Here is a 144,179-nt window from a genome sequence, read left to right on the forward strand (position 1 = left end):
GAACTCTCAATGTGTCAAGTGACACAGTGCCCACAGAGAAGTACAAAAGAGAGTGGCGCGCCAATATTCATATCCAGGTCCTTATATAGGGGTTTGGCGCGAGAAAGCAAGCATTCCATAAAAAACTGACGCCGTGGTCAGCTATTTGCTTACAGAGAACGCACGTGGGAATTTCAAACCAAGCATTCTTACAGTAGGCAGGAAGGCAGGATGTTTGTTTAGTAACCTAGTAATCTCCTGGCTCTAACTAGCTAGGTTCCTATTTCCTCATGGTCTAAGTTTATCCCTACTCCTTACATTAAGCATCAACATTTTTAAGAAAATATACACTTCAAGCCCTGGCTGGCATAGCTCAGTGGATTGAGCGCAGGCTGTGAACCAAAGTGTCGCAGGTTCGATTCCCAGCCAGGGTACATGCCTGGGTTGCAGGCCACGGCCCCCAGCAACCGCACATGGATGTTTCTCTCTCTCTCTCTCTCTCTCTCTCTCTCTCTCTCTCTCTCTCTCTCTCTCTCTCTCTCTCTCTCTCTCTCCCCCTCCCTCCCTTCCCTCTCTAAAAATAAATAAATAAAATCTTAAAAAACAAAAGAAAATATACACTTCATGCCCTTATTGGTATGGCTCAGTTGGTGGGTATCATTCAGCAAAGTCAAAGTGTGCCAGTCTGATTTCTGGTCTAAGCACCCATGCCTGCATTGCAGGTTCAGTCTCAGGTTGGGGCACACACAACAGGCTACCAATCAGTGTTTCTCTTTCACCTCAATGTTTCTCTCCTTCTCTTTCTCCCTCCCTTCCTCTCTCATTAAAAATAAATAAATACAATATGTTTAAAAGAAAGTTTACATTTAATAACAAGAATGCATTATGATTTACTTGATTATTTCTATTTTGAGGTGCATATTTTTTCCAATATTACAATATTGGAAAAATATTTTTTCCAAAAATATTACATGTAATAAAAGTCATGTGCTTACCTCTTAGTTTGGATGTGAAATTATTCATTAGAATAGATTATAAGTCAACCACAGATTCAGGTGATCTGTTCTTAGTACCTTAGTTCCAAGTGTACTTATATTGAAGTAGGTGTACTTTTACTGATCATCAGGACTACAAATATGACAGAAATTCTAACATTTTCTAAGAGAATAATCCAATTTGAGAAGAAAGCTAGTAGAATGATGAAGTGCTTTCAAATGTGATTGGTTCTTGGAAAAGCTGAAACCCAAAATTAAATTAGTCTCCATTGATATATATTTGTGGCAATTGGAAGCAGAAAGTATTATGTACCATTACAACATAAGAAAAGACTTTGTCATACTATGATAAAGGACATTTTGAAAGTGATTGTTCAAACTGAGTTGCTGAATGTGAAAGTAGATTTTAAGGAAATTGGCAGTTATATTTTTCAATACCTTTCTTGTGTACACTGGAAGCAAAATACCTGGTATACTGTAAAAATGATTTCCCTGCTTTACAACATTGAATGATATAGGGAAACTGTCAAGTAATCAGTACCAGCATTAATAATATTTTACAGTTGGAAAAATATTGTAGCAGCATTTGGATTTTTTCCAGGTAAATTTTGGGGCTTTGGTATCATGAATGCGCCCTCTGCCAGGACAGGGTGACTGGTGACACAGTCCTACAGTGGAAATGCTGGATGCCTTGAGTAGGTCATCCTGAACTATCCAAGTTGTATTTTAGCCTTTACATCTGTGTCAGATCTCAGAGTGTTTGTGTTGTTTGTGAATGTATCAAACTGAAATCGAGGATTTATTACCATCTGAATAAGGTATAGAATTTAGCTTCCATTTCTTAAAATCTGTTGATCTGTGATTTCTGACATAATCCTAGCAAGTTTATGGTTGTGAAATATATTTTAGACTCTCTTCCCTTGTGATGGTTGGCTTTTTAACTGTATGAAGTAAACTCAAGATACAGGTCACATCTAGGTAAGGCAGAAGACTGTTGGGGAGAACAAAGTCAAAAGGTCTTTTCAAGAAGAAAGCTGAGTGTAATATATATATTTGTCACAACAGTATAAATCAATTATGAAAGAATGCTCTTTGAACTAGTTTTTCTAGCTGACCATTAAAATCGTTAAAAATCTGCTTAGTTTTTTTATTTCTACTTTCTGAAAATTTGTCATTTTACAAATTAATTTCTCATGATTAAAATAATAAAACAAAAACAAATATTTTGAACAGAAATGGGCCACATTTTTTAAAGTGATAGATTGTTAAATGTTGTGTCCTTGGTGAAATACCATTGCTGTAAAAAGAAAAAAGATTTGAAGAATACATTTAAAAAATGATACTTTCATTTCTGCTAATTGTTAAAAAATTGGCCTAATTTTAGATGAATACTTTTATTAATTTTTAAGCATAATGAAATGCCATAGTTTTTAAACTCAACAGAATAGCATATTTAATTAGAGTTAGCTGAAGTCATTATGTATGAGCTGAACAATTTGAGGGGATGGGATCCCATTTATTCCAAGACACAAATTATGACCCCATAAAATGCATAGTGTAACATTTCCATCACTGTATGTGGTAATCCTAAAGTTATTATTAGCTATAGGCAACACAAAAGATTCTTAAAAGATGAGTAAAAGTATTCTTAATTGCCATTTACAGTAAAGGATCTTTCTACTCCAAAAAGTACAAAGTTTCTACTGATATATTTTTCTGCTCCTTGTTTAGTCAATTCACATTTATTGCTCACCACAGATGATATGTTAACCTTTAGTTATAGAAAGATAGGATATACACTATAGCTTCACTGTGAAGCTTAAGAGTCTAAGAGAATAAATTTGATAAAGTGGTTAGTGAAATGACAGTTTTATGAACATAAAGCAGGTGTCCTTTTCCTTGAACAAGGACTCAGGGATTTTTCAGCAAGACCGAGTTTCTGAGGTAATCTCAAGAATGATTCCAGAAAAGAAAGAAAGAAAGGACATTTCCAGGAAAAGAAGCAGCATGAACATAAGAAAAGTTATGAACATTTCCAGTAGTGTCATGACACTACAATTTAATGGTAGTTGAAAACAGATTCTGTAGTGGAAGCTGCAAGAGATGATGCTCGTTTTTAATCAGGAGACTAGTGGTAGAGGACATTGAAGGACAAGGCACAGAGTTTGTGCTTCATCTTGCATGATAAGTAAACACTGAAAAGATTTAGTAGACGAGTGAGATTCTATTGCTGGCCAGAGAAAGAAATTTGAGAAGAGCAATCACGGTAAGACAGATAGCAGTTGGGAAACTATTTAATAACCCAGGTGGAAGATGATGAAGGCCAAGGCTGCTAATATGAGGGAAGTGAGTAGGAGATGAACTTGAAAAGTATTTAGGAACTAAGATTGACAAGACTTTCAGTTGATTGATAGTGGACATTTTATAGGGCAAACACAGTTCAAGTAAAAGTAAATGAAAGGATTTAAAGGAATTGAAAACAATCTAGTCAGACAATAACATTTCAAGTGTTTCTGAATAAGTGGATCTCAAAACTGGCTGCACATAGAGTTACCTGGGGAGATTAAAAGAAAAATTGAGGCTTCATTTTCTCCCAAGACCAATTATATAAGAATCCCTAGTGATGGGATCAGGCATCTGTATTTTTAAAAAGCTTCTCTAATGATTCTAATGTGTATGCAGCATTGAGCACCATTGTAGTCTAAATCATTTTCCAGATGTGTTTTTAACTTATAAAATTAAAAAAAGAATAAATGGGAAATGAAAATAGAACTAAGAACTAGCTTTTATCCTGTGGTTATTATATGCAGAACATGAAGCTCAGTGCATACTTTACATCACACTAATCTTATTAGGTAAACATTATTATCCAAATTGTATAGTTAAAGAAACCAAAATATTGGAGATTGCAGTGAATTTCTCAAGGTCATCTAGGTAATAGACAGCAAAGACTGGACTTGACCCAGAATCTGTCTGACTCCACATTCCATATACTGAAAGTTGCCTTTCATTTTTTTCTAAACTCAGGTAATTGCTTTACTCTACAACTTATTCTTGTAACTATTTTTAAAAAGTATACCTTTTTGACATGTTATTCTTTTCTTCCTGTAGGATTTTGGGAATTCCATGTAAATATTTAATAACTTGTTTTGGCATTTTTACTGTAGGTAAAGAGAAAGGCAGTCTTGGGAGAAGCTAATGTTAGATTGATTAGGGAGTTAGTAAAAGTGGATGCCAGCTCATGTATTTTTTTTCCTTCAGAAATTTTAGAAATACAGATCAGTTCAAAGAAAAACATTGAAAATACATTGATCAAATCATCTAGAACCAACTCTGTCACCAACTAGGCATGTTTTATGCCATATTTCCAAAAGAATAAAAGCTCTGTGAAATAGAGGGTTTTTTTCCCCCTGTTTTGCTCACTGATTTCTTTATAGTGGAGGAACAATAACTTATACAATACATCATGTACTGAACATTCTGTATTAAATGTCCCTGGAGCAGAGTGCTTCATATCATCAATAGTTCATTTTTTAATTTCCCCAATTTAATGGAAATTCATTTGCAGTATGTTGTTAAATAAATCTTCTTTACTGTCTGTTGACTTCTCTGCTTCAGAAATATGGATTATATGTACTGCTGAATTTCCTTTGTCTTCAATATATATTTCTTTATGTATAATTTCTAAATCAACTTATCATTTTTCACTGATATTCACTGTGGTTTTTAAAGCTCTTTTTAATAATTTAATTTTCTGTACTCTTATAGTAATTCTTACTGATTCTAATTAATTTATCAAGTCTTTAGTGTCCCTTAAGTTTGGAATTTTAATTTTTTTATCTTATCATGTTATGTTTAAGACATTATGCATTTATTTCATTGATATACAACATTTTGGAAGGGTTCTTTAAATTTTCTTGTTACAATGTTTTTGTGTATATATGAATCTTTTTTTTCTGTCTTCTTTTTCATACTGTATAATATTTTCAATATTTTCAACTTCATATCCTTTCATCTAATTTGTCCATAGGAATTTCTGTCCATATATAATTTTTCATAATCTTTGTACTCTCTTTCCAATTATATCTCAGACCAGTTTGATTTTCCCCTCAAATAAATTATGAGAGCTAGGAATTTTGTGTTCTCTGACATCCCTTTAGCTAAGGGATATGGTAAGATGGGAGAGATTTGTTTAGTGAAAATGTGTTCTGGCTTTTTTACCTTATCTGGACTCCAATGGTGGATGACACAAACTCCTGTGTTATGTACCAGATCTTTATGCTTGAGTCATGTTGCAAATATATTATTTTCTTCTTAGAGAATCACACTCTTTATCTGCTTTTCCTGACTTCACTGTTTTCTTCCAATTAGCCAGTTTCAATAGTCAGACACGTATAGACTTCTATCTAATTGGTTTAACTAAAAACTTGCCATGTTTCTGAAACTTCACAGATTTAGTTATCTTTCCAGTGCAGATGCTGAGGAGTCAATGCACATAGGGATGAAATATTTCTGGTTCTCTCTGCCAATCCAAAATTACTTTCTCATTTTTTGGCCTCAGATTTGAGGTTAAATACATTATACTTTAGACACTTCCTCCCTTTTTGTAGCTACTGGTATAGACATTTTCCATTTCTTTTTAGTTTTTTTGTTTGTTTGTTTGTTTAACTAACTGTGTTCCATGTGGGGGAAAGGTAATTCTCAGACTTTTACTTTTTAATTTAGTTTTTCTTCAGAGACATGGATATATATCACTAATTTTAAGAGAAATGCTGATTAGGCTAAGAGTTTGAGTTGTTGGAAGCTACAGGAAGTTACAACAATACTGAATGAGAAGGAGATGATTGGAATAATAAATGTGGATGGATAAGGTTAACTTTATACTAGTTGTGAATCTAAGTAAATTTCTAGGAAGGAGTGAGATATTTGAGAGATTTTATGCTTAATAACTACATTAAAACTAAGATAACAAATTTGGTGAGAAGAAAAATCAGATTTTAGTGGGTGGCTGTGTTATAGTAGGCAGTTAGACATTAACCAAAAGAGTAATGAATCAATGAGAAGCAGATATTTGATTAAGCCTAATTAAGCTTTATAGTCACCCCAGAGAGTCTGCCTACTAACAAGGGGAGGGAAAAGGTGGTACAGGAGTAAGTCCTTTCACTGGGTGCATGCCATTAGAAGTCAAGACGGCTACCATAAAAGGGAGGAGACTACACTGAGAAAATCTGGGGAAAATATCAGATAGAATAAGGTCATAAGTCTTGGAAAAGCCAGAAAATAAACTGTATAGTTTGAAAGAAAGCCTGTTACCTCCTAAGCACAAGGAAATATAGGGAAGCTTAACAAAGGCTCCGGTCTCCTTAGCAGCAGTTGGGCTGGTGCACAGCAACCATCTCTAGTCACAGTCTGGCCAGAAACAGAGAGTAATTATAAGCTAGACTACTGGAACTTTGGATACCACATAATGGCACAGCATCTCTGGGGCCTGGTTCTCCCTGTGGATTTGGTGGGACAAGCATAAGCCTGTGGACCCAGAAACTAGAATTCTTCTGCAGCAGCGAGATGGAGTTAAACTACCATTTTGTGGATGAGACAATGGTGTACCTGAGGGCAGTGAATGCTATCTACCAGTTGAGGTCAGGAAGTGCATCATCAAGTGCAGCAGCCTTTTCAGAAGTGCTCTAAAAATCTTGCCACTATTTCTTAAAAATCCATTTACATGTGTCTCTGAAGTTCTGTGATTTCTCAAGAACCTATTTTCAACCAATCATCCTCTGGTAACAGTTGAATGAGTTGAAAAAAGGGGAACATGTGAAAAAATAGTGCAAACCATTATTTCCAAAACTTTTCTCTCTCTTTTTTTAAATTAAATGTATTGGGGTGACGTTGGTTAATACAATTAAATACATTTCAGGTACATAATTCTACACAGCTTCTGTGTACTGTATTGTGTGTTCACCACCCCAAGCCAAGTCTCCTTCCATCACCATTATTTCCCCCTTTTACCTCCTTCACCTTCCCTTTCCTCTGGAAATCACCGTACTGTTGTCTATGTTCATGAGTCTTTTTATTCTTTGCTTAATACCTTTACACTTCTCACCCAGCCCCCAAACCCCTCCCCTTTGACAGCCGTCAGTCTGTTCTGCATATCCATGAGTCTGTCTCCAATTTGTTAATTCAGTTTGTTCATTAGGTTCCACATATAAGTGAAATCATATGGTAATTATCTCTGTCTTACTGGCTCATTTCACTTAGCTGAATACTCTCCAGGTCCGCTCAAGTTATTGCAAAAGTTGAGATTTCCTTTTTTTTTTTTTTTTTACAGCCAAGTAGTATTCCATTGTGTAAATTTACCACAGCTTTTTGATCCACTCATCTACTGATGGGCACTTGGGATGATTCCAAAACTTCTTGATGTAGCCTTTATTTTTCCTTTCTGCACCTATCTACACAGGCTATATAAACATTCTTCTTTTTGTTTGTTTATTGGTTTGATTGCCTTTCTTTCCCTTTCTTTCTCCCTTGCTCTATTCACTATTAGCAGGTTCAATGCTCTCTGGGGATTCAGAGGTAATTTAAACTGACATTGAGGTATTGTACCATAAACTCCATTACTTAAGTGAATAGAGGGGAAGCAATAGTGCAGTGAAGAAAAAAGTAGTTTGCTCAATGAAACAGTTACTCTCCAAAGTATGATTTCCTTAGATTTATATAAAGCTAATTCTTTTTACCTGGGCTTAGCTTCAATAATGGTAAGGGAAAAGTAAAAATAAATGTAATTGTGCTTAGAATTATTACGTGAGTCAAGTATAAAATATTTTCACCTAAAATATGTATACAGAAAATGTTGAAAGTCAGATAAATTCAGTTTTACAAACTAGAAAAGACCATATTCAAAACTTTAAAAGTGATTTATTAATATATGATATATAACATAAGGTAAACTGATTTTAGGAAGCTTTGAATATTTTTGTATTTTTATCATAGATAAAGCTAATATAATCACATACTTTTAGTGTTAATATGCATGGAAAAGTAAGAATTTTATTTATTTCAACTATATGTTAGAATTCAGAAGATCAAATATGATCCAGTGAATTTATTTATTTTATTTCATTGTTGTCAATTCTGCCTTTATTCTATTCTTAGGATGATCGAAAATTGAGAAGAGTGAGGCATCAGTGCTTGGTCTAGTAACCAATGAATTTTTTAATACCCTGCAATGGATCTCTGCACCTCAATTTGTTTGGGCTGATTTCCACAAGGGTAGATTTGTTTTTTACATTTCATTCTAGCATCTAGATAAGCTGCAGGCACTTAAAGTGATTTCAAGGCTATTCACCCATTGAAGCCCCCTGTTGTGACAAATATGAAAATAGGGAGCTGTTTCTTAAGCTTGAGGCATGTATATAAACTACTTGTCCTAAATTTTTTAGTATAACTTGAACCATTCATTTAAAAATATTTTGTCAGTGTAAATTAATTCCCTGAATCAGAGATGAGTAGAGTTTCCTTTAAAAATGCTGCATTTCACAAGCTGTATGTGCACACACTATGAAATAACAACTAATTTGTGTCTGTATGGACACTGTATATAAGCATACTTATGAAATATGCTTAGGTATTCCATATAACTGATTATTTGTGGGTGACAAGTTTTTGCATGGTATCAGGCACTATCAATATTTCCCTTCTTTGTCCAGATACTATGTGTTGATACATCAAAAAGCATGAAAAGACAAAGAAATAATCAAAATAGCTTTGATAATAATTAGAGTTAAAAAGCTTTATAAGGTAAACATGGAGTGAATAACATTTTTAATGTGTCTGAGTATTCTTTTAGCATATTTCTGACATACCAACATAATAATATGTTTTACAATGAACAAATATTTTGCAAGTAAAAGTGATTAATTAGCTTTGTGTGTGTTGGTTGTATGAAAGAAATGGTAGAAAATTATTTCAGAAAAGAAACTATGAAGATCATACAGCACATGAAATCATTGCTCTAAATTTTATCTTTTAATTTAACAAATAGTGATTCACTGAATATTTTAAAAACAGAAGGAACACTTATATGGTCAGACTTATAATTTTGGCTGCTCTTAAGATGATAGAAACTAAGATAAGGCAGCAACATTTCGGGAGAAATAATGAGGAACATATTCAAGAGCAGCTTAAATCAAGGGAAGGTTAAACAAATACAATCAAGTGCATTTAACTAACAGTTCATTGAATATGAGAGGTATCTAGAAGAACTTCCAGGTTTTGGTCTAGGTAATAGAGAATGCTATTACTATTAACCTAGATGAAAGATAAGAAGGTGCCTATGCAATCACATAGAGATATTTAGTGGTTGATTATATGGAACAAACACATAATGGCAGATTTTTGAGGTGGAAAATATCTTTGAGAACCATTCAGCTATAGGTAGTGGTAATTAAATATTGTATGTTTTTGAAAGACCATACAGGACAAGAAAAACTAAAACTAAATATCGTCTCCATTGATAAATGAATCACAAATAGAAACACAATTTCATTTATAAGTCACAGGATAATTTCTCCCTCCCCTTCTATATATGCATTTCCATTTTATTGTTACATGTAGGACTATGTCAATTTCAGGATACCAGTTTAATTCACTCTTCGTTAAGGAACACATTGCTTGAGTTCCATTTGCAAAGACAGTAAGTAGTTTTCTTTCATTCTGTAAATAGTAGTTCACTGGATACCTTTTATAATTTTGATAAGATAAAGTACTTGTCTAGATGCACTGATGAATATTTTCTCCAATGTTCTTCTCTTAATCAAAAAGTGAGTTGTAGTGCTATATAAAGTCTTTCTCAGTGTGGTTTAGCAAAAAATGATACACAATATTATATGGGCTAAATTATATTGCTGTGACAAATAACATTCAAACCTTAGTGACTTAAAGAAAAATGTTTGTTTCTTGCTCATGTTCCATGCTGATGATCTGCCCCACATCACCTTTGGAGCAGAACCTTGTGATGGCTCTCACACATCATTCACATTCACTTTTATTGTCCCGAGCACATCACATAGCTAAGCTGATGTCAGTAGGCCAGGGACACGTCCATTCATAGGGAAAGGGGCAACAAATATCTCAAACAATACAATCTGTCATGTATATTCTATGCTTACCTCTGTTATTACGAGATTAAAAGTATCTCAACCACATCTCCTTATCTACCTATCTTGTCCCTCTCTAACTTACTTTCTCTCTTCTTGGCAGCACTTAATGACTATGTTGCAGGGGTTGGGAGGGAGCAATATGTTATATATCTCCTAACTACATCTTTTTTTTATGACTTTATATACTGGTGATTTTTTTCCTTCAACATACAAATAAAGTTTAGAGACTGTGCCTCCTGGTAGACATAGCAAACAGAATCACATCACAAGTTGTCTTTGGTCTGAGATTTAGCCATGAGTCACTTTAGTTAAGTCTGCTTCTGAGAAGAGGTACAATTTTTAGAAGCTGTGGTCTGCCTAACTTTTTCTGAACTTTATATATAATGTTATATGTATATATAATGTATATATACAATATATAATGTATATATTGTATATATACATTATATATATACAATGTATATATATAATGTATATATACAATATATATACCTTTATATATAATGGTATACAATTCTATAATACATCATCTGTATATTGTATCATTACTCATCACCCAAAGTCTAGTCTCTTTTTGTTGCCATAAATGTGACCCGCTTTACCCTCTTCCTCACACCTTACTTCTCCTCTGCTGACTTTCACACTGTTGGGTCTATGAACTTGTTTTGTTTGTTGCTTTTCTGTTTTATATCCCACACATGAGTGAAATCAGGTGGTTCTTGTCTTTTCTGTGTGACTTATTTTACTTAGCATGATACTATCAAGATCAACATAGTTAAAGTGGCCATATTACCTAAAGCAATATACAGATTTAATACAATCCCCATCAAAATCCTATTGACATTTTTTAAATAAATAGAACAAAAATTTATCAAATTTATATGGACCCACAAAAGATCCCCAAAAGCCAGAGAAATTCTGAGGAAAAAAAAACAAAAACAAAACTGGAGGTATTATACTTCCTGACTTCAAGTTATGCTTACTAACCTTTTAAAAGATCATTGTCACAATGCTGGTTCAATTCTTCTACTATTATTTTTTATAAGACTGTTTTTACTATACATGTGGTATCAAAAAGCCCTTGCAAGTGATGATTTATTATTACACTTTGATTATTGATCTATTTTGCATGTGACTATAAATAACCTTTCTACTTCATAGTGTCCCTTAAATATTAATATGACATTTCTTACTAGATAACATTAAGAATACCATTGGTCATTGATTCTATTCTGTCATGCTATGAAAATTTTGAGTACATAAACTATGCTTGTTTCTTTTTTCCATTTTATTGGATATATTGGGGTGATATTTAAAAAAATCACTAACCCTGTTTTTTACTATTTTAATAAGATATCTAATTAAATACCTATCTATTTATACACTACTCCAAGAATTATATCGTTGCATCATTAGTTGAGTCTTGTGACCTCTTTGGTCACTTTTGTCAGGAGACTTTCAACTCTGTTGTCCCTGATCCAGCCCACTCTCCTTTACAATTTAGCTTGCCTTTCTGCCTTTGTATTATCAAATTCCCAGCTGGCTTTCCTTCCTTTTTCCTAAACCCATCTCTGAACAAAATTACTTCCTGCTTGACTAAAATGGAAGACCTATTTACTATTTCAGCACTAAAGTAGTTCTGTATTTACATATAACCTCATTCTTTCAGCCTCATGAGTCAAAGTATTCTTATTTCTCTCTAAAGTCTTTATTCTGTACCTTGATCAGCTATTTTCAGATTTCTAGAAAACTGGTAGTAAAGCAAATTTATTTAAATTTTAAATATTCTCCCACAAGTTAACATTTTGAGGAGTACAATAAAGAATAATTTTCAAGTATTATAAGCTATGTTTTGGGGCTCTTGGTCACAAATTTAACTAAATTAACCATAATTTCTCTGAAAGTCCCAGTGATTTCTTGTTGGTTGGGACAAAATTGTGCTCTTGTTTAATAACATAATAAAACATTATTAATATTGTAGATTTTCTGTTTCTTAAGTTTTATATTACACACTTACCTCACTATAAGTCATTTTTGTCATTAAAACTATTGAGATTTTATATAATCAGGCACTCAAATATCAACTGAATAGGAAATAACATTTTATGTTGTTATTGTTATTAATCACAAATTTAAAGAAGTTGAGATAGTTGAATAAATATTGTGAAAAAGGAGAGACATGCAAAGAAGAAATATAAGTATGAGAGATGAGAGAGAGACAGAGAGAGCACGAAGAAGGTGAATTCACAATTTTGTTCATTTAGTGCAAAGAGATTTTGGGGGTGACTATCAATAAGAAAATAAAACATCTGTGGTCTCAAATTATTGCTGGCATTTTCTAAATCTTGCAAAAGTAAATAATGTTTATTAATTCTGATATGCTCAAAAATGATGTGGAAAGAAAACAACCTGGGAGTCAGCAGGGTTCTTAATTTCTTTCTATTATCCCCTCAAATTCTAAGCTAGACAAATAATGAAACTTAGATTGTTTGAATGTTGTAATATGTTGCATGATTTCAAACTCACCTGATAAATTCTGAGCTCCATGAGAATAATGCCTTTATTCTGATCAGCATTCTTCAGACAGTGCCTATCAAACTCTGCACATAAAGGGCTTTGCACAGTTATGAAAGATTCAATGAGTATCTACAGTTCATGTTCTATCTCTTATCTGAAGTTTCCAAACTGTAATTTTTATACTATCTGCCTTTTCTTGAGCTCCATCCTCCCATTTCCATCTGCTTAAGTGTATGTATTTGCATATGTGAGATTCAATGTCTTTCCCTTTGCTATGAGTGTGTAATTATTAGGATTTTTGGTTGCAAGAGGCAGAGAAGCAAATAAAATAGTTCAGGGAATTGTTTTTCTACACTAATACAATTAAAACTTCAGGGGCCACAGATAGCTTGAAGCATAGCCATATTCAGTCATTCAATAATGCTACTGGGACCTAATCTTTCCATCCCTGGTATGCCCATGTCTGTGTCGGCTGTCCTATGCAGCTATCTCAGTATCAAGGATGCCAGGCGTTCCAGCTTAGTATTCTCTTGGTTTTTGCCCCAAAGGAGAAATGAACTTTTCTTTCTTCTTGATTTTACCACCATCCAAAAGTTATGTCTTGTTGGCTGACTCACCTATACATCTGAACTAATCACTGTGACCAGAAAGGTGTAAAGTTCTGATCAGTTAGACCTTGTTCACATATACATTCTTGGTGTTGGAGGATTGGTGTGTTTTCTTTCAAACCAGTAGACTGAGAGTGCTAAAGGGCTGGTTCCCCTAAATAAAATAAGATGTTGTCACCAAAAAGACAGAAATAGGCAGAATGAGTCAACAAAAACAAATGATTTCCGGTATGGTAGAGTAGGTTCGTTTTCTGTTGTGTATGTAGACAATATTCTCTACTCCTGCTACCACATGATACTATAATTTCTTTGCTATATAAGAGCAAAAGAACTCAAGTCAAACTTGCTCATTATTGTTTTCTGAGCTTACATCAAAGTGGTTGAAGTACAGAATCTGTGAAATAAAATTAAGTGCTTGCTGAATGAGTAATTAGGGCAAATAACCTTTTTTTCCAGTTGCTATTTCCTCTTAAAATTTAATAATAGGAGTATGCTAATTTGGGTAATTGTATTAATGATCTAAATTAGGATAATTAGTGTTCAATATAATACTATTGACATAAAAATTTTGTTATATATTTTACATAAGTTGATACCCACATGTTTTTAGGATGTGCTTGATCCATAGTGAACACTCAATAAATGTTAGGGGTTACCAATATCTATTATCAACCAAATTATGTTGTCTTACAAGACTTCTGGAACAGTACAAATACATATTGATCTAACATTGTATAAGTTCATGTTAATAGTGTGTTAATTGGTCAGTACTAAGATAAATGCTTTGAATCATCTGGAGTTATTTTCTGCTTCTTTCATTTCTCCAGAGGAAATAGCATGATGTTTTGCTCTAAATCCATGCAAGATAAATGATCTGGAGCCATTAGAATATAGTATTATGCACAAACAACTAGACAGGAATTCTATTACAGATGATTAGTCAACTGTAGATAGAACACCCAACAGATGGACAGCTCCAATGTGCCACGTGAATTATGTGTGTTACAGCTGCAGCTTTGCTAAAAACTAAAATGCTTTTGATGAACAGCTGCAGTTTTCTTAGGATTCTAGACAAGGGATACCAGTTAAGTTTTTTATTGCCATAGCACATGGCATAGAAAAAACTGATTACCTTGAAGAAAGGCTGCATAAAAAGCTTTCATAGTCTGCTGTGTTGATTTTATATTTCAGGGACTTTCCATATTTACATTTTGGGCACCTGCACCATGTTTTCTGGTGTGTGGTTTATGTGACTATAACTCAAATGAACAATGGTAAGATTTTTCAGGCTATTAGCTAATGGCAGGAGAATGTGTTTTGTGTGGGTCTATCAAAAGACAAAAATAAATTGCTGAGATATTAACATTTTGAATGGCCAGTTGCTTATGTTCAGTAACTGAATAAAACCGGTTTGCACATTTACTCTTGATTACAAATGTTTCTTACTTTAAAGGCAATTTCAAGGACCATTGTTGCACCTGTACCATCTCATTAACAAAGCCTCCAAGTTCTGTTAACATCTGAGTCATGAAGTGCAAACTGAAGAATAAATTCATATTAGAATTAGTTTAAAATTTCATAATAGTAGGTTGAAACATATACTTTATGCTAATATTAAAATTTGTATCTTAGAGAAGATTATAATGCTCTCATTGAGTACAAATGTACTACACATGAAATTCATTGGCTTTATTTTTAAATGTGCTGTAGTATTCTAGGCATTTTTAAAAAGGATTTGTTTTGTGTGTTTGGAATTTTTTTTTTTCATTGATTTATCTGTATGTATAAAACTTTTGTTAAGTATATTGCAGTGTTTAACATTCACATTCATAATGTTTGATGAAGAACATTCTTATTTTGTATAATTTTGAAGTCTTTCATAAAATAAAGAATGAATATCTACATATTTAGTTTTATAAATATAAAAGCCATTTATTTGATGGGGGAGTAAAAGTATTTCCTTCAGAATATAGTCTAGTAAAATCTCATAAATTTTTAAAATAATACATCTAATAAATATAAAAATGTTTAAAAATTTTTAAGTAACAAAAATGTAAAACATAGTAATGTAAATATATTTATTTTAATGAGTAATATTTTAATATCTTGCCTCCCTTTATTCTAAATTAGTAATGTTTTGTGAAACTAAATACACACACACATTTTCCTAAGTATACATGCTGAATATATACATATATATTCAGTTGAATATGCATACAAGGTCTGTCCACAGGTATCCAGCCACATAATATGAAAAATAGAGACATTTGTTGAAGAAGATACAAAATACAAGAAACATTGTACATAAGACAATGATGCTTCAGTCCCCTTAAAGAAGGCACCTTGGGACCTCACACAGTTCTCCCAATTGCCATCAGTTGTTCTGTCATATTTCCTTGAATCTCATCAAAATTCTGAAATCTCTTCCTTTTCAAAGGTGATTTTAGTTTTGGGAAAAGCCAGAAGTTGCAGGTCACCAAATCTGGGCTACAGAGGGGCTGAGTCACCTGAGTGATTTAATGTTTCACCAGAAAACACTGTACAAGACGTGATGCATGAGGAGATGCATTGTTGTGATGAAGCTGCCAACCACCAGTTGCCCATAGCTGCAGCCTTCTGAATTATCTGAACAGTTCCCAGGGCAGAGTGTTCAAGCTTAATGCAAACTATGATTCGGATGCATTGCTCTTCTCACTCAGTTATTTTTTAATGGGACAGGCACACAGTACACATGCTCACTCAACAGCATCTACTGCCCCCACTGACTAGTACAGTGAAATAGTCATTGCTCATGCATGTGCATTCCAGTCAACTCTCCTTGGCTGCCAGGTTACATTGATGTGCAAACCATTCTCACTATATTAACAATGGCTGGGTTTTTTCTGAGTGGAACTCATATATACCAAACACTGGCACTTCCCAACAATTTTATGTGTTAGATGTGCACAAATGAAAAATAAATGTTATACTACTCTAAGAAATCTATTATTTAAATAAGAAAATACAATAGTATATATTATAGAATAAGAATATTATACTAAATATATGATTTGAATAGAGGTGTACAAAAATAGGGATAATTAATTCTGCCTAGGAATGTCTATAGGAGTACTTGATCAGTGACCTGTAATTATAAGCAAGTTTATAATTCCTTCTCTGGAAGCCATTTCCACCTATCTTGCACAAAATATACTAATCCCCCTTCATTTGTACTACCTTGGGACCCTGAGTATAGCTTTATAATTTAACTCGTAATCTTGTGTTTATAAATTCTTTGTTTAAATGTATATTTCCTCAGACAGACTATGATTTTCTCTGAAACCCAAGAAGTAACTCTTAGTTTTGGTATCCAAGAAGTAACTCTTATTCATTGTTTTATTCTCAGGGGGCAATGCTATGCATGAAATTCATATTTTACTCCACCTTTCCAAAATGATTTGATTGACACAAAGTGCATGCATAACTACAAATTTTAGGATAAGGTCCTTGTTTATTGTTTTCCTGACAGTTGTGACATCACTCAACTGAAAAATGAATCACAGTTAACACAAAGAGTAGCCTTCCAAAATAATGAGCTGGTGTTTTGACTATACTTTACATTTAATAAATTCATGTATGTTAGTAGAAAATTAGTCAAAATAATTCCTATTGCAGAATGTTGTTATGCTTTCAAAATACATCTTTTAAGACATCTGTTAAGTTATATTTGCATTTTTGATATCCTATTAACACTTAATATTATACTTTTAAAATTAATATTTACAGTAATGTTTACAATACTGCCATTATGACACTTTTTTTTCTTACAATTTGGTATTGTTTTCTTCTTATTTTAGTTCAGCAAGTAATGTTAACGTTCTGCCTTTTTACAATGCAAGTATAGAATATTTTCATCAATAAGTTCTATTGGTTAATGATGGCATGGACTGAATGTGTCCTCCAAAACTAACAAGCCAAACCCCCAATGTTTGGAGGTGGTGACTTTAGGAGTAATTAGGGTTGATGAATTCATGATAATAAACTGTGATGTTGGAATTTGCACCCTTGTGGGAAGAGATACTGTAGAGCTTGCTTGCCCTCTTTCTCATGTAAGAACACAATGTGAAAGCTGCCATCTTCAAGCCAGAAGGACAGCCCTTAACTGGACCTGACCATATTGACACTCTGGTCTCAGACTTGCAGCCACTGGTAGTACTGTGGGAAAATAAACATCTGTATTCTAAGTTGTCCAGTCTGTAATATTTTGTTATGGCAGCTAGAACTGACTAATAGAGTACTGAAGTGTATACATGCCAGGTGGCAATGTAACTTCTCATGTGAGAAGGCAGGATTTCTGAGAACTTAAATATATCAAATATGGAAGAAATTGTGTGTATGTATTTTATGTGTATGTGTGATTTTACTAATTCTGGATTTAAAGGTTAAAACTATTTTTTAGATGAGCATGAATATTCAGGGAGCATGCTTTCTGTGATGATCATTAGCTTCTGGAGATAATAAAATCCCATAAGTTACAACAAGTAATTCTAATCTATTCTTTCATTAATAACTTAATTCCAAGGACCATAAATAGTGAAATGTTGTCTTGGTAACAATAACAAATATAAGGCACTGTTTGAAAATGTCATGAGAGTTTTGTCCACCTAAAGCAATCACCAATTTGTGGACATGTAGGTCAAATAATACTTTGGCACAACAGATTTACCAACTAGTATTTACTCAAATACTATCTTTTCTCAAGGGGGAATATTATATCTTTATTAAATTTTAATGCATGCCTTCAGGTTCAATGTATGAACACTTTTTGTCTAAACATCCCTAAAAAATACATTATGTTTATTGGGGGGGTATTTTATTAACTGCCCAGAGCCCTTTTTGTTTTCTGATTGGAAGTAAAACCATTAAACATGGTTCACAAGAAAAATATAAGGAAAATACAATTAACTGCAATTACAAGAGTTTGAAACCTCTCTAGCTATTCACACAACATTTTACAAATTTGTGCAACTGCACAGTCTGCTTAAACTAAGTTTATTCTTAATCATAAGACTGATATCAAGACCTAGACACTTGACTAACATTCTTGCCAGTGACTCTAGTTTTGCAACAGAAGAATTAACTGTAACCTTATGAATATACTTCAAAAACAATTTTGCTAGTGATGTGTACTGTTTCCTCATTATTCAGAGGTATGTGCAGGCTCTTAGGAGAGTATATACCTATTCTACATGACTGTCATGTCAAATCACATAAAGTAATCATTGCCCCACTGTGAACATGGAGATTAGGAAGATAGTTCTATAGTCTTATGTAATTAGGTTTTTAGGCAAGGTGGCTGATTTTCCCCAAAGCTTCCTTATGCATGTTCAGATCATGTTTTAATCCTCATTATAGATGACTGTTAGTGAGGATGTCTAAGTGTCTGAGGCAGGACAATGATGTCATTTAGAAACAATTAATGCATTTCTTCCAACTAAACCCAGCTTTGAAATTTAATTTTCTTCCTGGACAGCTCTCTTTAATGAACATCAAAGCCTTTTGGGATACTGCAGATCTGCTTTAAGTCAATTGAGAGATGAGTAATTTGCTGTCTTCAGAGATCATGACTAAAAGTTGATCCTTTGGTCTTCACGCTTGAAGAACTTTTCACAGTTTTTATTTCTACATTTATGTATTTTTATTTTATATGTTAGGGGGAAATACCCAAGTCTTACCTATCCTTCATGAAAAACAAATTTAAATTCAGCCTATATTAACTACAGATAGAAGAAATACAGTACTTACATTTGTATTACAACACTGCACTTCACTTTTGGGGTTTACGATGCACAAACATCATGAATTCTAAGTTAATTTTATCAGTGTCATTGGTGATGTTAATTAATTGATGTTTATCTTTCTCCTTTTCTCCCTCCCTTCCCCTCTCTCTAAAAATTAAATAAAATCTTTAAAAAAATTAAAATATGAAACTTTTCTAAATATTGAAATCACCACATTTTAAAGGTAAACTGGAATGTTACAAATGTTACAAAATACAAAAAAATAGATATTCTTCCATTAAATGCTTTAATCATTTTTCCGAGTATTCTTATCTTTTGGTTCTTTCTCATCTAAGCACTCGGAAGGCTCCTCCCCCTCCTTCGGCAGTTTGCCTAGATGAGGATAGTTGAAAGTGAACTAAGGGACCCTGCCAATCAGGGTCTCCTGCTGGGCATTTCTTGTTTCTGACCTCCCGCTGGGCAGGAAGGAGGTCAGAAAGGTCATTATACTCATTCTTCAGGCAAAATGTGGTGAGGCCCCTGGATGCATCTCTTCTGGCAAAGACCCCGTATGGCCCCTCGACCCCATAGAACTAGCTGTCTTTGATCACATGGAGCACCTTGCTGTTGATGGGCATGAGTACGTGTGGGTCCTGGATGCCATGGAAGTTAGGCATCTCAGTAGGGATGAAGTCGTGCCGCTTAAGGCGGGGCATTGGGGGTGGCTCTTCCTAGTTGTGGCTATTGGCTGCCAGCTGGTCACTGCTCACCATCTTGTATTTAGGAAGATGCAGATGCAAAACAGCAGCAGCTTGAGGGCAACGTGAAATTTTCCTTCAGTAGCTCACTCGGCAGCTCGCTCTGGTAGGCACTCATCACCGCCGTGTCCTTGGCAAGCATAATCAGTGGAGGAAAGGTTGGACTGGACTTTGGAAGGCTCCAGAACTTGCTACTTTCTCCTCCATCTCTGCAAGCTAGTCAGAATACATTATGTTTAATAAAACATGATGAAGACCATGAAGAAAAATTAAGAGAAATTCAATTATTACAACTTGTGGAAACTGTATCTTAAAAACATACTACTCAAAGAGGAAATATATCCTTCCTTTCTCATTAATATATTCATGATATTATCTAAATTTAAAAAATGAAGATAGAATTCTGGTTAAGTAGAATAATTTTGTCAGTCTTGGCTGGTATGGCTCAGTGGATTGAGTGCGTGGCCTGAGAACCAAAGTGTTGCTGGTTGGTTGCCCAGTCAGGGCACATGCTTGGGTTGCCGACCAGGTCCCCAGTTGGGGGCCAGTGAGAGGCAACCACACATTGAAATTTCTCTTGCACTCTTTCTCCCTTCCTTCCTCTCTCTCTAAAAATAAATAAATAAATAAAATATTTTTTAAAAAGAATTTCTCTATGAAGTTTTTTCCCCCTTAATCCCTTCACTTTTTTTCAAACAAACAAACAAACAAACACTAGTAGACAACACTGTAGTGATTACTAGAGAGTAAGGGGGATGGGAAGTGGTAGAAGAGGGCATGGGGGATAAATGGTGATGGAAGGAGACTTGACTTGGGTTGGTGAACAAACAATATAATGTACAGATGATATATCATAGAATTGTATACCTGAAACCTAAATAGTTTTATTAACTAATGTCATCCTAATAAATTCAATAAAAGGATAAGTTTTTAAGAATAAAATAATAGAAATAAAACAAAGAATTGCCCATGAGACTTATATCTTAAACCAGAAATACATAACTGTTGTAGAGCTACAAATTGGTCTCAGTTAAAACCAATGAACTTCTCTTACTTAGAGATATATGCCATTCAAGATGATGTGGGCCTCGCCTGTGAAAGAAGCAGAAGCCCACAGAACACGATAATGATTTCAAGATTAGTGAGTAGAGCCACTACTAAATCTAGTTAATTTAACAAAACCCAATTAGCCAAAGCCAATTCACAGAAACCAATTGCCAAATAGCCACTTTAATTAACTTACTTGTTACTTTTAATTATTTATAAGGTTTCCTTTTACTCATATTAATTATAAAGTGTACTATAATTCATATTAATTAACACAGTAATTAAATCAGATACTAGAGATTTGTATGAAGTTTTAGTTGACCTTACTTTTTTTTTCTCTGAATGGTTGATTCCAAAAAGCAGAGACAAACTGTTGACATTATCCAAATTGCCACATAAATGGTTTTGTTGATAAATTTACAAGTTGATTATATTTAGAAAATTGGTTTTATCAATTTTTATAATCAAAATATGAAATAGGTATTCAGGATACTGACTTTCAGGAGATAAATTTTCAGGAATTGACCTCTTTCAGCTACTGTCATTGATAACTGATTGCCAGATGCCCATAGAGGAGCAATTTCTACCTTTGTCAGGGTACAATACCAGGTTCCTTAGAGCAAACACAGACCTAAATAGGGAGGGAAATGTTCAACAAAGGGTAGGAGGTGCTTAATATTTGCAAAATCATTTAGCTTACCTTGATCTTTGTAGAAGAAACTAAATCACTGGGTCTTTTTCTCAAAATTTAAGCATATTGTATTCTTTGATTTGCTTGAGAGGTTTAGATAGACCTTTTATCTGCATCAAGAAGAATTGATTTTTTTCTCCAATACTGCTAAACACCAGAAACTTAGCTGGATACATCATCCATCAATCTTATCAGAGCTGCTAAAGGAATGTACAAGTATTTATTTGTATGCAATAGAAAGGAGAGAAGGGACATGCAGATACATCCAAGATTGGGCTTGTAAATATTCTCCATTCGAATATGAGTTTTTAACAAGACAATGAGAAAAGCTTTTAACATCTGAAGTACTAAAACAGGTTTTAAATGGCCTAAATTTTATGAGGAAAAGCATGGTTCTGAAATAAATTAATTACACACAAAAATTATCTTTCTAGTAAAATACAAAATACTATTTTCTTTATTAAAGAAAAGAACAAATAATAAAACAAGTTATGGTTTAAAAAGTAGGCCTCGCTGGTGTGGCTCAAACCAAATGGCTGTGGGTTTGATTCCCAGTCAGGACATATGCCGGGGTTCTGGGCCACATCCCTAGTCAGGGGTGAGCCAGAGGCAACCACACATTGATGTTTCCTTTCCTCTCTCTTTCCTTTCCTTCCCTTTTGTCTAAAAATAAATAAGTAATTGTTTTTAAAAAGTAATGAGAGTTAGAATAGAAAAAGTAAAACCTGTATTTATACCGATTTGTGATTGTTACACTGAAAAACATCATTGAGAAAAATTAATCTATTATAGCCATACATTTATTAACATATGTAAATAAGAGGTCATGATAACTCTTATAAAACTTATTTTTAAAATTCCATGAGTAGTTCCTGAAAGAAAATGGAATAAATGAAGCAAATGTTTCAATATAATTATAACATACTAGCTCATAACTACTGATTAAATTATCATAATTGTGTAAATTTTCTTTTTAAAAATCTCATGAAAAATTTTAAAAAAACAGTAACACTTCATTTAAAGAATATAGAAGATCAAGATCTAGAGACTCCAGAAGCAATGTCCTTTAAAGTGCAGCTCTTAGAGACTTGAAAGAGGAACACCACAGGGGCCTCCAGATTTAATGTAAGTCTGCCAACAAAGAATAATGTAGGAAATAGAGAACAGGCAAATACTATGTGTGGTTTCATTTATATGGGGAATTTGAAACAATTTTCTCATACATTTTTATGAGTTTTCCAAGATCTCATTTAGCACTTTTTATACTAAGAATAAGAACAGGATAGATTTTCCTAGATATTTTTAAGCTTTTTTAAACTTTTTTAAGAATATCCTTCAAAAATTAACATTTTGGGAGGGGATCTAGTGTTAATTTTTTAACAATACTTTAATGTCCTTAGTTAATCCAAAACTGATGTTTATTTTAATACTTTCCAAAAATAGTGTCTGTGAATGTGTATTTATCTATTTCATGATTTTTAAGTGACAGATAATTAACATGATTATAGTATTATACTTCATAGTATTAACACTACTATGAATCAGGTGGCTTCTGTGAAATACAAAATCAAACAAAAGATCTCTGTCTGTTTGCTCTCTCATCGTCACTCTCCCTATAATCTATCACATAATGAAATCATATGAAATAGAAAGGTTCTGCTCTAGAACAATTCTCTACTCAATGTACAATCACTCCCTAAATGATGTAATCTCAACACAGCTACAAACTTCTCCAACCACCCAGCATATTTAAAAGATCCAATCTTATTCTATCTACTAGAATAAAAATTGACTAGCCAGTCTTCTGTTGGAGCATTACAAGGAACCTCAAATTTAAAATCTCCGAAGTAAAACTTATTATCTTTATCATCTGAACACATTTCTCATTCTGATAGCAGCATTACTCATCTTTCTGCACTACCAGAAATCTAGGAGTTACCCTGCATGCCAGTACTCCATACCTACTCTATTATATATTGCATCTGTCTTCACATTTTATCTCTTAAATATCTCTCAAATCCAATTAGTTTCATCCCAGTTCTCACTGCCCTAGACCACAGCTACCATCCATTCCCACAACGATGACTTTTTGTGATACCTTTTGATATGACAATGGTGAATATTCCAACCTCTACCTCCATGTCAAGCTTTGCTGACAAAAGTTAAATGGCTGTTATTATTTTTAGAAAACATAAAGCAAAATCTTTGCAACTGGTCTCTCCAGTTGTTTTTTTTTTTTTCCCAGTTACTATGCAAGATCTTACATTCCACAAAAGCTAGAACAATATTTCCCATGCCGCATGATGATCTTACAAAACAATGTTTGTTCCTCTCATCCAGTGATGTCATCTGTGTTTCCTCCCATTGAATATGGTCAGACCTCGCACCACTATCTTAGTTTCTTTTTTATTACTGTGGCATACTCTATACTCTACACTGGCCACAACCTCTGACTCTGTTGGCTCCCACCTAACCAGAATAGTAAATGAACGCTAATATTGCTTCCTGTGGTGAAGGGCAGAAATTACAGCCACCAAGCTAAATATGTAGTGATGGGGGTCTCTTGTATATATCCTTTTAATTTACCAATCAGTTCACTAAAGAAATGGGATGGATTCTGGAGAATGAATATAAACTCTCACAAACTCAGAAAAGTAGTAACCCTGAGAGTGGAGCAAGCACCAGGACAATAGATACTGTCCTGGATTTGATATTGTTGATAAAGAAGATTCAGGACTTCTGGCCAAGATGGAGGCATAGTTAGACACATTTTGCCTCCTCAAACAACCAAGATAGGGACAACAACAATTTAGAAACAGAATAACAACCAGAACTGACAGAAAATTGAACTGCATGGAAGTTGGACAACCAAGGAGTTAAAACAGACATGTCCATCTAGACTGGTAGGAGGGGCGGAGTCAGGCAGCCAGATGTAGAGGGGTCTTGAGGCACAAAGAGCAATGGGACTGGGTGTGTAAGGCATACTGAGCACTCAAGACTGCAGTGGGCAGACCCTGGGTGCACAGGTGGTGGCTGGCAGACCCCGGGGCCTGGGGTGGCAACCGGCAGACCTAGCGAGTGGTGATTGTGAAGTAAGGCACTGCATGCAAGACAGCTGGCTGATCCCGTGGTCCCAGGGTCCCAGCATTGGGAAATAGAGCCTTGGGGCACTGATTGAAAACACCTGTGGGCAGCTGAGGCACAGGGAGAGACTCCCAGCCTCATAGGAGAGTGCGTTGGAGAAACCCACAGGGTCCTAGAATGTGCACAAGCCCACCCACATGGGAATTAGCACCAGAAGGGCCCAGTTTGCTTGGAGAAAGCTGTGGAAGGGACTGAAATCTGACAGAGAGTGGAGCAAGCACCATTGTTCCGTCTCGGACCCCCGCCTCCACATACAGCAACACAATGCAGTGATGTGGGTTGCCCCACCCTGGTGAACACGTAAGGCTCTGCCCCTTACTATGTACAGGTGTGACAAGACAAAAAAAAAGTCCCAGACAGAAGAATAGAACAAAGCTCCACAGTAAATACAACTAAGCGACAAAGAAATAGCTAACCTATCAGATGCACAGTTCAAAGCACTGGTAATCAGGATGCTCACAGAATTGGTTGAATTTGGTCCCAAATTAGATGAAAAAATGAAGGCTATGCTAAGTGAAATGAAGGAAAATGCACAGGGAACCAAGAGCGATGGGAAGAAAACTGGGACTCAAATCAATGGAGTGGACCAGAAAGAAGAAAGAAACAACCAAATAGAAAAGAATGAAGAAATAAGAATTCCAAAAAATCAGGAGAGGCTTAGGAGCCTCGAGGACATCTTTAAATGTTCCAACATCTGAATTATAGAAATACAAGGGGGGGAACAGGAAGAGCAACAGATTGAGCATGTATTTGAACAAATAATAAAGGAGAACTTCCCCAATCTGGCAAAGGACATAGACTTCTAGGAAGTCCAGGAAGCTCAAAGAGTCCCAAAGAAGTTGGCCCAAGGAGGAACACACCAAGGCACATCATAATTACATTACCCAAGGTAAAAATAAAGAAGAGACTCCTAGAAGCAGCAATAGATAAGGAGACAGTAACCTACAAAGGAGTTCCCATCAAACTATCAACTGATTTCTCAAAAGAGACTTTATAGGCAAGAAGGGGCTAGAAAGAAGTATTCCAAATCATGAAAGGCAAGGACCTACATCCAAGATTACTCTATCCAGCAAAGCTTTCATTTAGAATGGAAGGGCAGATAAAGTGCTTTTCAAACAAGGTCAAGTTAAAGGAGTTCATCATCACCAAGCCCTTTTATGAAATGTTAAAGGGACTTAGAAAAAGAAGATAAAAAACATGGATAGTAAAATGACAGCAAACTCACACTTATTAACAACCATACCTAAAACAAAAACAAAAACTAACTAAGCAAACAACTAGAACAGGAGGAGAACCACAGAAATTGAGATCACATGGAGGGTTAGCAACAGGGGAGTGGGAGGAGGAGAGAGGGGGAAAAGGTACAGAGAATAAGTAGTATAGATGGTAGGTAGAAAATAGATGGGGGATGGCAAGAATAGCATGGGAAATGTAGAAGCTAAAGAACTTATGACATATGGACATGAAGTAAAGCAGGGGAATGTGGGTGGGAGAGGGTGTGCAGGGTGAAGGGCAGTGAAGGGGGGAAATGGGACAACTGTAATAGGATAATCAATAAAGTATATTTTAAAAAAGAAGATTCATAAAAACATATGTACATAATATATCATTGATTTGAAAACTTTATTCTTTAACATTTCCATTAGAACAATGATCAGAAGAGTTTGTGCTTATATTGGAATGTTCATTTACACTTCCTTTTCCAAAGGTAAGTTGTCTCCTGTTCTCTGTCAGAAGTGGGTCAGCTGAACATCCACAGAAGAACATCACATTGATTGACATCAAACTGATTGAACAGGACCAACAAGAGGTGTAAGTACACCAGAGGCCTTAATGAGACTCATACAGCATTAAGGTGAGAAAATATCTCTATAAGGGTTGAGGGACCTGCCATTTCTGTGAAGAGTCTAGGGGTCCATTGATGAGGAATGTAAGGGAAAGTGGTATGTCCTTCAAATTAGAAGACAAATCACTACACCTCCTCTATAAAGAGGGCTACCTTGACCAGTTTACTTAAAAATAAATGTCCATGTTAAATTTTTGGCTCTCTAGGTTAATCTTATGCCACACAAATTTTGTTTTTGACTTTGGTACTTTCCACTTTTCTAACATGCTAAGAATTTACTTATTTTCTATCTCTATCAAATATTGTTTTATCCAGATAGACATATGGGATCCTAAAAATGTATTTCATATACCTATATCACTGCCTGGGATATAATATGTGCTCAATCAATATTTACTGAATAAATTAATTAATGATCTTTACATTTTTAAATCATGATTATTTTTTGTCTAGGTAAGTAAATTAAAATAACCTAGCCTGTCATTATCAAGTCAGAGGTGTTTAATTTATCTGTAATAGTAAGGAATAGGGAGCTGCATTTTGTCTTAATAATTAAGTATTACATTTAATATTGTAGAAAAAGTGGGTTAATTAAATGCTATTTTTAACTGGCTAATTATATTCCAGTATCAGAAGTGTTGATACTATATTACTTTTTAACAAAGGTAGCAGGTCATATTTCATTCATATTAAAAATTATAGTTTCTAACTTCTAACTAGTATGCTCAGATATTAGCCTAAGTATTTCACCAATGAAATTTACCAAATTCTCCACTGAGCATACCACATTTCCTCTCTCTGAATACCCTAAGACTTGTCTTTGTTTACCATCTATCTCCCATCATCTCCCCCTTGCTATTGATGCCATGTGCTCTATCAATCTCTTTCTTGGCCACTACTTTTCTCTGTTCTAAAGACTCTTATCTTCTATAGATAAATATATTTTCTGGTGAGCACAGGTCATTTAGAAGCTTTTAAGAAAGCCAAAAGGTTAGTGATCTTTTTCTCATTTTAAGCAGGGTGAGGTTGGGAGGGAATGAGATATTTTGCATATTATCTAGAAAATAACCAAATGCAATCTGCGCATTATAAAGATTTTCTCACTTCTTCCAGTCCCAGAAAGGGCTTTGCTGCCTCTTACAGTTTCCTGAGGTTAATACCAGGATGAAGAAAAGCCTCCAGCCAAGAACCCACAGCAACACATACAATCGTCTTTTCCACATTATGTTTTCTAGGATGGAAAATAGATCACATGTTGTCTTTCTCACTACTGATTGTTAATTTTTCTCTTTTGCCTTGTTTCTGCTTCTATTTCTTTTTTTCCATGACTTTGCTTCCCCTTTCTCCTTATCTTTTTTTTTTCCTAGGCCACTCCTGGATCTGCAACATTTTGGCTTAAAATGAAATCTCACTACTATTTTGCCAGAAAAAAATAAGTTTTTAATAATTTTGTCAAATGTTGATAATCATTTGGAAAATAATTTGACATTTCTGAGGTCATTGTTAATTCTTGTTAAAATTTAACATATTTTAGTTCTGTATTTTATTTTTTAACTCATTAAAGTAAGTTTACTTGTTTCTCATTTTCCAAATAATTTCTTGCATATGTTCATGCATATAAAACACACACACACCTTTGTTTATTAGAACATACAGTAGAAATTGCAAAACATCAAACATACATTTTATTATGTAATATTTTTTACTCAATGTTATTAACAATGTCAATAAACAATATACAGTATCTTCAAGATTTTCATAGATCTTAATATACATTTGTTTCAGAATTTACTTTATATTCATTAATTTTAAATTATCTATGTAATATTTACCTATGTGAAAGGGTGCTATATACAAAAATTTTATTTGTATGTTTTGTTCATGTTTAAAAATATTTCCTAAGAACATTTTATAGTAAATAAATTGATATATATATATATATATATATTAGCATTTTTTCAGAATATTTTTATTTTTTTTATTGTTCAATTATAGTTGTCCCCATTTCCCCCCACATCATTCTCCCCAACCTACCTATACCCACCTCCCACATTCAATCCTCCTCTCACCATTGTCTCTGTCCATGGGCGCTTTATGCATGTTCCTTAGTAATCCTTCCTCTTCCTTGACCTGTTATCCCCCTCCCTTCTCTCCTGTAGTTACTGCCAGTCTGTTCTTTATTTCCATGTCTTTGGTTATATTTTACTCACTTGTTTCTTTTGTTGATTAGGTTCCACTTATAGGTGAGTTCATATGGTATTTATCTTTCACCACCTGGCTTATTTCACTTAGCATAATACTCTCCAGTTTCATCCATGCTGTTGCAAAGGGTAGGAGCACCTTTTTTCTTTCTGCTTCATAGTATTCCATTGTGTAAATGTACCACAGTTTTTTGATCCACGCATTTACTGATGGGCACTTAGGCTGTTTCCAGCACTTGGCTGTTGTAAATTGTGCTGCTATGAACATCGGGGCACATAGGTTCTTTTGAACTGGTGTTTCAGGATTCTTAGGGTATAATCCCAAGAGTGGAATTGCTGGGTCAAAAGGCAGTTCCATTTTTAGGTTTTTGAGGAAACTCCATGCTGTTTTTCACAGTGGCTATACCAGCGTGCATTCCACTGACAGTGCACTAGGGTTCCCTTTTCTCCAAAGCCTCACTAGTACCTGTTTGTTGATTTGTTTGTGACATGGACTCTGATAGGAGTGAAGTGGTATCTCACTGCAGTTTTAATTTGCATCTCTCTGATGACTAGTGATGCTGAGCATCCTTTCATATGTCTATGGGCCCTCTGTATGTCCTTCTTAGAGAGGTGTCTGTTCAGGTCCTTTGCCATTTTTTTAATGATTTTTTTCCCTTGTTTTATTGTTGTGCAATTACAGTTGTCCAATTTTTCTCCCATTACTCTCCCCTGGCCTACCCACACCCACCTCTCACAGTCAATTCTCCCCTCCCAGTTGTCTTTATCCGTGGGTCCTTTATGCATATTCCTTGATGATCCTTCCCTTCTTTGCCCAGTTATCCCCCTCCCCCATCATTGTTTATCTTCCTGATGTGGAGTTGTGTGAGTTCTTTATATATTTTGGAGATCAAACTCTTGTCTGAGTTATCATTGGCAAATATACTTTCCCTTACATTTTGCTCGTGTTTTCTTTAGTTGTGCAGAAAACTTTTAAATTGACTAAGTCCCATTTGTTTATTCTTGCCTTTATGTCCCTTGCTGTAGGGGACATATCTGTGAAAATATTGCTGCATGGAATATCTGAAATTTTCTTTCCTATGTTCTTCTGTAGGAATTTTATGGTGTTGCAACTTATATTTAAGTCTTTCATTCATCTTGAATTTATTTTTGTGTATGCTGTAAGTTGGTGGTCAAGTGTCTTTTTTTTTTACAAGTATTTGTCCAGATTTCCAACACCATGTGTTGAAAAGACTATTTTTACTACATTTTATGTTTCTGCTCCCTTTGTCAAATATTAATTGGTCATAGCGACATGGGTTTATTTATGGGCTCTCTGTTCTGTTCTACTGATCACTGTGTCTGTTCTTATGCCAATACCAGACTGTTTTTATTACAGTGACCTTGTAATATAGTTTGATATCAGATGTTGTGATCCCTTGTTGGGAACCACCCTGCCTGGTATCAGAAGCTGTAACCCCCACCAAGGCTAAGGCTGAGGGAGCAACCTTGGATGACAAGCCACCAAGGAGATAAAAGCTTTTCTCCCTGGCAGGAGTGCTGCTTCTGCTCCTTTTACTTCACCCTGCCTGGCCCCCAATGCTTGGTCAGTTAGCCAATGATGGGTAAGATTCCCCAAGAGAGGAACAATCTAAGACAGACATGATCATGTGGGAGACCCCCAAAGAAGGACTTTGGGGGCTACAGCAAAAGGGGGTGATGGACCCTCACCCCTCGGCTTTGACATAGCCTGAGTCCTCATTGTCTGTGAGAAAATCTCCTAATCTCTTGGCTGCCTTACTTCCCTTGCTCCACCTAAGCCTGAAACAATGACAGGGTGGTGCAGCCCTGTGCTGGAAAGGGTGGGTTCCCCAGGTGATCAGGTCTAAGAAAGAATATGTAAAATCCTGTGAAACCTGCTTTGTTTACAATGCTCTTGGTTAACTGATAAGGGTCCAAGCAAGAAGTAAGTTTGTTCCTCAAAGTTTTATAGCCCTTTAGCTATCTGACCCTGACTCAAAATAGGCCCTCAGGCTTCCTCGTTATCTATTATTTGATCCTTACTTCCTGGTAATGGTTAATGAGCTTTACCTGAATTCCTGTGTAAACAAACCTAATAAAAGCCTGCTCAAGCAGGAGAACAGGGCGTTCTCCCCTAGGAAGGGTGGCTGAGGCACTTTCCACTAGAGAGAGTGGCCATTCCATCCCTATTTCCCCACAGGACCTGGTTGTCTCTGTGTATGTTTTTCTCGTGTTTCAACGAGCCTTCCACAGTGTTCCGAGGTCACTGCAGGCCAGTGGTCATGTCAATCCCTCACACTTTGTCTTCTTTCTCAAAATTGTTGAGGTTATTCAGGGTTTTTTTATGGTTCCATATAAATTTTTGAAGTGTTTGCTCTATATCTGTGAAATATGTCATTGGTATTTTAATAGAGATTGTGTTGAATCTCTAAATTGCTTTGGGTAGTATGGACATTTTGATAATATTAATTCTTCCAATCCATGAACATGATATATGCTTCCATTTTTTTTTTCTGTCTTCCTTAATTTCTTTCTTCAGTGTTGCATAGTTTTCTGACTACAGGCCTTTTTACTTCCTTGGTTAGGTTCATTCCTAGGTGCTTTATTTTTCTTATGTCTATAAAAAATGGGATTTTTCCCCCTTTATTTCTGTTTCTGATATTTTGTTGTTGGTATACAAAAATGCATCCGAGGTCTGGCTGGTATGGCTCAGTGGGTTGAGTGCCAGCCTGCAAACCAAAGGGCCCCTGGTTCAATTCCTTGTCAGAGCACATCCCTGGGTTGCAGGCCATGTCACCAGTAGGTGGCACATGAGAGGCAACCACCATTGATGTTTCCCTCTCTTCTTCCCTTCCTCTCTCTAAAAATAAATAATTAAAATATTTTAAAAAATGCCTTCACTTTCTGAATGTTAACTTTGTATCCTGCTGTTTTGCAAAATTCAATTATTAAGTCGAGTAATTTTTTGGTGGAGTCTACAGGTTTTTCTCTGTACATTATCATACACCACAATACTCTACAGGTTTTATCATAGGTCATGGAATCTCCAGGTTTTACTATGTACACTATGATACACTATTGAAAAGATCATGCACCATGATTAAGTGTGATTCATCCCACTGATGCCAGTATGGTACAATATTTGCAAATCAATGAATTTTTTAATACATCACATAAAATGAAAGACAAAGATCACATGATCATATCAATAGATGTGAAAAAAAATTTGATAAGGTACAGCACTGACTTATGATAAAAATACTCAGCAAAGTAGGAGTAGAGGGAGCACACCTCAACAAAATAAAGGCCATATACAAGAAAACTACAGCCAATATCATACTAAACATGCAAAAACTAAATTGTTTCCCACTAAGATCAGGAACAAGACAAGTGTGTCCACTTTCACTACTTCTGTTGAACATAGTATTGATGAATATTTTAAAGTATAGCATTTCTAAGGAAATAAATAATGATGATATACTCCTTAGATAATTTTGTTTGACCAATGTGCTAGTACAACTGTCTAGCTTAATTGTTTATTATATAAAACAAAAGCTAGGAAAATAATTTTATATTTGCTGTAATGTAGAAGTTGTTGTTAAGGACCCATGAATTGCCATAATATTTGAGTGCATAGTTAATAACACATGAAGAAGACATCAAGCTAGAATTGATGATTTTAAATATGATCAATGAAAACAAAGGAGTCATAGTGTAACAAATAGAGAGGTATAAGATAGAGCAATTGACAACATTTATTTAAGGATAAAATATGTAACCTGTACAATACAACATGTATGGTTGTAATGCTATTGTGTTAGGGTTAAAAAACTTTTGTTGTATTTAGTAACTTTATTTTTTATTAAATTTATTGGTGTGACATTGCTTAATAAGATCATATAAGTCTCAAGTGTACATTTCTATGATACCTGGTTTATATATCACATTGTGTGCTCATCACCAAGTCAAATAATTTTCTGTCACCATATTTTGGTATTTGAGCCCTTTACCCTTTACTATTCTCCAAAGCCCCTTCTCTGTGGTGACCACTATACTGTTGTCTGTGCCTGTGAGTGTCAGTTTGATATCCAACATATGAAGTGAAATCATATAGCTCTTAACTTTTACTAACTTATTTTGCTTAGTATGATATCCACCACATTGTCACAAATGGCAGTATTTCATGTTTTGTAAGAGTTTCTGCTCTGCTTCAGAAATGTACTATTCTAAAACAGATAATCTGGACAAAATATAAACTAATAAATGAAATTTGGCTATAATATGCCAACAACAAATTCAGTCCTTTGCAGTGAGCTTTCAAATGTCAGAGATTTCATACAATAAATGACCACAAATATTTTTCTGTACTTGCAAAGCATCTGTCAACTTGATTAAAAGATTTTATGTGAAAAAAGAAAGATAGCTTCTACTTTTTGTCTTTCTTATACCCTATTCTGTTTCAATTTCTGTTTTATTTTACTCTGAAATACTTCACCAGAAATAAATGAAACTAGCAGCAACACATTCACTAATCTCTGAATCTGTGCTGTATTTGGATGTATAATATAAATGAAGAGAAGAACACACACATATGAATAAAACCTGCTAATGGCATTATACTTTGATAGTCGCCAAGTGTGTATCACAAATATGTACGCTATTCCTGGACATACTTTCACATTTAGAATTCAGAGTTGGATGAAAGATGGGTAAAAATTACATAGAGCCAGATGGCTCTCTTGTGACTACACGTTTACACAAGCTTTTGCAGGTTGTTTATTCCAACAAAATTTGGAATAATTCAGACTCACATAAGGTCTTTCTGATTTTTAATTGAAAAACATAGGAATAAATATATCTTTTAGTTAAAATAAGAATATATCTTTTAGTTAAAATAATATATCTTTTAGTTAAAGCAAGATAGAGTACATTTATTTATAGCTATTATACATGAAATGCTTTCTGGAAAATGTAGGTAAAACTGTAGTTTTTTGTATTAGTTATTTCCACTTTTTACTGTTTAGTCTAAGGCTAAACACTTGTGAGCATGTACTATGCAATTATACTGAAATATTACTTTGAAATGTAAGAAAACTTCCTTCTTCTTCATTGCATGAGTTAATATTAGTTGAAAAATAAAGGGTACAAAATACAAAAAAATAAATAAATAAACTGAAATATTAATAGTTTAGGATCAAACAATACAGTTTCTGAATGTCTGATTAAAAATGAAGAAGGCATTCATGGTGAGACCAAACATATTATGGTTAAATCTCAAATACTTTTGCTATTGGAATACATATTTAAAATCAAAATAAGCTTATTCTTTGTATTTTATTTTGGGATGTTTTCTTTAGTGAATTTGGGGTTAAGTATTATTTTTCTAGTTATTTTTGATTTATGCTAATATTTTAATTATGTTAATATTCATTATATTTGATTACTTATATAGCAAGGGTTTCTTTAGCTATATTGTTACCAAGTGACAAGGGGATGTGACCAGGAAGTATATAATAAAAATATCTTCTTCTAAATCTAATATTGTTCTCTTTCTTTAAGGATTATCATTGTTTTAAAAAACCCTAGGTCCTGTACAATTTTTTGGTAGATGCTGGCCTTTAGGTTTCTACATATGGCAATTTGTATGTAATGTTTCACAAACACTAACAGGAAATGTGACTGAAGGATATGCTGTGATAAATATTGAATTACATATTCTATGGGCATTCTTTTAATTTTATCTCATTTAATTATTTGTATTCTCTAACCACAGGGAAAAGAAATATAAGGATTTATGTTATTCTCACCTGTAATTGTTGATGATCTTTATGCCTCTCCTATGCCATATACTTTCAACTTTCATTGTCAGCCAATACAAACTTAACTTGGAAACTCTGCTAGAGAACAGCCATTGCAGAGATAGCCAGTGGTAATACAAGATTCAGATCAACTCAGTCTTGTAACTTTGAGTAATTTACACTAGGTCAGTGACTCATGAGAATGTAGTATCGTAGCCCCCTTTATTTTTGAGGGATACATTCCAAGACCCCTAAAGGATTTCTGAGACCACAGATAGTACTAAACTCTCTCTATATTATGCTTTTGCTATGCATACATACCCATGATAAAATTTAATTTATGAATTAAGCACACAAAGAGAGTAACAACAATAGCAATGAAATAGACCAATCCTAATAATATACTTGTAATAAAAGTTATGTGAATAATATGAATGCAATTTCTATCTCACAATATTTCATTATTCTGTACTCACCATTCTTCTGATGATGATGATTATGTGAGATGGTCAAATGCTTGTGTTATGAGATGAAATGAGGTGAATGCCACAGGCTAATATTATGACTAGTAATGTGACTAGTGTTATGTTACTATGGACCTTCTGATGATATGATGGGAGGGTGAGCTGCTCTGTGTGATCCTGGATTATGGACACTTGATGATAACAATGACCTCATGTCAGGAACAGCCAATGTCAATGGTTAAGGAAATTTAATATTTTCAGCCTCAGTTGACTGAGGGTAACTGAAAGCATAAATGGGAAGACTCTACTGTAAAGCACACAATCTGAAATATCAATGATTGGCTTTACATACCCCTTAAAGTCACCTCCCCCCTTTTTTGTCCCTTGTTTAGCTCAATTTTAAACTTCCACCCAGTACCTCTCTCAAGTCCTTCTGAACCAAACCTTCTGTGGCTTCTTTCAGTGCTACTGAGTTCTATAACCTTACTGAGTAAGGGCCTCTACTTAGAATAATGATATCACTGTAATTTGTAAAGTAATTGGTTCACTAAATTATCTTTTATGTGTCTGTGCAGTTATTTGTGTGCATAATCATAGAACTAGTCAATTTTCCTCAAAAAGTAGGAAAATTATATTTTACTTTTGTAATCAAAATTAAGAATTAAAAATTGACTTTCTATTAAAATGGCTGATGTTAATCTAACCTATAAATATTTTTTCTACTCCATATGTTTTTGCATATTTTGTTTTTGGAAGCAAGCTTATTTTTTGTTATAACTATTTTTTTAAAAACATACCTAAAATTTTACTAATTTGATACTTTTTATACTTTTAAAATTCATATCTTAAGATAAAAATAAATTATCTTAAAATGCAGAGAAGAAAATGTTATACTGTATATTCTATGATAGACCAGGTCTAACTATGCACTCTCTTCTTTTTCTTACATGTAGTTGCCTTCATGTGATCCTGGATCTCTTACATAGTCATATAAGAAAAAGGAGAAGAAGTTTGAATACTTATTTTTGTTTCTTGCTATCAGATCTGGTTAAGAGATTGGTAGAAAAAATATTAAAATATGTAAAAGTTAAATAACATTTTAAATTATGAATTAAATACCATTCTCTTTGTATCTCTTCAGAGTTTGGATTATTTTATTGGCCATTAACATTTATTCACTATTTATAATCTTTCCTATAAATTACAAAAATGATTTTATAGACAAAAGAGGTAATATAAAAAAGTCTGCTCTGGTATTTGACTGTTCTTATAAATAGCTTCATTTATTGGTTATATTTCAAACTAAAATAATGGATAAAAATACTGTATAATGTAAACTTGTGCACCAAAATTGACATTCATTTATTCAAAATAATTATTGACTTTTAATTAGTACACATAATTCACCAAATGTAATTGTGATTATTTTTCCCCTAGCAGTGGTTGTGGTTTTAATTGAATCATAACTGACATTTAATAGTAAATGTTATTGCCAGATTTCAATATTTGACCCTTTAAGTAATTAACAGTGAGCTGGGTGATAAGGGTACTATTACTATAATGGAAGTACTTATATTAGCTTAATATTTATTGAGTGTCCTGAGTTAACACTCATGTATCTATCTATGAGATCTACTGTATCTATGAGGTTTTTTTTTTAAGATTAGATATATGAGTGAGATCATACAGTGCTTTTCTTTCTATGCCTGACTTATTTTACTACAAAGGCTTATTTTAAGCCACTAAATTCATGGTAATTTGCCAGTTAGCATTAGAAAATTAATGTAACACCATGTTTTAATATCAACCTATATATAATATTTTTACACAAAAAGACCACCTATCCAAAATACATCTGTACATTGACTAACTCAATTATAATGACTTTAAATTTTATTCCATTGGCCCTGGGCAACATACTTCCATTCAGCACTCTAAATGTTATGAAAATTAGAATGGAATACACTAATAATATAATACCATAACAGGTCATTTTTCTACATACTATTTTGTTACTTCCACAAACTCATCTTTGACCATATTTAGACTTCTTCTGAAAACTCGTATATTTGTATTAGCCAATTTTGGACTTAGTGTCTTCCTTATCCAACCTACATACTATCACCATCAGTTGAGCCTTCCATTCCTTTTATTGTAACTTCCAAGAAAAGGAAGTTACAATAAAAGGAAGTTCAGGCCAAAACCTGAAAAATGTAACTTTTATATTTTTATAATCAAATCAAACACAGTGAAAGGACATTTTTCCTAATGAAAAATGCACTTTATCAGAAGATAACACCTAATCCCCAGGAAAGATAAAGAAAATAGCATCCATTGATCTTGAAATCTCTCAATTTCTGCTTCCCTGTCCTTCTCCCCATCACCGTCTCCCAATGCTCATCTCATTACTGTATCTAAAGGAAAAGATGAAATTCTTTTGCTCAGACTGATATTGTTATCTGTTTTCTTTTCTTTTTTTTAAAGATTTTATTTATTTATTTTTAGAGAGGGAAGGGAGGGAGAGAGAGAAAGAGAAACATCAATGTGCGGTTGCTGGGGGTCATGCCTGCAACCCAGGCATGTGCCCTGACTGGGAATTGAACCTGCGACACTTTGGTTCACAGCCCTCACTCAATCCACTGAGCTACACCAGCCAGGGCCTGTCATCTGTTTTCTTAGACCAATTTCCTCTGGTTCATTCCTTCATTGTTCCTTCTCCTTCCTGTATTTTTAACAACTATTTCTCCCCTGGCAATATGCTGACTTTTTCTACATACACAAGTTTATCACATATTAAGAAAAATCATAATATTCTTGATCAATGTCTGAGTCCCCATAGCTTTATTTCTTCCTTTTGCAATCTAACCTCCAAAACTCCTTATTGTGGTATTCAGTATCAAGGTGAAGACTAAGTTCCCTTTCTTACTATCTCTACCTTTATTCCAACAAAAAATAAAAGCAGAAGTACTACTACCTCCATAAGGAAAAAGAAACAATGTAAATTAAATAAAGATTCTGCCACAGTGTGTGTGTGTGTGTGTGTGTGTGTGTGTGTGTGTGTGTATCCCAGTCTATGCTAAGTAAACTTTTGGCAGAAGGAATGGAAAGTTTTTAAATATGATTTTGACATCATTCTCCTCTTCTGGATACTAACTCCTGCAATGGTGGTGATTAGATAGGTCCTGGAGGAATTTCTAATAAGGGACTATTTCCCATCTCTCTTTTAGAATCTTGGTTTGAGACCCACACCCAAATTAGTGGCAAGAGATAAGTAGTGACATAATATGGCTGAATAGAATAGCCTTAGGCAGTTCTCCTGGAAACCTACAACCTAAATGTGATGTGGAAGAGACTCAGGATTTCCTCTATGTCCCCATGGAGGATAAAAATGGTAGCTGAGAATCTGAATGACTACCATACTAGTTTGTTTGACCTAAGAGCTGCATTAGGTCGAAGACTCTTTAAACTTTGAATATGCTAGGTAATGTGACTAGTGATTTTGGAGGAGATAGATTTACCATGAAGCTAATAAAGGTGAAACTTAAGGGCCACTTTTTGCATGTGCTCCTTCAAAGGCTCTATTTTTTTTTTGGTATTCCAAATTATTTGTTCCTTTCTGCTTAAGAAGTATCTAAAATTGCTCAGGTCCTAGAAACACAAAACCTGAAACCATCCTGGGCCCAGGGATTAAATGTAAATAATTGGCAGATATTGGATATAGGGACAGAGGGGGACTCTATAGTTCCTGGGGAGACTGAAGTAAAACAACTAAGACCTGGCTAAGAGACCCTATTATTAACTAGCTCTGTATTATAGCAGCAGACACTGCAATGTTATATATGAACAGAAACAATCAAAACTTAGAAATTTAGTGGATAACTATGAACTTAAGACCAAACCAAGAGCCCCGGTTCAAAGGCAGTAGCCCAGGCTTTTCTCCATGCAAATACCATGATGGCCATCAAATTTCCCTTATATTCACATGTAATCTCTGAGAAGGGAGAAGAAGGCTTAGCAATGGAGCTGAAATTTGAATTAACTAAATACAAGGTGGGCAGAAGTAGATTTACAGTTGTTCATATGGAAAAAGACATGCAGGTTATGATTATTAAAATCTCTTTATTAACTCAAAGAATAGCATAGTGAAACCATGTTTGCTCACCCCTGTGTAGAATCCATGTAATTTTCATAGGTCTAAATGTTTATTGGGAGAAAAGGGGAATTTCAGCAAAAAAAAAAAAAAAAAAACTGACCAGAAAACTCAGGTTAGATCATTCCAGGCCAGGCCCAAAATAAAAAAAAAAAAAAAATGAAATAATACAAACATAGATAAGACTTAAAAAGAAGCCTCTTCTTTGGAAAATGACAAGAAATGCACATAATAGAGCTTTCTCCTTTCAATCAGACCCTCATCCTCACATGATATATTTAATATATTAATATATTATATTAATATAATATATCAATATAATACATATTGATATATTAATGACCCATTAATATATTTAATGGGTCAGGAAAAGTCAAACAAAAAACCACAAAGATTTAATTCTTTGAAGCCACAGCTAAGTATATGCCCTACATAACCCAGCTGGTTACTGTTGACTAGTGTATCATATTAGTTTGCTATGGCTCTGGTAAATTACTACACATTCAGTGGCTTAAAAAACAACACACATTCATTATCCTACAGTTGTGTAGGTTAGGAGACCACACACTTTTAATGTGCTAAAATCAAGGTAATGGCAGGGCTGCATTCCTTCCCAGAGGCTTTAGGGAAGAATCAATTTGATTGACTTTTCCAGCTTCTATAGGTAACCCATATCTTTTGGCTCATGGTTCCCTTTTACCACCCTCAAAGCAGTCATACTTTGTAGAGTCCTCACATCACCTCACTCTGCTTTCTTGTCTATCTATATCTTCCACTTTTAAAGACATATGTGATTACTTTGGCCCTACTCAGATGTTCTAGGAGATTTTCCATGTGTTGAGGTCCTCTATCACTTTATTTTGGCAGCAATCATCAAAGCTACAACTCTCTTGTTCTTAATATACATTTTCACTTGATTCTAAAAAATGCCACACTCTCTTTATTTCCTCCTACCTTCTAAATTTTGCCATCTCCCATGTACCACCACTCACTCCTTCTATCTTCCTTTGCTATTATCTTCTGTTTTCCACGCTGTAAAATGTGTTGTATCCTAGTGCACTTACTTTTACTTCTTTATGTATCTCTCCACATTCCCTATGATAGCAATCTCATCCACTGCCATTTTTCAAAATAATTTTTTATTGTTGTTCAAGTACAGTTGTCTCTACATCCCCCCATTTTCACTGGTCCTAAAACTTTTGGAATTTCCTAAGCAATAAGAACATCAGGAACATTTTTTGTTATAACATTTTTTTTTCTCTTAACCTCAGTTACTTAAAAGACTTTAGGGTCAATATGGTGAAATGGGTACCTAGTTATTCACAGAAAGCCCTTTCCAACACAATTGGGTTTATGTCAATTAAGCTGACTTTTGGAAATCACCTGAGGGTGAAGGCTGGTTGCCAGGAAACAAACCTGAAGAGAAGGGTAGAAATTTTAGTCCTACCCACTTGTAACAAAGTGAAATGTTCAGCTTTTCCAGCTCCATCTTGTTCAAGCCTGCTTTGTCCCCATGGCCTTCAGGTTAAGGGCATCTTGCATATAGACATGCTACTCATTAGAAGAATTCAACTTGCAGCTTGGGTTTTACAAAAACAGCCTCTTACTGGAAGGTGCCTCTCTCCAGCAGATAATTGAAATATGTACAAAAATAATTATTATTTATCAAAGATTTGCAGAAGCCTCATGACCAGACTCAAATTAACTAGAGTCGACAGACTAAGAACAAAGAAGTTTCATGATCTTCCTGGAACTGGTGCTGGTGCCCAGGTGTCTGCTGTCACCAATCACCTCTTGCCCCTCTGATTTCCCCTTACTTGACATAAAAGAAGCTTGAACACTGTGCTTTCTTAAGATGGATTTGAGCACCATTAGGTCTCCCATCTTTTCAGTTGGTACCTTCTTGATCAATAAACCTTTCCTTACTCAAAATACTGATGTTTTGAGTTTTGGCCTTTCGAAGCTTGGGAACACATGGATTTTCATTTGGTAACATCTTGATTTTCAAGAAGGGGAGAGAGGCCAATGATATAATCAATCATGGCTATGTAATGTGACCTAAATAAAACCCCAAAAGGAAGGAATTCAGAGAGCTTCTAGGCTGGGAAACCAGAAGGATTCCACATGCTACCAAGCTGGGCCCCAAGTTCCACAAAAAACTTCCTTTATTTGTCACCTTACTCAATTTCTTTATCTAGCTGTTTGTTTGTGACCTTTAATATTCTTTGTAATAAATTAGTAATCTAGTGATTAATTAGTTTCCTGAGTTCTGTGAGCCATTGTAACAAATTAATCAAACCCAGGTAAGCAGTCATGGGAACCTCTGGTTTATAGCCAATAGGTCAGAAGCATAGGTAAGAACCTGGATTTTGGTTTGACATTCTGTGATAGAGGGGATCTTTGGAACCTCTAATATGTATCCTGTAACTCCAAAGGTCAGGTAACAATGAGTGCTTATGAATGGAAACTGAAGTGTAGGGTGGTCTTGTGATTCTGGTCCTTTTACCTGTGAAATCTGATGTTATCTCCTATACATAATGTCTAAATTGAGTTGAGTTGGATTCTTGGACACCTTGTTGGTGTCTAAGAATTGCTTGCTGGTAATGGGAATTCTGCACACACACACACACACACACACACACAGAGATTAAAATTGGGTCTAGGACCCCAATAGAACTGGTTTCACATAGATTTGATATCAAATTCAAAAGCAATGTACTTTAGTCTAGCAATAAGTATACTTAAGATTTTGAAAGAATATAGGGTAAGGAATACAGCACATACAGCTTCATCATTTTTTGGAAGCTCTGAAACATCCCAGTCTTCCAACCAATTATACTGAGTATACTAACTTACTTAAATGACAACAGACCACAGTCATGTTCCAAGAGGCAATCTTTTTTTTAATGACTGACTAATGGGTTTTATGAAAAGAATAATGGGCAACAATGTCTCTGCTTCTGCAGTTACCTCAAGTAAGACCAAGATGCTGTCATTGGATTTGATTTATATTTACTATAAAAGAAATTGTAAGAACTTTCATAATTTGACAAAGAGCCTGGCGTTCAGCTATTAGCTGATAATGAAGAGAGTTTTTAATCACGAATTATCTGTTCAAATTATTCAATGAATTACAATAAATACTACCACTGGATTTCTAGTACTTTCCTCCTTCTGAATTTTCAGTTTTATGGTTACTCTCCTACTACCTAAAAGAACATTGCTACATCATTTAAGTTATAATATTTATCATGTATCAATATTATCCTATTCTTTCCAATACACAGTTATCTCTAAAAGTTTTAGACTATCACCTCTAGGCCTCTTAAATTGAACCATAGCATAAGGCCTTTGCAGTGGTCAGCTGAGAAAATCTCTATTTTTAAGTAATTTTTTTTGTTTTATCTGCCTAAATAAATGCATTCGAGTAGTGTACTAATTTCATATATATATATATATATATATATATATATATATATGTTTAAACTTCATTTTAATCATTGTTCAAGTATACTTTTCTGCCCTTTACCCCCATTCCAGCCCACCCACCCATCCCTCCCCGCCTTCCCCCATTTCTACCCTCCCCTAGTTTGTGTCCATGTGTCCTTTATATTTGTTCCTGTAAATCCTTCCCATTCTCCCCTGAAATTCCCTCCCCTCTCCCTTCTGGTCACTGTCAGCCTGTCCTCTATTTCAGTGTCTTTGACTATATTTAGCTTGTTTCTTTGTTTTGTTCTTTAGGTTCCTGTTAAAGGTGAGATCATATGGTATTTGTCTTTCACTGCCTGGCTTGTTTCGCTAAGCATAATGCTTTCCAGTTCCATCCATGCTGTTGCAAAGGGTAAGAACTCCTTCTTTCTTTCTGCTGCATAGAATTCCATTGTGTAAACATACCATAGTTTTTTGATCCATTCATTTACTAATGGGCACCTAGGTTGCTTCCAGCACTTAGGTATTGTAAATTGTGCTGCTATGAACATTGGGGTGCATAGGTTCTTTTGGATTGGTGTTTCAGGGTTCTTAGCATATAGTCCCAGCAGTGGAATTGCTGGGTCAAAAGTCAGTTCCATTTTTAGTTTTCTGAGGAAGTTCCATACTGCTTTCCATAGTGGTTGTACCAGTCTGCAGTCTCACCAACAGTGCATTGGGGTTCCCTTTTCTCCACAACCTTGCCAGCACTTGTTGATGGTTGATTTATTTATGATGGCCAACCTCACCAGTGTGAAATGGTATCTCATTGTGGTTTTAATCTGCATCTCTCTGATAGCTCGCGATATTGAACATCTTTTCACGTGGCTGTGGATCCTCTATATGTCCTCCTTAGAGAAGTGTCATATTTTCTTATCTTAATCATTAATGGATTCAAATCACATCTACAGTTTAATTGGAAGTGCTTGTAATAGCACAGGTCCAGGTACCCTCTACTGAGGTGCCTCCCTGCATATAAGCCTCACTACTTATAACCAAGGGCACCTCACCCAGGAGTATAATGAGAAACTGTGCTGGGACACTCAGGGAATATTTTTATTTTATTTATTACTTTTTAAAATAATTTTCATTATATTTTTATTATATTTAGTATCATTATTCCCCCTGCTCCCCACAATCACCACACTGTTTTCCATGTCCATGAGTTGTTTTTCATTTTTACTCAATAAATCCCCCAATAGCTGTCATCCTGCTCTCTATAAGCCTGTGTCTATTTTGCTTGTTAGTTCAGTTTGTTCATTAGGTTCCATGTATGAGTGAAATCATATGGTATTTGTCTGTCTCTGACTGGCTTATTTCACTTAGCATAATGTTTTCCAGGTACATCTATACTGTTGCAAAGGGTACAGTTTTATTCTTTTTTAGGGCCAAGTAGTATTCCATTGTGTAAATGTCCCATAGTTGTTTTATTCACTCACCTATTGATGGACACTTGGGCTGCTTCCATACCTTGACAATTGTAAATGATGCTGCACTGAACATAGGGGTGCTTATGTTCTTTCAAATTAGTGTTTTTTGTTCCTTCAGATGTATATACCCAGGGGTGGGATCACTGCATCAACAGGCAAATACATTTTTAATTTTTTAAAGTATTTCCATACTGTTTTTCATAATGCCTGCACCAATCTACATTCCCACCAAGCATGCAGAAGAGTTCCCCTTTCTCCACATCCTCACCAGCACTTGTTTGTAGATTTATTGATGATAGCCATTCTGACACGTGTGAGATAGTATTTCATTTTTGTTTTAATGTATATTTCTCTGATGATTGGTGACATTGAGCATCTTTTCATATATCTATTAGTCATCTGTATGTTCTCTTTGGAGAAGAGTCTATTCAGATTCTTTACCCATTTTTTATTGTGTTTTTTGGGGTAGAGTGTTGAGTATTGTAAGTTATTTATAAATTTTGGATATTTGCCCCTTATGAGATGTATCTGTGAATACATTTCCACATTCTCTGGGTTGTCTTTTTATTTTGTTGATGTTTTCCTTTGCTGTGTAAATTTCTTTTAGTTTTGTGTACTCTCATTTATTTATTTTTTTCTTTTGTTTCTCTTGCCTGGGGAGTTCTATCTGATAAAATATTGCTATGTGCTATGTCTGAGATTTTGTTGCCTATGTTTTCTTCCATGAATTTTATAGTTTGGGGTCTAATGTTTAACTCTTTGATCCATTTGAATTTATTCCTGTGTGTGGTATAAGAAGGTGGTCTAGTTTCATTTTTCTGCACATATCTGTCCAATTTTCTCAACACCATTTATTGAATAAACTACCTTTAGCCCATTGTACGTGACTTGCTTTTTCTGTTGAATATTTATTGACTATAAAAGTATGGGTTTACGTCTGAGGTCTCTAATCTTTTCCATTGATCTATATGTCTGTTTTTATGTCAGTGCCATGCTGTTTTGATTACTATAGCCTTATAGTATAATTTATATGAGGTAGCATGATTCTTCCAGCTTTGTTCTTTTTTCTCAGGACAATTGTGGCAGGGCCCTTTGTGGTTCCATGTAAATTTTTGAAATATTTGTTTTATTTCTGTGAAATACATATAATCTTGATCTTGATTATAGTGATCTAGATCATTATAATCTTGATCTAGATTATAATCTTGATGTTGATCTTGGTTACAATAATCAAGATCATTGTAATCTTAAAGGGAAATGAATTGAATCTATAGATTTCTTGGAGTAGTATGGACTTCTTAATTATGTAAATTCTTCCTATACATGAACATAGTATGTGCTTCCACTTATTTGTGTCTTCTTCAATTTCTTTCTTCAGTGTCTTATAATTTTCCAAGTACAGGTTTTTATTTTTTTATCCTTTATTAGGTTTTTCTTAGGTATTTTGTTTTGTTTTGTTTTGTTTTGTTTTTTTGAAGCAATTGTGAATGGGACTGTTTTCTTAAGTTCCTTTTCTCTTAGTTTTTTATAGGCATATGAAAATGCAACTGATTTCTGGATATTAATTGTGTATCCTGCTATTTTGCAGAATTCATTTATCAGTTTTAGTACTTTCTTGGTGGAATATTTGGGGTTCTTTGTGTACACTATCATGTCATCTGCAAATAAAGACAGTTTTACTTCTTTCTTCCCAATTTGGGTGGCTTTTATTTCTTCCTCTTGTCTGCTGTGTCTAGGACTTCCAGTACTACATTGAATAAGAGAGGTGAAACTGGACATCCCTGTCTTGTTCCCGATCTGAAAGGGAATGCTTGTAGTTTTGCCCAATGAATAGGATGTTGGCAGTGGGCTTGTCATTTATGTCCTTTATTATGTTTAGGTATGTTTGCTCTATTCACGCTTTGCTAAGAGTTTTGATCATGAATAGGTGTTAGATTTTATCATATACCTTTCCTGCACTTATTGATGTGATCATATGGTTTTATCCTTCATTTTGTTTATGTTGTGAATCACATTTGTTGATTTGTGAATGTTTGCTACTTTGCATTCCAAAATAAATCCTGCTTGATCATTGTGTATAATCTTTCAGATGCATACCTATATCTGGTTTGCTAATATTTTGTAGTGGATTTTAGTGCCTATGTTTATCAGGACATTTGCCTATAGTTTTCTTTCTTTGTAGTGTCTTTATCTACATTTGGAATTAGAGTAATGCTGGCCTTGTAAAATGAGTTTTGGAGCTTTTCTCCTCCTGAATTTTATGAAATAATTTGAGAAGCAGAGGTGTTACTTTTTGGAATGTTTGGTAAAATTCACTTGTGAAGCCACCAGTCCAGGACTTTTGTTTGTTGGGACTTTTTATTACTGCTTCAATTTCATTAGATGTAATCTGTCTATTCAGACTTTCTCATTCTTCCTGATTTGGTTTTGGAAGATTGCATGTTTCTAGGAATTTATCCATTTTGTCCAGGTGGTCCCATTTGTTGGCATATGGTTAATAATAATATTTTCTTACAATCTTTTGTATTTCTTTGGTATCAATTTTTATTTTTCCTCTTTCATTTCTGATTATATTTATTTGGGGACTTTCTCTTTTTTTCATCATGAGTCTAGTTAAAAGTGTGTCAATCTTGTTTATCTTTTCAGAGGACAAGCTCTTGGATTCCCTGATCTTTTGCATCATTTTTATAGACTCTGTGTTGTTTATTTGTGCTCTGATCTTCATCATTTCCTCCTTTACACTCCCTTTGGGCTCTGTTTGTTGTTCTTTTAAGTTCACGTATGAAGTTAGATTGTTTATTTTAGTTTTTTTCTTGTTTTTTGAGATAGGCCTGTAATGCTATGAATTTCCCTCTTAGGATTGCTTCCCCAGTATCCCATATATTTTGGACTGTTGTGTCCTCATTTTCATTTGTTTCAAGGTATCTTTTGATGTCTCCCTTGAACTCGTGTTTGTCCATTCATTGTTTAATAGCATGTTATTAAGCTTCCATATCTTTGCATGTTTTTCAGTGTTCTTCTTGTGATTGATTTCTAGTTTCAGAGCATTTTGGTTTACATGTAACATTGTGCAAGTTAAAGTACACAGCTTGTTACTTTGATACAATTATATGTTACAATAAAATTGGTGTTGTAACAATATTTATCATATTACATAATTACAGTATATATCTGGTGACTGTAGATATTAAATTTCCTGCCATGCATTCTTTAATAAGTAAATCTCATCTTAGGATAAGCTAATCATATCCTGTAAATTGGCTAGCTAATGTGATCCTGTTATTACTATTGATTGTTGCTTATTATAAGAATGCTATTTTTAAATTGTTATTTTTGCGATATATGTGAATAATTTTATTTTTATTTCTGCTTTACTTAATATTGCTTAATTACAAAACATGTATTTTGTATCTTCTTTATTTTAAATTTTTATTATTGCTTCTCAATAATTTCCTGTTAATACAAAGAAATATTTTTTCCTAAATTAATTTTTAAACTTTATTTTTGTTTTTACCTTTTATACCTCCCAACCAACATTTAGGCATTATTCTTTTGATTTCTAGCCACATATCTTTTGTGCATTGAATCTCATGTATTTCCAATTTAATTTAATAAATCTCTTTCAATTTAGGTGTGTTTTATTATTTTATTACCATGAGATATACATAGTTTCTTACAATCACACATTTATTATAAAAATTCAAAAACAAAACAAAACAAAACCCTAATGTTCCAGTCAAGATGGTGACATAGGTAAATGTGTTACTCACATCCTCCCAAAACCACCCAAAAATTACAACTAAACTACAGAACAACCATCATTTGGAACCACCTGCAATCAAGTTGAACAGAAGTCCTACAACTAAGTAGAAGCCACATGGAGACTGTGGGTGGAGACAGAAAGTCAAAACAGACTAGTCCCACAACCACATGTGGTATAAAATATTCAAAGTGTTAAAAAGCAAAAACCTATAATCAAATTAGTCTACCCAGCAGAGTTATCATTTAGATTAGAATCAAAGACAGATAAAGATCTTCCCAGACAATAAAAAGCTAAAGGACTTCATCACCAATGAACCAGTATTCAAGAAATGTTAAAGGATCCTCATGAAGAAAGAAAAAAAGATCAAAGACATGAATAATAAAATGGCAATAAATACATATCTATCAGAAATTACTTTAAATGCAAATAGATTAAATGCTCCAATCAAAAGACACTGGGTGAGTGAATAGGTAAGAAAACAAGACCCTTACTTATGTTGTTTACAAGAGACTCAATTCAGATTGAAAGACACACACAGACTGAGTAAAGAAATGGAAAATGACATTTCATGAAAATGGAAACAAACAAACAACAAACAAACAGAAAACATTGGGGCAACAATTCTTCTACCAGATAAAATATATTGATTATAAAACAAAGCCTATATAACAAGAGATAAATAAGGGAATCCAACCATTTTACTTCTGAGTATTTATCTGAAAAACAAAACAAAACAAACCCTACATTGAAAATACATATACATCCATATGTTCATTTTGGCATTATTTACAATAATCAAGATAATGGACCCCGCCTATGTGTTCATCCATAGATGAATGGATAAAGAAGAAGTGGTGCATACATATAATGATAGAAGAATAAAATCCTGCTATCTGAACCAGCATGAATGAACATAGAGGGTATTGTGCTAACTGAAATAAGCCAGACCGAAGAAGAAAAATGCCTTCACTTCTTCTGTTACAATATTAAGTAAAGTATGATTTCACTTATATGTGGAATATAAATAATAATAATAACAATAAAATAAATAAATAAGCAGAACATAAACAGACTCATAGATACAGAGAACATCTTGATGGATGCCACCTGGAAGGAGGTTGTAGTTGTAGAGTAGTCATGTAAAGTACAGCATAGGGAACATAGTCAATAATACTATAATAACTATGTGTGGTATTAGATGGGTACTGGATTTGTCACTGTTGTTATTTAGGAAGTTACATTGTGTCTAATCACTTGGGTTGTAAACCTGAAACTAATATAATGGTGTATGTCAACTGTAATTGAAAAGTAGTTACTTAAAGTAAGAAAACACTAGAAAATTATATAGGAAGCAAAAATCATACATTTCCTTCTACCTCTCTTTGTCTTTCCCTAAGTATAATTATATTCTTCCTCCAAAACCAAAACAGAAATAATTTTAAAGTATACAGTCTTTAATTTTGTTTTTCTAAAGATAAAATATTTCTTAAACATGATCTTCCATGGGTGAATTTTAAGATATGGCTTCCAATAATTATGTTTGAAATATTTCACTACATTTTAGAAGTTTATCCCATTTTCAGCTTTTGCTGTTACAGAAATATTGTATTTGGTTCCATGCAAAAATTTTAAAATGTTACTTATTTTTTTAAGTTACTTACTATCAGTTCTTCATAAATTAATGTTTATAAGATCCCTTCTCTTTTCAGATTCTGTTAGTGAAAAAAAATCAATATATCATAATCATTACATGAAATTGTAAAATGTTTATGGATAAATGTAAAATTCTTTATAAAAAATTTATGTATTTCCTTTTAGAGAGAGGGGAATGAAGGGAGATAAAGAGGGACAGAAACATCAATCAGTTACCTCATATGCACCAGCTGAGGGCGGGGCCCACAGCCCAGCCATGTGCCCTGACCAGAAATCAAACCAGCAAACTTTTGCTTTGTGGAAAGATGCCAAACCAACTGAACCACACTGGTCAGGGCTAAATGTCAAATTCTAATTACAACAATATGAAATTTGGTTAACTGATTCTTTTCTCAAGGTGTTACCTCTAGAACAAGTAAGCTAGAGTGTTTTTTCCTCAAATACTAGGAGACTCAGGAAGAGATCTATTATAATACCTCCACTTATCTAGGTAGGTTTGTAGTACTTAACATTTTTAGGTTCAATTATATCTTTGAGACTTTGTGGTAAGATAAAATAAAGAATTATTGAACTGAGTTTTATTATTTTTAGCTCTTGCTATTTGTTATGTTTGATCCCACTCATAAATTATGTTATGTAAAGTGAATTAGTTTGAGTATATCTGGAATTACACAGTCTTCCAAAAATTTCCTAGTCAGTTTCATAAGGAGCATTCATGTGAATTCAGCAGAAGCTGTTTACAGGAAAAAGGTTGCATATAATAATTTACATGGATTTGGGGAGTGGATTATTTATCACGTTTTCTGGCACATGATAGTTTTTAGTAAATTTTGAGTCCACATGTCACTTTTTAGATGTATGTGCTAAGTTTTGCATCAATACAAATTCACAATATCTGGTACCATATTATAAAGAAACGTTTGTTAGTGATGTCTCTGAGTCACTCATCTCAACAAGTCTCTTCTAATGATATATGTTATGCTTGAATGGTTTGAGGTTTTTACTTTACTAGGAATATTTAACATTGAAAAAGGTAGTTTTTTAATAGCAAAAGTAAAAGCTGTACTTTGAAGAAACTATTGCTGCTATTTTATAGAGCCTTATTCACAGCTAATAGAGGCTGGGAGTAATCCAGTGATAGAGTGGTATCTGACACATCAAGGGAAAGTGCACTCAGATACACTTCATACTTTCTGTTTGGGAAATGAGACTCTGGAGTCTTAATCAAAAAGGAACAATAGAAATTTTGTGTTCTTTGATTTTGTTTTTGATTTGATTCCTACTTTTAGCACAATACTTTAGATATTGTGTTTATTCTGAAGATTGTTGATATATTTTTTCTGCAATGCAAGAGTTACCAAGAAAATGTATTGGAAGTGTGGGTTCTTTTTTTTTAAGATTTTATTTATTTATTTTTAGAGAGGGAAGGGAGGGAGAGAGAGAGAGAGAGAGAGAGAGAGAGAGAGAGAGAGAGAGAGAGAGAGAAACATCAATGTGCAGTTGCTGGGGGTTATGGCCTGCAACCCAGGAATGTACCCTGGCTGGGAATCGAACCTGGGACACTTTGGTTCGCAGCCCGCGCTCAAGCCACTGAGCTATGCCAGCCAGGGGAAGTGTGGGTTCTTTAACTTGTCACATTATCTCTTAAATTCTTCCTGATTTTACATGCCATTTTTGTAAGGAAAGCATTGTATATTTTGTAGTGTTTCAGCTTAAGTCATTGAAGCAAGATGTAAAGTTATTTAAAGAAGTGAAATTTTATATACACAAAATTTATAAAAATATATTTGAATAAACATTTACATGAAAAGTAAAGTATTTAAGTAGAAAACAGGATTCATTAAGAAAAGACAGTTTTTTCATTTCAAATTTAATATTTAAATTATCAATGATATATATTATTGATGTTATGCAATTAATGTTGATGTCATATTATATTCATATCAAGAAATGTAATATTCCTCCTAAATTGTTCACATAATTCCTCATTTTGATTACTAGATTTGATATTTTAGATTAAATGTACATTTAGTATAAACTGATATAGTAAAATAATTAATACAATGGAGTTGCCTTGAAATTCTATTACACTGGAAATTAAAAGGAAAAAGGAAGGTTGTTCTAGCAATAAATAGATTTTTAAGTACAGATTTCAATTGCCATTATTTGAAGCATATTTGATTAGCTTATATATAAATATTAAATGTTTATGTGGAGGGGGAGCTATCTACTTTTAGTGAATGAAGGACACTAAAATTTTTTTTAAACAGTCATGTTGTTTTAATTCATTCACATTTCTCTGAGATGCTTGGAAAAGTATGACCTCTTTAATTTTTATTTTGTCTGATTTCTTTGAGCAGTGTTTTGTAGTTTTCATTGTACAAGTCTCTCACTTCCTTTGTTGATTCCTAATTTTTTTTTGATGATATCATAAATAGAGTCTTGTTTGTAATTTCCATTTCAGGTTATTTACTTTCCAATATAAGTAAATACATATGTAGATAACACTCTCTGAATGTATTGATAGTATTCCACTGAGGAAGACTCTCTTTATATTATATGTCTTGTGATTTAGTTTTTGAAAACTGGGCATTCAAATCTAATAATATGGTTACTCTGAAAGTCTGATTTTCCCTAATCCTCAGGATTTACTGGTAGCTTTTTTTATTATTTTTAAACAATTGTAAGCTATGTCTGTGCCTTGGCCTAAGGTGTAAATTTAATATCTTCTTAGGTTGTTTGTTTTTTCTTGAGACATTCCATAGGCATGCACAGTCACTCTCTAATTTTCCCCATATGAGCAGTTTTTTTTTAATGTCCTCTACCCTTTACTGTCTGGCTCCCAAAAGGGGACAAAGACAAAAATAAAGTGGAGGAGTAGAGGAAAGGAAGCATCCCCTGAAATGCCCTTGAAGTCATTCAGCTGTCAGGGGAGGAGCTTACAACCTTGAAGAGGTGCAACAAAAATAGCCAACCAACTCTTTGTCTGCACCTCTCTGATCACAAGCAAGAATCAGCCATCAGAATACACATCCCCAGTATTTGGAGGAGAGGGTTATTTTTTCCCCATTTGGCTCCTGAAAGCTGTATGCAAGCTGCTCCAGGAAACTGTGCACAGCTGCCTGCCATGGGAAAGGGGTGGGTATGGTGTACCTGCTACTATGCTGAGCTGAAATTGGCCAAAGTAAACCTCAATTTACTGTCAAAGTCTTCCTCTGAAAATTTCAAGCCTTAAATATATTCCAGAGTTCCAAAATAATCACATCAGACAGATTTTGCCAGTACACTTGTTGTCTACATATAATACAGATTCCTGGTGATTTCTGTTCCACCATCTTCCCAGAGTCTTCTCTTTCTTTCAATCACTTTAGAATTTTAATTAGAAATTTATTGAAAACCTTGCATATCACTAGCACTATAATAGGTGGTAGAAAATAAAAGGTGATGGACACCCAGTATAATAGACAGATGTGGCATGTAATTGTACACTTGAAACCTATATAGTTTTATTAACCAATGTCACCCAATAAATTAAATTTTTTAAAAAGTTGACTAAGCTTAATCCTTGCTCTCAAGTAGTTCAGGATATGAAATCAAGGGTCCTTATGACTTTGATTACCCTTAGTTTTGAAACCTAGCTCTAGAAATTGTATCTCTCTCTATATATATCCAGCCTTTCTCCTGGATAATCATTACACCTGAGGCAGCAGAAGACAATAGCTTAGACCTGATTAATGGGGACATGGTCCATACCTCCAACAGGCTAAAGATAACATTAAGATTTAAGTTATGTTTCAGCTCCTGAGCCCTAAGGTGGAATGACTCCCTGGCTACTTTTCCAAGAGACCAGGTGGATTCTAGAACAGACCTCAGAGCTCTCCTCAAGACCTGAAGAAATGATTTATAACTTTTATCTCCCCTGTGAGCATTCAGCTCTTTACATGACTCAGCTCCTTAACTCACACTGTCTTGTGATTTTGCCCTATAAAATTTGTAACCCACGTGCCACAGGGGAGTTGGGTCTTGAAAGCATTACCTACCCATACTCCAGGTTGGCCAATTCAGTATTACATTATTTTTTCTTTCTATACTGCAAAATCCTGATCTTGCAGTTTGGGGGAAGCCAGTGTGCACAGGCAAATGAAGTCAAATATTGGGGTCCCAGTGACATATATAGTGTTTACATGTGGATGGCAAGAGAATCGATAGGTAATATATCATTTATATACTTTGAAGAGTATAATTTCATGACTACTACAGTAATTTTAGGACAGATAAAATTGTTATGGCTGCTTAGAAAAGGTGTGAGTAATCTGCAAGTTAGAGTAAGGCTGCTTCATAGAAATGAAAAAGGTATCTGGGTTGAAACTTCATTCACTAAACACTCCAAATATTCAAAATATTACAGACACTCTGTTAGGTGCTAGATTTACCTGGTCTCATAAAACATGAACTCAGCCTTCATGGAGACTGCTGCCGTCTAGTAAGCACATTGGAGGTAAATTTCTCTACCTTATATATGAAAGGGGGGAGATTTTTTCCAAATCAAGCAATTCTGCAATGCTACTTGGTTGTCCTACAATTTAACTGAATTCTGACACTGTTCACCTGGACATACATTCAGGCCCCATAACTTAAGGACTCAGTCCTACATGCCTGCCCCCACCCCTCGCTTCAGATTTCAGTTGCAAGTTCAGGCTGTCACCCACATTTCTGACCAGCGGCTGTAGATTGGAGGTTCTAGAAAAGTGCTTCTTGGTTCAGTTTGCTAGAACTATATCATAGAATTCAGAGAAATGTTTTAGTTACTATATTACCAATTTATTATTAAAGAATATAACTCAGGAACAGACACATGGAATAGATCCATGGGAAAGGTATGGAAAGGGGGCACAGAGCTTCTTTGCCCACTCCAGGTGCAGAGACCTCCCAGCACTTCCTTATGTTCACCAACCTGGGAGCATTCTGAACCTTGTCCTTTGGGTTTTTATGGAGGCTTCATCACATAGCCATGATCGATGAAGTTATTGGCTACTAGTGATTGATTCAATCTCCACAATAAGCCTAGGAGAGTTATGGGAATGGAGGAGGGAGCTGGCAGGGATGAGAAAGGAGGGATTGGCAGGGTTGTAGTGGTGAATAGTAGCACTGAAAATTCCAATCCTCTAATTATGTGGCTGGTTTTCCTGGCAACCAGCCTATCCTTTGTTTGGTTGCTCAGTGGCAATTCAAAAGCTACCTCATTAACATAACAAAAGACACCTTTATTTCTCTCACCACTTAAGAAATGCCAAAGGGTTCAGAATGTCTGTACTAGCAAGAGACAAAGCTCATTATATATATATAATTTCTTATTATGAATTATATCACAAAGGGAGAGTCTAATTTTATCAAGATTGATACAAATAAAAGGGAAGAAAAGCATGCCAGGTAAAAGAATGCTAGAGTGGAGGCATGAAGCCACCAATGTATCCGTATTTCTATTGTTTATTAACTGGCTAATGTGGATGATGCTGAGGCCTGAAAGGCATAGAAACTAAAACTTTTCATTTAACATGTTTAGCATTAAGAGAAAATTTTTAAATTTATGGAAGAGTGGTTGTATGTTTATTTATATTTCATTCAGCTGTACAGAAAATTACTTTTAAACCTCTGTGAAGGCCTCCATATTTTTTCTTAAAGGACTGAGATCATTTGAACTAAATTAAACATACCCATTTTGTGTTCAATAAAAAGCTGAATTGTGTGAGAGTTGTATTTTCTTATTTGTTTTTCTCAAACTTCTCCCCATTTTCATTACTCCAATTCATTACAGTCACTAGGTTTTGTTACCATTTCATATTTTTTTCTGAGTAACTGAAGGAGGAATTCAGAGTGATCTTGTGCACTAATAATTCTGAAATTAGATTGAAATAATGAGAAGTTAGTAATTTAGAAAAATACATTTAAAGAATTAAAATTACTCATCCCTGAACCATCAGAGAATTACTCTATAACTCCTGGGAAAATTCTTACACTTTACCTATCTTTGGCATGTGTATTTTAGAATTAATTTGCATCAGCAGAAGCTAGGGATTTTACAGATGACTGATGCCTGTGAAAATAAGATTACTTCTCTGAATTTGCTTTAATTAAAATGTTGTAAGTAAGGGAACACTTAAATGAGCCAATATCCCTGTTTATTTAGTGCTGCCTTTCTAGAAACAACATGGCTTCAGTTTGCGTATCAGAGACCTCTGGTGCATGGTTCTGCACTGTTTCTACACTGGCTGTTTAACACTTCAGATAACCTCTTATTGAATGGTGTTGCATAAATGATGGCCAAAATGAATAAGAGGTTTTTAGTTAATTGTATACCTTTTCCCAGTTTGTTTTTTGTTGCCTCATTTTTAATACATAAAGTATTTCAATTGGTAATAATGAACTTATATACCAAGGAACTTTAAGTTGATAACCTAGACTTGTAGACCCAGAAAAGTTGTATTCGAAATGACTCTTCATCTAGTTTTCATAGGAATCAGAACTTTGATAAGTAACATGTCACTTTACTTATGGTGACAGAAAAACTTTCTCCACTGGTTATTTGCTCTCTTGTTCCAGCTCACAGGGACCTTCATAGGTAGTTTGATCAAGGTTATCTAGTAATGACTAAGAGGGAAGATTTCATTAGCTTGTGATGATTATCTGTGTACAAAATCTATAAATATTGTAGACTGTACTCGCATTTAGTTTTTTTTAAATATATTATTAGCATACATGTATCTGTGGGTACTTTTTTGGCAAAAATCTATACTCATATCCACTTTCCATTAAATTATAATATACTTACAAATTATATGTGTGAATATATAGATGGATTAGAAAATATAAATATAATCATAAAAGATTATTAAATGGAAATTATCCACAGATTTTAATTTCAAAAGTGGCAGTTTACTTAAATTTCCTGAAATGTGAAAGTAAAAAGACAACAAATATGATTATAGCACTATAAGATTTAGTTTCAATTTTTCTATTATTAGAGAGACATTTCCAGAGAATGTCCATGCACATTATTTTTTTAAAAGCAAATAACATAGGATTGTTTTAAATATTTCAATACATTGGTTTTGGATTCCACAGAATGAATATTTGAGGTAGGTATTTTAAGTGTTCTTTTTAAAATATGAAAAGTGAGGCACATGTGAGAAGTTATCTAAGTTCTCTACGGTCATGATTAATCAGAAGTTAAGCCAAGTTATGAATCTAGGCAGACTGGCTCCAGATAGAGCCTCTGATCTTACTGAATTTTTATTTTTAAGTTATATTTTATTGATTATGCTATTACAGCTACCTCAATTAGCAACTCCCACTGCCTCAGGCAATCCTCACACCATTGTTCATGTCCAGGGGTCATGGGTATAAGTTCTTAGGCTTTTCCATTTCAAACACTGTACTTTACATCCCTGTGGCTATTCTGTAACAACCTGTTTGTACTTCTCAATCCCTCACATCTACAACCATTCCCACACACCCCCCTTTCATCTGGCATCATCAAAATTCTCTCCATACCCATGATTCTGTTTCTGTTCTTCTTGTCTAATTAGTTTGTTTTTTAGATTCATTTTTGATAGATATCTATTTATTGTCATTTTATTGTTTATAGTTTTGATCTTCTTTTTTTAAATAAGTCCCTTTAATATTTCATATAAGAAAGGTATGGTGACTATAAACTCCTTAAGATTTTTCTTATCTGGGAAGCTCTTTAACTACCCTTTCATTCTAAATGATAGCTTTGCTGGGTAGAGCAATCTTGGCTGTAGGCCAAAGATAATCATGAATATTCCTTACCAATCCCTTCTAGCCTGCAAAGTTTCTTTTGAGAAATCAGCTGACAGTCTTATGGGAACTTCCTTGCAGGTAGCTAACTGATTTTTTTCTTGCTGATTTTAAGGTTCTCTCTTTACCTTTAACCTTTGATTATGATGTGTCTTGGAGTGGGCCTTTCAAATTCATCTTATTTGGAACTCTCTGTGCTTCCTGGACTTCCATGTCTATTTCCTTCCCAAATTAGGGAAGTTATTTTTCATTATTTTTTTCAAACAGTTTTACAATTACTTGCTCTTTCTCTTCTCCTTCTGGAATTCCTATATGCGAATGTTGGAATGTTTGAAGTTATCCCAGAGGCTGCTTACACTATGCTTACTTTTTCAGATTCTTGTTTTTTCTTGCTGTTCTGATTGGTCGATTTTTGTTTCCTTATGTTCCAATCCTTGATTTGATTCTCAGCTTCATCCACTCTACTGTTGTTTTCCCGTAAGTTGTTCTTTATTTCAATTAGTATATTTTGTTTCTGGCTGGATCTCTTTTTATGTTGTTGAGGTCTACACTCACTTCCTTGAGCATCCTTATAACCTGTATGTTGAATTCTGCATCTGATAGATTGTTTATCAGCATTTTATTTAGCTCTTTTGCTGGAGTTTTGAGCTGTTTTTTCATTTGGGCCATGATTCTTTGTCTTCACATTTTACAGCCTCCCTGTGTTGTTTTTATATATTAGGTGGAGCTGCTATGATTCCCTGATCTGGGAACTGCTTGATCTGATGACCTAATGTAGTAGGTATCCTGTAGGGTCCAGTGGCCCAGGTTCCCCTATCACCCAAGCTGGGTTCTTGAGGTGTACCCTGTGTATTGGCTAAGTATTCCCTTCTCTTGTAGTTGAGCCTTAATTACTGTTGGAAGGTAAAAGGAAAGTACTTACCCAGGCCAGTCAGCTTCAAGGGCTTGTTGTGTCTGCTGACCACCAACCTCCACCCTCCTTGGAGGGTCAGCTGTGCAGGGGAAGGGTAGTGGTGCTCTGACATAGTCTATAGCTGTCCATTGGGTGTATAGGCTATGGGGTTTCCCAGGAGGTGTAGGCCAAAGTTAGCCCCCACCTGTATTCTGCCTGAGGCCACCCTGTATGAAGCAATCTGATATGGCTGCTACTTGTGCTGGGCATGGAGATTCCCAGGTAAAGCAAGCTGTGAAATTAGGTTGGCTGCTGCTAGTGCTGGGTCTGGGGCTACTTAGAAAGAGGTACAGGGGTTGGGGCCTCATAGGAGCTGGCTGTTGCTTATTTGATAGGATTTAGAAAGTTGTAAAGCATGAGCCAGACCAGACATTCATATGGAAAAGTCACTGTGAACAGCTTGGTTCAGCCTGTAAGTTAGGTGGGACGGAGCCTGAGGGCATCTCTAGGGTGGGGCAAACAGTATTAGCCAGATTGAAGGAGTCTCAAATATGGCACCTGCCTGCTGACTCTGTGGCTCTGTGGGAGGAGAGTTCAAAAAGGGACAATGGCCACTGCCTACTTTTCTCTCTGGGAGAAAGCTATCTCCAAGTTCTTGCCCTGATGCTAGGTACTTCAGTTCTTCCCTGTATGCCACTGGTGTCTTTCAAGCTGCTACCCCAGTGCTGGAGCTCAGAAAGAGTAAGAGTAAGTCCATATGCTGGTTCTTTAAGAAGAACAGCTTGGGACTCCAGAACTTTCTTCCACTGACTCAATTCCAGCTGATTTTTGCAGTCAGAAATTATGAGGGCTTATCTTTTTGACACTGGAATCCTGGGCTGTGGAGCTGGGAATCCTCCTTCTTGAGATATCCCTCATGAGTTTTTACCTACCACACATGGATGTGAGACCAGCCCATTCTGCATCTCCATCCCTCCTACCTCCTACCTATGGATGTGGTTTCTTTAATTCTGTAGTTGTCAGACATCCATTCAACTCAATTTTCAACTCAATTTGTGATAGTTGTTCTGTAGTTCAGTTCTAATTTTTATGTGGTTGTGCAAAGAGGTGAACTGTGTTTACCTATGCTGCCATCTTGACCAGATGTCTCTTATTAACTTATTTTTATGTACTATGAATTGATTATTAATTTTTCTGTTTCAATATTCCTCTACTTTCCTTATCCTCCCCTCCTAGAAAGAAAGAGAAAAAGAAAGAAAGAAAGAAAGAAAGAAAGAAAGAAAGAAAGAAAGAGAGAGAGAGAGAGAGAAAGAAAGAAAGAAAGAAAGAAAGAAAGAAAGAGAGAGAGAGAAAGAAAGAGAGAGAGAGAGAGCAAGAAAGAGGCAGTATATTTCTCAAGAGATTATGCCCTTTTTCATCCTGCTCTAGAGCCTACCAAATTTGACAGTGAAATGAGGGTTGTAATGATAAAGGTTGTAATTGGAATGGAAACATATCCTAAATCAGGTCATGTGGAACTCTGAGAGGGGACTTCTTATGGCACTCCACATTTGCTCTTTCTCTCCCTTTCTCTCTCTCTCTCTCCCCCTCTGCATTTGATTGTGAAATTAAAAAAACATAAGAAGCCCTGGCTGGTGTAGCTCAGTGGATTGAATGCAGGCTGCAAACCAAAGTGTCGCAGGTTTGAATCCCAGTCAAGGTACATGACTGGGTTGCAGCCCATGACCCCCAGCAACTGCACATTGATGTCTCTCTCTCTCTCTCTCTCTATCTCCCTCCCTTCCCTCTCTAAAAACAAATAGATAAAATCTTAAAAAAACATAAGAAATATGCATACTCTTTCTATATATAGGCATATCTCTGAATAAATGTGTTTATGAAGAATTATACTATGAACAATAGCACAAGTTAATAAATTAAACAATTAATGGCACTGAAGAGGCCTCCTGTTTCTCTGTGATCAAATTTGCTCATCCTGCCCTGGCCAGTGTGTATCTATAACCTAAAGGAGCTTGGGCTGCCTGCCATGTTGAAAGCCAATATTCCAGAGGCAGATATGATGTAAAGGAAATTGGTTTATTTTCAGATGCCAGCAGACTGTAAGATAAGGGGCTCACATCTCAAAGCTCATCCCCACCTCTCAGTGGAGGGAGAGGGGAACAGAATGAAGAGATCAAGGGTGGGGTTGAAAAAGTTCTCTACATGCAGGCTAGCACAGTCCATTCTGATAAGGCAAGTGATGATCTGGTGTGCACCATCTTAGTTTAGTTATCTTAGATTCATGTCATTCTGACTTTACATGAGCCTGGATCCACAGTTGAAGGTCAGCAGGTCTTCCTGAGCTGGGATTCCTAAAAGTCAGAGATGTAGCTTTTGAAATTAGTTCCTAGGATTCTTATACAAGCATGTTGTTCACCTATAAGCCAATTAGTCAGAGTCAGGACTTAATGAAAAAAATGCCAAAAGAATGATAAGGTGGCTTACAATTTTCTACAGTTACAATTTTTACTGTTACAATTCAGTTGGTTGGAGCATCATCCTGTACAACAAAAGTTTGCAGGTTTAATTCCCACTCAGAGCACATGACTAGGTTGTGAGTTCAATCCTAGGTTGGGGTTCTTATGGGAGGCAACCAGTCAATGTTTCTCTCTCACATCAGTGTTTGTTTCTCTCTCTGTTTTTCTCTCTCTCAAAATAATAAATGCACTTTAAAGGTTTTATTTATTTATTTTTAGAGAGAGGGGAAGGGAGGGAGAAAGAGAGGGAGAGAAACATCAATGTGTGTTTGCCTCTCACATGGCCCCCACTGGGGACCTGGCCCCACAACCCAGGCAAGTGCCCTGATTGGAAATTGAATGGGCGACCCTTTGGTTTGCAGCCCATGCTCAGTCCACTGAGATATACCAGGCAGGATGAATGAATATATTTTTTAAAAATTAGCACATCCTGACTTTTGTGAAAATAATTTTCTTGATTTTCCTTGTAATTTTATTAGCTATATGTGCATTCCTAAGTAATATATTTTTCTTGTTTTATATGTTATATAAATAAAATTAATATTTAATATGTGCATGACTTAAATTTTTAGTTTAGTTATAATTTGTATATTCAAATTTTTTATCCTAAAATAGTTTTTTCATACTATTTTTCTCCAGAGATGTATTAGAATTCTGTAATTTATTTAAAATCAATAGAAAATATTAGCTTATTGTGTTTAGAATGATTTACATAGAATGTAAACATAGGATGAATGTTCTATCTATGTTTGTTTTTAATAGTTCAAAAATAATTTATGCATCGAATATGACAGAGAATATTTCAAAAACATTTTCATTTTTTTGTTGATGTTGATTATTTTACATTTACATTTGATGTGGATCAACTTTTATTTCATGTATTACTTATTTGTTCTCCTAGTCATACAAAGTTCTAAATACTCATTTGTTAAATATTTTCATGCAGTCTGTATCTGTGGTGTTTACATTTTCATTCTTATTCTGACACAATGTGGGTGAAATCTCTTCTTTTTAACCTCTGATTAAATTATTGATTTTTAGCCTGACTTAATATTTTATATTTTATTATTTAGCTTATTTTTTAATTTTTTTACTTTAAAAACTGAAATGTTTCTATTTTGTCGATAGCAATCTATTTTAAAGTTATTGATAATAATATTTAATAAGTAAAGCATGTAAGCTTTGGTTAACTTGTGGAGAAAACTGTGATGACATTCCACAATATCAATAATATTATTTTCAAAGCTGTTCATTTGTCTTTATTCTGTAATTGCACTCTTGATGTTTATTTTAGCAATAACATTATTTGGGAAATATTTTAAAATTTCTATATGGTTGAAATGATTTATTCATTTATTTTGAAATTTTTGACCGCCTTGCAATAACAAAATGTATTTTTTCCTTTTTTAAAATGTATTGCTCTATATTTCTAGATCAGTTAAGTCTTCCTGTATAGTTTTATTTAATGTTTTCTGAATTTGTGTTGTTGGAAGCAAAAAGACAATATTTAAACACTGTTTAAGATTTATACTATTTTAAAGATGGTGTCTGAGTAGGAAGGAGCAGATTCGGCTTTCCTCTGCTCAGGGGAGAAAATCCTGACTGATCTAAGGAGTAGAGAGGCAAGCAACCAAAATACTTCAGCATTTTTGAAAATAGGGGACCAAGGATTGTGGCAGAACCGAAAGAACAAAGAATGGACCCTAAGGGGAGTGCTGCAACAAGGTAGGGTCCTGGGACCAGCGTGTGGTCCCGGGGCTGCAGACCCAGGCCCTGGTGGCTGCTGGGTTTGCCATAGGGTCCTTGGGAGAGAGCCAGGTCAACTGCTCCCTCCCCAGCCAAACAAGGTCTGAGTGGCTCTGGGAGGAATCCAGGTGCTGGCAAACACATGGGGGCTGTGAGCACCTTTGGAGGCGGTGGACACTGGAGGGGCTGAGTCACGCAGTGGACCCGGACCCCCACGGTTACCGGTCTGGCTGGAGCGTTTGGTGGTGGGAGAAGCCAGGCCACTGTGGGGAGCGGCAGGCTTGAACAGCAGGAATTTCTCAAGAGGAAGGAGTGAATAGACACAGACGCTGTTTGGGGAATTCTCCTAAAGTGATCAGTGGCTCCAGCCTCCCTGCTACCCAGCCGTGGGCATACCAACACACAGGTGCATGGGCTCTCTTGCAGGGAGAGCATCCCCGCACCCCAGTCCACAGCAGTAACCCTGGGGAAAGACCTGATTCCCACACCCAGGGCGCAAGGCTGAGGAGCCAGTGCTAGCTCCCCTGGCCAAGGAAGAAAAGCCAAATCAATCATTCCTCAGCCTGCCTCAGCCAGCAAGAACAGAAAAACCGGTTTGGCCACTTTGAAACCAAGAGACTTTTTAATTTGATTCTATTTTTTTAACAATTTTTAATTTTTATTGTTTTTATTCTCTTTTGATTGCTTTTTCCTCTCTTACCTGATTTCTTATTTTACTCCTTCCTCCTTCCTGTCCTCCAATTTTATCTCTTCTTCCTTCCTTCATCTGCCTTTTCTATCTTTACTTTTTAAAATTTTTTCTAAATACTTACAAGTGAGACAAAATCCTGGATCTGTGAAAAGACCAAAGTTGAACACAAAGAAGGGGCATCACAACAGCTGGGACAGTGAGATAAATGTCACTCTGCTATTACAGAGAACCTGCAAGTTATTGCATATTTGTATTATTATTATTTTTCCAATATTCCTACATCTTTTTTAATAGCATTTTTATATCCCTCTTCTTTTTGTATAGTCTGCTTTGCTAGGCTGGATATATTGTATGACCTGTCAGCTTTCCCCTGATATCTCTTTCCATACTGTATTGCTAATCTACTGTCCTTTAACTCACCTGTGTCCCATTAGCACGCTACTCGAGGTTCTGTACTCCCTATTCTTGTTACCTAGATCTCACAGTCTCTGTCATATGATTGTTGCCATAATACTATTGTAAATAACTGCTGTTCCATGCAATTGTAATTACTTCACAACACCCACCCCGCCCCCAGATCTTAGCCCATTTCAAAGTTTTCTGAACTCTATTACTGTAGTGGTTAACTCTATTCTCTCACACACTACACCTATTTACTATCCTTTACTCTCACCTTACCCCGGAATCTGACCTCCCACAACCTCCCTGCTTTATAGATCCAACTCACAATCCTTCCTTCCCCATCAAGAGTCTTATCTTCTTTCCATCCTTTCTAAAAATCAGCTAACTGGGTAGAAGATCATGGTTAACACTATACATAGTCAAAGGATCTCCTATCTCTTCCCTACTTGCTACTACTGTAAATAGCATAGAATTCTCTGTTACTGTCTCAAATCATTTTGCCTTCCCCCTCCAACTGATGAGAAAAAAGAATAGGTGGAGGTGGTGAACACCAGGATATCCACTGGAAGAGGAAACAGAACCAAAAAAGGAACCACTAACAGATAACAACAGAAGAAGGTGAAGGAGGGAGTAGTAACCACACAAACTTCAATCCAGGACCTATCTGGATATACAACTAAGCATTAGAGACAGTACCCAATACAAACAGCTGAACAAGATTTCTTTAAACCTTATACACACAGAAGAACCAGCTTCAACACAACCTGCCCTAACCAGCACAACAAAATACAGGAGGTGGTGAACAGAGTGACCCTCATTTAACCAGCTGGCGGGAAAGAACCACCAAAGAAGGACTCAACAACAATCAAAACCCAAAGGCAAACACAAAACCAACTTAAATGACAGCCCAAGACCAGTGATCTTGGGAGATCAAGGAAACTGCACCACTGGAACTCACTGCTATTCTACTAAAGAAGTTCACAACATAAACCCAGGGAGCCAGAACAGATCAATATAAGAAGCTGAGGTAAACAAGAAGAGTCTCACAAACAATGGGAAGACAAAGAAACAATCCCCAAATGAAAGGAAAGGAGGAAGCCTCAGAAAGAATGCTAAATGAAATAGAGGGAATTCAACTATCAGATATTGAGTTCAAAGCAATGATTATTAGGAAGCTCAATGAGCTCACAATGAGCTACCAGAAACTACAGGGAAGCTACAATGAACTCACTGAAAACTGCATCAGCATAAAAAAGGAAATAGAAACTCTCAACAAGGGCCAAGAGGAGATGAAGAATACAATTTCTGAACTGAAGAACACAGTAGAAGGAATGAAAAGCAGGATCGATGAAGCAGAAGATCGGATCAGTGAGCTAGAGGACAAAGTAGAAGAAAACACCCAGAAAGAGCAAGAAAAGGAAAAGAGGCTCAGAAAGAATGAAGAGGGATTAAGAGAAATGCAAGACAATATGAAACATAATAATATCTGTATAATAGGGATACCAGAAGGAGAAGAAGAAGAACAAGGGATAGAAAAACTATTTGAAAAAGTAACGATGGAAAACAATCCCCAAATTTGATGAGAGAAAAAGTCACACAAATCCAGGAAACACAGAGAGTCCCAATCAAGAGGAGCCCAAAGAGACCCACCTCAAGACACATCATAATTAAAATGGCAAAATTTCAAGACAAAGAGAGAATCTTAAAAGCAGTGAGGGAAAAACAGAAAGTAACATACAAGGGAGCCCCAATAAGGCTAACAGCTGAGTTCTCAATGGAAACACTCCAAGCCAGAAGAGAATGGCAAGAAATAATCCAAGTAATGAGAACCAGAGGCCTGCAACCACAACAAATTTACCCAGCAAGACTCTCAGTCAAGATAGAAGGCCAAATAAGAAGCTTCTCAGACAAAAGAAGTCTAAAAGAATACACCTCCACTAAACCAGCTCTGCAAGAGATGCTAAAGGGACTGCTTTAAGGAAAGAAAAGAAGAGAAAGAGTGAGAGAGGAACACACGTACATAAAACGCAATGAATAAGTACCTATCAATAATAACCTTAAACGTAAATGGATTAAGTGCTCCAATCAAAAGACATAGAATAGCTGATTGGATAAGAAAACATGACCCACACATATGCTACAAGAGACCCACCTCAGGATAAAAGGTCTTCACAGGCTGAAAGTGAAGGGCTGGAAAGAAATTTTCCAGGACAATGGACAGGAAAAAGAAGCCGGGGTAGCAATACTCATATCTGACAAAATAGACTTCCAAAAAAGGACCATAAAGAGAGACCCAGAAGGTCATTTCATAATACTCAAGGGAAGAATCCACCAAGAAGACATAAATATTGTAAGTATATATGCACCCAACATAGGAGCACCCAAATACATAAAGAAAATCTTAGAGGACTTCAAGAAAGATATGGACAGCAGCACAATTATTGTGGGGGATTTTAACACCCCACTATCAGAAATGGACAGATCTTCCAAACAAAATATCAACAAAGGTATTGTGGCATTGAACAATACCCTAGATGAAATGGGCTTTACTGATAATTACAGAACCCTCCATTCCAAAGAAGCTAAATACACATTTTTTTCAAATGTACATGGAATATTTTCAAAGATGGACCACATGATACAACACAAAACAAGCCTCAACAATTTCAAAAAAATTGAAATCATACCAAGCATTTTCTCGGATCACAAGGGACTGAAACTAGAAACCAACCCCAAGGAAAAAAACCCAAAACACTCAAATTCATGGAGATTAAATAGCATGCTATTAAACAATGAATGGGTCAAGAATGATATTAGGGAAGAAATCAAAAGGTTTCTGGAAACAAATGAAAATGAACTCACAACAACCCAAAACTTATGGGACACAGCCAAGGCAGGCCTGAGAGGGAAGTTCATAGCGATACAGGCCCACCTAAAAAGGTTAGAAACATTTCAAACAAACAACCTAACCCTATGTCTACAAGAACTGGAGGAACAACAACAAAGACAGCCTAGAGCAAGCAAAAGGAAGGAAATAACCAAGATCAGAGCAGAATTAAATGACATAGAGACTAAAAGAACCATTCTAAAGATCAATGAATTCAAAAGCTGGTTCTTTGAAAAAATAAACGAAATTTGACAAGCCTTTAAGCAGACTTAAAGAAAAAAGAGAGAAAACCCAAATAAACACAATCAGAAATGAAAGAGGAGAGATTACAACAGATACCACAGAAATACAAAGGATTGTAACAAATAACTACGAAGAACTGTATGCCAAGAAATTTGAAAACCTAGATGAAATGGACAACTTTCTAGAAAAATATAATCTTCCAAATCTCAATAAAAAGGAAGCAGAAGGCCTGAACAAACCAATAACAGCAAAAGAAATTGAAGCAGTAATCAAAAAACTCCCAACACACAAAAGCCCTGGACCAGATGGTTTCACAGGAGAATTCTACAAAGCATTTAAGGAAGAGCTAGAAAGAGCAATAATTCTCAGGAGAATTCTGAGGAGAATTCACAGGAGATGGTTTCACAGGAGAATTCTACAAAGCATTTAAGGAAGAGCTAACCCCTATCCTTCACAGACTATTTCAAAAAATCCAAAAAGATGGAAGACTCTCAAACTCTTTTTATGAGGCCAACATCATCCGAATTCCAAAACCAGATAAAGACACAACAAAGAAAGAAAACTTCAGGCCAATATCGCTGATGAACATTGACGCTAAAATCCTCAACAAAATACTGGCAAACTGCATCCAAGAGTACATTAAGAAGATCATACACCATGACCAAGTGGGATTCATTCCAGGTGCAAGGATGGTACAATATTTGCAAATCAGTAAATGTAATACATCACATAAACAAAAGCAAAGACAAAAACCATGTGATCATATCAATAGATGCAGAAAAAGCATTTGATAAGGTACAGCACCCATTTATGATAAAAACACTCAGTAAAGTGGGAATAGAGGGAACATTCCTCAACATAATAAAGGCCATATATGAGAAACCTACAGCCAACATTATACTCAATGGGCAAAAATTAAAATCTTTTCCACTAAGAACAGGAACAAGACAAGGATGTCCACTTTCACCACTTCTATTCAATATAGTACTGGAAGTTCTAGCCACAGCAATCAGACAAGAAAAAGAAATAAAAGGAATCCAAATCAGAAAGGAGGAAACAAAACTGTCACTGTTTGCAGATGACATGATAGTGTACATAGAAAATCCTATAGACTCCACCAAAAAACTGCTTGGCCTAATAAATGAATTTGGTAAAACAGCAGGATACAAAGTCAATATCCAGAAATCAAAGGCATTTCTGTACACCAACAATGAAACGGCAGAAGCAGAGATCAAGAAAAAAATCCCATTTGAAATAGCAAAAAGAAAAATAAAATACCTAGGAATAAACCTAACCAAAGAGGTAAAAGATGTGTATTCAGAAAACTACATAACACTGAGGAGAGAAATCAAGGAAGACACAAACAAATGGAAACATATACCGTGTTCATGGATTGGAAGAATTAATATCATCAAAATGTCCATACTACCAAAAGCAATTTACACATTCAGTGCACTACCTATTAAAGTACCAATGGCTTATTTCACAGACATAGAACAAACACTTCGAAAATTTATATGGAACCATAAACGACCCCGAATAGCTGCTGCAATTTTGAGAAAGAAGAGTAAAGTAGGAGGGATAACAATACCTGACACTAAACTATACTACAAGGCCACTGTAATCAAAACTGCCTAGTACTGGCATAAAAACAGGGACATGGACCAATGGAACAGAACAGAGAGCTCAGAAATAAGCCCAAGTCTCTATGGTCAATTAATATTTGACAAAGGAAGCAGCAACACAAAATGGAATAAAAATAGCCTCTTCAACAGATGGTGTTGGGAGAACTGGACAGCTACGTGCAAAAAAATGAAACTCGAGCACCAACTTACACCTTATACAAAAATAAATTCAAGGTGGATAAAAGACTTAAATATAAACCGTGACACCATTCAAGTCCTAGAAGAGAACGTAGGTAGGAAAATCTCAGATATTTCACGCACAAACTTTTTTACTAACTTGTCCCCTAGAGCAAGGGACATAAAGGAAAGAATAAACAAATGGGATCTCATCAAAATAAAAAGCTTCTGCACAGCTAAAGAAAACAGTATCAAAATAAAAAGAGAATCAACTGCATGGGAAAACATATTTGCCAATGATACCTCAGACAAGGGTTTAATCTCCAAAATATATAAAGAACTTACACGACTCCACTCTAAGACAAGTAACCCAATTAAAAAATGGGCAAAGGACTTGAACAGACACTTCTCCAAGGAGGACATACAGAAAATCCAAAGACACATGAAACGATGTTCAATATCACTAGCTATCAGAGAGATGCAGATTAAAACCACAATGAGATACCACTTCACACCAGACAGAATGGCCATCATAAACAAAGCAACAAACAACAAATGTTGGAGAGGTTGTGGAGAAAAGGGGACCCTAGTGCACTGTTGGTGGGACTGCAGACTGGTACAATCACTATGGAAAGCAGTATGGAACTTCCTCAGAAAACTAAAAATGGAGCTGCCTTTTGACTCTGCATTCCACTGCTCAGACTATATCCTAAGAACACTAAAACACCAATATAAAAGAACCTTTGCACCCCTATGTTCAAAGCAGCACAATTTACAATAGCTAGATGCTGGAAGCAACCTAGATGCCCATCAGTAAATGAATGGATCAAAAAATTATGGTATATTTACACAATGGAATTCTATGCAGCAGAAAGAAAGAAGGAGCTCCTACCCTTTGCAACAGCATGAATGGAGCTGGAAAGCATTATGCTAAGCAAAATAAGCCAGGCAGTGAAAGACAAATACCACATGATCTCATCTTTAACAGGAATCTAAACAACAAAACAAAGAAACAACAAAATATAACCAAAGACACTGAAATAGGGGACAGGCTGTCAGTGACCAGAGGGGAGAGAAGAGGGAATTTCTGGGGGGAATGGTTAGGGTTTACAGGAACAAATTTGGAGGTCACATGGACAAAAACTAGGGGTGGGGGTAATGGGGGGGAAGAGGGGAGGGTTGGGTGGGTGGGCTTGAATGGGAGTAAGTGGGAGAAAACTGTACTTGAACAATGATTAAAATAAAATTAAAAAAAAATTCTCCTTGAAAACAAGTCACATTGAGAAAATATCCACATAAAAAAAGATTTATATTATTTTATAGCAGGACTTTCTTATTTTAGTGGAGTAATACTGCTGGCTAATATTCTTAATATATTTGCCTAAATCATTAAGCTTTTGTGGCTCTGAAGAATACAATTCAAAAACTCACAATATCATATTAAAATGTATCTGCTTAAAAATATAATTTTGATATAAAAATCATTCTAAACCATTGTTATCAAATAATCTTTTCTCTTTCACAATGTTGAAGTCTTGAAACAAAAAGGAAAATTCACATACACATAGGTTCAGATTTGCTCTGCATATTATCTTATTACCAAAATTACCTCTTTCAGGATATTTTTATTAAAAACATCAAGCTTCAGGGGAGTTAACTTTTAACACAGTTTTAAGATAAGTAAAAATAAGACTCAATCTTATTACATAGAGTTCTACTTAAAACCCCTTTAACACACTTTGAATGGTGTAACTTTCTAAGCTGTACATGGTGACTTTTCTCCCTTCTGTTATTCCAACAGGTTATTTTAATACCTATAACATTCTCACAGCCTTCTTGTATTCAGTGCTTACTGTCCTCTGAAACCACTCCAACTTCAGAGAGTTATAAAAAGTGAATGCCAAAAGGGTTGACTCCATGCTGGGAAGATTTAATAAATCATGGAATTTTTAGTGTGGGGGTAATTTAGAATATACTGTATTTTTAGGACTATAAGCATACTGACCCATAAGATGCACCTAGGTTTTAGAGGAGGAAAATAGGAAAAAAATTTTGAAGCAAAAAATGTGGTAAAATATTTAATAATCTGCAGCCCCACTCCACTGCTGCACCCCAACAGTGAGTCAGGTAAGCTACATTTGAACGATAAGACACACCCCCTTTTCCTTCCAAATTTGGGAGGTACATCTAATAGTTCAAAAAATACAGTATTTTTGTTTTAATTCCACTGCTTTTTACTTTAAATGTTTTTCATGACCAATTCAGGAATAAACAAAATTTCATTTACTCTCTTTAGGTCAGTCAATTAGTATATTTTTTTATTTCTTCTTAATTTTTATGTTTCTTCCTCATATAGGAAAATAGATCATATAATATTTTAGAGGTAATCATTTTATATTGCATATATTTTATTTAAAATGTTATATTATTCAATATACCATATTTTTAAATGCACAGTATGTATCTATAATTATTTCTTTTGAGTACTTGACCACAGTCCTTCTAATGAATAAAATTCCTGTGTACTTATTTTAAAAATGTATCTATCTGTTCTTCCAAGTGTTTTGTATATCTTATCTTAAAATTAAAGTTGAGATTAAGGAATACACCAGATATATGATGTTCCATAAATCACATGATTTATTAACTACATTAGCCTTCAGCAGTTTATTCTGTATTTTGGTGAAAGCCAGTCAGTTTTGGCTTTTATGCTTTTTGGTACATGATATAATTTTTCAATCATAACTTTAAAAAGAAATAATTCCTTTCATAATTCTCTCAGAGTTGCTATAATCCTCCTAAACTATGTTGTTTACTATATGTGCCTGGGGTTCCTAATTTCAGCTTTGCCAATCACCTTGCATTATAAAAGAGGAACAATTATGCCACCTTGGAAAATTTGCTTTGCAGTGCCAAAATAATTGACCTACCATATATTTTCTGGTCTTTTTAACTATTTGTAGAGTTGCAACTGCAACTCAATTCTACCAATTCACATAATTAAAGAATAACTAAGAAGTAAAATCATGACTACATCTGTTGTTTAGTATCGCTGCATATGTAACTAATTGCAACAAATTTTGTGTCCTAAAATAACACACACACTTATCATCTCACAGTTTCTGAATCAGAAGTGTTAACATAGTGCAAGTGGATCTTCTGATCTGTGTTGCACAAGGTTTCAGTCAAGGTATTGGCCAGGTTGCATTTTCACCTATAGGCTAGCCTGGGGAAGAATACCCTTCTAAGCCTCTTGTTCATTGGGAAAAGTAATTCCTTTGCTTGAGTGACTAAGGACTCTCTAGCTTTTCGCTGCTTTTGGCTAAAGGCCACCTGTCAGGTCCTAGAGGCCACTCAGAATTCTATGGCCCCATTCATTTTCTTGTCACAAGGATTTCTTCAAGGATAGCTGCTTTCATCATTAAACTGATAATGATAATCTTTTCACCGTAGTCTGCTAAGAAGAAGCCTTACATGTTACAGCATAATCAAAAGAATGGCATCCTTATATTTCCATAGAAGTGCCAAATTCTGTTGGCTAGAAGCAATTTTCAAGGTATCAAAAACTAAAATTTGTTTACGGTGTTTAACATAATTATTGCTTATTTTAAATATAACTAATATGGTTATTTCCTGTTATAATTTAATATTTCCTAAATTATAACAATATATTGATATACACACACACCTTTGCAACCCCACTCCCCAAAAATATTTATGATAGAAAAGTTCAGTTTGAAGCAAATTTCCCTTTAAATATCTCTTTTATAACTCTCAGTGGTAAAATTTTCACATGCTTCAGCTACCAACACAGTTACTGAAAAAGTTGGGTAAAACATTTATGCTTAATAGGCTGTAGATGAAACGTTGGTCTTAAAGCCTCTGAGGGAAGGAATAATAGGGTTCATGTAATTTAATTGGTTCTAAAGTTGATATCAGAATGCATAATTCACTATTCTTAAAAATGCTATGTGAATTTGAGTTTTGAAAGAAACTTATTTTATGGTTTAAAATTTTATCCTCTGAATGCCATATTCTTAGATTCTGCTTCCTACTGTTGGAAAGAATATACATATATATTCATTCATTTATATACATATATAGTTTATGCTTTTAATACAGAGAAAAATTGATAATGGATTATCAAATTTTGTCAAAAAATAAATGTCATTTAAATACAAAAGAACCAAAATTCAATAAATTTGTTACATGAATATTTGAGATTTAATAACATATTTGATAAAACTCTAAGCAGAAACTACAACATTTAAAAGTTTTCTTTATGAAGCAAAATGCATATAATAAAGTTAGCTGGAAATTTTAAGCGTTAACATAATCAAATATCTCTTAATAATTCTGGAACAGGAATCAGCAATAATAGAACTTTATATCTTTCATTCTACTAAGATTTTTCAAAACAACAATTCTCATGAACTAATATAATTAATGACAATTACAGTAGCTATCGATGAAGTTCATCTTTTTTGTATGGCCATTAAAAATATTATTCCTCCTAAAATAACTATGATTTTTAGTAATTATCACTTGAAATATAACAAGAGTAAATTTAAAAATATAAAATACCTCAAATATTTCTATATCAAAATAATTTAAATTTTATAACATCACATATGTAATTTTAAAGACTTCCATTAAGTTCTTTAGAATTCACCAGATTTCAACAACTCACCATGTAGGAAGAAAACAGAGACCGAAAATTCTGATGCTTGGATAGCAGTGGAATAAATGGAACATTTAAAGGAAGATTTGGGTTGTAGCAATAATTAAGACTGGTTAGAAACCAAAACATTGTTATGATTTTGTAAAATAATAGACATTTTTCAGAGTTTAAGTAGAATTTCTTTTACAGAAAAAGAATGGAACCTAAAGAATATTTATTATCATTTCATTTATAATGACCAAAAAGTCCTTAAAATTCCGCTAAGCTTGACCAAACTTTAGACTGGCTTCTTTCTGACTCAAGGCTCTTGATCTCTCTCTTTTTCTTTCCTATATCCTTTGTATATAAAACTTGCAATTGCAAATTTTTTCTGTTCCCTTATAAGATTAAACTTTTTAAAAAACTTCTTGCCTGTGTTACAACCTGAGACTCTTTTTCAAGGACTCCAGGGCCATCCCTTTGAAATGTAATTACCAAGGGAGATAGAAGTGCCCTCTCAGTTTCCATGGGAGGGTGGAAGTCTAACTTCCTGGGGTCCTTGTTCCTAGCTGTAAAACTACCTTCTTCTTCAGGACATAATTTTATACGTATCATGAAGATTAAGAGAAAGATTATAATTCCCTTGTATAAAGACAATCACCAAACACAGATTGCCTATGATCCCTCCACCCCAGCTCTTAAAGCACTCTTGCCATTCATTTATTGGACCTGATTTTCCACTCTTCATCTATGCTCTCTTCTTTCTACAATAAAATTAACTTCTGCTACTCATTCTGTGTGGTGTGATGTTTTCTTTAAAAGTAAGATTAGCTAATTAAATGCCAAATATGTTCTGTTATACACAGTTTTTAACTGAAAGACATCTCTAGCTTGGTGTTTTGAATGCAAGTTATGTCCTCTCAATGCAGAAATTAAAAATGTGAATATAATGTTAAAATGGTACCAACATTTTTGGCTAAATCCTTTGTCTAAATGAAAGTGGAGAAGAGATATACAAAGTAAGAGTAAGTCGATTTTTAAGCAAAGACAATAACTATGATCACTAATGTTTTTCTAATTTATACTTGTCTATTTAGCAAATAACTATATATACAAAGATACAAATTTAAAATCTTTGCACACATGAATTTTCTTTTCATTTAATTACAGCCATACATAATAGGACAGTTAGTAATAATTTAAAACAGAAAAGTGAATAATGCAGGTCACAACATTTTACAATTTCAACATATGATGTCAGAATTTGGAAAAAAATATTTGTGAAAAATATGGAAGTCACCTTAGTCTTGAGCTATGAGAAGGAATTAGAAAAGTAGGAAAAAAGGGAATGTATATTCAAGAATACAAATTAATTTAAGAAATTTTCAAATAAATCTGACCATAGTGTATTTTCCGAACTACCTAGAAGGAGGAAAGGGAATCAGAACAGTTCTGGCAGGCTTTTAAAAAGTGTTCCTGTTACTTATAACAGAATATGATTCAGTAGACTTGAGGTACCTATGGAAGTAGGGCAAATGTCTTGAGTCCTGGACTCCTGGACTTGGATGTGTAACATGGTGGAGTGCCCAACTGGGAGAGGCTCAAGTGGTAGGCCAGGGCAGATTTAAATGATATATTTGGATCTAATGCAAGGAAATCAACTTCAATAAAATGTAAATCAAATTATTTAATTTCTTGCATGCAAATTTGTATAGTAATCACAAATATTTAATCTCAGTGTCTTCCTGTCTTAAATAAACACCTTACTAAGACAGTGTTTATAAATCAGAGGAATGGCAATTTTTACATCTAGAGAGATTCACACAGTTTTAAATGCAAGTACATAGACACTATTTATTATGTGATAATTTATATAAACCTATATTATTCAATTTAAAATATAGCTAATAGTTCATTTAAGTGGACTTCTTCATATGTCCACTACGGTTAGTAATCTCTGTGCAGGTCAATGAGTAATGAAGATTTGAAATAATTAATGCCAGTAATTCAGAGTAAAACTCACATTAATTCTTAGGCAAACTTCACATTTCCAGTGCTTACCCAAACTGCTGCAATGCCTCTAGAATCTGTAGTTCATGAATAGAACTCTTCTGCAAATTCATCCCCCATCTCAGCCCATTTTGTTTTTCTTCATTGTTTTCATTTATTATTTTTTCTCATAACATTTTGTCATTTCTTGACATTATAGAAGTGAGTATTATAGACATCTATATTTAGTCTTCACTTTTCATCCAACTTTATTGCCTTTTGTCAGATAAAGGGCAATTGCAAAGAGATACAGTACATTAAATGAATAAAATAATTGTGAAAGAAATATCTGTTTTACTTGTTTAGCAAGCTAGTTATTCATTTTATTTTTGACAATTACTTCCAAAGGACTTCTTTAATAAGTAGTTTATGTGTACAACACAACAGAGAACAGAAAACATTACTGTAAATGTTTTAATACAAATATAAATGAATACCACAGATTTTAAAATATGAACTAATTTTGAGAACACAAAAATAGTTTCCTTTGAAAGTTTGCTTAATCTCTTGTGGTAAATCACTTTTGAAGGCAGACCTTTCTCTGACCTCTTTCCTGTTATTTTCATGCTGCAAAGTATTTTTAAAGAGCATATTTAAATGATGAGATTTTTATCCTGGACTTGCCAGTGGAAAGGGAAGAGGATTCCCTCTCCTCATCTTTGGTATACAATATATTTGGGCACTGTCAAAATTTGCATCTTAATCAGGTGTCACCCCTAGGAAAATGTTTTAGGAATTTATCTTGTGGGTCTCTTCTAATGGAGGGAACATTATATTTTTTATGTCTTTTGCCTAAAGGTCTGATGGGGATGGTTTTCTTAGAAGTTCTCTGTTATATTTACTATAATAAAATGGGTACAAAAAAAAACAAGCAAACAACAAAACAAACATTAAAAGAATTTCCTCATTAGATCTCACTTAATCTCCCCTGTGATGATACAAATAGTGTTTTTTTTTTTCCACTTCCTTCTCTTTCAATGTTTCATTTTCTGAAATATATGCCATAGGAGCTACTCATTTTGCAGTTCGTGGTGTGCGGGAGTAGGTGACAATGAAATTATCTTTAAGCCCTGCTATTTGGATGAATGAATCTATTCAACTTTGATTAATGATACTTCCTCCACATTTCAGGAAATACTTGATTGTTACTTCATTTCTCTAATGTAGTCACTTAGTGTTACTTTGTGTGATTTCAAGGGAGAGACAACAAAAGGTGAAAGAAGAGTAAACTGTAGATATTTAATTTATATTTTAACTTTACACAAATACTGTGTTTTTTCTTACTTAATGGCAATGATGAGTCTTTTAAAATAACAAATTGGATAGGAAAAACTGTTTAAGAATATGTGATTCCCCATTAATGCTAATGCAAAATGTTAAAAATATTCTACTCTTAAGATATATTGAATTTAAACAAAACAGTATAGTTCAATGATACAGCACATTACAGTAAAATCAGGCATTATATAGCTTGAACTTTTTAACTACAGGTTCCCAAGGATGATCCATCATCATCCAAAAAAGTTGAAATGGAAACTATGCATACCACTTTCCTGAATGTATCTCCACTTTAAATAAAATTGAGGTTCTTTTACTAAAAAGCACATTGAGACTACTTAAATATGTTTAAAATAAAACTATATTCTTTACCAAAATCTGCCCTTTTAGTAACATAAATATCTATGCTCACCCTCCTTGTTCAGCCAGTCCTTAATCAAGGCAAGCCTGAGCCTCACGCAGTTTCTGCATCCAGTTCTGTACCTGGTTGTGCAAGCCTTTCTATTGCAGCTCTTTTGAGGTTCTGGCACCTATAAATGTGCTGGAAGGAACTACTCTGCTGTTCTCTCAGGGCCTCGGTTCTGCTCTCTGAGCCCCTTTTCTTTGTTAATATCCAAATGCAGTGGGCTATAGAGAATATATTCTCCTGGGAACTATGGGATTTCTCAACTTTCTTCTTTTGGAACACTTTTAGGGGAATATGAAGTACATTCAGTTTTAATCCATATTTCAGTATGAAAACTTCTAGCCCTTTCCATGAGAAGAATGGGAATCAGTTTATTCAATATATTGAATGTAACAAATCCTCTTTCTAAAACAGCCTGTCTCAATTGTTTGCTCCTTGAGACACCCGATGTGGTTTATTAGTGTACGGTAAATTGTGTGCCTAAGGATCTTGCTGGGTTTGCATACGTGCGTACACAAAATATACTCATGTATGCATATTCTGTTGTTTATGTACATTTCTGTATATGTATATAGGGATATATCAATAGATATCTATAGAAATTAAGACTGGGTAATTTAAAATTTTTATCTTAATGTTTAACTCCTTTTATATTCAATTTACATAATTTAAAAATAACAACTAAAATTCTGTGTACTTTAATAAACTTTCCAAAATATATCTATATTATAATTTATTTTGAACTGAAAATACCATGACAACCTGCTTACCCAGTTTTATGAGAGTTAAAGAAAGAACCATTTCTTTATCTATAATTTACAACATTTCATTTTAGAGATCATATCAATCCTTTCTAATATTTTTTCTTCTGATGTTTTCACATTTTTGCTAAATGCAATACTAACATGTAATAGATTATAAGTATGAAAAATAAGTGAAATGAAAATAAGAATATGTTGGCAGTTATGAATCAGAGAAGAAAAGTAAAATATTCATGAAACAACAAAAATACTTATGATTAAGTTACTCACTCTTTATACATATTATAAATCCCTTGAAAGTTTGCGAGTGATTCCATTCAGAATCTTTTTTGCTTTGCTTTGAGTACTGATGAAGTCATTTGACTTAAGGGAAAACATCGAGCTAAGTTTTACCAAAAAAAAATGGTATTTAAATAGTTTAAATGATTCAAGGCTCTAGTAATCCAGTTGTGTGAAAAACAGGCAAGTTAAAGGCATCTGCAGAAATAAAATTCAACATACTTTTTAAGCAGATAATTTTATTGTACAAAACTATTTACAAAATAGTTTATACTTTCAAGCATTTAAAGCTCTTACTATATATACTTCAAAAGAAAAGATAAAATTTTCCTTAAGCACACATTGTTACACTTCAGTGCATTTCAGCTCATTTATAGTTTCAGCATTTTTGGTTCGGCACATCTATAGGTTCAGCATTTTTGTTATCCCCAAACTTCTCTTTTCCCCTTTATACACTCTTGCTTACCTTATTACTTAGGTTCATGAATCAGATAGGAAAAAAAGAAATCATTCTCATAAAAGCATTTCTTATGGAGTTCCTGGAGGGAAAAATGAGTAATTTTCCTTGGTCCATTTTTTACGTCTAAAATTCTAGATACTATATGAACCAAAGAATGTTTGCCACCAGATTTAGCTCCTCTGTAGTTTAGAAGTATTTAGTTGTCATTTATTCAATTGGGGAAGCATGTGCTCATTGTTTGATAAACTTTGATAAAGCATTATGTTTTCTGTAATTTCTTCCCTTTAAAAGCATTGAAGGTAGCATAAAAAGATATGTGAAATACTTTAATTTACAACTAATAGTGTGCAAAATTTCAGAAGGTAGAGATGTCTAAGTCCATAAACAGGAATAGAGTGGAAGAGACATATTGATTGATGTTATATTTTTACGTTCATGCATGTATCACAGTCATGCTTGTGAAATATCACTATATAAAACTGAAATATATTTTTCAACAAATATAGGCTAAGACATTTTAAATAACAACACATTGTATGAGTTTAATTGGCAGAATTATTTTATTCCCTAGTAATATATAACATAATGGATATAATGACAAGTGTTTTGAAATAAATGAACTATAGTGCATCTTGGACTTACTAATTACATTGAGCAGATACTCAATATATGTGCTTATTTTTATCTTTTTGATGTATTGCTTATTTTAGAATCCTTCAGAAGTTGTTTTATTTATCTTTTTTATATAAAATGTATTTTCCATTTATAGAAAGCAACTTTAGTAATATGTCTGTTCATTTATATGATAATTGGATTCATCAAATTCTTTCCCCAATTATTTTTCTCTACTAAATTACTTGGATTTTGAAAATGACATCAATATTGCCACTCTTGCTCCCTATTTTCTTGCATTTGCCTGAATATCTATTATCTTACACGTTTTTGACATATAGTGCTATATTTTAAGAGATTTTCCTGTATATAAGGCATAGAAAAGCTTATTTTATATCAACATTGAAATTGGTTTGGTAAGATTAATTTACATTTAGTATACACACATAAATATGCATATAACACATGTATACATACATGACTTACCTCTTTTATATTAGTTCATTTTAGAAATTAATGTTCACTCTGTTGTATTTTCTTCTACTTTTTGTTTATTTTTATTATTATGTTTTAATCCTCACCTGAGTGATGCAGATCCCAGCTCGTGGGGTCTGCATCATTATGGATGAAATGAGACATTCACACAGACGACTGAATCTGGTGGAGGAAAAGGGACAGCATGGCTTTTCTCTCAAGGGGAGCAAAAGCCTCGACCTCCGCAATGATAGGCCTTTATTGGGTTTCTCCCCCCTTTACAAGATGGTCCTCATTTACTATGCACAGATTCGTTTTAGGTGGTTACCTTTTACAGAAAACAAAGGTGCCAATGGTACTAATCACATCACAGAAGAGGGATATTTGCAAATGAAAAGGCAAAAGTAGTTGGACCAGTTACACTCATCCTTGGAAGGTTTAGTATGGTTTTTAGGAAGTTGCTTTGCAGTAAATGTCCTTAATTTAGGGTGAGGGAGTTTTTTAGCAAGAGCAAGACTCAAAGGGGCCTAGGCACATTGCAGGCCTGATTCCCTCCATAAGATAACCTATCCATGGGTGTGGGTCCTGTGCATCTCTGAGCTGGGCTCACTCCACACAGAACAGTCTACACCTGAGGATATGTTTATTAATTTTAGAGGGAGAAGAAGGGACAGAGAGAGAAACATCAATGTAAGAGAGAAACATCAATCAATTGTCCCTTATGCATGCCCTGACCGGGGATCAACACACATCCTAAATATGTGCCCTAATGAGGAATCCAACCTGAAACCATTCTGTGTATGGGACAGCACTCCAACCAACTGAACCACTTCACCAGGGCCACTTTTTGCTGGTTTAATTTTTATTCATCCTCACTTTTCCCCTAGTTAATTGAAAAGGTCCTTTAAGCCTTTCCACTTGTCAAGTGCTTTTTTTGCCTTACATTCCTTATGGCAATAACCAATTAGAATAATTCCAACATACCTAAATATATCTACTCTATCTGCCCTATAACCAGAGCACTCCATTGTCCTGTGCTTCCCCTACCCAGAACATGACATTGTGTATCTTTATTCACTCCGCTGCCAGGGCTAAAAAAAATCATCTATAATGTTTGTGTTTTTTCCTCAGTTTAACACCCAAATCCCACATTTTGTCAAAATAGTTTGGTAATTTCATTTACAGGCTATTATATTTTCTTTTGCAACTTGACTGTTATTTCAAAGAAACATTTTCAAATAGCAATTCAAGTCTTCCATCCAGGAGAAATATTTACTTTATTACTTACTTTTTTTTTCCCTCAGAGAGAGCACCTGAGCTCTGAAAGTTCTGTATTAGAGATCCCTTTCTTTGTCTTCTTTGTGGATATACTGTCATTTTTCTGGGTTCAGGAATATCTGGTAGGTCATTTCAGGGAAGGTCTCCAATGTCAAGGTGCTACCCTACTCTTGGAAAGGGAGGAATGCTGTCTGAGGGCCCCTTTTCCTGGCAATGGAGTACACATTTTTACTTTAGGCTTCCTCCTTCTGTTTCTGCCTCAAAACACTATTTTTTCATGATTTGAAAGGATAAATATGTGTAAAAGAGTGTAAACAAATTGAAGATGTCAGTAGACAATAATCTGAAAATAAAATTGCCTTCAATGATGTTTTTAATACTATTAGGAAAGACATTTCCCACCTATAACATCTATATTTGGCACTCATGTTGCTCAATGTATAACCAGGCACAGGTATTTGGAAGATTTTTGAATATCCATTTGAAGATTCAACATTTTACCATGAAAATGAATTAATTTCACAGTTAAATATACAGCTAAAACATCAATGCAATGCAAATAGACTTTGATACTTTGTAACAAGTTAAAAAATACCTGTGACTCAGATAGCATAAAATATATGGCCTCTCTGTCATCAGACATGTTATACTTTCTCCACAAGTCAATAATGTATATTTTCTAAACCCTACTTTCCAAATGTTACGTGTAATTCAGATAAAAAATATAACACTTTAATATATCTATGTACTATTATTGAAAATTTTCAGAATTAGCCTTAAAATGTAAATGTATCTGCTTTTATTGATTATAATTGATTGGGTTGTTGCTCTCTCAATGAACTCATTGTGTACTCATATAGTTGTAGAAATGAATTACCAACACTGATACTAATAACTCTGTCATGGAAAATATGCAAGTTTTATCCAAAATTTAATTACTATATGGGTTATTTCTAAGATTCTATATTGTGAAACTCCACTACAATAAACCAAACTGCTAATGTGTATGCATAAAGATTAGTAAACTTAGCATTTCCATTTTACCTGTTATAGTATTTGAAATGTGCATTTTAAATAATGCAGTGTATACCATGATTATCAAATGCATATATTGAACTCAAATTTAATGTAAAATGTCAACTCCGAATATTCCCACAGGAATCTCCTTCTAAATTGATAGCATTAGGAATAAACACACACAATCAATGTTTCTCTTGAATTTTGAAAAACTAAATGGGATAAAAAAGCTTATGAAAAGGTAAAAATACTCCTATTTTCCTCTTTAAGTGGAGAATGATATACCTATTTATGATATGCTGTAAAGGTCTAAATTATATGGCTTCTAGAGATGACAGAAAAATATGAATTTACATTTTAAAATGTAAATAACATAAAATTAGGAGTATTCATTAAATATATGTGATAGAAATTCAAAGCTATATTATGACTTTAAGTGTAAGTGTTGGTAATAAGGTAGATGAGGACTTCCAGTTGATATCAAGGCTTTGGTTCTGTTATGGTTGATTTTATTCTCAGTAAAATTAATATTTGTTTCTTGCTCTCACTGTGCACAGAGATAGCAGACAGTGATGAGTCACGTGAATGTCTTCCTGATTTATTTATCTAACCATAATCAGTATAGCTGGTCACTTGTGCTAGATGACCTATTTGCCATCTAAATATTTATGTTCGCTTTTCCAAATTATTAAGACATATGGGTAGAACATTGTCTTTTATTCTGAAACAAAATAGCAAGAATATGTTCCCAAAATTGGAGTCTGGGTAAGGTACAAAGGTCAAGGGGGTGAGCTGTAAACTCTGTCCTGTTAGTGCACACAGGGCTCTCCCAGGGCACTGCTGGTTTTCAAGCACTTGCTCTCCAGTCTATTCAGCAATGCTGAAGTCAGAGTCTTAACAGGCTTTAACCAGATTTCTTTACCATCTGTATACTCTGAAGATGACATTTTTAACTAAAAAACTTCCTTCCCAATGAATTGGGCTCTGGACATTTGGGAGTTGTTATTCACAGAGAATTGGCCAAAATTTACATCAAATATGTTAGTACAAATTTCTTTTTAAAGTAGAAAATATTTAGAAAAATGTTACTCTTTTAAAGATTTAATTATGTAATAAAAAGTTATAACTGTCTTTTAATTAGATTTCATTAAGTACCCCCAATATGAAATTAATTATAGTAGCCATTGTATAGATTTGGGCAGGTAGTTTAATGCTTTTAACTACTAATTGTGAACTCCAAGGTTGTTGTGAAAATGGACATGTGAAATATCCAACAGAGACCTGGCTATGGATCTCAGCTGAAGCATGGAGAGGACAAGGATCTACCAATGGAAGTATTCCTCCTGAGGTGTTAAACAGCAGTGCTGTTGAGAGCAAATTGGGGGTGGGGGGTGGATATACAGACCCACTGTAGGAGCTTCCATCCATATTGTTAACCCCCAACACCAGTAAGGCATAAGAATTGAATAAAAAAAGAGAAACAATGGATTATTACTGAAGTTAAGGAAATGATATATTATGGGTTGTGATTCAAAGACCCTAATATCTTAAACCAGTGAGCAGGAAATCTGAGGTCAATTTATGAGCATGCAATCATTTTTCCTTTGGGTAAGAGGGAGAGTACTACCAGCCTGAAACTCTGCTGTCATTACTCTTATCCATGGATCAACAGAAGGATTCAGGAAGAACTCATTGTATTTAAACCTAAATAACAATGACATATAAATCAAAGGATCTAAACAACAAAAAATACAAAAATATTTAAAACATTTACCAAAGTATATTAGGTTATTTTTTATTGTTATTCAATTACAATTGTTGCCATTTTTCCCACATTACTTCCCTAAACTACTCACTCCCCACCTTCAATACCCCTCCACTGTCTTTGTCCATGGGTTCTTTATACATGTTCCTTGACTTGACCCTTCCCCTTCCTTATCCCATTCTACCCCTCCTACCTTCCCTCTGGTCACTGTTAGTTTGTTATTTATTTTCATGTCTCTGGTTATATTTTGCTTACTTTTTTGTTTTGTTGATTAGGTTCCACTTATAGGTGAGATGATATGGTATTTGTTTTTCACCACCTGACTAATATCATTTAGCATAGTGCTCTCCAGATCCATTCATTCTGTAACTAAGGGTATGAGCTCCTTCTTTCTTTCTGCAGCATAGTATTCCATTGTGTAAATGTACCACAGTTTTTTGATCCACTCATTTACTGATGGGTGCTTATGCTGTTTCAAGTACCTAGCTATTATAAATAATGCTGCTATGATCATTGCATGACATAGATTCTTTTGAATTGGTGTTTCAGGATTCTTAGAGTATAATCCCAGAAGTGGAATTGCTGGATCAAAAGGCAGTTCCATTTGTAGTTTTTTGAGGAAATTCCATACTGATTTTCACAGTGGCTATATAGTCTGCATTCCCACCACCAGTGTAGCACTTTATCTTAAACAAAAGAAAAGTATACCATGTCCTTGGACAAGAATTTTCAGTGTTATAGAGATTCAAATTCTTCCAAATTATCTGTTTTTAAGTGACAATTAAATGAGCACAACAATTTAGCAACTTTTAAGATGTAGAAAACATCAAAGATTTTGAAAATTAAAAATAGTTCATATATCTCATTTTGCAACAACACTAAGAAAAATAGAATTATTAGAACAGTGGAAACAAGTAAACAAAGTCTATGATTCAAGCCTTTTAGTAAGACCTAGTGGCTAATCTATACATTTTGCTCAATAAAAAATTCTACAACATTTTTGAACTTCAGAAGTGGATTTTAATGTTCTCATGCAAAAAATATATTTGCGATTATATTAAAGAACTAAAATTAGTAAGAGACTAGCTATCAACATATGTAAAACTCACATATACAATTCAATTAAAATAATGCAGTATTGTTAAATAAATAGTTCAACAAAAAAATGAACCTACAGATATACTTAAATTCATATATAATAAAGACTTTATTTTTATTAGTTGGGGAAAGATAGATTGTTTTATAAACATTGTTTATAGAACTAGCCTCTCTCAGAAGAGTGAATTCAGAAGTCATGAGAGAAAAAATGGAAAAAATACCTGCATACAAATAACAAATTACTATATAGTAAGAAATACCATGGAGGATGTATCAAACATCAAGGGAACTAAAAGAATATTGCAACACATATAACCAAGAGATAAATTTTAAACTTGTAACAGATTCAGTGAATCATTAAGGAAAATAAGCCAAGAGAAAATAGCCAAAGATGGAAACAGCAAAGGCACAATAAAGAAAATAGAGATGGTCCTTAAACATTTGAAAATCATCTTAGTCTCATTCAAAACAACATAAATGTTAGTAAAAAGGCAATTAGCAACCATTTCCCCATGTACGGGACTGGAAGAGACAAAAGAGTTCATGATATTTTTGCTGTGAGACTTTGTATAGGTAGAGAAGCTTTCTCAAACATTGTTGCTGGGGGCAATTTGGCAATGTTTAGCCCAAATTTAAATGTTTACTCTTTCTGCCTCTATGTGGTGTACATATATGTATATGAGGGTCAGATGACACCCACCGCAGACTGAAGTATTTGTAGCATGGCTGGGAAGTCTTAACTAATGTCAGCTGTTGCCTTTTTATGGCTCTGGGGGCCCATGAGACAGGGAGAAGGAGGAAAAATATTAAATAAAATGGAAAAAAGTGAATTAGCCACTGCCCCTGAAAAGGAGACCTTTTGAGAATATGTGGATAAAATTTCCAAAGTTCAAACTTAAGAGAAACTAAGGAACTCATAAGTGTATTCAACTGTGCCTGCTTTTTGGACTATCTGGTTTTCAAAAATTCAAATAAGTTAAAAGTAATCTGTCCTTAGTTTTCAGCCTTTTCTAAAGAATAAAAACAATACCTCATCAGAATACAAGGAAAATGTGGTTGCCAGTCATCTTTCCCAATAAATGTGTTCTTTTCCTAGTACATTGATAGACATTTACGAGATGTTGAACAATCAAGCAATACAAAAAATGTAAACTGTAATTATAAAGCAAGTAACTAAAAGGAAGGGCACAAGATATCTTTTGAAATACTTAAGTAAAATAAAGAAACTTTAAACTTAATTTTTATATGCAGAGCAGTTTGAATTGCTCCTTTTTTCTTAATGCTGATGCAGTAAAGCTGTCACCTTCCACAGTACTACATACAAAAGGGTCAGTGTGGGCCTCCCTGTTCTCAGCATCACAGATATGACATCACCATTCTTTAGGTCATCTGAGTTAAGGTCCTAAAGTCATTATTCTCATTACTGTAATCCTCTTGTTTCAGTACTTCATGAATTTATTAGCCTTTAGGTTTAATGATAAAATGACTTTTAGTACTTCATTTATACTAACAGTTCTTGACTTCAGGATATGTCTTTATCACAGTTATGGAAACCGCATCTTTGCACTTTTTAGCTGATATCATGACTTCTTAACAGGAAAATATAAGAATCATTACTTATATAAGGTAAATATTATGTAAATATAGACCTGAGTGTCACAATCCTTCTGACTGTAGCACATACAACCAAAGTACATATACATTCTTCCAATGACCACTGAATGAATAACAAGCCTATAGCACAGAACTTAATTTTCACTAATCTAGTGTGGCAAGGACTTTCCAGATATCATCTTTTATCTACTTTAAGCCAAATGTGAATCCAAAATCCTTTTTTCCCCTCATCTCCACCTGTAATGTCAAAGTCCTGTTTCATGAATCAATAAAATGTCATTCCATCTTCAAAGCTATTGAGAAAAAACAATAAATACATGAAAGAAAAACATTACAAATGCCAATTAATATTGCATTTGCCTCTATTGTTGCCATAATAAATTATCAGAAATTTAGGAGCTTAACATAAGATCAATTTATTATATCATAATTCTGTAGCTCTGAAGCCTTGATTGACTGAGACTGCATCCATCTCCGGGTTTCAAAAAACTGAGATCAAGTTGTGGACAAGGCTGTATTCCTTTGTGGTGTCTCTAATTGTGTATTTGTTTCCAAGCTTATCTTGATTATTGGAAGAATTCCGTGCCCCTGGCTGTAGGACTAAGGTCTATATTTCCTTTCTGGCTGTCAGTTGAGAGAGTTTTTAGTTTCTAGATGCCACCATGTTCCTTTTTTTGTGGGCACTTCATCTTCAAAGCCAGCAACTGTGGGCTATCTTTATCTTGCATTAATTCCACCTACTCTCCTCTAGTGCTTCATCTCTCATCTTTTTCAAGCCCAAGATGATTCTTCATATTTTTAAGAGTGCATATGATTATACTGAGCCAACCTTAATAATACAGGATAATGTCCTTGTGTCAAGGCTCATAAACTTAATATTTTCAAGTTTCATTTTGCCAAAAAATGCAACATATTCATAGATTCCATAGACATCTTTGAGAGACCATTATTTTGACTTCAACAGACATATTCAAGAAAAAAAATGTTAAAAAATATAAAGAAATTAAGTAATGTAATGTACACTAATACACTGGCACCATCAAATATTTCTATGTGTGTTATTCCAACAAGTTGATTTTATGAAACCAGTCCATATTTTAATGGGAAACTTAAAATAGTCTAGTTGAAAATATTTATAACTGTTAAAAATTCATGTTAATATCATTTCACAACTGTTTATTTTGTTTCCTTTAAATTTTATTTATTTGTATTATTTTTAAGACTTTTGATTATCCATCATGCTCTCCCATCCTCTAATAGTTTCCTTCTAAACCTTACCTATTTTTACCTGGCAACTGATTTCTAGTCTTTGTTTATAAATTTATCTTATTCCTTCTAGCCTTCTTAGCACTGCTGAAGCTAGGTACGTCTTCACTAGATTATTAAAAATATTAATTCTATATTTTAATATTGTAGTATTACAAATGTTATCCAAATCACTCAAAAACATTCTTTTAAGCATAGAATTTTTTTTCCAATTTTTGGTTTCTATTTTATTTTGATATTTCTATCAAAATATCCAATATCTATTCACAACTCAACCACTCTTGATTGGTGAGTAAGGACAGAAAAAAAAGGCATGAGTAGCTGAGTCCCTTTTTCTTTCGTCTTTTTAAGTTCATTCTGGAGTCAGTTTGCCTGTAGAGAGGTCCCTTTGCTGTTTGTTGGCTTACCATAAGCTTAGCCCTGTCTCCACAGGCCAGGCCTGAGGATTTCTAGATAGCCTTGTCAGCCTGACTGGCTCTGAAATCCAGCAGTTGGAAAGCTATTCTTCTCATTCCCTCTTATCTCTAATTAAGTTGATAATTGGTCTTCATTAACCATGTTTTTTGTTTATTTTCAATTTAGTGATGAATGTGGGGAGAAAAGAATGGGACTCTACAAACCACTAAATGCACAAATAATCATTGTGGAGAAGAAACAGAACCATAGATTCTTTTAGTACCTTTTCTGTATTCAAACATTGAAATAGGTATTGCATGTGAATTAAAATGTTGAGTCCTAAAAGTGGCATTGGGTGTTAATTACAATATTGTGCATATTTTATTGATGAGGATTTAAATTATTTAGGTAATTTGCCAATAGTCACATACTTAAGAAAAAACAGTGATCAAATGGGAAGCCATCTCTGCTGACATACACACGCACAATGCTATTTTATTGCATCGTCTCCAAGAATTTATGTATATTTTTATTTTGAAGTTTTACAGTAAATAGGCACTATTTTATTCATACAAGCTCACCTTATTATTTTTAACTCAATATATTTTCAAAATTCAGATTATCGTTAATTAGTTTTTTTCTTGTAGACATTAGTCAATTCCTTTTAGATTTGTGCATTGATCAAAGTTATGTTAGTTGTAAACAAGAAAAGAAATGTGGACATTTTAAATGTAAAAATGTAACTTTTGGAGTAGAAATGGGATAATTTGCAGAATCAAAGGCTCTCAATGACAAGATTGATTCAAGCACTTCCGAGACTTTGTATCTCTTTTATTGTGTTTTAAAATTCTGGGATAGAGCACATGATTGACCAAGCCTGAGTCATACATTTTATTACCCTTTGACCTATACCAAAGGTGAGCATGTAAAACAAAATCATGTGCACAAACTTGATCAGTGGAGGCCAATTCATAAGAATGGAAACACAAATCCAGATAAATAATCACTTCAAGAAATGCCTGGTTCCACTGGGATGGGTGGCCACACACAGGCCAACAAGCTGAGGACCAAGACAGTGCTACCTCCTCTCTGCCCAGGCTCAGTTCCCACTTTCTAACTGTGAAAGGACTGGAAGCCAGCCAGCCAGCCAGTGCCACACAGTTGGAATCAGTCAATGAACAGGATTTTGCAGTCAGGAAGTATTTCACAAAGAGCTCCAAAACCTATTTTGAACTCAAAAGTCAATCCTTGAAAAGCAACACTTCCAAGGAGCACCCTGGGGACTCTAATAAGTTCCTCTAGGATGACACCATGTACCTTGCTAGGCCAGCAACTCACCTGTTAGCAGATGTGGGGACGGTAACAAGGGAATCATAAGCTGCAAGCAGCCCAGTACATGCAACAGAGAGTGCCTATGAATCAGACACCATCCACAGGTGTTAGTTTGTGCACCAACCATCCCCCAGCCACTCAGGGACCCATGTTAGTCCTTAAGATGCAGACCCACTGCAAATATCCCACCAAGTACCACATCTAGCAAGCCAAACACAGCAGGTAAAGCAGTACCTTTCTACCACTTTGGCAAATAAACATGCCACCAAGTAAATCCTGAGCCTGCCATGTCCAAACAAATCTGGTGATCATGTCATGCCACAGGTGCCAGGGAGCAGCACACCTAGCAGCCCCGTGACCATGCTCACACTTTACTCCAACTGTGAAAAAGAGGGATTTTCTAAGTTTGAAGAACAAAACAGGGTGAGAGTGAATGTCCAACAATGAATGTACACTCTCAAGCATCATGTGTGGAGATAGATGACGTTATCACTGACATCATTAGACTAGAATCAAATTATATTGAAGAATTCTGAGCTTGAAGCCTTGCAAATGGAAAATATGTTTCCTGTATCCAGAAACATGATTGACGTTTATGGCAAACAAGGACTGCCACCCCCATCAGCAACTCCTGTCCAGCCAACCTTCCCAACATAAACAATGATCTCACAGAGTCTGAAGCCAGAACACTGGCTAAAGAGAAGGAAAAAAAAGTCACAACTAGGTTAAATGAAGAAGATTAAAAATAAATGGACTTGTTAAGAACCAGGTACTTTTATTTCTAAGTCCAATGATCCAGACATACACTGGAGCAAGGGAATCAGGGAATCATTTTAAAAGCATCTGTAGACATATCAGAAAGTTGCAACATGAACAACAAAATGCAAAACTACTTGAAAACTGCCCGAAGAAACTGGAGCATGCAAACAGGCATTTATTTGTTGCTCAGAATATAGGAATTTGAAATGCAGGCTGGAGTGAATGGACTTTGCTTTATTTCATTCACGAGACTCTGCTCTCCAAATTTGGTGAATGAGATTATCAAGCAAGAACCCTCTCTTAAAAATTGCAGCCAACATCTTCAGCATCTAACTTTTACAACAACCCTAGACCTCACAGGCTGCACAGTCACCTTCAACAACAACTTCAGAACCAGGACCAAGACCTACTAAGCCTCGTGTCGTCATGATGGGCTCTAAACTGAAAGACATCCTGATGGATGATAGTGTTTCTGCTGTTGGTGTAACTGATCTACTTCTTTCATCAATGTCCCCTAGAGCTTCAAAAACAAGCAGCCAAAGGAGCAGCATGGGAGAAGCTGATCATGCTTGTTAGCAAAGCTTCCCTGATCTGCTTTCCCACAACTGCTTCTTTCTTGATTTGTAGATTTAATAATTGCCCTGAAGGGGTTTACTGGATAATATTTCTTTAATATAAACATTTTTCATGCTTTATCAATAACCCATATTTTATTTTTAGAATTTTGTGAAAAAGACTTGTATTTTACAACTACAAATGCCTCCAAAGCATTATACAAGAAATGTACAGTATCTGTTAACTCAGTTCACTCAGATGTTGGCTTTCTGAGCAAGAGGATTTTGCATCACAGAAATTTCTGTCTATTCTTATTCAGGGGGAATATGGTTTGAGATTTTTATGCTGTGTCTCTCTTGGAAATTATTGTAAAGTTTAATTGGGAGAATGTAAAGCAATAAAAAATTGTATAAAAACAAAGAGAGACAGAGAGAGAAAAAAGAAATCCATACTAACCATTTTCCATTTTATAAATATGTTCATTGGCACTGCCTTAAAGATAATACTCTTCTAGCATCACTTAGTCTTTATACTGCAAGCTACTTAAAGAAATACTATATTCCATAAAAGAACAATTCAACCATTTTCATGGGGATTGTCTGGTTAGAAATCATATTTAATATCTTACTCAGGTTCAACAGAATTGGAGGGAGACAGTTCAAGGCTCCAAAACCTGAGGTCTTAGCTGCTCACATGGCTATATAATTTTCATTATCAATGAGTGTGATTCCATTTTCATAAAATATACTTCATTTTCAAGTGAAAATTAATGTCCTCACAAAGTAAAATATCAAGAAGTACTGAAAGTTTTACTTCTTTTTCCCTTCAATTTTGTTTTTAATAAGAAACTGAAACTGGGCAATTTCTAACTGACTTTACTATTTTTATTTTTTAGTTACTCTTTACTGTTCACTTGATTTATACAGATTCTTTATTATCATTATTATTTTCAATATGTTTATATTAAAATGTGGAGTACACATCTTAAATGGCAAGTTTTCAATATTTTTACAAATCTAAAAAAGAAATTCCTAGCCAACCTGCATTGCTAAAATACCTACATGAATTATGAGATAGTTTTTACCTCAGACATATAGTTTTTAAAACTTTATTCTTCACTTAAATATTTGAGAAAACAGTGTTATTTAGAAAAGAAATTTAACCTACAATAGAAAGGATGCGGTATTACACATTTGTAAATACAAAGTAATTTCCTGGATTTATGGGACAAGGTCAGATTGACTACTTATGTCTATAGAGAGGTCTATTTTGTACATTTACTTTCTTGTAACTGTTTATTTGGTTTCAGTGTTAGACTAAAATGGCACTACAACTTATGAAAAACTCATTACCTAAAACAGTAGACTTCACAAATCAAATAAATTTGACTACCTACTTCAGCTTTTCTGTATTTTATTGTCCAAAGTCATAGATTATACGATCTGATGAGAAATAGGCATTAAAATATTCCATAAAATGAAAGGTCAGCAATGCCATCAGTCAAGGAAATATATGATAATGGCAATTTTTATTTCTTATCACATTAAAGCCTTTTTTATCTTCTATACCAACATCCAACGTCCCATATTGACCTTGTGAGTACAGTAAATAGCATTACGTAGTGACTGGTGAACACTGCTACACACAGTATATGTGCTTTCCTCGAAGAACACTTCACATTCCTTATATTGGGCCATATGTTTTTCATTTACTGCACTAATAGAAAACAAGCAAAGTATGATTATCTGAAATTACCCACCTACTTTTAAGTCATTATTTGAAAATATAGGCAAAATTTAAAAGACACACAAAAATTTCTGAAAAGCCAAACACATTTTTCTGTGTGTCACAGAATGTTTTAATTATTAATATTGTTTTTCTATACTCAGAAACAATTTCTGGGAATTTAGTTATCTTCATAGGCACATTACTTTCTCTATGTATTTCATTTGACAAGCATCTATACAACATTAACTCTATGTCAGCTGCTATTCTGTTTCTTAAATATGAGGTAAATAGTCATATATCTTTCAATTGGTAAGGAAACTACTGACGAGCTATATTCCACCAAATACAAATTGATATATTATGGTAATACTAAAACACTACAAAATTTTGATTACAAAAATGTTTATTATAACAAGATATTGATTAATTTTTTAGCTAATAAATATAGTTTTTCTACTTTGACTAATAGAAGAAAATACTGCTGTAAACACATGTAATTGAAAAATGTTACATATGGTATGTATAAGTCTCACTGACCTCAAGTCCACTGTTCCTTTCCTTTGCTTATGGATTTTTAGTAGATAGCTACATGACCAGATATACTTTTGCTCTTTTCTTTTTTTTTCTAAAAGAGCTCAACAATATTTATTTTCAAATCCATTTTTGTTTAAGTACAAAGAAATGCAATGCATTTAAAATGTCTTATACTCAGTTGTATTACTACAAAACTGACTTTACATTTCTCAAGAACACTGCAAACATTCTGAATTAACATTTTCCAGTTTATTCTGTCCATTGTCTGATGAAAATATGAATGTGCCTTTAGTATCCAAAATCTTTGCACTATTACTTCAACTTAACAAGTTCTTTTATTTTATTTAAAAAAATTATTATAGTTGACACTCACTATTGTATTGGTTTCAGGTGTGCAGCCTAATGTTAGACATTTATATAATTTACAAAGTGATCACCCCAATAAGTCTAGCATCTACCTGGCACTAATTATAGTTATCACAGTTTTTTTACTATATTCCTTAGGTTGTACTTTACATCTATGTTGTATTTTACATACAGTGACTATTTTGTAATTGACAACTCTTACTTCTTAACCCCTTCACCTTTTTAATTTAGGCCCCCAAGCCTACTCCTATCTAAACAAGTTTTTTTAAGCAAAATAAAATAAATCTTTGGTGATCTTTTGTGATAGATAAGGGTAATATATTATATAAGACCAGCAAATTTCTGTGTGCTACAGTTAGAATGATATACTCTTAGAACTTCTAATGTTTTCTTTAACTAAACATTATCTTATGAATCTGCTTTTCTCCTCTTCTGATCACTAGAATTTGATATCCTTTATAAGAAAAAGAATTCCATTCCAGCCCTGCAATTAATAACATTAGAGCAAAGCTCAATAGATGTCAGCCTCAAAAAAAAAGCACTTTCAAATCTCTAATTAAATAAAGCTAGCATAATTTACCAACCAGAAATACTGAATTTTAACTTTGCCAAGGGGTAGCTTTAGGGCATCATTTAATGCAATAGCTTCCCATCCAAACAACTATCAAATCAAAGCTATTAGCTAATACTCAGTAGGAAACTGAAGGTTTGAAAAGTGTGCTAAAAAGCCCCTGAGGTGAAGACTGATGATTATTTTATCTAAACAAATATAAGTGAGATTTAGTTTCTTTCAATGTCTTTGTGACCAGGACATCAAGGACTATAGACTCACTGCTCTGCAGTTTGTTGTTGTTGTTTCAGTACAAGAAAGCCATAGTGAGAGAACTTCTAGAGAGAGAATTTAACTGCACTGGAGATTCTACTACATTTCCAGATATAGAAATTCTACCCAGGACTCAGTATATAAATGCACTCATTATGTAAACCCTGAATTAAGGTATAGTTATAGCCTTATTTACAAAAAAGGGAAAAAACTCTTCCCATTCAATAAGCAATCTGGAGAGAACACAATGAAAAATCAACAGTTATTTATTGACAAAATGTTATTATACATTAAAATGCACTTTAATGAATCACAAAATTATGATTTGTTACTGCCATGGAACAGCTTTCCTGATGACTTGCAGGGTAAGACAGAAGTGGTTACCTGAGCATACTTTGAGAGTAAATTCTCTAATAACTACTTAGACTTTTAAAAATGGTTTACTACTTTTAAAGCTCTGACTAGTGCTCCATAAAGTGACATTTCTAGGAAGATTCTGTTGGTGCCCCACTCATACTCTCTTGGCCCTTATGATTTCTAGCCATTTTTGGTGAACTTCTAACTGGTAACACATGTGAAGCTTTGCCTTTGGGTTTTTACTGGCTGAAAGAGACTGCTCTGTCCTCAGACAAGGCATGTAGGGTGTGCCAGAAGTACCCACCTCCCCTCAGAAGCATTCTACAAATTACTGACAGGCCCAAATCAGGAAAGCATGCTGTCAAAGGCAGTTGTTAAAAAATGAATTAAAGTCCTGACCAAGAAAGATGGCTTTAAAGATCCCCTCTGTTTAACTAAACTTCACACAGACTTCTTGCTTATTTGGGCCCTTGTTACCTCTTTGTTCTTACTGTGCTCCTGTAGAAAAAAATTAATGGTAAACCCTTTTCTGCTTCTTTGAGTTCTAAATCTTTTAAAAATCCCTTTTCACAATTTTATAACCCCTTACTGTATTTCTCAAGGACCTAGGAATCATCGCTTTGAAATGTAATCATAACAAAGATAGAGCCCATATCTTCTAGTTTCCGTAGAAAGATAGAAGTTTTTTTAAAACTTTAAAAAAATTTTGTTTAAATGCAGTTGTCTCAATTTTTCCCCTACCACACCCCTCCACCCCAGCCATCTCCACTTCTCACTCTAGATCCTGCCCTCTGTTGGTTTTGTCCATGTGTCCTATAGGCATGTTCCTGAAAACCTTTCCCATTTTCCCCCCGCTATCCCCTCTTACCTTTCTTCTAGTTACTGTCAGTTTGTTCTTAATTTCAATGTCTCTGGTTATCTTTTGCTTGCTTGTTTGTTTTGTTGATTAGGTTCCACTTATAGGTGGGATCATATGGTATTTGTCTCTCATGGTCTACCTTATTTCACTTAGCATAATGCTCTCCAGTTCCCCATCAGTAAATGAATGGATCAAAAAACTATGATACATTTACATGATGGAATACTACGCAGCAGAAAGAAGGAAGGAGCTCCTATCCTTTGTGACAGCATGGAAGGAACTAGATAGTTTTTTAGAAACATAAATTGTTTACAAGCTTTTCCTGAAGCAAAAAGTAAAGTTATTATTAGTCTTCAGACATCCTAATCAAGAATTTCCTGGAACAAACAGTTATGATGATGCAGGTAATCACGATGGATACCACATGTTGTGCATTGATGGCTGTGGAAGTTTCAAAAGATGTACATAAATGATTTGAAATCCCTTCAATTTAAAGATGGAGTCTCACTCTTCTCTCCTCACATGTGCTGCATTTAGTGACTTGGTTCTCATGAAGAGAATGAGGCCAAAGCAACTGATTTATAAGGCAAGAGTATGGCCCAAGGCATTTCCATCAGGCTTTCTCTAAAAGCCCATTCTAGGTCTCAAGTCAACATCCTTAACCAGTTTAGCAATGGTCAGTCTTTTGAGTTTTTTACTTGAGGTGCTAGACATTGAGTAACAAGGACATACAATCACTGGTATGCAAAAAAAGAAGAAAATAAATAATATAAATATTTTAGAATTAGAGATATTTTTATGATTGGCAAACTAATTTTCACTATTCAATAGCTTATTTACATTTTAAATATCAATATTTTAAATTATTAAAATATGCTTTTGATTAAGCATGCAATTATTTCTCAATAATTTCTGAAATAATGAGTCAGGGCCTTACCATAGCAGAAAGTCAAACAAATATCACCTCCCGCATAAATTTGTTTCAAATGATACTTTTAAAGTTAGAAAGTATTTTCTAACTTTATTGAAATTTTTTAAAATCATAAACAAGAAAATTAAGGCTAAAAACAATGCCTATGCTGTGCTTTGTTTGCATATTTTAATGTGGTTGGAATAAAAACTACTTCTGTTTAGTTGTTCAAAGCTGTTTTATGTTCTTATTAAGGTGACAGAGCTTTACCTCTGGAAGTTTGGGGAAACAGCAGGATCTAACTTTTTGTTGTGGGTCAAAAACATTTTCCCTTCTAGTGAAAGTTTGCTTTTTATTTGGCAGAAGTAATCCCCTGGTGGGGTGAGTTTTAGCAGAAAAAAATACAATAAAACATACATCTTGAGAATGGAAAGCATCAAAATGAGGAATGCACAATTGAAGATTTATTTATTATCTATATTATCAAAAATAATACTCTCTTTTTGAAGTAGATGATGAGTTTTGCAGAAATTTATTTAAATATTAAGCATTTAACTTTGTCTTCACATTATAGTAGTATTTATAGCTCTCATATTATGTTAACTTTAAACCTCCTAATTGTGTTCTACCTTTATAGTATTATTTTTTGCTTTTCTCATTTTTGCATAATAATATATTTTTTACTTTTTTTTCCTTTTTAAAATTTTATATTCAGTTACAGTTTATGTTCAATATTATTTTGTAGTAGTTTCAGTTGTAAGTTATGGTGGTTAGAAAAATCACATACTTTATGATGTGTACCCCTGATATTTCCAGTACTCATCTGGCACCATACATAGTATTACAATATTATTGACTATATTTCCTATGCTGTAATTTACATCCCCATAATTATTCTGTAACTCCCAAACTATACTTCTCTATCCCTTTACCTTTTTCACCCAGTTCCTCAACCACCCACTCATCTGGCAACTATTAGTCTGTTCTCTGTATCTGTGAGTCTGTTTCTATTGTATTTGTTTGTTTATATTTTTTCTTTAGATTCCACATATATGTGAAATCATATTGTACGTGCCTTTCTCTGATTGACTTATTCCACTTTGGGTACCCTCTAGGTCTATCTATATTGTAACAAATGGTAAGATGTCATCCTTTTTTGTGGCTCCCTTTTAAGCTATTTAATTCATAATTATAGTTTTCCTTATAAATAATCTTTCCTTCTATATTACTTTATATCACAAAGATAATAATAATAATTACAGAATGAGCAGTTTAATTTTGTTTTCTGGCCTTCTGCTTTCAACATTCTTTTGAAGGAATTCTGCTACTGCAACTTCTCATTTTCTGATAGAGATTTCTTGTTAGTTGCAAATATGTGCAAAAATATTTTTATTCTATGATGTACTTACTGAAAGTTATTCAAAATTCTTTTATAACTAAAAACTTACAGCACTTTGGCCATTGTCTCAAATAATCATACCTACAGAGAAAAAGTACTTAATTCTTTTCCTCTTGTAAGTTCCATCCACATGATTCCACCTAAACCTAATTACCATATTTTGCTGTGTATAATGCATACCTATGTTTTCAGCCCAAACTGTCAGAAAAAAAATCTTTCATTTTAACTTTTAAATTAATTAATTAATTTATTTATATTTAGAAACAAAATTAATCATCATATTCCAGGGGTATTATTTTGCATATGGATATCTTTTTTGCTTTCTAGAGTTAAACTTTAATTAATGCATAAGCATAAATAAAATAATTAAAAACATTTATAGAGATAGAGAATTAGTACTGCCCATGTATAAAGTGCACCCTTATTTTTCCATCAAAAATTTGAACCAAAAAATGCACATTATACACAGCAAAATATGATCCCTCCTAGAGAACCCACCTTCAAATACCATCACATTGAGGATTTGGTCTTCAATCTATGAATTTTGGGGAACATAAACTTTCTACAATTTTCCATGCTACATAGAAAACTTTCCTGCAGAAACATCTACAAACTATAAAGATACTCTTCCATTCTTCTCATGAGGATTATCTAAATTAAAAAAAGATAGTTGTTTCTTAATTTTTCCTTTTTATGCAAATTCATAGAGACACACTAATACTAGAAAAAGATTTTAAATATTTATATAAAGATGTGTAATTAAAAACATAATTTGATGCCATTAAATTGTCTTAGGGATTGGTGGACAGCCACAGAAAGGTATGAAAGAACAAACTACAGATTCAAATATACTAGTTAGAATTCTACCTTCTTCACTTAGAGTCTATGTGGCCTTAAAATATTCTGCAACACATACTTTGGCTTCATCATCTGCACCATGGGGATAATAATAATGATTATGTGGTAGATTTGTTAGAGGGATAAAATAAGTCACCACTGATGGTAAATTTTCTGTCTACCTGACTGGGCTAAAGGGTACCCAGATAGCCAGTAAAATCCTTATTGCTGGTTGTGTCTCTGAGTGTGTTTCCAGAAGAGAGTAACTTTTGAATTGGTAGATTCAGTGAAGAAGATTGTCTCCACCACTGCATATGGACATCGTCCAATCTGTGAGAGACAATACCATAAAAAGTCAGAAAGAGGGTGAATTTGCTTCTTTTGCTTGAGCTGAGACATACATTTCCTCTTGACCTCAAACATCAGAGTTCCTGGTCCTCAGGCCTTTGAACTCAAATTGGTGGTACCTGCACTATGGAAAACCCAATTTCGCTTTTGGACTCAGAATGACATCATTTATTCCCCTGATTCTCATGCCTTTTTGAACTCAGAGTGAATTACACAATGCTTTATCTTGTTCTTCAGCTTACAGATGACAGATCATGGGACTTTTCTGCCTCCAATACCAGGTGAGCCAATTTCCTATAATAAATCTGCCTATTTATCTAGCTAGCTATTGATTTTGTTTCTCTGGAGAATCTTGACTAATATGACAATCATATAAAAGTGCTAATAGAAAAACTCTAGTGAAGAATTAGTTCTCATTAAATATTTATAAGAATAAAATATAAATTATTTAAAGTTTAATTTCAATTTTTTGTATTTAGATTATTCAAGAGGCTTGGGGATAGAAGAATAACACAATCAATATACTTTTTCATAAAACAATTCAATATACTCAATGCAAAATTATTATTCAATAGGATGATTTTTAAATGAACTGAAATAAAAGAAATATATCTAATAAACCTCCACATTTGGAGTGTATACTATATTATATGTAATAAAAATTCAAAAGAATTGCTTTGTGGTTTTAAACATATATCTAAGATTATGTTGTTACAGATTCTTAATCATAAATGGATTCTTTAGCTTGGAGAAAACATATTAAGAATGACTAAAGTAATATGTAAAATGAAAAAAATACATTCAATAGGATGGCTGAGTTTATGTTGTGCCAGTCAATTTAAATTCAAATAATTTAATTTCCAAACCATAAAGGCTTAGATAAAAAATTCATTAAACATTTTCTGTAGTAGTTTGATGTGCTTTGTATTAGGCAGTAAAGAAAAAAAGACCTCACAAATTTGTTGTTGCATATTTTATTTGTTTTTATTGTCTTTCATTTATTTTTCTACCTCAGGTAGGTAGGAAAATTATTTTTCATTAGTGAATAAAATGCATTTGCCCCAAAAGTTGGATAAAAGTTGAGCAAATCCTTTAGTCACTGGTTTACAAAAGGAGAAATAACTGAAGGTTTGCTCTCTGAGGGGCAAGTTAGCTCAATAAAGTATTTTATTGCATTGAGTTTTCCCTAACAATTTGCTAGCAATAACTGAAACCCACAGTCAGGTCTCAGTCCATGCAATCTCCTCAGACATAACTCAAAATTCCTCAGTAAATGAGAGAACTTTACTCTTTCTAGATTTAGAAAGATGTGCTATATGAAACTTTTAATTAAAAGGAATCAAACTCAACAGAATAATCAATTACTAAATCATATTGATAGTAATATAACTGAATAGTAAACATCTTCTATTACTATTCAAAAAGTAGTTATTGGCTTAATAAACCTATATTATTTTCCCAGTTTTATAAAATATGCCTAATTTTGGCTTTGTATAATGATCATTAACTTTTTCAATAATATTGCTTTAATCTGATTTTTGAAAAACAACTCCTGTACTTTATATACTTAAAGCCACATTTCTGCTTCAATTAATAGAATAACTTATATGAATTAACTGAGTTTATGAAATCTAATTTGACTGGACTTTTCATCTGGGCCTTACTATGAAACAAATACTATTAACTAGTGCTGGCATTTTGCTATTCTCAGACCTTCTTTTTCTATGTTCAAACTACTCTTTATTTGGTAGTCCCAAGAGGAATAAAAGAACATGAGTTGAATATTTCAAGCTGTGCTGGTATGCATAATTCATGATCGAGTTTTTCAAAAAGAAATAGATAAGAAGTACTGAAAGCTATAAATTAAATGTTTTTATACTTAACAGAGGAACTGTATGAAGATCTTTTGAGTCTTTTCTCCAGTGATACAATACAAAATTATGAAAAATAACAAGCTGCTAAAAAAGAATCAAGAGAGACAGAAAGGGAAACACACACACACACACACACACACAAAGAGAGGGCCAAAGAGGTAAACAGAAAAACAGAAACAAATAACTGTCTATATAAATTGAAGAAATAGTTTTCTCACAAGTAATATATAAAAATGTTATCAAGTTTTGGCACAAGATATTTTAATGTTACTCATTGCTTCCATTTCTGTTGTGGATGCCAAGTGATTAATTAAGTTTTTAGAAGAGAACATTCCAACATAGCTTTTAAAACTACAGAATGAAGATAACTGGAGTCAGTCATTCATTGATTTAATTGTTTATTCATTTTTAATTCCATAAATCTTTATTGAATGACTACCATTTACCTAGCTTTCTGGTAGGCACTGGTGGTATAAGGTTTACAAGTGGAGTGACTATATAATTTATCATTCAAACTAGTTCACTTTGAATATGAAAGATAATATTGGAAAATACTGATACACAAGACATTGAAAAATAAGTTAAAAAGTGAGCCTGGATATATGGGGCCAAGATGGTGGCACAGCTAAATGTGGTTCTCAGAATCTCCCACAACCACATCATTCCAGCCAGGGTGTAGCCACACCTGTAGCTCCAGTGGGGGCTGATTCAACAAAGTCACACTTCCTTCTCCTCTGCCTGCCATAGCTGTGGGGCTTGTGGTGTTCCTGCCCTGCACCCCAGAGCCTGCCAGGTGGAGGGGCAAACTGTTCTCCACCTGGTACACAAGTACCATGAACTTGAGACTGCCTTTTTGTTGGACAATTAGTGGAGGTGGGGTGCAGAGGTGAGGTACCCCATGCACGTGCTTCTCCATGAAGATTCTTGAGCTTTCTTTGAAAAAAAGAGTGCAGATGATGTAGTGTTTCTGTGGAAGGAGCCTGAGGATAAGCAACAACCTAAGTGATGGATACAAGATGGCAGCAGGGTAGGAAGATCTTTCTGGCACTTTCTCCCAGAAGAACCAAACTGGAAATAAAACTAAAGAGGTGAATATCCACCTGAAATTAAAAAAAAGACTACCTGAAAAAGAGACTTTTAAGCAAGGATAGCCAGAAATCAACTAGAGACTAGTAGGAAGGGTGGGGGCACTACCGGACAGTCCTGTTTCCATGGGTGGCAGGCAGAGGTTATAGCATCACTGTGGGAGCTTCCTCCTGAGAGGAGAGAAGCTACATCCCCACAGTAGGCTCCCAAACACAAAGCACCACAAAGTTTGGGGATCAGCCTCCCATCTATCATCCAGTAGTGAAAAGCTGGGATTTTTGTCTGCTGAGAGAGAGACAGAACCCATCAAAGAAAAAGCCACTTTTTTTTAATTAAAGGGGCCAAAACAAAGGTTTTATGTTCAAGGCCACTCATTTTGGGGTTGGGCCAAGGGAGGGTGGTACAGGCTGTAGTTGTTGTGTGAGGAGAGTGTGGAGTGGGAGGCACAGGGAAGACACATGTAGCAGCAGCTGGTGGGATTTCTATGCTGGAATATACTCTGAGAGCACAGCAGTCATCTTTCTTGAGAAGGGAAAGCACCTCCCAGGGGAAAAGCAATTACCTTACCTTGTGCAAAACTGCTTGCCCTACCTTCTGGAATACTGCTCCTCCCACCCTGCGTGTCCTTTTACTTTATTTTGTTCTTTATTGTCCCCCATCCTGCATCTTAACCACTACTGAGGAGACAGCAACATAGGCAGACTCAGGGCATGTCAGAGTCTGGCTTTAGCATGCAGTCATCCATACTCTTTTCCAGGATCCACACTGGTGCTTTCCCCTCATTGGAGAGCCATAGAAACACCCTCCTGATTTCCAGAAGGCCCAAAATATGGGCTCTGGAGGCCTTAACCACAGGTCTGTTAGGGGCTCCATCCCACAAAGTTCAGAAAAAAAAACTCAGAACAGACTCAGATGAGTGTCTGGGGGGTGGGGAAACACACCCACCATCTTTCCTGAAACCTGAAAGGCATCTCCCATGCCATTGAGAGGTTGCATTCCCCTAATTCCTCGAGAAACACTCTCAGAAACAATTGGATCAGTGACTAGTCTAAGATTGACGGAAGGCCACAGGCAGAGACAGGCAGAGTGAATCATGTGGTGCCTTGGGACATTTACAAAAGTCCCCTGGCCCCAGTGCCAATAAAACCCAGCTTTGCAGCACAGCTTGTCCCATATGTAATGCAGCCAAACCTGTAGAAAATAGCCACAAACTGCACTGCTTGTGTCTTTGAAGAGGCTGACAAGAGCTAGTAGTGGACAGCACCTGACATTGGCTTCCACCAGCCTCAGAGCCATTCAAAGGGAAAACCCAGCATGCAAGCATTACTATTCAAAGCAATTTATAGATTCAATGCAATTCCTATTAAAATACCAATGGCAATTCCACCCCATGGACCCACTACCAACAAATCAGCCTAGCTTCTAGTATACCATGTCTGGTTCCTTCAGTGTCAGCGCTATGAAGATGGTGATTCAACAGCTCTGGCTAGGGGCCAGGCTCAACCAGGTGAAGGTTTCCCATGCAGCTACAGATTTTAAACAATTCTGTCTGCAGAATGCTCAACATGACCCCCTGCTGACTGGAGTATCTTCAAATATCAATCTTTTCAGACTTCAGAATGTCTGTTCCTTTTTGTAGTGAAATGAATATTTGAAGGTGTTCTGAACCACTTTTCATGAACCAGTGAATATTCAAAGAGCTAAATTTGAAACCTATACAAAAAGTTTATCCCTGTAACACCTGCCACACTATACAAACTTCTGCTTTTGTCTGTCCTTAACATCTACCTCTCTGGATTTTCATGAGTTTTTATTTCACAAGGATGGTTATTTTATATACATTGGCAGCAGCATACAAATAAATACTTAGTGTAAAAAATACCAGCAGCATATTTTATAGATCTAGAACTAATATTCAATAAAAGCATATGGTAAAATCAACAAAATGTACAAGCAAGCAAAATATAGCCAAAGACATTGAAATTGAGAATAGGCTGACAGTGATCAGAAGGAAGAGGGGAGCAGATAATGGGAAAAAAGGTGAAGTAAAGGACATATGGACAACAACATGGTGGGGGGGAAATGGGGGAGGGAGGCGAGGAGGGTTGGAGTGGTGGGGAGAGGTGGGGGAAAAGGCAGAAAACTGTACTTGAAAAACAATAAAAAACTTTTAAAAAATTGCATATGGAACAAGACCCCAAATAGCTTCAGCAGTCTTGGAAAAGGAAAACAAAGTTGGTGGGATCCAACTATACTATAAGGTCACTGTAATCAAAACAACCTGGTATTGGAATAAGAACTGACCATTAGATTAATGGTACTAAATGAAAAGCACAGAAATAAACCCGTGTATTTATGGTCAATTGATATTTGACAACGAACATACAATAGGCTAAAGACAGTTTCTTTAATAAATGGTACACACAATGGAGCGGTCCATATAAAAAATAAAATTAAATTAATCTACAACTTATATAATACACCAACATAAAATCAAAATGAATAAAAGATTTAAATACAAGTTGCAATACCATAAAAGTCCTAGCAGAAAACATAGGCTGTGAAATTTCAGAAATATCACAGCAATATTTTTGAAGATATATCTCCTAGGGCAAGAAAAATAAAGGAAAAAATAAACAAATGGGATCACATCAAATTAAAAAGTTTCCACACAGCTAAAGAAACCATCTTCAAAATGAAAAGGTAACTGACCATATGGGAAAATGTATTTGCCAATGATACATCAGACAAGAGTTTTACCTCCAAAATATATAAAGAACTCATACAACTCAACACCAAGAAGGTAAACAATCCAATTAAAAGTAGATGAAGGGCCTGAATAGAAACTTCTCCAAGAAGGATATATAGACATCCCATAGGCATATGAAAGAATCCTCAACATCACTAGCCATCAGAGAGATCCAAATTCAAACCACAACTAGATACCTCAAACTGGTCAGAATGACCATTATTAATAAATCAACAAACAACAAGTACTGGTGAGGATGTGGAGAAAAGGGAATCCTAGTGCACTGTTGGTAGGAATGCAGACCGGTGCAGCCACTGTGGAAAACAGTACGGAATTTTATCAGAAAACTAAAAATGGAACTTCCTTTTGACCTGGCAACTCCACTGCTGGGATTAAATCCTAAGAATCCTGAAACACCAATTCAAAAGAACCTATGCACTCCAATGTTCATAGCAGCACAATTTATAATAGCCAAAATTTGAAAATAGCCTAAAGGCCTATCAGTAGATGAATGGATTAAAAAGTAGTGTGGCACATTTACAGTGGGAATACTATACAAAAGTAAAAAAGAAGGAATTCTTACTTTTTACAACAGCATGGATGGACCTGGAGAAAGAAACTAGTCAGTAAAAGACAATTATCATAGATCTCACTTATAAGTGGAATCTGATGAACAAATAAACCAATGAACAAAATAGACCAGAGGCAAAAACTTGGAACCAACAGCTGTCAAAGAGGAGAGGGGTATTTGGAACTGATCAAAAGAAGGTGAAGGGATTAATCAAAAACATAAATGAATGGCCTGTAGATGTGGACAATAGTGTGGGGATCGACTGTGGGAGAGGAGGAGGGGTTGGGGATACATGGAGGGGAAAGAGAGGGGAAAATTGAAGCAATTGTAATAGCATAAACCAAAAACAATATTTAAGTTAGAAAAAAGACTGGTATGAGGGACAGAGACACAGAACAGGCTGAGCCCACCCCTCAGGTGTTGAGAAGAGGAGTCCTCATAAATTCTGGTTGTGAAAAACCAACAAGGATTGAGACAGAGGGTTGCTAAGGGTAAAACAAATACTGGGAAGAAGCTAAAATGAAGGGACAAAGAAACAGGTCCCAGCTGAAAGTACAGGAAAAATCTCCAGAATAAGGTCTAAATGAAATAGAAGCAAGTGAACTGCCAAATACAAAATTTAACACAGTAGTTTAAGGATGCTCTTGGAACTTAGTGGGAACTTCAGCAGCATTAAAAAAGGACATAAGAACCATAAAGAAGAACCAGTAAAAGATGAAGTATATACAAGCTTAAATAAAGAATAAATTATAGGCAATCAACAGTAGAGTAAATGAAGCCAAGAATCAAGTCAGATTTGAAATATAACAAAACAGAAACATCCAATCAGAACAACACAAAGGGAAAAAAAATCCAAAAAATGAGGAAAGGGTAAGGGGCCTTCGGGATAACATCAAATGTACAAATATTTACATCATGGTGGTGCTAGAATGAGAAAAGAAAGAGCAAGTAATTGAAAACTTATTTGAAAAAAATAATGGTGGAATATTTTCCTAACCTGGAGAAGGAAATAGACACACAAATCCAGGAACTGAAGAAAGGTCCAAGCAAGATGAATCCAAAGAGGCCGCCTACACAAAGACACATCATAGTTAAAATGCCAAAGTTTGAAGAGAAAGAAAGATTCTTAAAAGCAGCAAGAAAAAAGCAGTTACTTACTTTCAAGTGTGCTGCCTGCAGACTGTCAACTGATTTCTCAACAGAAACTTTACAAGCTAGAAGTGACTTCAAATAAATATTCAAAATGATGAAAGGCAAGGACCTACAACAAAGATTACTTTACCTAGTGAAGCTATCATTTAGAATCAAAAAACAGATAAAGAGCTTCCAGCGTTCATCACCAAACTACACAAATTACATTATTATAGAACACATAAAGTCCTTCTTTAAAATGAAGAAAAAAGATAAAATTATGAAAAATAAAATAGTAATAAGTCTATATCTATTAACAATTACTTTAAATGTGAATTGATTAAATACTCCAATCAAAAGATATATGGTTACTGAGTGGATAACAAAATAAGACCCTTATATATGCTGCCTACAAGAGACTCAATTCAGATAAAAAAAAAACACACACAGAATGAAAGTAAAGGAATTAAAAAAGATATTTAATGAAAATGGAAACAAACAAACAAAATCTGGCACAGTGATACTTAAACCAAACAAAAGAGACTTTGAAACAAAGACCTAGTAGTTACACTTTGTGGTATTTATCCTAAGAAACACAAAATACTAAATTGAAGGATATATGCTTCCTTATGCTTATTGTACCATTATTTACAATAGCCAAGATATGTGAGCAGCCCTAGTGTCCATCAACAGATGAATGGATAAAGAAACAATGGTTCATATATACAATGGAATATAATTCAGCCATAAAAAAAGAATGAAACCTTACCATCTGTAATAACATGGATGAGCCTAGGGGATATTATGCAAAGTGAAATAAATCAGACAAAGACAAATGCTAGATGATTTCACTTGTGCATGGAATCTAAAAGAACAAAATAAACAATTAAGCAGAACAGAAACAGACTCATAGATACAGAAAACATTTTAATGGTTGCCAGATGGGAGAAGGTTTGTAAGGGATGGGTATAAAAGTTGAAGGGATTAAGAAGTACAAATTGGTAACTACAGAATAGTCATGGGGGTGTAAATTACAACAGAGGAAATATAGTTGATAATATTGTAATAACTATAAATTTATTGGTGTGATCGCGTCATAAGTTATAGAAATGTCTAATCATGGGTTGTATACCTGAAACTAATATACTGCACATCAACTGTAATTTAAAAAATAATAAAGAACAATAATAAAAATTATAGTAAGCATGCGATTTAAGTTATGTGTAATTATGTAAATAGTATGACATTATCAAAAATGTTTAATGAACATTAACTGCACATTTCATCTCTCTTTTCTTCTTAAACTCTTCTATTCACTCAAATAAGAATGTTGCTTAATTTTAAAAAAAATTCTACTCTCTCTGGCAAAGCAAGGTATATAAACACCCTATATATAAGACTTGTTCTTTAACTTTAAAAACTTCAAGGTATATTATTGTACAGTGCAAAATAAGCATAAGACTGCAATGTACTGTAGTGTCATAGCAATGTGAATAGGCTGAAACTAACAAAGTTGTAGGAGGACATGAATAATTTTGGAAGAAAATAACTTTAAGCTTAATAAATGGTAATATTGATTCAATTACAACTGTGTAATATTGATTAAATGTCACACTTAGAAAAACATCAGAACTAAATCTAAGCCCCAAACTAAATGAATCAGCCAGAATAAAAAAGATTTTGCAATATCTTCATAAGAAAAATAAAAGTGTACATACCTGCATCCCCAAAGTCATAGAGTAGTTACAAAGATATATCTAGTCTGAATCCTAGGTTCGAAGTGTTATGAAAAACTGCTAAAGGACATTAAAAAAATTCTGTTAACCTGATAAGATAATGTGACTTTTATTAATACAAGAGGCCAGATGATAGTTTTTTATTATAAATATAACAGACAGTGGTTCTGCACCATGTTTTCTGAAGAAGAAACTCAGGTATCTGAAAACAAGTTGAAGGTATTTGGCATTTGTCATGGATTATCTCTTATTTTCAGGTTCAGTCAGATCATTAAACTAGGATGCAGAATTTCGCTCTCTTGTAAAATACATAAAAGGATGTTTAGAAACTTGAGAGAAGGAAATCCACATAATATGGGAATAGTGCCTTGTCCTGTTTGTATTAAAAACATTAATTAGGTTATTTTGAAGAATTGCAAGAAAACATTTTAATATCCATTACCATGTAAGATAAAAAATTATGTATGTGTGTGTATGAGGGGATACCCCCAAAATCCCAAAATTATCTTCTGAAGGGCAGGCCCCTTGTGGTATAAGCTTCCTTCACTAGCTGAGTGTCCTAGGAAACCATCTGTATCAGTGTACCAGCTGGCACTGTTGTGAGAGGCTACATTGGGTGTCAGTGAATTTTTTTTAAAGATTCTTACAATGGGTTTGCTCATTTCATGATGGGTGATTTATGAGTGCCCCTGCCCACACCACACTGAACATTCAGCATTTTTGACTAAAAACAGCATGAAGCCCATGCCCCACCCTCCCTATTCACCTGATCTTACCCAAACCGACTCTTTTGTTTGTTTGTTTCTCTGGCTGAAAAAGTCCTTAAAGGGAAATGTTTTGCAATGTGGAAGAAGTGAAACAAAAACAAAACAAAAGACAGAAGCACTAAAATGCATCAAAATCAAGCTAAAAAACTATTTAGAGCAGTGGATAAAACGTCTTGATAGGTATATTGGTTGCATGAAATGCAGAGTACTTTGAAGGTGACTGAAGTTAAGCACATATAAGAATAAATACAATTTTTTACAAATAAATTCTAAATATATGTTTAGTATACATAACTATTCTCTTAAAATTTTTATATGATAGCTAGCATTTTTACATCTTAATGGGTGGTTATATGTAAATTTAACATTGAGGTAGGCCTCCATATTTCCTGAGAAATGTATTTTTACCATATAGAAGAAAAGTTTAAGATGCTTTGTACAAAGTAAAACAAAAACTAGATTTTATCCAAGAAACAGTGATTCCACATCTATTTCATGCTGTAGAGACATATTTCTAATGTTTCTTAATATGCTCATTCAATGACTGTTTTACAAATTCAGTAAGAAAATAAATGTCAAGTTTAACTAAAGACCAGTTAAACAGCCACAGCCATCTGTTTATATCATCACACTGTCCTTAATCTAAATGGCTTCTGTCCTCAATAAAGTTCAGCCATCCCTCTACATAATACAATTTAAACTTGACCATTATAGGAAGCTTCCACTTCCAAGCTGATACAGAGTTCTCTGTTCTTCACATCCCTTTATTTTCACAGTTCCTAATTCTACATGATTCATCAAAACCACCTATTTCACTCAGCGCAGCAATTCCCTTCTATTTTTCCAGTCATCTTTGATTATTTGTCACTAATCAACACCCCCTGTACCTTCCCCTGAAATTCCTTCATTTCACTTTCATTGCAATATTTATCAGGCAACTACAGAGAATCTGCTTCACCTACCACTCTACTTGCGATTGGTTACTGCTATGGAGTTGATATTCTATGAAACTGTACTCAAATCACACATAATAATCCATAAAATGTGTGTTAGTTAATTTTTATATTTGTTTAGTCTCATTTGTGGTCTCGTCTTCCCCGAGTTCCTCACACTTTTATACTTAAAGAAAGATGATCTCAGTTTATGATGTACTTAATAGAATATGGTAATACAAATATGAGCAAGCTACTGAGAGAAAACGATTTTGAAAACAATATTCTTTACCAGTTGATTTGCCATAGGCTTTGTTCCCCTGTATGTTGTTATTCAGTAGAACACTGACCTTCAATTAACTTCACTCATTACTCTCTAAAATATCTAACCCCAGCACTCTCTTGCATTCTTACTCTCCCCTGCCTGTGGCAATGGCTAAGGTACTATGGTCAGAGGTATTATTTCTTCACTGGGATTAGGAGACAACAGACCCTCCCATTTTGTAGTACCATACTATTCCTTATGCATTTCTTGTTAAACACTCCCTAAGCATCAGTGATTCCTGGCTTATGAAATAATCACTTCAATGTCCACTAATATGCTCTTAATGTTTATTATCATGGCTCTTAATAATTATTAAGAGCATATCAGTGGATGTTGCATTTAGTTGTTTATCATTTTAAGCTAAAATGATAAGAGTAAGAGTGGGCATTGCATTAGTTGTTTATCATTTTAAGCTAAAGAGATATGATCCACTTACGAAATTCGAGGTATTAACAAAGCAAATATAAATATTTTTGACTTCGGAATACCTTTCTTTTCTCCCTCAAATTAACATATGAGTTTATTTATTCATTCAATAAATACTTATAGAAAAGAGGGATATAAAAGTAAAGAAAAAAACAAACATAAGCTTAAGATTTATAACAATATGGATTTGATTTTCATCTCCTCATCTTAGTAGTTGTTTGGGCTTCAGTTTTTAAATCTAAAAAATAAAAGCAGTGATTGGTATCTTGTAAGACCATGAGGACTAAATTAGAATGCATGCTTAAAATAAATTGCATAATGTTTAAAATATGATAGGTATTGAATAGCTTTTCTTTTCTTTTTTTTTTGAATAGCCATTCTTATTACCTACATCTAGAAAAAAAAATCTAGAAAAAATATACCAACAACAGCACTAAGGCCAGAAGGGGGGAAGTAAAAGTACAGGATCATAAGATTTTTATACTATTTCAAAATGCTATAATATGATTTTCATGTAGCTTTTAATAAGTTGAAAATGTGTAATGTAAAGCCTAAACCAAGTAATAAAAAGAGGTAAAGATAATAACTAAGGAGAAAAAATCATAAATAATATTTACTTTATCCAAAAGCAGAAAAAAAGGTTAAAAGATAAAATGAGAAAAATAGAAAAAATTGGAAATGTGATAGATTGAAACACAACTATATCAATAGACACATTAAAAATAAATTAAAATGCAATGAAATATCTCAAATAAAAGTGAAGATTACCAGGTAGGATGTTAATAAAGCAAGAAGAAACTGTAAGTTATCCACAAGGAACCCCTATGAGATATAAAATACACCAATGGTTTAAAGTAAAATGTTTGAAAATATATGCCATTCTTGTGCTAATAAAAAAATTAAGAGAGGCTGTATTAATATCAGAAAAGGTGAATTTCAGCAGAAGAATATTACTAGTAATAAAGAGATATGTAATAAAATGATTAAAGATGCAGTTCAGCAAGGACATAAAGCAAATCAAACCAAAACTAAACAAAAACCAAAATTTCTATACAGCTAACAGAGCTACCAGAAATAAAAAGTTATAAAAGAACAAAAAAGATACAATAGATAAGTGTGGAATAATCATAGGTCACAACATTTATTCTAAAAAAATGATAGTTCAAATAGAAATCTAAGAATACAGTAGACTTGAATAACACCGTCAACTGACTTTTATTAATATTTATAGAACATTGTATCCAACAACAACAAAATGCTCACTCATTTTACATGCAATTTGATCATGGACCAAGCTATATCACATTCTGGACCATAAAACAACTCTCTATAAAGAGTTCAAATCATACAAAGTATAGTTTCTGATGATAATGAATTAGATGATAAAATATCAACTTTTTAAACTTCTTTTTCAAGTAACTTAAGTGTCAAAAACATTGACAATGGCTATTAGAAAATAGGTGAATTGAATGAAGACAAAGTAAACAGAACAAACTTTGTGGGATGCCATTAAAATGATACCCAAAAGAAATGTACAGGATTAAACACTAATATAAAAAAAGAGAAAGGTTTCAACTCATAAAGTAAGATTTTATCTTAAGAAAATGAAAATACAAGAAATACAAATCAAACACAAAGTAAACAAAAGGAATTAATAAAGATGTAAGCTGTTATCAATAAAATAGGAGAAAACAATATAAAATGCAAGCATTTCTCAACCTCAGCACAATCAGGCTAAAGAGTTTGTTGTGTGAACTGCTCTGTACATAGTACAATGCATGTACCTTTCCAGGCATGACACAAAAAGAATGTCTCCAAGCATTCAAACATTGTCAAAGAGGCAAAATTGCCACCTACTATTCTGACAGTGAGAACCACCACTCAAACTAGACCAATCAATCAGGAAAAATAATAGAAGGCATAAATGACCCTATTATCATTCAGAAATAAGATGAGTAAAGTCACATAGGTGATAAAAGGATAAATTAATATTACACAACAATTAATAAAAATATATTTGGAAAATTAAAGTAGAAAATCCATGAATAACACCAACTGTCAAAGCTCACACAAGAATAAGTGAATAACTTAATAGTTATCTGTGAAAAAAGTTGTAATTGTAGTTGCAAATATTCCTACTTCAGTTCCAGATTGTTTCCCTGGAGGATTCTTCCAAACATGAAAAGAAGAAAGCATACCAATTCCACAAATATTCTTTCAGAAAATAGGAAAGTAATATACTATATTTAATATACTCTACAAAATCACTATTATCCTCATACCAAAACTAGTAGAGAAAAATACAAGAAAGCTGTACAGAACAATATCTCTCATAAACATATGTGCAAAATTTCTTACCCTAATATATAGAGGGAATAACATGCCATCACTAATAGTGATTTATCTTGGGAATGAATATTTTTAACATTCCAGAACTTTCTATATGATTATGTGAATCTTTTTTTTTTAAGATTTTATCTATTTATTTTTTAGAGAGGGAAGGGAAGGAGAAAGAGAGATAGAGAGGAACATCACTGTGCGGTTGCTGGGGGCCATGGCCTGCAACCCACGCATGTACCCTGACTGGGAATCGAACCTGCGATGCTTTGGTTAGCAGCCCACACTCAATCCACTGAGCTATGCCTGCCAGAGCATGATTATGTGAATCTTTATTAAGCTGGCACCATAGCCATAGTACAATTTCTCTGTCTCTCAGGGGAAAGTCCACTCCTGTCAGCTGTTTTATTTCCTAATAAATACAATGCATCCTAAAATATGTCTCAACTACAACTACTGATTCCAAATAATAAAAGCCATCATAATGTTCAATGTCAATTTGTTTCCCACACAATCTTTTATGATTAAGGTTAATACATACCAGGAATATTATGTAACTTCCAATGTTCTTACAGATAATAAGTTCTGATATCCAAATTATGCTACCTGATTCCAATGTCTAACCTCACCATAGCCTTAGCAGTGCTGTTACGAGTTTGTCTCTGTACATTACTGCTACAAGTAAAGTGAATGTGTGGTGAGTAGAATACACACAAAAATCAAAAAGATTTACATGATAAAAATGCCACTGAGTAACGTATTCTTAACTCACAGATTAAATTAACAGAATATTTCAAAATATTTTATTTAAAGAATATCTGCTTAATATCAATGTAAAATATCATTTTTCCATTCTCATATCATTATTATTAGGATGATAATTTATAGTTCCCTGAAAACTAGTTTGTGACAAATGTAGAAAAAAATAATTTTGTTCCCCTAAGTTAAAAAATCATCACTATCTTTATCTTCCTCATAAGCAAGAAATACTAAACAATCTGAAAAAGTTGTACATGTGTTTGTTTCATTAAAAATTATTTCTATATATTCAATAAAGGTTAAAGTCATCTAAAGTTACACTTAAGTTTATTATTAAGATTTTTCTTGACTTCCAGTCAAGATGGAGGCATAGAAAACATGCTCACCTCATTGCACAACTACTGCAAAAATCACAACTAAACTACAAAACAACTATTACCCCAAATCATCAGAAAATTGAGCTTTATGGAAGTCTGACAACCAAGGAATTAAATAAGTCACATTTATCCAATGGGTAGGTGGGAAGTTTGGAGAGGCACAGAGACACAGATGTACAGAAGGGTTGGTCCCACACCCACATGTAGTAGATACATATGGAGAGGGATGCCTCTGGAGTGAGAGATCCCAGCCCCACAGCGGAACACCCAGCCCAGGGTTCCAATGTCAGGAAGAAAACTTTACCCCATAACTTTAGGATGTAAAAACCATATGGGTTGGGGTGGTGGGAGAAACTGCAGGATTCTCAGGTGTCTCATTTTAAAGGGTCAACAACAGACTTAGGACTTATACAGACTTAGGACTTATCTCTCTGTGCTGCAGTACCAAGGCAGAAGTTGGAAGGGCACCAGTGGCATGCAAGGATAAACTGAAGGGGCCAGAATGAGAGCTGGGGGACAAATTCCCCCTGCAAAAAACTTGAGAGGCCAGGCAGAAGTATCATTCCCTTTTTGAGCTCTCTCCCACACAGAGCCATGGAATAAGGGTACCATATGTGAGAATCCATTGACCTAGTTTACACAGGTGGCCCCGCCCCAGCAATTACCAAAAGTTCCTCCGCATCCAACTTATGGGCACAGCTTTCTACAATAGGTCACACTACTAAGACAGGAAGTCAAAGCAGTTCTACCTAACACATAGAAACAAACACAAGGAGGCTGCCAAAATGAGGAACAAAGCAATATGGCCAAAAATGAAAGAACAGAACAAAACTCCAGGAAAAGAACTAAACAAAATGGAAATAAGCAATTTATAAGATGCAGAGTTTAAAACACTGGTTATTGGGATGCTTAAGGAACTCATTAGGTGCTTCAATAGCATAAAAAGATACAGACAGAAATAAAGTTTACACTAAGTGAAATAAAGAAAAATTTACAGGGCATCAACAATGGAGTGGATGAAACTGAGGAACAATTTGATGATTAGGAACATAAGGAAGAAAAAAAACATTCAATCAGAAGAGCAAGAAGAAAAAAGAATTAAAAAAAAACAAGGATAAGCTAAGGAGCCTCTGGGATAACTTCAAATGTACCAATTTTTGCATCATAGGGATGTGAGAAGGAGAAGAGGAAGAGCAAGAAACTGGAAATCCATTTGAAAAAATACTGAAAGAAAAAGGCCCTAATTTGGTGAAGGAAACAGATACACAAGTCCAGGAAGCACAGTGAGACCCAAACAAGATGGACCCAAAGAGGACCACACCAAGACACATCATAATTAAAATTCCAGAGGCTAAAGATAAAGAGAATCTTAAAAGCATCAAAAGAAGAGCAGTTAGTTATCTACATGGAGTTCCCATGAGACTGTCAGATGATTTCTCAAAAGAAACTTGGCAGACTAGAAGAAACTGGTGTGAAGTATTCAAAGTGATAAAAAGCAAGAACCTACAACCTAGACTACTCTATCCAGTAAAGCTATCATTTAGAATTGAAGGGTAGATAAAGTGCTTCCCAGACAAGATAGAGCTAAAAGAGTTCATAATTACCAAGCCATTATTACATGAGATGTTAAAGGGACTCATTTAAGAAAATGATCAAAACTATGAACATTAAAAAGACAATACATTCACAACTATCAACAATTAAATCTAAAGACAAACTAAGCAAACAAACAGAAAAGAAACAGAATCATAGATATGGATATCATTTGGAGGGTTATCAGTTGGGTGGGGGAAAGGGGAGAATGGGGGAAAGGTACAGGGATTAAGAAGTATAAATTGGTAGGAACAAAATAGTCAGGGGGATGTTAAGATCACTATAGGAAATGGAGTAGCCAAAGAACTTATAGACATGACCCATAGACATGAATTAAGGGGGGATTGCCAGGGAGAATGGGGCTGCCGGATGGAGGGAGCAAAGAGGGAAAAATTGGGACAACTGTAATAGCATAAGCAATAAAATACATTTAAAAATGATTTTTCTTTCCAGGATTTAGGAGAGTAAAATTAGGATAGTCATCTTCCTATACTGAAATAAAAGTTTTGTTCAGTTTTGAGCCATACATTTTTAATATTTTATAATTTAATCTTATTTTAACCAAAGCATATCTAAATATGAAATTAGTCACTCGTTATTTTAAGGCATTGTTTCATAAATGGCTTCAACAAATTTTGCAGTTTAGATTTAAATTGCCATCAATAATATTATCTTCTTGATTGTTTTCTGTTACCAATACAATTTTAAAGGTTTTTGCAAAAGCTTCAAAAACAAGGTAATAGCTTTCCAGTAAGTCAGTTCCTGGCACTTGGAACACACATGGAAAAACGTGACAAATTAAGTGTAGTGGAATATAAACAAAATGACTTGTAATGAGTTACAAATAGGACTTAATTGGCAAGGTAAATCAATTTAAAATTAAAAAATATTTTTTGCCTCATTGACTTTTTATACCTCATTGAACAGTTAACATTGTTTGTTTTACATTCCTTTGGATATGGTTGTGCCCCAAGTTATATTCAAAATTATGGTCAGACTGTCTTCACAAGAGTGTAGCAAGATGGATTCCAGATATGTGGTAAAAAATAAGCAGCTTTTAGGTGTTTCTTTTCAGGGTAGCTTTGACAGAAAAAAAAATTCTGAAAGGCCACAGGGTTAATTTCCAAAAGCTAGATGTTTTAGCATCATATATATCTCAAGGACATTTGCAACAACCAAATGAATGGTGTTTTCTTTCATCATTTTCATTAGGACATTATAGCACCTACTTTGAGATGTAGTTTCTAATCATCATTCTTCTTCAGACACAAATTTTCATACACATCCTTAAAGTCTCTCAAAGCAAAATTACTTCCAAGTTTCCTGTAGTGTTTGTTGCATTGCAAAGAAATTTCAAGTCTTTCATGAGAGAATCTATTGATGTTATCTATTGACAACTCTGCAACTAACACCTGTGTACATTTAATTACTGCTTCTGAGTACGTAGTTTGACATATAATTCATATTACTTTTCCTTCTATAGGTCTACTTTCAAAAACATATATTTCTCTGTGTAAGCAAAATCATAGTATTTATAATTTAGTCACTTGTCAGAATCTTCACTATTGGATTAGATGAATTTCAAGACATTAAAGTCCCCTAGGAAATTCCATCATTGAGAAACTTAACTGTTTCCTATTCTATATGCTTTAAGTTTTCATTATGGATTATTACATTATATAAATACTTCCACTTAAACTTTGTTATTATTGATGTTCTGGTTCAACAGTTATTGAGGTTTATAATATGAAATAATTTCTTAAGGTTCTATTTTAAAAACTATCTAATTAAAATAGTATCATCTAAAATATTTATAGTATAAATTTGTCTCAGATTGTAATGGCAGTATAAATTAACATCTCTACAAACAATTTCTTTTTTGAATGCCTCTTATATAACTCAGTGCTTCTCATTTTGCTTTGTCTGACAGTATGGTCCAGGTGGACCATGTGTGGTTGCTAAATTGAAGTATTATGCTCTTGGAGATAGAGCCTTTTTTTGTCCTAATAGATATATGTGGGAGACAAATCATGAATAAATTAAAACAATTCATACATAACATACTATAGACTTAAGTAGATGACTGGTATAATCAATGATAAATATATTCTGTTTATATGATTTATAGTGTTTTAAGGAATATTAGTATTTTGCAAAGGTATTGATCATAAAAGCATTACCCATTTTATTTTTCTCTCCTCGCTCTGAAACAATATTAAAGTATTACTCTTTTATTTACCTAAAATACCTCATTTTAAAGTATGTTTATATCAGTTCACTACCAACTGTCCTAAGGCAAGGGGAAAGAAAAAACTGAGCCTACTTTTTTCTTTCTTCTCATAGTTAAGTGGCAGATCCATGCATCTATATACATCGTGTACACAGATATGCTCATGAAATGTCTATTTAATATGAGTTACTAGTTAATGTATTTTAAATAAAGTAAAAGTTTATAGTCATATTTGAGAAGGTAAAGAATATATAAAAATCACTGTGAATTCCCAAAGATGCTTTTGATAATATTATTTTATTCTGATCTTTCTATCTTTACTTAAACCATCTTTCATACATAGTAAACTTAACAGTAGAAGTCAAAATTAAATTCTCCTTTTTTAGAGTTATTTCAAAATAGAAGGGATATAACGAATAAGAAAGAGGTTCCTCAGCTGGGTTTTTTTTTTTCATTTTTAGATCTATTTGGTATATAAACTATACAATTCATTTCTCTATAGTTTTTCAAGTACAAGTCCACAGATGTTGTAAAAGTAATAGGAGGCCAATATGAAATGAGAACACAAACATGTGGTTCTGATTTATAAAGTCCAGATGTCAATGTTAGTAGATAGACTGAAATAGATACACTATGTCCAGTGGGAATTACGGCTTATGTAATTCATATAGAGATTCAAATCTCAGTTTGGCCATTTACTGGCTTTGCTTTTTTGTCCATGTCACAACACTTTTCTGAGCTCAGTCTCCACATCTCTAGGGAGTAATAGTATTACTGTGTTAATGTAGAGTTGTGATGAGGTCATGAAATGCCCTATGCCACATCCATAGTGCACATGGTTAATAAAGGCTGTGTGTTAACCTCAACTTCCACATTTCCTACTTCTACTGTTAGGACAGATTTAATGGTAGAGCCTCAGTTGACAAGGGGCAAGGCTTGAAATGTATCTTGAAGAAAATTACCATAAATATAGTCAAAATTAAATCATTATACAACGTTCTCTAAACCTAGGTCGGTATTGATAATAGGTGAAATAGAGTTTTAGACCACCTTGGAAAACATCTACACAATCTGACCTCTTTAATAGGATCAGTTTATTTCTGAGAAGATGACAATTGTCTCTTTAAGGAAATTTGGTCTGTACAAGAACATTCTCTGTCTTTGTGGATACCAAGGGAATATCATATGTACATCTGAGTGCCGTTTTATCTCAGGAAGTAAATGTCAGTGAAGTGCAAATTTTTTTCCACAATATCATGAGCGTTTATATCTGTATGTTAGGTTTAAGTACTATTTAATAGGGACCTAGAAAATCAGACGGATCCAAAGGCACAAGGATTAAAACATGAAGACTGCAACATCACACACACACACTAAAAAGAAAATTATAGTGCCTCCAGAATCATTTTATGAGGAAATGAGGGAATGCTCCTACCAGCCTTGCACTTGGGATGTCATGACTATCCTTGGAAACTAGATGTCCCTGCTACTACCATACCTCAAGAATGAATTCCTTACTCTCATTTCCTTTATATCAATATGACTCACTGCCTCAAGTTTTAACTTTCCATAGTAGGTGCAAAAACTATGTGGTATGTAAGGGAGAGGAAGTGAGAATGATGAAAGAGCACAATATACAGAGAAAGTGATAACCTGGCCATTTTAGCTGCAAGGCTGGAAGGTGCACTTTGCCTCCCACCAGATTCTTAACACGGGCACATTTCCAAATAGAGGAACTTGTAGGTGCCAGGCAACCGAATAAAAGGCATAATTTACCTCAGTTTAACACTTTGGCTGTCCAATAGGCTCGTGTGCCCTAATTTTTAAACTTACACTTTCACAATTGTTTGTGCCATTATAATAAAATTGGGCCTTGAATAATAGGAAATGTCAAAAACTTCCTCCTCAAGGGAAATAACCCATAGTCTTACCAGCTGTTTTAACCAGGGTTAGGCCAATGAATGTCAAGTAGACATAAACAGAACCATAACTAGACATATCATAGAGAAACTGCAGAAAGCCAAAAACAAAAAGATAGTCTTAAAACAAGACATTCTTTAAAGCTTTAAAAAGTAACTTATAATAAGAAAATCAGTCTTCTCTTGAAAGTAATACCATATGTTGCCAGAAATCCATTCCTTAATACTATCCGCATTTTTACCTCTTTAAACAAAAATGTTTTTGAGGCAAAGGCTCCCAAATTCTAATCACTGTCCTGTTCATATGTTTTTCTGCAACTATTCTTACTGGCAACATTAAAATTAATTTTGGCTTTTAGTTTCAATCAATAAAAATTAACTTTCCAAATAAAGCCAATAGGGAATTTATTAGAAGAGTAATATCGTTCAGTGAAAAAATCTCAAGCAAAATAAGAAAATAGGTCTCAATAAGTGAAAGAAGAATCAGAGATCAAATTTTAATCAAGGCATATCAGGGAAGATGTGAAAGAAGTGAAATATTACCCTGTTGCCTGCTGCCAAAGCTTGCTTGCACTGTTAACATCACATTGATAGCACTGTATGCAGAATTGGTCACGTTTTCCCTGGAAATGGAGGGCTTCTGTTGCTGCTGTCTTCAAAGTGCACTCCGCACAGTGCCTTTTCCTTTAGTTTAACAGATAAAAATTTGTTGACAATACCCAGAGCTACAAAACATCACACACCTATTCGCACAATCGAAAGTCTTGCTGAATTACAGCTATATAGGCCAACAGGCCCATAGAGAGAAGGTTTACTGTTTCAACATTAAAATTTCAACCATGGATCAAGAATAAACACAGAAACAGCAACAAAAAACTTTGCTGGTCCAGATATCAAAACCAGTTTTTCGTTTAAACACAACTGATTAGAGCTCAAAATGGACAAAGAAATATTCAAACAAGAAAAGGTTTACACATCAGATTCTCTTTCATCCAACAGATACCCATAAACTATTAATCAATTTTTAGAGATCACAAAGAAGCAGACATAAAATCACCTGATCAATAGTTGGTGCCTGCAATGATTCTGGCTGAGAAGAAGCCAAATATAAAATTAAAGACTAAATATAAAATGCAAATCTGATAGAAAAGATAAATAAAATTAGGGCAAAATAAGGCAAATTAGAGTCAGCAAAGTTCTGTTGACCCTTTGGTTTCTCCCTTCGACAAGACTCAATTGACCATGCAGTTTTATGAGGTACACTTCTCTAGGAATGAAATCCACCTAGCTCTGTTGCATGAATCCAGTGGGCATCACAAGGGAAGAACTCAAAAACTGTTACAGATTGTTTTAATGAAAGTGTAACATAATGATTCTTATACAAATATACAAATCAACACACTGTAAAGATTTTATTTAACTATCATGAGGGAGCCAAACTTTCAAAGGAGAATCAGAGACATGCATATAGAACAGGAAATAAACGTGAAAGTGGAAACAGAACTGGATTGTTCCATAGTGGGAGTAACAAGTAAATTGAAAGTCTGTCCAGAGGAACAAAATTTACATGAGATAATGGGGGAAAGTAGGGAAAGGGCCATCAAGGAACATGTAAAAAGGACACATGGACAAAGACAAAGGGTGTAGGTTTGAGGCTGGGGAAGGAGGGTGTAGTGGGGGGGAAATGGAGACAGCTGTACTTGAACAACAATAAAGAAAAAAAGATTAAAAGAAAAAGAATTTGTCTATAATAGTGGTTTCACATCACTACCAGATATTTATCATTTATGGAATTATAAAATAATTTCCATAAACTCAGAATTATGTAACTTGTAATGATATGCTACAGTCAGCATATAGTTTTTAGCAAGGCCCTCATTTTTCCAAGATTAATTCTTTGTAAAGTATGTGGTGATATTTTTGCACTTGATCACCTTATGTTTATATTTAATATAATCAGAGATTGTCTATAGAATTATCTGTCAATAGAATTGTTTATTGAAATATATCTTTTCTTGATTATTTCTTAAAGTGTATTTTTCTAAAATATAAGAGACTATTCTAAAAGGTACCAACAACTTGACAGGTTCACCTATATTGCAGTATGTTTAAATGCATTACAATTAATTAATTTTTTATTATGAGCCTTTCTTTTTACATGTATGTTGAAATTAAATTGTCTAATGTACTTTGATTTTCTAAAAACCTGAATGTAAATATTTTTGTAAAAAACAAATAAAGAGTAATATTTCCTGTAGCATGCAAAACTATCAAAGCTGAACAGCCTAATGAATAACCTAAGCTCATAAAATGATTAAATATACCAGTTTCCTTCATCTTTGTAGGCCTTTAAAATAACAGAAAAAATAAAAATGAAAAATCAGGCAAAGGGGAAAAACAGCATACTAATTATATACTAATTTAAGCATGGTAGAGAGTTGTTTTCAATCTAGAAAATTTTCAACTTTGGAGATACATAAAATTGTTCAATACCTAACCCAGATGCTTGGTTTCCAAAAATATTTTAAAAAGCAATTATTATATACTGTATATTATTATATACTTTGGAATAGAAATATAATTTATATTTTTAAGTCTGAAAGCACTCATTGGTATATATATTTCTCATTTCAGATTAATATAATTTATTACATACTAAATTATATCTAACTGTATGATTAATAAAAATAGGTTTTATCCATCTCAAAACAAGTTATTGAGAAGTATAAATTACCGTATAGACTTTCCACTAACCTCTCCTTCCAGTCAGTAGAAAACAATGATAATTGTTGTTTATTAAACATAACATATTTTCTCTTATTCCTTTTGTAAGTTTTTTCAGTAATATTATTTGTTTCATTTGTTAGAGGAAAATAATCTGATTAGACCATTTACTCTGAGATATGCATATATGAGAATGGTAACTACTTATTCTTTCACATTCTGGTAGGCAAAATAAAATATTAATCACATCATAAAATAGTATTGTTGATGTTTTATTTTCACATATATTGAAGGTTTTGAACTAGGGTTCTGACTAAGGTTGTTAGAGAACTAGTTAGTAAGTCTTCTCTATCACCTACTAGCCACAGACATTCAGTATGTCATTCAATATATGTTTCTGTATAGAAAAGCTAACAATTACACTGACATCATACAGTGTACTTGTGAAAACCAAATAATATATTGCAGTGTTTTGCAAGATATTTCTAAAAACAAAGAGCTTTAGATCATTGTTTTTCTATATAAAGGACCCATGGACAAAGACAACAGGGGCAAAGGGCCAGAGGATTGAATGTGAGAGGTGGGGATGGTTAGTGCAAGGAAGAAAATGGGGGCAACTGTAATTGAACAACAATAAATAAATAAATAAATAAACATTGTTTTTAAAAAATGATTGTATAAATTTCCAGAGCATAAGTAAATATTTTGTGGAGATAATTCACTTGGGGGGTGGGGTGGCAAAGGTTTTTTGGAAAGTGTAGTAAATATCTTAGGATTTGCCAGCGCTGTTGTGTCTGTTGCAGCTACTTGAGTCTGTTGTTGTAGAATAAAAGCAATCATAGACAATACGTAAATAAATGAGCAAGGCTGTGTTCCACTAGAACTTGATTTATGGACACTGAAATTTAAGTATCATAGAAATTTCATTTGGTCTTAAAATACTATGTTTCAACAATTATGAAATTATATTTACATAAATAGCATTCTAAACACACAAGGCCTACAAAAAAGGCAATGGAGTGAACATTGCTCCTATATAACTTTCTCTCCTGTATAGTGAGGCCCCTTTATAACTCCTAGGAAAACTCATAAAAAAATGATTTGACAGAGGATGATATAATACAGCTAAAATAGCCTTGTAAATTGTAAAATCTTAGACCACTAGTCATTGTTTTTATTATTACAAATATATTACTTTGGAAACTTATGATATATTTTCGCCATTAAAATTATCATCCAGATAATTCCATTTAGAAACTTTCTTAAATTCAGACTAATAAGATAGACTTAATTTTTTTGGTTAAATCAGGAAAGATTGCACAATATTTTAATTACAGCACTATTTACAGATTTTTAAATTGTCTTATGAGCTTAATCAGAAAAGAAAACATTTTCAGAGTAGAAGTAGGCCAAAGTTGAAGAAGCTGGAGTTCTACCATCTTTAATTTTCTTTATTATTCACATTGGCAAGTGACCATTGGTGATTCACTTGACCTCTTTTAGTTTGTGGTAGTTCAAAAGAATAAATAAGTCTAATATACTTTTAATATAATGGCTTTTGGTGATGACATGACATATTTATCATAAAAGATTAGAAGTGAATATTCCTTAATTTAATGACAAATTTCATATTCAATTTGCTTTAATTAACTTACTAAAGCTTTGTACTATTTCCACATATTAGCCTAAATCTAAAATGTAAATATGGGTTTTGTAAATTTCTTCACTTTCCTTATTCTATAAAATTATTTTTGTTTTTTATTCTAAATTATATTTTCCCTTTTACAAAATATATCTTCAGTTCAACAAGAAATGATCATCATCTTTGCTCTTTCTGAAGTCAGATTTTATTTAGAGCAAAGTACTGAAAGTTACATTTCATTAAGAGGTTAAGGATTGCATTAGTTAGGATATAATCGTGGCTGCTCTGAGAGTTCCAAAATCACAGTGGTTTAATTAAGTTCTTTCATCACACATAGAAGTATAGGCTGATATGGCAGCTCTGTCTCCAAGTAGGACAAGGCTACTTCTACCTTTTTGCTTCTTTTTTGTTATGATGCTACTTTACCAACATGGTCCAATCTAGCTCATCACATATGCACATTATGACTTATGGTACAGGAAGAAGAGGAACTTGGGAAATCATCACTATTTATTATAAATATACGAACTAGACATTGCATGCATTCCTTCTCTTACTGCTCACAATGACTGGTAACTAGGCACATTGTAGGCCTAATTCCAGACAAGGCTGAGTAATATAAGCTTGTTCTTGGCAGCCATGTGTTTGTTCAACATTGAGGTTATGCTGCTAAATGGGTAAAAGAAAGAACAGATACTTGAGGACAATAAGCTGACTGTACTCCAACTATTTCTACGATTTGCTAAAGAGATTTTTATGTAAATAAATAGGACAGACTTTGGAATAAGTGGAGAATTTAAAGTTGCCCTCAAGGAAATGAAAGAGCAAAGTGTAATACAACATAAACATATACTAGGTAGAAATTAGTGGAGGTAATAAGATTTGCATTATGGTAGAATTCAGTAGCCCCATGATTCTAAAGAGAATTATATTGTTGTGTCATTGTCAACACATGTTAAAATCTTTCCTTGTTTTTTCTTAGCATAGAATTTATGCATCATTGTGAACCTAAATATATATAAAATGGAACCATAACATTTTGAGAAAGAAATGTTCTGGCACAAGATTTGGGGTATAGTCCAAACATAATCTCCATGTCTACCCGGCAACAATACAATGGTTTGAGGTGGGTGGTCCCTACTCAGCTTCACACCCCCATCTAGAAGTTAATAGAGCTTGGTGGGGAACTGAGCCTCTACCCCTATCTGGTGTCAACAAAGTGAAATGAAATGATGCAAGTCAGGGTAGTAGACACTGTTTCCTCCCTCTTCTTGTGTCACAAGAGCCATATGGAAAACTAAGACCCTCATGTCCATCCCCCATCAAGGAGGTAGATGGAGATGAAAGTAAGAAGTGGGGTAGTTAGCATTCTGTTTCCCCCAGTGTCAGTAAGGTCAAGAAAGGAGCTCACCTTTTGCCACAAACCATGCAGCAATAGAGTGGTGTAAGGTGCCCTCTACTTTCCCTCTCCTACTGGAAACTGGGTCCAGAGAAAAGCTCATTATACACTCCTTTCCAGAGACAATGAGATGGAACAATCTGGTGGTACACTTCTGTTGGGAGATTGTCAGCATGACTGAGAGGTAGATGAGGTAGTATGAGTATTCATTCTAATTATGCTGGGTCCCAGTGGGAAGCTAATATGCATATTTGCCATGTCCCATGTTACAACTCAGAAGAAGGATTGGCTTCTGAAGTCAAAGGAGATTAATAAATATATAAAGTCTCATAAAATAGTATCCTAAATGTCTAGGCTACATTAAAAAATCACGTGTCACACCCAGAACCAGAAAATAGCAACATGAATGAGAAAAGACAGTCCACAAATGCCAATACCGAGATCATGCAGATTTTGGATTTATTTGACAAGAACTTTAAAACAGCCATTGTAAAGTTAGTTGAAGATAAATTATTAATTATTTTGAAATAAATGAATAAGTAGAAAATATCATCAAAGAAATAGATGTCATAAAAAAGACTAAATGGAACCTGTAGACCCAAAAAACAAAACCTCAGAAATAAGTCACTGGACGACCTCAACAGCACAGTGAAGAGGACAAAGGATGGAATTAATGAGCTTGAAGATGGATCAATAAAATTCAAACATTGTGAAAGACAGAGAAAATGTAGTGGAAAAATGTCTTAAGGACTGTGTAAGACAATTTAAAAAAAGCTAATATTCATATAACTTGGGTCCCAGAAAAAGACAGAGCAAATAAGACTGAAAAAAGCTATTCAGAAACATGATTGACTACTTCCCAAATTTAATTAAACACATAAACCTACAAATTCAAGAATTTGAGTAGATAAATCAAAGTAATCCATGCAATGACTTAACATACCAAGCTTTTGAATACTGAAGACAAATTAAAAAAATCCTGTAAAGTAACCACAGAAAAACAAAAAAAAATAATTACCTATAGTGAAACACAGAAAAACAACAGTGGGTTTCTCATATGACACGATGGAAGCCAGAGGAAGTGGCCCAACATTTATTAATCACAAAAAAAAATCAATCTTGAATTTTATAATAAATGAAATACCCCCCATGATTGATGTTGCTCAGTTGGTTGGGTGTCATACCACCAAGCAAAAGATAGCAGGTTCAATCCCAGTCAGGGCACATGACTGTTGTGAGTTCAGTCCCTGTTTGGGGGTACATACATTAGGCAACTGATTGTTGTTTTTCTCATATCAGTGTTTCTCTCCCTCTCTTTTTTCTTCTGATCCATTCTCTCAAAAAACACATAAATAAAATCTTTTTAAAAAGAAATTATCTTTCAGAAATAAATGAGGAATAAAAACATTTTCAGAAGAAATAAGACTAAGAGAGGGAGAGGTAGTTTGGTGTGGCAATAAAACATAAATGATCTTTGTGGTGATGTTCTGTAAATTTACTGCAACAAAGTCAATATTTTGATTGTGATATTTTACTATAGTTTTGCAAAATGTTACCATTAGAGTAAATTCTATACAGAGTACATAGGATCTCTGTGTTATAATTTTACAAATTCATGCAAATCTATAATTACCTGAAAATAAAAGTTTAATTTAAAAACTGTCTTATTTTCTCTGTAACAAAATCTAGGCTAAATTAGATATTTCAGTGGAGACTTTTAAAATATGATAAACAATAGAGGTAGCTCACCATGCATTAATGTTCATGGAGGTATTTGAAAGTCAACTATTCTAGACCTCTAAGCAAAATAAGGGAGCAATATAAAGTATGAAAAAATGTTAAGAATTTCTTTGAAAACAAAAATAACTACAATAAGCTCCATTCCTTCTTTTTCAATTAAGCCAGAACAGAGAGAGAGAGAAAGAGAGAGCACTCTTTCTCCTATAGTTAGACTTACCCAACCTAAAAAAAAAAAACAAAATACTAAACTTCTGAAGAAAGGCAGCATCATCGTTAAAGTAGAGGAGGTGGCGAGAAAACTATTTTTAGAGGTATCCCACTCAGATTTTTAGGAAGTTAAAGTAACAACAGGAATTGGCACATGTAATTAATTTGGTCAGTATTTTGTTGAATATATTTGAATATATTTACATGAATACATTTTATTTTTATTTTTTTAAATTTAATCTTCATTATATTTTTCTATGACCAAATAGTACCCTTATACCCCCATCCACAGCAATCACCAAACTATTGCCAATGTCCATGAGTCCTTTTTCCTTTGTGCTCGATCCCTCCACTCCTTAACCAACCCCACACTAACTGTCATCTACTCTATGAGTCTATTTCTGCTTTGCTTGTTAAATCAGTTTGTTCATTAGATTCAATGTATAAGTGAAACCAAATGTTATTTGACTTTCTCTGATTGGCTTGTTTTACTTACCATAATGTTCTCCAATTCTATCCATACTGTCACAAAGGGTAGAACTATCTACTTTTTTATAGCAGAGTAATATTCAATTGTGTAAATGTTCCCTACTTGTTTTATCCACCTATCAATTGATGAACACTTGGCCTGCTTCTATATCTCTATGATTGTAAATAATGCTGCAGTGAATAGAGGGGTGCTTATGTTTTTTCAAATTAGTGTTTTGGGTTCCCTTAGATATATTCCCAGAAGGTAGATTGCTGAATCAGAAGACAGATCCATTTGCAATTTTTTGAAGTATCTCCATACTGTTTTCCACAGTGGCTACACCAGTCTGGATTCCCACCAACAGTACAAAAGAATTCCCCTTTTCCACATCCTCATTAGCACTTCTTCTTTGTTGATTTATTGATGATAGCCTTTTTGACTGATGTGAGATGGTATCTCATTGTGGTTTTAATTTGCAATTCTCTGGTTATTAGTGATGTTGAGCATCTTCTCATATGTCTATTGGCCATCTGTATGTCCTCCTTGGAAAAGTATTAATTCAGGCCCTTTGCCCATTTTTAGATCAGGTTGTTTGTTTACAGTTTTTTTTATTTTGGTGTTGAGTTTTGTGAGTACTTTATAAATTGTGAATGTTAGTCCCTTATCAGGTGGATTGGCAAATGTGTTCTCCCATTCTGTGGGTTGTCTTTTTATTTTACTGATGATTTCCTTTGCAGTGCAAAATGTTTTCAGGTTGATGCATTTCCATTTGTTTATTTTTTCTTTTGTTTCTCTTGCCTGGGGAGACATACCTGATAAAAATTTCTATGAGCAATGTCTGAGATATTGCTGCTTATATTCTCTCCTATGATTTTTATGGCTTTGGGTCTAACCTTTAAGTCTTTGATCCATTTTCAGTTTACTCTTGTATGTGGTGTTAGAAGGTGGTCTACTTTCATTTTTCTGCAAATATCTGTCCAATTTTCCCAACACCATTTATTGAATAAACTATCTTTAGCCCATTGTATGTGCTTGCTTTCTCTGTTGAACATTACTTGAATATAAAATTGTGGATTTATGTCTGAGCTGTATATTCTGTTTCATTGATCTATGTGTCTGTTTTTATGCCAGTAACAAGCTGTTTTCATTACTATGGCCTTGTAGTATAGTTAGGTATTAGGTAGCGTGACTCCTCCAACTTTGTTTTTCTTTCTCAGTATCATTGTTGCTATGCTGGGCCTTTTGTAGTTCCATACCAATTTTAAAAATATTTGTTCTACTTCTGTGAAATATGTCATTGTAATCTTGATAGGAATTGCATTGAATCTATAGATTTTTGGGGGTAGTATGGGCATTTTAATTATGTTAATTCTTCCTATCCATGAACATGCATGTGTTTCCACTTATTTATATCTTCTTCTATTTTATTCTTTAGTGTCTTCTAATTTTCCAAGTATAGGTCTTTTACATCTTTAGTTAGGTCTCCTAGGTATTTTATTATTTTTGAAGCAATTATGAAGGGATTGTTTTCTTAATTTCCCTTTCTGTTAGTTCATATTGACATATAAAAATGCAACTGATTTCTGGATATTGTATCCTGCTATTTTATTGAATTCATTTATCAGTTCTAGTAGTTTCTTGATGGGGTTTTCTATTAACACTATCATGTCATCTGCAGATAAGTACAGTTTTACTCCTTCTTTCCCTTTGGATGTCTTTTATTTCTTCTTGTGTGATTGGTGTGGCTAGAGCTTCCAGTACTATGTTGAATAAGTAGGTGAGAGTGGATATCCCTCTCTTGTTCCCAATCCTAAAGGGAATGCTTGTAGTTTTTGCCCATTGAGTATGATGCTGGCAGTAGGTTTTCTGGGTTTTATTATGTTTAGGTATATTCCCTCTATTCCCACTTTACTGAGAGTTTTGATTATAAATGGGGTTGGATTTTATCAAAAGCTTTCTCTGCATCTATTGATATGATCATGTGGTTTTTATTCTTCATTTTATTTATGCGATGAATCACATTTACTGATTTGTGAATGTTGTACCAACCTTGCATTCCCAGAGTAAATCCCACTTGATCATGTTGTATGATTTTTTGATGCATTGCTATATTTGGTTTGCTAATATTTTATTAAGAATTTTAGCACCTATGTACACCAGGGATATTGACCTGTAATTTTCTTTCTTTTTAGTGTCTTTATCTGGTTTTGCAATTAGGATAATGCTGGCCTCATAAAATAAGTTTGAGAGCCTTCTGTCCTTTTGAATTTTATGAAACAGTTTGAGCAGGAGAGGTGTTGGTTCTCAGAATGTTTGTTAAAAATCCCTCCTAATGCCATCTGGTGCAGGGCTTTTGTTTGTTGGGGGATTTTTGATTACTGCTTCAATTTCATTAGGTATAATCTGTCTATTCAGATTCTCTAAATCTTCTTGATTTATTTTTAGAAATCTGTATGTTTCTAGAAATTTATCCACATCACCCAGGTTGTCCAGTTAGTTGGCATATAGTTGTTCATAGTATTTTTGCATAATCCTCTGTATGTCTTTAGTATCAGTTGCTATTTCTCCTCTTCATTTCTGATTTTATTTATTTGGGTCCCTTTTTTTTCTTGATGAGTTTGGTTACAGGTTTGTAAATCTTGTTTATCTTTTCAAAGAACCAGCTCTTGGATTCATTGATTCTTGGTATCATTTTTTTAGACTCTATTTCATTTATTTCTGCTCTAGTCTTTATTATTTCCTTCTTTCTACTCCCTTTAAGTTTTGTTCATTGTTGTTTTTCAAGTCCCTTTAATTGTGAAGTTAGATTGTTTATTTGAGCTTTTTCTCTTTTTTTGTTTTGTTTTTTGTTTTGTTTTTTTTTTTTTTTTCAGATAGGCCTGTAATACTATTAGTTTTGCTTTTCAGATTGCTTTTCCAGTGTCCCATATATTTTAGATTGTTGTGTCTACACTTTAATTTTTTCAAGGTATCTTTTGTTCTTTTTCTTGATCTCATTTTTGACCCATTCACTATTTAATAGCATGTTATTTAGCTTCCACATCTTTGCAATTTTTTCAGTGTTCTTTTTGTTATTGATCTCTAGTTTCATAGCATGATAGTCAGAGAAGATGCTTGGTATGATTTCAATCTTCTTAAATTTATTGAGACTTGTTTTCTGTCCTAATATGTGGTCTATCTTAGAAAATACTCCATATGCACTCAAAAAGTATGTATATTCTGTTGCTTTTGGGGTGAGATGTTCTGAAGATATCAACTAAATCCATTTGATCTAGTGTTTCATTTAATGTTTCTGTCTCCTTGTTGATTTTCTGCCTGGAAGCTCTATCCATTAAAGTGAATGGGGTGTTAAAATCCCTAACTATGACTGTATTGATGTTGATCTTTCCCTTTATGTCCATCAAGATTTGCTTTACATATTTAGGTGCTCTTAGTTGGGTACACATAAATGTGTACTAGGGTTATATCCTCTCATTGGATTTTATTATAGAGTGTCCTTCTTTGTCTCTTACTATAGCTTTGGTTTTAAAGTTTGTTTTGTTGTTGTTGTTGTTATTGGATATAAGTACTGCTGTCCCAGCTTTTTTTTCTTTTCTATTTTCATAAAGCATCTTTCTCCAACCCTTTACTTTTAGTTTGTGTGTTTCTTTCAATCTGACATGGGTCCTTTGGAGGCAGCATATATGTGGGTCTTGTTTTTCTTATCTATTAGCTACTCTCTCTTGTTTAGTCAGAGCATTTAAATCATTTACCTTTCAGATGATTACTGGTAGTTGCTTATGTAGTACCATTTTATTGTTAGACAGTTTTTCCTTTTTTTTTTTTCTTTCTCTTTTTTGTGTTCTTCTTAAAGCATGCCCTTTAACATTTGTTACAGTACTGGTTTGGTGTTAACAAACCCCTTTAGCTTTTTCTTGTCTGGGAGGCTCCTTAAGTGTCCCTCAATTTTAAATGACAGCCTTGCTGGGTAAAGCAGCCTTGGTTGTAGGTCCTTATTTCTCATCCCTTTGAATACTTCACATAACTCCTTTCTGGCCTGAAATGTTTCTGTTGTGCAATCAGATTCCAGTCTAATTGGTGCTTCCTTGTAGGTAACTATCTGCTTTTCTGTTTTGGCTTTTAGGATTCTTTCCTTGTCTTTAAACCTTGTCATTTTAATTATGATGTGTCTCAGTGTAGGCCTCTTTGAGTCCAGCTTGTTTGGTACTCTTAGCTTTCTGGACTTCTGTGACTTTTTTCTCCACTAGATTAGGGAAGTTTTCAGTCATTATTTCTTTAAGTAAGTTCTCAATCCTTTGCTCACTCTCTTGTCCTTTCATATTCCTGTGATGCAGTTGTTATGCTCATGTTGTCCAAAATGTTTCTTAAGCTCTCCTCATTTTTTCACAATTCTTTTTTCCTTTTGCTGCTCTGCCTGTTTTTCTTTCAGACCTTGTCTTCCTAAACACTGATTCTATCCTTTACTTCACCTAACCTAATGTTTATTCCCTCTAATGTGTTATTTATTTCAGATATTGCAATCTTTACTTCTGACTGAGCCTTTTTATGGTTTCTGCATCTTTTTTCATGCTGTTGAATATCCTTAGAATCATTAATATAAATTCTCTGTCTGAGAAATTGCTTGTTTTTCTTTTTCACCTAGGTCTTCTGGAACTCTCAATTATTCTTTCATTTGGGGTCTATTTATTTGTCTTCCCATTTTGACTGCTTATGTGTGTTTTTAGCTTTAGTTGTTTAAACTAATAAGCCACTAAACCAATCATATGTTGATCTAATCAAACTACAATCAGCTTCCAAGCTTAAGCACCAAAGGGTGGGGCAGAGTAATTCTTGTAGGTGGGGTATTGCTTCTCCTCAGGCTGATGCCATTCAGAGAGGAGTGGTCTCCCTCAGAGTGATGATTCCTGCTGTATGGGGAATGACTCAGCACAAGGATCCTAGTGGCTGTTTTCTCAGTCCTCTCTTCTAGCCACTAACCCTAGACTCTCCTCAAGTGTCTATAGTCCACTCCACCCTTCCTTTGCTGGAACCTAAGGTAAGTGGCTGCTAATGAAATTTTCTGTGTTGGCCCTTTAAGAGGCTCTCTCTGTCTCCAGGGATCTATCCCTGGCAAGAGAGAACCCTGCTGCCCTTCACAGTTGGATGCTATCAGAGTTTCTTTCCATCTCTGCTGTTCCAGGCTGGGAAGCACACATTGGTGTTTAAACCCCATACCTGTCAGGGGAAACACCCCTACTGTTGATGTATCCCTCCAGAACCTTTGCTGCTGATCATGAAAGCCCAGCCAGGCCTCTTGCATCTCCTCTGCAGTCTCTACGAGTCATGTTGTAGTAAGGTGGTTTCTTCTGTCTGTCCATAATGTAAGGCTTCTCTCCAGTTAGTTTTCAGTTGGATATTCTGGATGATTTCTCTAGAATTTAATTGTAATTCCAGATTGGTCCTAGGAGGAAGTTAAATGTAGCTTCCACTTACTCCTACACTGTCTTGGATGCTCTCAAGTAAAACCTTTTAATAATATATGCTCAAATATATACAGTGATTTCTTCTTGGTTTGGAATTTGGGATGTGATTAATCCTTGTATTTATACATAGGATACATAGAATACAGAGTTAATAAAAATAAAACAGGAAACAAAATGTTAAACAGAAATTAAACTCCAAGTCTATAAAGAATTCTCTCTGCAACTTTGTTTAATTTTTCCTAGTGGATAAAACTACTCCATACCAAAAACTCTAAAAATCAAAACAGGAATTTTTAAATCTTATTGCAATTTGTGTTTTTTAATCTAATCTGACCAGTATGAGTATTGGAAAACTGAGATGACAGTTAATTGAGATATGGTTCTCTAAATTGGGAGTAAATCGAAGATTGTTTAGCTTTTTATCTGGAGATGAAATGATACTTCAGTTCCATAACTGTGGTTACCACATCATAAATATGAGAACTAAACAACTAGCTGTTTACTTCTGCCTCTTCCCTTCAAAAATACATTTTATATGGAAAATATAATACATGATGCATGTTTAGAGTCTAAATTGTTGTAATTACTGTGCTAATATAATGGAACTTAAAAAAATAATGATTAAGTCTTTGAGTTTTGCAAATAAAAAAGGGTAAGTCTGCCTGTGGACAACTGTGTGTCAGAGGACAGGGAAATCCAGAATAACCATGGAACATTCTTCTGAAGTATAAATTTTAATCAGTGAAACTAATTAGAAACTCTATTAAGTATTTTTCATGGTAGATCTACTAATTCTACAATGTTACCAGTTCATAGGCTATGACAGAAATATTACAAAGTTCAGGTAACTACTTAAGGGTTGCTCTTATATGGAAATTGAATTCATAAATTAAATGTAATTCTGTCCACTGAAGAATATTTTAATTTATCTCTCAATTAGTTATGAGTCATACATCTCTTTTCAGAAGACATCCATTAAATAAGTAATGTTCAGAATTAATAATTATAGGTCCCTTTCAATAAGACAATATTGAATAAGTTCTTATTGGGACTTGGATATTTTGAACTATAATAAATGCTCATTCTTTCTTTAATAAAAATATGTATACATTCAGCACACAAAAGATTTTCTCCACTTGAAATATTTTATTCTTTTGCTAAACCTATAATTTTAGTTTTAAATTCTCTCATGTCACAGTAATTATGTTATTTTCTGGAAACCAAATCTCTCAAAGATGCCCCAAGTGAGGAAAGTGAGAACAAATCTAGCAGGAAAATATATTATGAAACATATCTATAGACTAATAAAGAAGACCAAAATTTTGGGTATAAAATATAACCTAAAAGAATCTGTTATTATAGAAAAAAAAAACTCTTCTTCGCTGAAGACAGTGGATTGAAAAGGTTTTGAAGCATTAACTCCCTAGATTCTCACTTAAACTCTTATCCAGGAAATCCATCTGCAGAGCTAAATGAACACATCTTCAAGAACTGCTCACTGAGGAGTTAGATTCTATATACAACAGGGCAAATCCAGTTACAGGACAAGGCATATACTGGATTTTCAGCTCTATGAAATCCAAGCTTGACTTACACACTTAGCCTTTCCACTGACTGAATCTGAAGTTTTAAATATCAAAGTGTAGGTTACAGTAACAAGACAAATGCTCTTTAAAAATCATAATCATCTTATGTTGTTACAAGATGTAACGGATTAATTACAGATTAATTAAGCATTAATTTGTTGTTATTAACAACAAATGGCATGATTATCATTTAGTAAGTCTTCAAAGCAGAATATGTCCTTTTCTAATCTCCTCTATGGCTACTTCTGAACTGGGCATTAAAATATTCCTGCTCCATGGCTGAGAAAAGTTGAGGTCTCAACATCTTTGTTTTATTTATATATAAATATATATTTATAATTATAAATATATATTTATAACTTATATTTAAATATATACATTTATTTGTGAATTTATATAATTAATATGTTTATAAATGTATAAGTATACATTTATATACATTTATTTATTATAATATATTTATTATACATTTATAAATATATTAATTTAGGTATAACTGACATATAACATTGTATAAATTTAAGGTGTACAAGGTGTTGATTTGATACGAATGTATAGTATTGCAATATGTTTATGTTCATAGCATGAGTTCACACCTCTATCATATAACATAATTATTATGTGTGTGTATGTGTATGCATGTATGATAAGAACACTGAAGATCTAGTCTTTTAGCAACTTTGAAGTATATAATATAATATTCAACTATAATCAATATACTGTCAATAAGATCTCTGGAATTTAATTTGTCTTCTGGTTACAAGTTTGTACCTTTAACATTTGCTCAATTTCCCTGCCCCCTCAGTCTCTGGTAGCCACCATTCTGCTCTACATTTATACTTGTCTTTCCCTGTCTGGTTTATCTCACTAAGCATGTTGCCCTCAAAGCTCATTCAGTTGTTACAACTAGCAGGATTTCCTTCTTTCTCAAGGTGCAATAATATTCCATTGTGTCTGTCTATCTCACTAACAGTATATATCTATCTATTTCTATAACTATCTATCTATATATCATTTTCTTGATCCATTTATCCATTAACAAATACTTGAGTTGTTTTCATACCTTGGCCATTGTAATTAATGCTGCAATAAACATGGGAGTACACATATCTTTTTGATATCTTATTTTCATTTCCTTTAGATATGTATCCAGAAGTGAGATGGTTGGGTTGTATTATAGTTGTGTTTTTAATTATTTGATGAACCTTCTCCCTATTGTTTTCCATAGTGGCTGAGTGAATTTGCATTCCTACCAACAGGGCACAGGTTCCCTTTTCTCCGCATCTTCAACATCACTAGTTATATCTTGTCTTCTTGATGATACCCATTCTAATAGGTGTGAGATGATATCTCATTGTGGTTTAATTTGCCTTTTCCTGATGATGAGTGATGTTGAGCATCTTTTCATGTACCACTTGACCATTTGGGTGCCTTCTATGGAAAAACATCTATTTATTCCTCTACTCATTTTTAAATCAGTAGGAACCTTTCTTTGGGGTAGTACACATAGTGTTGCACAAAATAAATTAGTTACATTTTGCCTAAGCTAAAAAAATGTTATAATTGAAGAGTGTTCTCTTTTACATTTTGGGGGAGATAGTGGTTAAAAAATTTATTACCTTAGCTGAGTCTCTTTTATATTTAAAGTTTTTAAGTTCATCTAACAACCTTCTGATATATAATTCAGTCTAAAATCTTATAAGACAAACTTCCTTGGAAGTACAAGAGAGATAAATATTCTATTAACTGAAAATATTTCATTCTCATACCAAATATCATGAAGAGAATTTCTGGATTATGTGTCTCCTTTTTTTGAATTTTCAAAATATATTTCAAGTATTAGAATTCCATTACTTCTAGGTTCCCTGACAAATTTCAGTTTTATACCAGTAAAATTCTGAACCAAAGCTTGGAAAATATTCCCATGCATGCAAATTTTCTATATTTGTTTCACTAACAGTAAATAATTAAAAGCATGTCCAATTTGCTCTACATGCATTTGGTTTTATTTTTAGTAATATTCAACTTATTGTTCATTGAGACTGTAACAATTTATATAACACCAGAAATAGGTTCATAGATTATTTTTCCTTGACATTCATCAACATAGCTTGCTATCAAATCTTGTAATATTTAACAAATAGATTCATATTTTCATTACCTTCAATTATTTATAAATGGGAAGGATACATTAAAGGACAATGTTTCAAAAGACACAGTGGTCAGGGAAAGTTGAAAATGAACATTATAGTTCTGTGCATCTTGAAAAGAGAAGGACACTTTTTATATTATCAATTTAATATTTTCCCTTATATATTATATATACATATTTTTAGGGAATAAAGTTAAATAATCATAGCTGCTTTTATGAAAACAGTTTGCCTGAATTACAATGATTCAGGATGATTCTTGCTAAAGCTACATTTTTTTCCTTTAAATTTATATTAATTACCATCATGAAATATATCATGTCTAGGTACAAGTAAATAATTTGACTTACTCTGAAGCATAACCTAAATATCTTTTTTTAGTTTTTTTAATATATTTTATTGATTATGCTATTATAGTTGCCCCATTTTCCCCCTTTATTTCCCTCCACCCTGCTTACCCCCTCCCACACACATTCCCCCCCCCCTTAGTTCATGTCCATGGGTCATACATGTAAGTTCTTTGGCTTCTATATTTCCTATACTATTCTAAACTTCTCCATCTATTTTCTACCTACCATATATGCTACCTGTTCTCTGTTCCTTGCCCCTCTCTCTCCGCATCCCACTCCCCCACTGATAACCCTCTATGTGATCTCCATTTCTGTGATTTTGTTCCTGTTCTGGTTATTTGCTTAGTTTGTTTTAATTTTTGTTTTTAGGTTTGGTTGTTAATAGCTGTGACTTTGTTGTCATTTCATTGTTCATAGTTTTGATATTCTTTTTCTTAGATAAGTCCCTTTAACATTTCATATAATAAGGGCTTGGTGATGATGAACTCCTTTAACTTAACCTTATAAGGGAAGCACTTTATCTGCCCTTCCATTCTAAATGATAGCTTTGCTGACTAGAGTAATCTTGGATACAGATCCTTGCCTTTCATGACTTTGAATACTTCTTTCCAGCCCCTTCTTGCCTTTAAGATTTCTTTTGAGAAGTCAGCTGATAGTCTAATGGGAACTCCTTTGTAGGTAACTGTCTTCTTTTCTCTTGCTGCTTTTAAGCTTCTCTCCTTATCTTTAATCTTGGGAAATGTAATTATGATATGCCTTGGTGTGTTCCTACTTGTGTCCAACTTCTTTGGGACTCTCTGAGCTTCCTGGACTCCCTGAAAGTCTATTTCCTTTGCCAGATTGGGGAAGTTTTCCTTAATTATTTTTTCAAATAAGTTTTTAATTTCTTGGTCTTCCTCTTCTCCTTCTGGCACCACTATGATTCAGATATTGGAACATTTAAAGATGTCCTGGAGGTTCCTAAGCCTCTTTCCATTTTCTTGACTCTTGATTTCTTCATTCTATTCTAGTTGAATGTTTCTTTCTTCCTTCTGCTCCAACCCTTAATTTGAGTCCTGGTTTCCTTCCCATCACCATTGGTTCCCTGTAGATTTTTCTTCATTTCACATAATGCAACCCTCATTGCTGCTTGGGTCTTTTTACGCTGTTGAAGTATCCAGTGAGTTCCTGGATCATCCTATAACCAGTGTTTTAAACTGTGTGTCTAGTAGGTTGGCTATCTCTTTCATTGCTTAGTTGTATTTTTCCTCAAGCTTTGATCCGTTCTTTCATTTAGGTCATTTTGTTGTTGTTGTTGTTGTCTTGGCACACCTGTTACATATAAGGAGTGGAGCCTTAGGTGTTCACCAGGGTGGGGCAACCCACATTGCTGCATTGTGATGTTGTATGTGGGGGAGGGGTTGGAGAGGGAACAGTGCCACTTGCTCTGCTCTCTGCTAGTTTTCAATCACTTCTCCCTCTACTCACAATCAAGTTGGGCCCTTCTGGTGCTAATTCCCGGAGAGTGGGTTTGTGTACATTCTAGGACCCTGTGGATCTCTCCAGTGAACTCTCCTGTGAGGCTGGGAATTTCTCCTGTTGCTGCCTCAACCCCACTGGTGTTTTCAGTCAGAGGTTTTGAGGCTTTATTTTCCCCACTGTGGAACCCTGGGTTGTGCAGTCTGCCTTGCTCCCCAGTTGTTCCTCCCAGTTTATCCACACGCAGATGTAGGACTGCCCAGTCTGTAAGCTATCACCTGGCCTGTTCCTCCAGCTGCCGTCTTGCCTGACCCGGTATTTGCTGTGAGTTCTCTCCACCCAGCTCCCAGTCTCCACCCCTCCTACTGGTCTGGATGAATGTTTCTTCTTTAACTCCTTGGTTGTTGGACTTCCATACAGTTTGATTTTTCACCACTTCTGGTTGTTTTTTGTTTTTAAATTTGTTATTGTCCTTCTTTTGGTTGTGCAAGGAGGCACAGTGTGTCTACCTATGTCTCCATCTTGGTTGGAAGTCCTCAAAATCTTTCTAATAGAAGTCATTTATCATAAAAACCTCTTAGGGAAAGAAGAGGAAGAGTCTAGTTAAGGATCGTATATAAATGACCCTTAGACACAGACAACAGGGTGGGGATTGACTATAGGAGGGTCAGTGGCCCTAGGCCAAGGCCAGGGAAAGCAATGGGGAGAAATTGGGACCACTGTAATAGAACAACAGTAAAAGAAATCTCTTATATCACAATAGATAAAAGTCAGAATGATTCAAATACTTTATTTCACTCCTGGTAATAAGGACTTTCTAAAATATCAGGGATACTACGCCAATTAACAAGGTTCATAAAGTACTATAGAATACTTGTGTAAAGGATGCTAAAAACACCATCTCTCTGATACTGATTTTCTCTAGTGAAATTTTTGAAGTCAGTGAAAGGAGAAAAATCAAAGCAAGTAGATAGAAATGTCCTTGTACTTTTCAGATTTTTTATTTTTACTTAAAATTTTCCATGAAGTATGTTCATTACAATAATGCTGTCCATCTCTAAAAGGGTTTAGGAAAGATAGTTGCCTAGGCTGCTAGATAAGTTTTGCAAATGCTTAAAATTCTTGGCAGAAAATTACCATATTTTTTGGAGTATAAGATGTACCTTTTCCTCAAATTTGGGAGGAAAAAGGGGTTTGTCTTATAGTCTGGATGTAGTTTACCTGGTTCTTTGTGCAGGGAAGGTAGGGCGGGGTCACAGAAGGCAGGGTCAAGGTCACGGCTGCAGGAAGCCAGAGGGGTGGCAGGAGTGGGGCAATGCTGTAGGCCCTGGGCTGGGAGGGGGGTGTCCCGGTGGCTCAAAGCAAGAGAGGCAGGAGCAGAGTCCTCGCTGCAGCATACTATAGTGCCAGGCAGTGTAGGCACGTTAGGAGAAGAAAGCCTGTGGTGCCTGTATGTGCCTCCATCATGTGACTGGTGTGTCCCTCATTAACATTAACATAGGCAAGTTCTGCTGCAGGGACACCTGTCAATGTCGCCCTGTAGCTGTTGCAAAACTACAACTCCCATTATGATTAGATAGGCTGGGACAGGTTGGGATGATGTAATTTGGCAACAGCTACAGAGCCACACAGGTTGTGCAAAACTGTTGAGTTCTGTTTACAATTACATTGGTGAAATATTATGTTATTTATGTTATTAAATATTTTACCACATTTTTTGCTTCAAAATTTTTGTTCCTATTTTCCTCCTCTAAAACCTAGGTGTGTCTTATGGTTCAGTGCATCTTAGAAAATAATATTGAACAATGAAGACCGTAGTATCTGAAAAAAACTAATACAGTCATATTTAGTGTATTTGCAATATATATCAAATGAATAAAGGAATTTTATTACCACATAAAAATGATAGCATTTATAAGTGGTGAAATGTGACATAAATTTAAATGGAATCATAAAAGAGAAATATGGGATTAAGGGGTCACCTTACATTGCATTCGCTAAGTCTTTTGAAAGTTTTTTTGTAGTCTTATAAAGAGACATATTTCAAAGGTAAAGTTAAATTAGAAAATAATATTTCAACAACATTGTTGAGAGAGTGCTATGTGTCAGGCAGTGTACTAGATGCATTACTAACTACAGTTAGTAATAAGTAAAATAAGAAAAACACACTGTTCTCATGGAATTTACAATTTGGAGGGAGAAAGAAAATAAATAACAAAGTAAATAGTATATTATTTAGTATAAACTGTCTATGAGGAAAAATATTAACAGAAGAGGGTAAAAAAGTCAGTGAGGGGTTATTGACATTTTAAGTAAAGTTCTTTGAGAAGGCAATTTTCAATTAAGAACCGGAATGAAGTAAGGTATCTAGGTGTATGGACATCTAGGCTAAGAGGACTCAAAGAGAGGTATGAGTAAGAACAAAGATCAGAGCAGATGATGTGCCTCGTATTCAAGGAACAGGAAGAAGCATGTAGCTTAAAAAAAAGAAAGAACAGGTGAGGAGTCACAAATAAGGACAGATTAGAAACCAAGGGCTGGATCATGAAGACCTATTAGGCCATGGTAAGTGCATTGACCCTAACTTTGAGAAGGGATAGCCTCAGAGGAATTTAACTAGGCGTAACATAAACAGATTTACATTTCATGTTCTGTTACTCAGATGAACTACTAGTGATAAAGAATTATAGTAACATTGGAAAGAAAATAGAAATGCCTGGTTCATATCAAAATGAGAACATTATTCTCAGAACTCTCTGTGAAGAATAAATGTTGTAAACTTACTAGATTCACAAATAAAAGGGATTGGAGTGGATAATATTTAGGGCTTTGATTATAGTTCCATGATGAGCTTTTTATGAGTTGGATAATTAACACATAATATAAGTTCTGAACATAAGTATTCAGCACTTGCTGAAACCATGACATTAAAATTTAGACCGGTATTGGACAGGCTATTTCCAATGACTTCTTCTTAGCTAAAAATTAATTTGCTCAATTTTTAAAAGTCTCATTTTTCAGATGAAGAAAGAATGTTCCTATTCAGAAGCAACAAATCCTTTCACACAAGTGTGAAAGAAATAGAGACCAAAGCCCATTTATTTTAGGATACATTTTGTTTTATAAATGTTGAGAAGAAATACTGCAAATTATTGATTTTAATGAAAACTAATTAAGTAAATAAACACAACAAAATTTATGTATAAATAATATACTTTGTTAATTTTTGACAAGTATAATTGAGTTTTAATTATTTATGAGTTTTTTATATGAGGCAAATTAACTGTAATGTAATTTTAAAGACTATGAAATATTTATCCTTGTCGATTCATGTCAGCATCCTATTACTGTGATTATTCTTTGAAAAAAAACCACAAATACTGAATATGTTTGTCAAATATATTGTGGTTGGACCTTAATTAATTGATCAGGGTTTCAATATATAATTATCATATGGCTAAACAAGAAATATAATACTATGTATTAAGATATTCCTTTTTAGTTTTCTCAGATTAGAAGTAAATTATGAATAATTAAGTGTATGATGTTACATACAATCATTTCATAAAAACTACTCTGCCATATTTCTTTATGAATCATAGTTTAAAAATATGTATATAATCTTATTTTTTAAATCCATGTGCAAAAATACAATAAATAATCATAAACTTTATCATGATTTGTGACAACAGATTGTATTAAGCTGATAAATATAATTCAGTGACAAAACATGAGTAATGGAAGAGAATATATAGGTTAAGGAAAATAAAAGACAGTATTATATAACAAATACAATCCAATTATTCTTTAATGTCAAAAGTTAAAAAGACAAGTAGTGAAAATTTATTTAAATACATGGATGAATGACAAAGCTACAAGTAAAAGTTAGACCAGTAATATTTTTAGTTTGACAGTGGATAGGATATACTTTACCATTTGTTCTCAGAGACAATAGAATGCTTAATTAATTTAAGTTGATAATGCCCTTCTTTGTGTCCCCAGAGAGCCATGTTCTTTGGAGCTAGTATACAGCCTAAAACATTAAATGGGCATTGGTGAATTAACTGATTAAAATGTGAGTTTCTTGAGAGTTGAAATTGTTTTATTTATTTATTTTAGTGCTTCCTTTAATGCAGAGGTGACTCATTAAGGAAAACCCAAAAGACTAGTCTGAATCACTGTCTTCCTTCTCAGTCACCAGTTCACTCTAATCACTTTAGTTGTTTTTTGTTCCCGCAAACTCCATAAAAATGTTACCATGTGGCATCCTCTTATCATAATCCAATTGTTATTTCTTTTATTTATTTATTTATTTATTTATTTATTTTTTAGAGAGGGAAGGGAGGGAGATAGAGAGAGAGAAACATCAATGTACGGTTGCTGGGGGTTATGGCCTGCAACCCAAGAATGTACCCTGGCTGGGAATCGAACCTGGGACACTTTGGTTCCCAGCCCGCACTCAATCCACTGAGCTACGCCAGCCAGGCCAATTGTTATTTCTATGTCCACATCTTAATTTCCTTCTCAGCAGGGTTAGCAATAATGATCACTCCATTTTTGAGTGACTGTTTTAAAAGATTCCTTGACTACACTTCTATTTATTTTTCTCCAGTCTCCATATTTTTTTCTACTGTCTTCTTTGTTGGTTTCCATTCTTCATTTTCATTTCCACGATTTGGAGTATCTCAGCATTTGGACCTCTCAGGATTTTGTCTTTTGTGGAAGACAATTTGGTGGCTCCTCAAATATGATTAATGGAACTGCCATATAAAACAGAAATTCCACTGGTAAGTGGAATATACCCAAGAGAATTTAAAGCAGGACCTCAAACCTATTTGTAAACCAGTATTCATAGTAATAGCATTATTCACAATAGCCAAAAGGTGAAAACAACTCCAATGTCCATTGATAGATAAATGGATAAACAAAATGTAGCATATTGCATACAGTGTAATATCATTCACCTCTATAAAGAATGAAATTCTGACCCATGCTACATTATGCATGAATCTTGAAGATATGCTAAATGAAACATATCACAAAAGGACAAGTAATATATGATTCCACTTATATAAGATACCTGGAATAGTCAAATTCATAGAAACAAAAGCAAAATAGTTTTTATGGTGGGAAGGAGAAATAGGAAGTTATTTTTAAGGTCTACAGAGGTTCAGTATGAGATGATGAAAAAGTTCTGGAAAGGGACAGTGGTGGTGGCTGTGTGACAATGTGAATGTACTTTTAGCCACTGAATTAATTGTGCACTTAAAATGGTTGAGATTGTAAATTTTGTTACGTATACCAATTATTATAAAAGCACCACCCCCAAAACAAATGAAAATATACCATGTGAATTATTTGAATATGTCAGCCTATAGCTAAATGGGTACACAGTGAAGCAAAAAGATTTATAACTTCCGCAATCCTAAGTGAAACAGAACACAAGATGAGAGCACACAAGAAATTTTTAAATAAAACTGATAGAATGGGTGAATACTCAGCATGAGTTTTGTGAGGTGAAATTGAAATATGTT

The 144,179-nt window shown here is 34.1% G+C and overlaps 1 protein-coding gene and 2 pseudogenes across 1 annotated transcript; 2 read left to right on the forward strand and 1 right to left on the reverse strand.

Annotated features, from left to right (window-relative positions):
* Window positions 1-19,209: 19,209 nt before the first annotated feature.
* Window positions 19,210-19,916, reverse strand: LOC114492055 (annotated as a pseudogene).
* Window positions 19,917-26,306: 6,390 nt separating this feature from the next.
* LOC114492056 lies at window positions 26,307-90,135 on the forward strand (annotated as a pseudogene).
* Window positions 90,136-102,998: 12,863 nt separating this feature from the next.
* Window positions 102,999-103,483, forward strand: LOC114491310 (guanine nucleotide-binding protein G(I)/G(S)/G(O) subunit gamma-5-like). Its single transcript, XM_036025421.1, has one exon. It carries the CDS (start codon window positions 103,039-103,041, stop codon window positions 103,243-103,245), a length of 207 nt encoding a protein of 68 aa, XP_035881314.1. The 5' UTR covers window positions 102,999-103,038; the 3' UTR covers window positions 103,246-103,483.
* The last annotated feature ends 40,696 nt before the right edge of the window (window positions 103,484-144,179 follow it).

The sequence above is a fragment of the Phyllostomus discolor genome, chromosome 1 (assembly GCF_004126475.2).
Source record: "Phyllostomus discolor isolate MPI-MPIP mPhyDis1 chromosome 1, mPhyDis1.pri.v3, whole genome shotgun sequence".
Taxonomy (NCBI): Eukaryota; Metazoa; Chordata; class Mammalia; order Chiroptera; family Phyllostomidae; genus Phyllostomus; species Phyllostomus discolor.

Coding starts and splice junctions, on each gene's coding strand:
- LOC114491310 (XM_036025421.1), top strand. CDS start 103,039: ATGTCTGGTTCCTTCAGTGTCAGCGCTATGAAGATGGTGATTCAACAG.